This window comes from Engystomops pustulosus, chromosome 4 (genome assembly GCF_040894005.1).
Source record: "Engystomops pustulosus chromosome 4, aEngPut4.maternal, whole genome shotgun sequence".
NCBI classification, from domain to species: domain Eukaryota; kingdom Metazoa; phylum Chordata; class Amphibia; order Anura; family Leptodactylidae; genus Engystomops; species Engystomops pustulosus.
This window is the reverse complement of record NC_092414.1, coordinates 47804460-47939707: the sequence shown is the minus strand read 5'-3', so window position 1 is coordinate 47939707 and position 135248 is coordinate 47804460. Positions and strand designations below refer to the sequence as shown.

The following is a 135248-nucleotide window of genomic DNA, read 5'->3' as shown; positions in this document are numbered from 1 at the left end:
AGACACGAAGATAGGCAGAGGTGATTGTGGATGTCCTCCATAAACAACAAAGAAAGGAGTGGCACCGGCAGACCAGAGAGTGGTAGGAGAATTCAGCCTATGGCAGCAGAGTGGACCAGTCCTCCTGTGAGGCGGAGACAAAATGGTGGATATAGCAGCCCAGGGTCTGATTAACCCTCTCAACTTGTCCATTGGACTGCAGATGGTACGCGAATGAGAAGTCCAGCTTCACTTGAAGTTGACCGCACACGGACCACCAGAAACAGGAAACGAAATGGACCTCACAGACAATGTGCAGGGGAAGTCCGTGAAGTCGGAAGATGTGTAGAAAAACAGACTGGCAAGGCATGGAGCTGACAGCAGACCTGGCAGAGGAACAAAATGGGTCATCTTGGAAAACCGATCCGTTACCACTCAGATGACTGCAATACCGGAAGAAGATGGAAGATCAGTTATAAAGTCCATGGCTATGTGAGTTCACGGGCAAGTGGGTATCAGCAACGGCAGGAGCAGAGCTGCAGGCTTGAGACGTGATGACTTGTTACGAGCACAGATCTCTGCACCACAGGGTGCCCAGCCACATGGAAGCAAAGTCCCCAGCTCAGTATCCTCTTCCAAAGAGCTGGTCCATAGGAGCAGAAACAACTAGTTGTTCCAAAGGAACAATATGACGAGGAGCCCCCTCTTCCCCAACAACATCAGAAACACGAGAGAAGGCATCCGCCTTGAGGTTCTTATCGGCTGGACAGAAGTGGATCAAGAAGTTGAACCAAGAAAAGAAGAGGGACCAGCGAGCCTGTCGAGGATTGAGACGCTGAGCAGCCTGGAGATATAGGAGATTCTTGTGGTCGGTGTAGAGCGGATGACAAGCTCTTTCCAGAAGATAGCAGCACTCCACTAAAGAAAGTTTTATGGCCACTAGCTCTCGGCCCCCTATGGAGTAATTCTTATCTGCGGAGGAGGAGGTCTTAGAGAAGAACCCACAAGTGAGCACTGCTCCAGCTCCTACTGAGGAGGCGTCAACTTTCAGCAGGAAAGGCTTCTCCGTATCAGGCCATGTAAGAACTGGGGCCGCGGCAAAGGCTGACTTCAGACTAGAGAAGGCTTCTTCAGCCGCTGGGGGAAAGATTGGCGTTCTTCTTTGTTAGCGCCACAATGGGATACAAAAGAGAAGTGAGGTGCGGAATAAACTTCGGGTAGTAATTCCAAAACCCAGGAGTCTCTGTATTGCATGCAGTCCTACAGGGCGAGGCCATTGAAGAACCACAGAAAACTTAGCAGGATCCATCTGTAGATCCTTGTCAGAGATGATATAGCCGAGGAAGGGAAGACTCTTCTGGTGGAACTGGCACTTCGAGTTTGGCGTAAAGGCAAATGGTTCTTAAACGACAGAGGACTTGTAGGCATAGGGGTTCACTGCGGTACCAGATCGGGTCTTGGAGAATCTGCCCACTGACTGATGACCAGCGGCTTCTCGAGATGGACCACAGGAGAGACCAGGGCAGCATCCACGATGTTTCCCTCTGAACCAGAATCCAGGAAGTCAGGGGTTTGAAACTGATTACCCATCGTGGAGCTGAGTGAGACAAAGAGAAGACATAGAGAAACTTTGTTCTCACCTAGGACGCTTCTCTTCGCACCCTAGGTGCGTGCGTTTCCTGGATGCTGAGGACAGAGTGCATAGGACTGGAGGAAGTGTTCTGGCACAATAGAGGCAGAAGTTCTCTTGACGTCGCCTGGAACATTCCTGGGAAGACAGCTGAGCTCTGTCCACTTGCATTGGTTCCTCCGAGGTGGTCACGGCAGTGGCTTAAGAGCCAGGCGCCAGGCAAGGCAAACGTCAGACCTGGACTTGCGCTTGCTTGAGACGTTGCTCCTCAGAACTCTTCATAAACCGGATATCAATCCGAGTGGCCAGAGAGATGAGATCACTCAGAGTAGGTCACTGCAGACAGAGCGTCTTTAACTTGTCCCAAAAAGCCGCTATCAGGGCTGAATCGTTCCAGGCTAGCTCAGAGTACGGAACTGAACTGCATAGTGACCAACAGATGAGTCCTCTTGATGCAGGTTCAGCAGTGCAGTCTCAGCTGACGATGCTCGTGCAGGTTCCTCAAAGACAGACCGGAACTCAACAAAGAAGGAGGTGATGTCAGCTGTAACCGGGTCTTCTATGTCCCAGAGGGGAATAGCCCATGCCAGGGCCTTCCTGGAGAGTAGGCTGATGATGAATGCCACCTTAGACTGTTCTGTGACAAACTGTGCCAGCATAAGCTCAATGTGCAGGGAGCACTGGGTGATCTAGCCCCTGCACAACTTGGGATTCCCATCATATTTAGACGGCAAGGATAGTCTCAGCCTAGGTCCAGAGGTAGGTAGGCTAACCGGAGTAGCAGGAGGAGCCACAGGTGCATGACGCTGTTGCTAAGTTGCCATCAATTTCTGCAACATGGCAGTGACTTGACCAAGCTGTTCACCTTGCACAGCTATCTGCCGGGACTGCTGGACCACCATGGTGGCAAGATTGGCCAGTTCTGGTCACAGGACCTTGGCGGGATCCATGGGCGGATCTTACTGTCAGGCTCCAGGGGTAGCGGACCCACTGGACCACCAGGGATGATGACGTAAGCTGACACCTGGGACCGGAATCTAAGTGGTAACCGGTTTTCACCACAGCATGCCACAAAGCTGGTTGGACTTGCTGTGGCATGGTACCACCAGGTCGTTCCATAGGTGCGACTTTGCCTGTGGTGGCAGCCAAGGCAAGCTACAGAGATATTAAACAGAATCGTAGTCGGGAATAGGCAGGAGGCCAGGACGGGCAGCATGGGATCAGAGTCGGGGACGTAGCAATAGGTGAAGGCAGGCAGCAGAGGAGCGTAGTCAGGAACGGAACCGGTGTCGCAACAGGAAATCACAATAACAGCGCAGGGCATAGGCACAAGGCATGAAGATCCGGCAGGGTGTGCAGGGAGAGGCAGGTTTATATAGAATTCTGGAAAATGGCCCAAATACTGGCCCTTTAAATTTTCTGAAGCCAGCGTGCCCTAGGAAACAGGGACGCACACGTATGGCCCGAGGACCGGGATCAGGAGCATGGGTTAGCCCGAGACTCGAGATTTGGGTTGCAGGAGCACATGTGACACCTCTGTTAATAGATCCCTATTTTTCTTCAAAAATTGTCTGCACTGGTGTTTTTGGGAGGAGGACTGGGTCCCAGCAATCTTCACATTCTCTGTATAGACCTCTGGTTGGGTCATCATGCAAGAGGTCTCTGGGGATTCTCTATGTTTCCAGGGCTTAAGAAAGTTAACATTATAGACCTGATTGGGTTTTCTCCTACCTGGCTGATGGACTCAATTGTTAACTTTTCCCACCCTCTAAACTATCTCATAGGACCCATGCCATCTCGCCAAGAATTTGCTCTCCATCGTTGGTACTGAACCAGAACCTGGTTCCCTGGACTAAACTGTTTCAGACGGGTTGATCTGTCATAGATTCTAGCATGTGCCTCCTGGGTGTGGATAGCTCAGGTCATTCTTATTGTCAAAGAGCATTTTGACAATAGCAATGGCCTGAGCTATGCGTTCCTGTAATTAGGCAACATGTTCAATGACATTTTTTATAGGTTGTAGCTTTTAACTTTCTTTAACATAGCCTTCCAGGTCTTGTCAAAGCGTTCCCCCAGTTCATCTGGTTAACAGAAGTGCGTAGTTGAGTAATCTTCAGTACCTTATAGAGATCCTGCATTGCCCTGGAAATAAACGGGGTCCTTTGGTCAGTCAGAATCTCCTTTGGCAGCCCTGTTCTACAAAATATCTGAAACAATTCTCTGACGTCCTTGAAGAAAGCTTTTGTCTAGATACCTGGTGGCATAATACATTAGCCCTAGTACAGTATATATTGGTGACCCTTAGCCAAATTTACCAGAGGCCCTAAAAATCCTATGGTTACCCTCTCGAAAGGTACTTCAATAATTGGCACATGGTAATTGGGGACTGTGGAAGTTTGCAACTGAAAAGGTCCTTGACAGGTAGAACACAACTGCAAATAATCTCTGACCTTCCGGTTACATCATGGCCAGTAAAGTCTGAGCAGCATCCACTCTATTGTCTTATTAGTCCCTGTGTGACCACCTAACATATGGTTATGTGCCAGGTCCATGACCATGTGCTTATATTGTCCGGGCACAAGGAGCTGTTTCACTATGTCCTCACAGATTTTGGTTATTCAATACAACAAATTCTCATTCATGGTAAAGTGATGAGATCTCTTGTCTGCCCATAGCTCTTGGGGAACCCCATTAATTACAACAACATTAGTAAAATAACTATTTGGGGTTTCATCTTGAAGTTTGGCTGTCGCTAATTTTCCCCTAGACGCCTCCAGGACTGAGACAGTGGGACACATTTACTTAGAAATTCGTAAAAAACTGCACTAAAAGTGCTATTTCCTTGTATAATGCTGTGTGCGGGGATTCACTTAGATTGTTGGGCCAGTGCAGGGAAGTGACAGATTCATTATTTCTGGCGCACAGAGTTCACCATCTTTTCTGTGGTGCACCTTTAATATAGGGCATGCGACACAATTTGCAAGTTAAATACAGCGCTCGGTCCGAGTCAGTGAGACCAACGCAGGCCCCCTAATTTGTGTTGCATGGAAGCCCACCTCCGCTGTGCAACCGTTTCAGCCTAGAAGAACGTGCACAGTCTGCCAAAAGTGCGGTGCAAAGCCCTTAGTAAATGTGCCCCAGTATCCTCCTTCTACATGTCCCCTAATAATATAGAGAATTCGGGGACTACCTCAGGGTCAGTGCTCAAGTGGCTCTACCAGTCTATCCCAAAGACCCCAGAATAAAGGACAGTCTCTAACAAACAACTATTTCATGCACCAGTCCTTGCATGATTCCCACCTGGTAGGATATTGTACCAACATCTGTCTTTAACACCTTGGTATCCCCATGTAGACAGAATAATTTTTGCTCAGTCCTAGTAGCACCTCACCTGGATTAGATCACATCTTCAACTTTTTACGATTCAGCCTATTCAGGTCCAGGCACTTTTTCAATAAAAAATCTTTTTTTATTTCATCAGTTTTAAAGGAATACAGCATTCATCTCCTCTCCTCCAACGCTTTTTGGATTTGAATATGCATTAGGAAGTATCACATGGTGATGACATCATCACAAAGGGGTATGGCTAGCGATGTATCAAGTGTTGAACGGGATCCTTGATCGAACAATGTGCACATTACCTGTTGTTTGGTCTTAGACCCCATACATATGAAAGACAATTGTGTTTCCATTAAATATTAGATTTTCCCACATTGCGCTCAGTGTGTGTACATAACCCTAGTTGAAAAGCTTGATACATGTTGCTCATATAAAATTAACAAATAATAACATATAATGAAACATAAAATGCAGCAAATATGATATAAAGGCTGTAAGGGAGGCAACCTGTCCATTGTGCATATTCTGAAAGTGTGAAGTAGCCCCACATACATTTCTAACCTCCTGGTTTCCAAATTAATTTATATGTTCTAATAAGCTTATCTTAAATTTTCTTATTGTACAGCCTATGTATAGAATATTGCACACTCATGGAGACGCACCATTGGGATGAGCTAATAATTTAAAACTAAGCAATCGCTTTTTCTACCCGTTAGAGTCACGTACACCATCAAAGGACTTATTTCAGAACAAGATCTTTAGGGACCTATATGCTTTACAAAATAATAATGCTACTAAATATAAGAAAAATGTATCTGTCACACAGTCTTTGGCAGTGTCCAAACTAAAGAAATGTGAGGACATTGTCATTAGAATGTCCGACAAGGGCGGCATTGTGGTTTTGATGAACAAATTTGAATATTTGGGTTTTGGATATGTTAAATGACCCAGAGGTGTATAGGGAGCTACCACAGAACCCTATTACTGTGTTTCAGGACAAAACTTAGAAAATTATCACAATTTTCAAAATATTCGCCCTCATTAACAAACCTTTTTATGTCATGGTGGGAGTTACAAACAATATTCAACAACACAAATAGCCCTTTTAGGACTAGACATCAGGCTGCAGCCATATTTGGGACTTCGTGGGGCTTGTTTGTCTTGTAACTCCAATGGTGCACCCTTTGAGCTCGGACTGTAGCAGTTACACCAAGGCATTCCAGGATCTCACTTTTCAATGTTGCATAATACCTGGCATCCTGCTGAGGCAGATCATGGTAGGTCTTCTATGGCTCGCTTGTGAGAAATTTCCGATTGCTACGCTGACAATCTATTACATGCGGCGAACCTCTCATAGAAAGCAAGGAAGGCTTCCATTTCTTTTTCTAGAGTCATTTTCTGCATGGTCTCTTGTACTGCTTTTCTCACATGCTGCCCATCTACCTGGCCAGGTGGAGCTGGAGTCTCCTTGACCCGGATCGCTTCTGCCATTATGGCCATCTGTTTGATGAGAAATTGGTTTGTCTCTTGCTGTGCACAAACGGACTCCACATGAGCTTGCAGCTGCTGGGTGCTGGTCTGCAACAGGTGCTTTACAAGGTCCTACATTCTTTTTGAGTGGACTTTTAAGTCAGTTGCAGCCTTAACCCAGGACATACAGGGGCTCATTTACTAAGGGTCGAGCGCTGGACTTTCATCGGACTGCGCACCGTTTTCAGGGTTTGCACAGCTTGGACAGGTATTTAACAGGCGTCTGCGCTAGGATTGTGTCGCACGCGATCGTTATTTGGCGCTGCGCTGGTTTACATGCAACACAAATTGGGGGCGTGCCGTCGGACGATCTGACTGATTCGGACTGAGTGAGGGTATTAACTTAGAAAAGTGTGTCAAAGGACATGCCCTCCAGCAGCCTGCTCCTGTCCTCCAGCAGCCGCTAGCATCATCCTCCTGTCCTCCAGCAGCCTCCTCCTCTATTCTTCTCCTGTAGCCTCCTGTCCCCAGTCTCCTCCTGTCCTCCAGCAGCAGCCTCCTGCCTCCTCCTGTCCCCCAGCAGCCTCCAGTCCTTCTGCAGTCTCTTCCTGTCCTCCAGCAGCCTCCAGTCTCCTCTTGTACCACCAGAAGCCTCCATCATCCTCCTCCTGTCCTCCAGCAGCCTCCTCCTCTATTCTCCTCCCGCAGCCTCCTGTCGTCCAGCCTCCTGTCCCCCAGCAGCCTCCTGCTGTCCTCCAGCAGCCTCCTCCTCTATTCTTCTTCTGTAGCCTCCTGTCCTCCAGCCTCCTCCTGTCCTCCAGAAGCCTCCTCCTTTATTCTCCTCCAGCAGCCTCCAGCCTCCTCCTGTCACTTCCTCCTGTGCTCCCGCAGCCTCCTCCCATCCTCCAGCAGCCTCCTCCTGTCCTTCACCAGCCTCCTGCTCTATTCTCCTCCTGTAGCCTCCTGTCCTCCAGCCTCCTCCTGTCTTCCAGCAGCCTCCTCCTCTATCCTCCTATCACCCAGCAGCCTCCTCCTGTCCTCCGGGAGCCCCCAGCAGTCTCCTTCTGTCCTCCATCAGCCTCCTCCTCTATTCTCCTCCTGTACTCCAGCAGCCTCCTGTTGTCCTCCAGCAGCCTCCTCCTGTCCTCCAGCAGCCTCCTCCTGTTCTCCAACAGCCTCCTCCTCTATTCTCCTCCTGTAGCCTCCTGTCCTCCAGCATCCTCCTCCTGTAGCCTCCTCCTCTTGTCTTCCAGCAGCCTCCTTCTGTCCCCAAGCTTCCTTCTGTCCTCCATCAGCCTCCAGCATCCTCCTCCTGTAGCCTCCTGTCCCCCAGCAGCCTTCTTCTGTCCTCCAGCAGTCCTCCATCATCCTCCTCCTGTCCCCCAGCCTCCTCCTGTCCTCCAGCAGCCTCCTCCTCTATTTTCCTCCTATAGCCTCCTGCTCTCCAGCAGCCTCTAGCCTCCTGTCCTCCAGCAGCCTCATCCTGTCCTCCAGTAGCCTCCTCCCCTATTCTTCTACTGTAGCCTCCTGTCCTCCAGCCTCCTCCTGTCCTTCAGCCTCCTCCTCTATTCTCCTTCTGTCCTCCAGCCTCCTGCTGTCCTCCAGTAACCTTCAGCCTCCTCCTGTCCTCCTGCAGCCCCTCCTGTCCTCCAGCAGCTCCCAGCAGCCTCCTCCTGTCCTCCAGCATCCTCCTGCTGTCCTCCAGCAGCCTCCTCCTCTATTCTCCTCCTATAGCCTCCTGTTCTCCAGCAGCCTCTAGCCTCCTCCTGCAGCCTCCTCCTCTATTCTTCTCCTGCAGCCTCCTCCCATCCTCCAGCAGCCTCCTTCTGTCCTTCACCAGCCTCCTCCTCTATTCTCCTCCTGTCCTCCAGCACTCCTGTCCCCCAGTCTCCTCCAGTCCTCCGGCAGCCTCCTCCTGTCCTCCAACAGCCTCATCTTGTTCTCCAGCATCCCCCAACAGCCTCCTCCTGTACTCCAGCATCCTCCTACTGTCTTCCTGTAGCCTCCTGCAGCCTCCTCCTCTATTCTCCTCCTGTCCTCCAGCATCCTCCTCCTGTCCTCCAGCAGCCTCCTCCTGTCCTCCAGCAGCCGCCAGCATCCTCCTCCTGTCCTCCAGAAGCCTCCTCCTCTATTCTCCTCCTGTAGCTTCCTGTCCTCCAGCCTCCTTCTGTCCCTCAGCAGCCTCCTTCTGTCCTCCTGCAGCCTCCTTCTGTCCTCCTGCAGCCTCCTCCTCTATTCTCCTCCTATAGCCTACTGTTCTCCAGCAGCCTCTAGCCTCCTCCTGTCCTCCAGCAGTCTCCAGCCTCCTCCTGTCCTCCAGCAGCCTCTTCCTGTTCTTCACCAGCCCCCAGAAGCCTCCTCCTGTCCTCCAGCAGCCTTCAGCCCCCAGCCTCCTCCTCTATTCTCCTCCAGCCTTCTCCTGTCCTCCAGCATCTTCCTCCTATCCTCCTGTAGCCCCCAGCCTCCTCCTGCAGCCTCATTTCCTCCTGTAGCCTTATTCTGTCCTCCAGCAGATCCCAGCATCCTCCTCCTGTCATCCAGCATCCCCAACAGCCTCCTCCTGTACTCCAGCATCCTCTTCCTGTCCTCCTGTAGCCTCTTGCCCTCCTGCAGCCTCCTCCTGTCCTCCAGCATCCTCCTCCTGTCCTCCAGCATCCTCCTTCTGTCCTCCAGCATCCTCCTTCTGTCCTCCAGCATCCTCCTTCTGTCCTTCAGCATCCTCCTTCTGTCCTTCAGCAGCTTCCTCCTCTATTCTCCTGCTTTTCTCCAGCCTCCTGTCCCCCAGCCTCCCCCTGCAGCCTCCTTCTGTCCTCATGCATCCTCCTCCTGTCCCCCAGCAGCCACCTCCTGCCCTCCAGCATCCTCCTCCTGTAGCCTTCTGTCCTCCAGCCTCCTCCTGTCCGCGAGCAGCCTCCTCCTCTATTCTCCTCCTGTCCTCCAGAAGCCTCCAGAATACTCCTGTCCCCCAGCCTCCCCCTGCAGCCTCCTTCTGTCCTCATGCATCCTCCTCCTGTCCCCCAGCAGCCACCTCTTGCCCTCCAGCATCCTCTTCCTGTAGTCTCCTGTCCTCCAGCAGCCTCCTCCTCTATTCTCCTCCTGTCCTCCAGAATACTCTTGTCCCCCAGTCTTCTCCTGTAGCATCCAGCATATTCCTGTCTCTCAGCCTCCTTCTGTCCTCCAGCAGCCCCCAGCAGCCTCCTTCTGTCCCCCAGCTTCCTCCTGTCCTCCATCAGCCTCCAGCATCCTCCTCCTGTCCTCCAGAACCTGCTCCTTACCTCCAGGAGCCCCCCTCCAGCAGCCTGCTCCTGTCTTCCAGCAGCCTCCCCCTCTAGCCAGTCCAGTCCTCCATCCTCCAGCATATTCCTGTCCCCCAGCCTCCTCCTGTAGCTTCCAGCATATTCCTGTCCCCCAGCCTCCTCCTGTAGCCTCCAGTCCCCCCTGTCCTCTATCCTCCTCCTGGCTCCTCTTCCTGTGTGCCCCCTGTCCCCTGGTAGTAAATAAAAAACCTCAGTTTCTTACCTCACCTTATTCCCCCGCAGTTATTCAGTCTTCTCCCACCTTGTGTCCTACTGACTCACAGAGGGGGCGTGGCCAGCCGGGGCGGAGCTACCTCCTCACATGACACGTGCAGACATCATGTGAGAAGGAAGCAGGGGCTGGTCCCACCTCCTTCTGGCCGCCATGCCTTGGCTGCTCTGCAGCTCTAAACTACGGGGTCTGAAGAAGGCCGGACAAACCGAGAAAAGTGGGCGGAGCCCGGGACATTTTCCCAGCTGCCCGTGGCCCAAAAACTGTACTGTCACGCTAAAACCGGGATGGTTGGGAGGTATAGTTACTGTGCAAACCCCACATGACTTGCACAGTGTCCTCACCCAAGTACAGCCCAAGCATCTGAGCAAAAGCCAGGCAGTTCAGACTGTAGTATACTATTACTAAGGAGTAATGGGGGAAATCCCTCCTCTTAACACACAAGCTCTCCGTGTCCAGTAAAATTCAAGATCCTAGTTTTAAGATCACCGTCACCGTCTTTTTTGTGGTACATCTTTGACATAGGGCGTGCGACACAATTTAAAAGTATAAAGAGGCCAGCAGGGAATGACACTCCGGAAAAAAGGAGTTTATTTATTCTATTTTTGACACTCCCCGGCCTCCAGGCACATATAAAAAATTTTGCATAGCTTCACAACCCCTTCAATCCCTAAATTCAATCAATAAATTATAGGCAAGCCAAAATGACACCACCATATATTTTTGCAAAAAAAAAACCCTACATGCAACATGCATCCTGAATGAAAAGTAGTTATGGTTGTTAAATTTTGTCCTGAAGGCCAAAAATGCTCCTGTAAGGGTTGAAACATGCGGTTATTGTAAAGCCGTTATAAAAGCCAAAATGACAGTAGCTTTGTGGCTTTATATTAAGGTGTAATGCTCTGAGGTGTACCTTACAACTCTCTTCAAGTTTAACTCGTCTTGGACAGCTCGCTGACTTTAGATATTAGCAGGTGCAAGTCTGGAGTTTGCAGTGAGCTCTTTCAATGCCACTACAGTTTTTTCTTCTCCCATAAAAACTGCAGAAAAAGGCAGGAGTGGTTTATTACCACTTCTGCCTTCTCTTTTCTTCACTGCATAGCGCTGAAGCAACCTATACAGCGATTGCAGGAGTCGACAGTGCCTGACGGGTCTGCAGGGGTTAATCAGAGCTGCTGGGTCTGAACAGACCCATTGCAGTCCTGATCAAACATTAGCCGCCAACAGTGGGAGAATTACAATTTTGAGAATTACAAAATATACATTAAAAATACTATACATTATAATTACAACTATATTATACAATATATTGTATTACACTATATATATATATTATATTATATTAGAAGAAGCGAGCAACGCTCCAGCGGTAGAATTCAAGAGTTGGTGATCTTTATTAAGTGGCAACATTTCGGTGTTGGAGACCTATTTCAACACCAAAACGTTCCCCCTTGCCTCAATAAAGATCACAAAGTTTTGAATTCTACCTCTGGAGTGCTGCTCACTCCTTCTAATTTGTACCTACGTAAGGACCAAGCCAGGAACTTTGCGGGCTTTGCAACCCCCCCCCCCCCTCCTTAGGGGCTCCATAAAAATGTGCGGACTTGAACTTGTATATATATGTATACACACTATACTACACTATATATACTCTAATATAAAAACTATACAATACAATACTATAATCACAATAAAAGGCTTTTTTTCCATTTATCAAGAATTTAAGTAACATTACATATACAACTCAACACTCAACATGGCACCTTGTAGTTGCACACAGGCAAGGATATACATTCAAAGAATAATCCCGCTTTTATGACCTTTTTTAATCCCTAAAAGAACTAAAAATGAAAAGAAAAGTCCTTACAGTTATGCTTTTTTTTTTTTTTTTTTTAAAACACATTTTATTTGGTTTTCAAAAAAAAACAAAAAGAACATATACATAAACATAAAACCGTATAGCATAGGTGCCATATATGTCAGTGTACATTTCTTGGAATTGAAAATGCTTTCCAAATACTCCTGTTTTTATTGATCACTGTGCTGTCTGTTTCCGGTTGGCAATAAGCCCTTAGGGCAGTGATGGCAAACCTTTTAGAGACCGAGTGCCCAAACTACAACCAAAATCCAGTTATTTAGCGTGAAGTGCCATCGTGCCATTTTAAGCAGTGACTTATTGCTACCTTTTCTTCCACTTCTTTAATTGTATCGGCCCCCAGGCGCGACCAATACAGTTGAAAGAAGGTGGGCAAATTCAGACTATCATTGTAGCTTCCCTCCCGGGTCTCTCTGTACAGTTAGAATGGTGGGTCCAGCAGGATGAGCTCCAAAGATAATGCAGTTCTGTCAACACCTTCTCACTTTTCAAGCAGTTCCAAACAGTCAATGACATGTTGCTGTAAAATAGTGCTGAGAGCAACCTCTTATAAGTTGCCTGTGACTGTGGGAAAATTTTATGGATTTGGTCCTGTTTGGTGAACTCTGTCCTGGGCTGATGGCCTGAGTGCCCACAGAAAGGGCTCTGAGTGCCACCTCTGGCACCAGTGCCATAGGTTCGCCATCACTGCCTTAGGGTGTGTTGCCCCTGGGGGAGACGTCCCTATGAAACTCCCATGGACCCCCTACTTGATCTCCCAAGAGGAGGGCGCATCATTATGCGATTTTCATCTCGAAACTCATTACACCTGTAAGGCTCCTAAGGTGCCTTTGAGTTGTTCTGTGTTATACCATTGTGTCAGGCGGAATGGTGAGACCAACTCTGTTATTTCTTCTCTATTCATATGTTTGGTAATAAAAGTCTTCCATTTTTTGAAAAATCCTTTTGTTTGTTTATCTTTATGTCTTAGGGTCTCTAACCTGTCCATTCGTATCAGGTACCTCATTTGGGCTATAAGTTCTGACATTGTTGGTATGGATTGCTGTATCCAATGCGCCATCATGCATCTTTTTGCTACCAATAAAAAGGCATGTATATCTAAGCGTAGGGTTATAATCTCTTCCCTATCTTCCTCATCATGCAAGATAAGAAGTAGAGGGTCCATGGGTAAGTCAATCCTCCAGTGTGTTTTGATATGTTCCCTAACTGAAATCCAAAAATTCTGTGAGTGTTCGCATTGCCATAGGCCATGCCATACATCAGTGTTTGGTGTGGCACATTTAGGGCATTCGGTGATCCTATCAGGTTTCGCGGGCGTTTTAGGTAAATTAAAGCCATAGTAAGCATGATGCAGGATTTTGAAAAAGGTCTCCCTCCACTGTTCGCTCCGTACACATTTACGTATTTTGGCCCAACCCTTTAAGCTACCTTCCAACACTTCCCTATTTGGGAATTTTCGTGACCAGCATTTTCCCACTGTCAACTGTGCTCCTTTAAGCATGTGATTCTTTAGGCTCCCATACAGTGTAGATATGGAACGCGTATTCTGCGGGGTACCCAGCAGCGCAGAGAAGGACGTTTCGGCCGCTTCCCTAGTGACATCCACTACCCTGTTTTTTAAGAAGTTATGTAATTGGTGATATGTGAATGACACGCAGCCAGTCAGTGAGTATTGTTGTTGTAACTCCTGTTCAGTTAGCCAGCGTTGTTCCGTCCCGTGGAATAGGTCTCCCACTTTCTTAATCCCCTTTTCTTTCCATGGGCGATATAGAACACTCTCCATACCCGGTGTAAATTCCCTGTGGCACCAAAGGGGCATATATTTGGAGAGCAAGAAGGGGAGGGTATACAACTTTCTAACCTCTTTCCACGCTATCATCGTGTCTCTCAGGACTATTGACTTTTTCACAATTGTGGGCCATCTATTGTATTTTGTGTGCAAAAGAGCCCCTAGGTCATTTGGTGCTGCCAATTGTTGCTCCAGCTCTACATTGGAAAACTGTCCTGTTCCATGTACCCAGTCACGTACATGACGAAAGAGGCATGCCAGGTTATACCCCCTTATGTTTGGTAAGTTTACCCCTCCCTCCCATTTTCCTAGCATTAATTTTCTTGCAGCTATGCGCGGTCTTTTCCATCTCCAAATAAAAGTTTGAAAGGCTTTCATTATTTTATTCACGTCCACATGTTTTAATAGCACAGGGATAGTCTGTAGTGGGTATAGTAGTCTGGGAAATGGAATCATTTTAATTAAGTGGCACCTTCCCATCATTGTTAAAGGCAATTGTTGCCACCGTGCCAGTTCCGCTATTATTTTTTGTATAAGGGGGGGGTAGTTAAGCGTATAAATGGAGGTCGGGCTCCGTCCTATGTGGATTCCTAAATAGGTCAGATGGGTGTTGGCTAGCTTAATGCCCAGTTCCGGTTCGGGCCAAGCTGTGTCCCTATGATTTGGACTTAAGTCTAGAACTTCGCTCTTTGAAACATTAATATGGAAGCCCGCAAATTTTCAAAATTCTCCTATATGGTCGAACACCTTCCTCAGTTGGTGTTTAGGGTTGGAGAGAAAGAGAACAACATCGTCCGCAAACAATGCCACCTTCACCTCCTGCGTTCAAACTTTAATGCCGTCAAAGAGGTCAGAGTCCTCTAGTGTTCTAGCCAGTGGCTCTAGAGCCAGGTCAAACAACAGCGGGGACAGCGGGCAACCCTGTCGTGTGCCCTTTTGGAGTTCGAAGGGAGGAGAGAGAAAACCACCCGTGTGTATGCGTGCCATTGGAGTATTATATAGGTTCTTAAGGTATGTGTTAAACTTCCCTGTGATACCAAATTTTTGTAGGACCACCCACAGCCAGGGCCATCTGACGTTGTCGAAAGCTTTTTCGGCATCAAGGGCCACCAATACTGGATGCTCTCCTGGCTGTGGGTAAGTCTGAACCCTATCTAGAACCGTCAGTACTTTTCTAATGTTGGTCACTGCTGCCCTCCCTTTTATGAATCCCACTTGGGCTTTCCCTACCAACCCCGGCATATATTGCGAAAGTCTATCTGCCATAATTTTAGAAAGTAATTTTATATCTTGGTCTATCAGGGATATCGGGCGGTATGAACCTGGGTTTAATAAGTCTTTCCCCTCTTTCGGTAGCAGCTTTATGTATGCTGTTTTCGAGTGAACAGGAAGTGCCTCCCCGCGCAGTAGGCTATTAAAGTAAGGTGCCAGAATAGGGATTATCTTGTTTTTAATGGCCTTAAAAAATTCTGCCGTGTACCCATCTGGACCGGGGGCTTTTCCATTTTTTAGACCTCCTATGACTCTGTCTATTTCTTCTGGGATAATATCGGCATTTAAAGTGTCTAATTGTGTTTGGGTTAGTTTCGGGAGCCTAATCCCCTCTAAGAAGGATTTTGCTGCTCCCTCTCCCCTGTTTTCTTCAGTGTACAATTTTGAGTAGAAATTCTGAAAAATACTATTTATTTCCTTCGGGGAAGTAGTTTGGCTACCATTTGCTGTGCGTAGTGCGTGGATGTGAGCGGTCCTATATTGATCCTTTGCTAGCCTAGCCAGTAAACGCCCTGATTTGTTTCCATAGCGGAAGAGCTCAGATTCATAGGATTGGCGGTAAATTTCTTCCCTCCTATCAAGCCATAAATCATAGTCAGATTTTGCCTCTTCCCACGCTGTTTTGCTTGCCTGTGTTGCCCCATTTAGGTAGGTTGTATAAGCAGCACGCAATGTCGCACTAGCCTTTGCGTATTTTATCTCTACCTTTTTCTTTAAGCTGGCTACATAGGCCATAAGTCTACCCCTAATAACTGTTTTCGCCGACGTCCAGAAAGCCCCAGGGTCATCTGCTGGGTTCCCATTATCTGCTGCATGCTCCTCCCACCATCCTTCCAGTATTTTGTTAAATGTGTCGTCTTTTGTGAGAAATGTGGGAAACCGCCATAAAATATCTGTTCCTTTAGGATATGTATTGTGTAGCTCTACCTGAACTGGGGAATGATCTGAGATGGCTATTTCACCTATCTGTGCCTGTAGGAGCCGCTGGCACGATTTATTTGAGAGCAAGACATAATCAATTCTCGACCAACAGTCATGCGCGTGTGAGTAATGGGTATACTCCCTGGTATCTGGGTGCGTTAATCGCCATGCATCATTTAGTCTTGCCCGTGTCATGAAGACCGGTAAAGCTTGGTCGTTTGATCGCGTGTGCGGCCTGTTTACGTTAAAAGTTGGTCTATTTCGCTTGCGGTCTTCATCGGGAGACAAAGCCGCATTCATGTCCCCTCCCACAATGACCAAGTCTTTTCCGTCCCCTAGTAGCGTATTGGTCAAATTGCTGAAAAACGGACCGTTAGAGTCGTTGGGCCCATAAACACTATATATAGCCCACATCTCTCCATGGTACTCTACCTGAATTCTTGCCCATCTACCCTCTGTGTCACAGGTTTGGTTTATGACCTTACCCGCAAAATTTTTGTGAAGTAAGATAAGTGTTCCTGCTTTTCCATTTTGTGCTGGAGAGCCCATTACCTGTCCCACCCAGAATTTTTTGAGTCGAAAAAAATCCTCGTCTCCTAGATGGGTCTCTTGAAGCAGTGCAATATCTGGACGAGACCGTCCTAGATGCCTCAGGATTTTGGTTCGCTTCTGTGGAGATCTTAGTCCCTTCACATTCCATGTTATAATTCTCATTAGCTGATGACTATGTCAGTAATAGGTGGGATAAAAGTATGTTATGTATTTTCATCAAGGAGTATAGGTAATGGGCCCCCCTATTGCACTGCCTAGTTCTTTGTTGTTGTAGTTGTTGTTTTTTAGGTCTCCCCCAAGGGCTATTTGTGATCAGTGCATGAGTATAATTTCCAGGAATTAACAGTTGGAGTATGTTAGCATCACAGCAATACAAAATAATACATTGAACCCTTAACAGAATAACATAATAACACAAACATTTCCTCCCCTCCTTGCCCAAACCTAGCCATTGTGGCGGCTGTGAATAGGCCCCCATTTGAGCTTCTGGACCTCTCTTTTTTCGGAGTGTAAGGAGCGTCTCGGCCACCCCTCCCTGTATCTCGGGCCGTCCAGACCCACAGTCCTGAGGTTGTCCAACAAGAATTGTCCTGGTATCGGCCGCACCACCAGCTGCCTCCCCCGAATCAATGTGTGTTTGCTCCTCAGGGCCGTAACCACCCCTGAACTGGATCTATATAAATGCTTTAACACTTTTCCTAACTTTAAGCTACATGGCTGTTGCTTATGTTCACAAATCTATATTGTGTGGTGCACCTTACGGTGCTTTGCATATCTTACCCCACCACTACCGATAGTCCACGATCAGGTCCTTCTTGATGCTTGCGAAGCATTACGTCCAATCTCTGGGGAAGATGCTCTTGAATCTCGACTCCTGAAGCGGCGTCTCTGGGATCTGGGTGGCGATGATGAAGTAGCTCTTCTCCCCCCTTCTCCCCTTAATTGGGAGGAGGAGAGAACTCTGTGTTTCAGGAGTGCCTCTTCCGCTGTCTTGGGTGTTGAGTATGTTCCCATGGAGCCATCGTCGTAGAAAACCCTCAAGGTTGCTGGGAAGGCTAGTTGGAATCTTATCCGTTGCCCCACCAAGGCTGTGCAAATATTGCTGAATGCTCTCCTTTTTTTTGTGACTTCCGCCGAGTAGTCCTCGAACAAGAGCAGTTTGGAGTTTCTGAACAGCAACGGTCTTTTGCGCTGGCGGAAGGCCCTGATGATATCGGTCTTGTCATTAAAATCAAGGTATCTCATTATGACTTGACGGGGTCTTATCTTGTCCAGGTCCCTGCTTGAGAGCTGCGAGTTGGTCAGTTTTGGGTCTGGGCCCAGCCTGTGTGCCCGCTCCACTCTGCATCTGCCTGTTATTCCCAACACTTTGGGCAGTTCCGATTCACAAAAGGCCTGAAGCTCTCCCGGTGGGACTTATTCCGGTAGGCCTACCAGTCTCAAATTGTTGCTGGAACGGTTTTCCACATCATCCAGCTTTTCAGTTAAACGTTTCACCTCTAAAGTGACATCTTCCATCCGGCATTTTATTTCATCTTGTGCATCCTCTGTGTTGGCTACTCTCTGTTCCACTTCTAGCAATTGCGTAGCTTGCTGCGATATTTCTTTCTGGAGTGACTGTATTGCCGCTTGCCTGGAAGCTTCCAGTGCTTTTTGTATGTCCGGGGCCAATTTTGCTACTACTTCTGCTGCCAGTAGTTGATAGTTATATTGAAAGGGAGCTCTATTTGCTTCTCTGTGTTGGGGAGCCGGGCTGTTCTGGTTGGCTTAGTGGCTACCTGTTTCTGATACCTTTGCCGGTCAGAAGTGGGTGAGGAGAGGGGGGGGGGTTCTGGAGCCCTCGGTCTAGCTTTGAGGGAGTCCCTTTTGAGGGACTTTGAGGGGTACCCTATGAGACTTTGAGGGGTGCCCTGTGGTAGAATCGTCTTGTCAGCGATCTATCTGACGCTCACTGCTGGGATGCAGCTTACCTCCCCCACCTCTGCTGTTCTGCGCCGTAGTTTCGCGCATCTCCGTACATCTCCGCGCCGGAACCGGAAGTCTACAGTTATGCTTTAACAGAAGTATAAAGTTATAATGATTTTACCAAATTATTATATGTGATTCATCCTTTAAAAACAAACAAAACGATGCCTACTTTGTGCTGCTCGCGCCTTTCTTTTTCTGTTCTTAAAGTGTAAAAGTCTTTCTCACCACAGACTAGGATGGAGGAACTGATAGGGAACTTGTACCTCACTATTCTGTGCAGTAGACATCTTTATCCTCAGTCTTGAACACTCTGAGTTCAGCTACATGCACAGAGAGAGCTCAGTCACATGACCTCCTTCTCTATGAGCAGGGAGTAGCAACCCCTCCTCGCCCATGAAACCGTCAGATAAACTACAGACTCACAGTGCTTATCAGCACAGGCAGAGGAAGCAATGAGTTAATCTGAGGGGTATAGCAAAAGAAACTACTGGATAAAGGTAACAAAGATAATAGGCAAAGCTGTTTTACATCCCAAGAGCTATTGATCTGTGGAAAAATAAACCCTTTACAGTTACTCTTTAAATTTAAAATAATGTGTCATCAAGAATACAATGCAAAAATGTTAAGGTAGCATGCAAAAATATAGAACTTATAGACACTAGATAATCACAACAGCTACTGCATTTACCAAGAAATCTGATCTTTCATCACCAGAAACTAATGAAACAAATATTAATTTACACCTTCATGTTCTAAATTCAAGTTTATATTCCTCAGAATGCTGCTGCTTCAAATGTTTTAGTATTAATTGGGAAATAAGATGCTTTGGAAATTCTTCTGTCTGTGGAGAATCTAAAAGGAAACAAAAAAATATCCATAATTGTGTACACAATGTCATTTCTGTCGTAGAATAGACGACTTTTATAAAAGTAGTCATTACGGGGGAAAGGGGTTGTCCAAGACCGTGAAGTACCCAGACTGCGACTGCAGCACTTTTTTCACATTTTCAATAATTCAGTATCAATTACATTAGGGACAATTTCATTTTTATGTATCTACTCACTGGGTCCGTAACGAATTTTACAGATTCGTCTACCAAAACCTCCAAAGCCAAATAGCCACCGATGTTCATAGGGGAAAATGTTGTAGCCAATCAACCAGATTGCAGCCCCTGTGGTCATCTGTGGGCATGGCTGTGATTGACCAGACACAACATGTATGTCAAGCTGTATGTCAAGACATCATTACCGACAGCAGACAAAGCTAGGGAGAGTTTGCTCTTCATAGGGAGACAGGCAGGGACTTCGCAAAAAACCAATGACTGCACTTAAGGATAGAAGGCTGCTGTGATTCGAGGATATCTGTAAAAATTGGCTTTTTAGGGAACTCTGAAGAATTGCATTAATCTACTGATAGGCTGCTATAGTAGAGGGTCAGTGTTGGTACAATTTGCATTTTCAGCATTATACAGCAAACTCTTAAAGGCGCACTGTTAATATTTGCAGTTCCAGCATCATCAAGGTATATCTAATTCTAATATTTAAATCTAATATCACAATTCCTGCATCAAACAGTGTTAACTTAAAATACCAGTCTTAGTGCTATTTGCATAAGAGTTACCTTATGGTACTAGTCTTAGTATTTGCATCAGACGGTACTTTACACTACCAGTTTTAGAAGTATTTGCATCAGTGTTAACTTATACAACCAGTCTTTGCATCGGTGTTAGCTCAAACTACCAGGCTTCTAAGTATTTGCATTAGTGTTACTTCAAACTACCAGTTTTAAAAGTATTTGCTTTATAGGCTATATTCACACTGCCGTTGCCCGCCCGTACCGTACCGGGCAACGGCAGTGTACGAGGAGAGGAGGAGGAGGTGAGCACAGCTCACCCCAGCCCCTCTCCATAGGAATTAATGGCGCACGGCGCCGTATTACGGGAAATGATAGGACAGGTCCTATCTTTTTCCCGGGTACGAAACGGTACGGTGCTGTGCGCCCATTGCTGCCTCATGCTCTTCACCAGTGGTTGAAGGAAAGACTAGAGGAGGGAGAGAGACTAGACCAAATTCCAAATATGTAATACAACAAAAAAGGTTTATAGTGGCGAGGAATACATTTTAAAACACAACTACTTTTGATTTGATGACAACTTTTTTGTTAAAATTGATGGGACGGCAATGGGGGCGAAGTTTGCTCCATCCTTTGCGAACTTATATATGGAAAGATGGGAGGGAGAATACATATATAGTCATAACAATTCCTATAAAACAGCATAATAATGTTTAAAAGATATATTGATGACTGCATCATTATATGGAAAGGAGACAGTACTGAATTGGATGAGTTTATAAGATTCCTGAATATAAATAATTATAACTTAAAGTTTACCTATGAGAAGGGAGATGAGAAAATTTGCTTTCTGGATTTGGAATTATTCATAGATGGGACAAAAATTTAGAGTAGAAATTACTTGAAGCCAATAGATGTAAACAGTTTTATACAGTTTGACAGTTGCCACTACAGACCGGGGATTAATAATATCCAAAGGAATATTCAAAGGAAGCCATAAGATTAAAATCCATTTTACAAAGACACTGGCATATCGTATGTGGGGATCCAGTATTGGGGGACCTACTCCCAAAAAAACCTAATGTTGTATTTAGAAAGGCTTCCTCACTAAAAGATCTATTAACCAGTAGCTACATCAAAAAATCAAGAAAAGATAAAAAAGAAAATCTAGCAGTTTTTTTCCACTGTGGAAAAATGCAAACCTTGCAGGGACACTAGGGAAAATCAGGAATATTAAAGCAAAAATAAAAGAATTTGGAAATTAACGGTCAGAAAATCAAATGGTTTGACCATATGAATTGTGATTCCTCCAATGTTAAATATATATTAATGTTTCCATGTTGGGTTATAATATATACACTAAATAATATAATATTAAAACTAGTACGACACAATATTATATAATAGCTATGAAGGGTTAAATATTCCAGGGTCTGCAGGATGTTTTTGGATTTAGGTATATATCTCTTGAATAGAAGATGAATCACTGAGACTTGATGGAATCCTAGTGAATTGACATTTTTCTTCCCGAATTTAATTACTATGTGTGAATACCGACGAAAGGCTTGTTAGTGGGGGAGAAGGAGTTAAACTATCTCTGACATGCCAGAATAATTACCTCATGTGGGAAGAACTGGGTGGTGGAGATGTGTCAGGCAATGTTACTCCTGATACGGTGACAAGCTAGAGGTGTGTCATGACAGTGTTTTTGGATATGCCGATTTGAACATATTTCAATTGGTTGAGTGTAGAGCTAGAAGATTATAAGTTGGAACCCACATGGGTATGAAAATGAAGGAATTTCAAATGTTAAGAAAAGATTTGTAAACATGTTCTATATAATTCTTACTGTATGTTTATAATATTAAATGTATTTGTGTTTTTTATGAAATATGAATGTGTAGGAGGATATGTATAGATTGTAAGGGAGGACTGACACCAGTCATGCCCCAGAAGAAGCTGATAGGCGAAACCCTGGGTCGGGCAATGTCTGGTGTCCTCGTGGATTGACTATATGCACATTTTTATCTGATTTTATGTGAGTAGAACCAGGAATAAAGACTTTTTACTTGTTAAAACCGTCTACGCTATGTCCATACTTATTTCCTCTAAGCAGCAGAGCTGAATTACGGAGGATATTTGTGGAAAAAGAACAGCAGTGGTTTCTTGTCCGAACAGTGGCTTATTCCCAATGAAATCTTTAGTCTGAAAATATCTTCATGGACTGAAGGAAGTCGTATATACATATTCATTGGAATAAAAGATTACAACAACTGTGAGCTCAGGTCAGATTAAGAAAACTTTAAAATTTCCATAAAGGCCGCCCACTCTCATCCATCCCACGCCTGATCTTAGTTCTATTTTGCCTATGAGAAAGCTTCCCTCTGCATTCCTTGTTCCTACTCCGATTTCCCATTATGACCCCGGACCTGACCCTGTTTCTACACTGTTGCTGCCTACACTGACTATCTGCCTGTCCTCGACCTCAAGCCTGGACTGTGAATTTGTACCTTGACCTTAGCTGCCACCGCAGGCTAGTCTCACCTGTGGAACGACCTGGTGACACCACGCTGCAGCAAGACAATCCTGCTTTGCAGCATGCTCTAGTGAAGACCGGTTACCACTTGGATTCAGGTCCCAGGTGTCGGCTAGAGTAATCATCCGCGGTGGTCCAGGGCCCTGACACATTGTGGGTTACTGGACTATGGTGCACTGTCTACGCTGTCCTAAGGGACACTTTTGGATGAGAAAGAGGAAGAGGAGTTTTACTCACAGCTATCAAGGGCATCAATGAAGAGTGGCTATTAAGATTCAGAGGATGTGGAAGAGACACCTCCCATTGAGGACAGCTTCTGTGCAATGCCTGAGGAATGACACCTGAGTTGCCCAGATAATCAGGGTGGCCACTCTGCTCAATTTACAAGGATAGTGTAGCATCCTTCATTCAACTAGTAGAACATGAGACAAAAATGAGGGAATACAAGCAGTTCCCGTCCTACATTAAGAGCTTAGTGGCAGGACGGAGAGGAGGAGGAAGAAGTTGTCAAAGAAATATGAACAAGAATCAAATTCTGCATAAACTGAATTTAAACTTGATATTGTCAAATTTCACAGTGCCTGAATTTAAACTTGAAATTGTCAAATTCTAATCCCTACTGATTTGAATGGGGTTTGTGTCTGAGTTTAAATCGTGCCAAAGTTCGGGTCCCGAGCCAAATTTCCCCCCGATGTCTGGACGACCTCGTTGAACCCAAATTTCACCCAGTTGTCATTAATACATATATTAAACCCTTAGTTGTACACAATTATACGAAATAAAAGGAGAAATTGCATATAGATTTTTTTTGCAGTTTCGCCCAAGTATGGCAACAACCCACATGTGGATGTTAACTGTTATTTGGTTGCACACTGGGGCACAAAGAATGGAGGGCCATTGAGTTATTGTAGTGCAGATTTTTTTATCGAATAGTTTTCAGGTGGTGCCGTGAAATGTTTGCAGAGGCACTGAGTTAACAGAACACTGGCAACCCCCAAGAAATGACACAATTTTAAAAGCTATATCACTCAAAAGTATTTATCAGGGAGTACAGTGAACCTTACAGGGGTTATCCGGGTGTAAAAAAAAAATACTGAAGGCCGGGCTGCGGTGGGCTAGTTAAACATAATAAACATGTACTTACCTCGTCCGGTGCTGCCGATGTCACGTGCCACGGTCCGTCTCCTCTGTGCGGCGGTACGTATACAGGGGCGCACAGGGAGCTTCCAGCTGGCCGGAAGCTCCCATCCGACACCAGCTCCCAGCGCTTACAACGCTGAGAGATAGGGACGGATGGGAGGAGCCGGCCACATCGCGGACCGTAAGCTCCCTGTGCCCGGCTGCTGTGCCCTTGTAAACAAACAGGGGCACAGATCAAACGGACCTCGGCGCGGGACATCGGCGGCACTGGAGGAGGTAAGTACATGTTTATTATGTTTAACTAGCCCACCCCAGCCCGGCACAGTAATTTTTAACAGCCGGATAACCCCTTTAACTTTGGCCTGTGTAAACAAAAAATTACATTTGAGGTAAAATAATGTTGTTTTCACCCAAAAATTTAAAAGAAAAAAGGTGAAAATGTACCATAAATTAATTCCACAGTTTCTCTTAATTATTGAAATACCACAAGTGACCAGGCTCTTGTATAGGAGGAGCAACTCTAGAGTTTATACAGGAAGCCTAGAAATCCCCTGGAGAGGAGACTGCCATGTGGTGCTGAGGAGAGAAGGTAAAGAAGAGGCAGTTGTGTGAGGGTTTTGGGGGTGCAGGCTGTGTGCTATTGGGGGATGTGGGGATGCAGGCTGTGTGTGACATGGAGGGATGTGGGGTGCAGGCTGTGTTTAACAGAGAGAATGTTGGGGTGCAGGCTGTGTGTGACATGGAGGGATGTGGGGTGCAGGGTGTGTGTGACATGGAGGGATGTGGGGGTGCAGGCTGTGAGTGACGTGGAGGAATATGGGTGCAGGGTGTGTGACAAGGGGGATGTGGGGGTGCAGGCTATGTGACATGGGGAGTTGAGGGGCTGCAAACAGTGGGTGACATTGGGGGGGATGTGTGGGTGCTGGCTGTGTGTGACATGGGGGGGATGTGGGGTGCAGGCTGTGTGTAACATGGAGGGAATGTGGGTGGTGCAGGCTGTGGGTGAAAGTGGGGAGGGTGCCGGCTGTGTTTGACAAGGGGGGGATGTGGGGGTGCTGTGGGTGACATGGGGGGGTGCCGGCTTTGTAAGTAGGAGGGGGCCATGGGTGTTATGGTTGTTATGTAATTATTTTGTTCCTTTAATTTCATGAACCTTTATTATATTTTTCTCTTTCAGATCAGTGGACTGCATTGAGGATTTTTTGCTTTATTTGAATTTTTTTTTTTTTTAATAATGTTGAAAAATGCTAAATGACATATTGCAGTCATCAGATATAATGAAGCAGCAACATTACCAGGGTAGAAGCCTATGGTGACACCAGCCTGCACCCCCCAGTGCTTTACCCTCAGATAGTGAGACTTGTGATGGTTGAGTTTTTTATCTTTCTTGTTAGTGGCCTCTGATGGTGTAAAAATAAAAGCACCAATACCTCAGTCCTCCTCTCTGCTCCAGCATGGTCTCCGCTGGCCTGTCACAGGAGGCGCCACATGTGACCGGAAGGGAGAGGAGCTCCTGTGCACCATCTGAAATGCTGATCCTAGAAAACCACTTTCATCTTAGCCTTTAAGAATATTATTTATCTAAATTAAAAAAAATATATATATGATATAAAAATCTTATTGTACAGCATTGTTACAAAGTTGTTAAAATTTATTTTGCATTTTATTAGCTTTTTGGCATCTGATGTTTTTTTCTCAGATTTATATATGAAATGATAATAAATATCTTTCCAAATATTTTTTATTTTACACGAGTCGTTTAAAGAGGACCTGTCACCCTAAAAAACGCACTAGGAGCTGCTTTCTAAAGTAAGTCCAGCGTATTCATGAGGGGGCGTTCCGAGGCACTGCTTCTTCCCCGGACCACCCCTCCTACGCCATAGGACGGCGGTGACTGCAGGGCTTCATGAGGGAGTCACCGCCTCCTGGGACCGCCTCCACATGAATACGCCGGACCGATGTAAGCTTGGTCCAGCGTTCTAATGCTATGGCGCTGCAGTATCCACTAGCTTTATCGGAGGATAAAGCTAACAGTTTAACACTGCTTAAAATGCGGTAGCGCTAGGAGCTGCTTACTTTGTATTTCCCCTCCTTCTGTCAGCAGTATGAGTTTCTGCAGGAAAGCAGTGGCCATGCAAGGAGCAATAATTCAGCTCCCTGTTCTACCACAATGCAGAAAGCATACCGGATGTCAGTGTGCTAGCACGAGCAGTGCAAGGACCTCACCTGCATGGAGTCCAACTGCAAGATGGAGTTGATCTGCTTCCCCCCAGATGAACACCACGGGGCCGCCTCTGCAGACAGGTCACGCCTGCAGGCCTGGTGGTACCACGCCGCAGCTTGTCTAACCCGCCTTGCGGCGGGCTCTGGTGAAGACCGGGTACCACTTAGACTCCGGTCCCAGGTAGTGGCTTGTGTCATCATCTGCAGTGGTCCAGAGGATCCACACCTGCAAGCCTGACAGTAAGATCCAGCCATGGATCCCGCCGAGGTTCCGTCTCCCAGCAAGCCAGATCTCGCCACTATTGTGATCCACCAATCTCGGCAGATTGCTGCTCAGCGAGATCAACTGGAGCAAGTCACCGCCATGCTTCAGCAGCTGTTAGCTAACCAGCAACAGCAACAGGTACCTGAGGCTGCTCTTGTGACCCCTACTGCTCTGACTTGTCTGCCTGCAGTTGAACCTAGAATACGGTTGTCTATGCCCAGCAAGTATGATGGCGATCCCAAGATGTGCAGGAGTTTTATTACTCAGTGCTCCCTGCACATAGAACTTATGCCGACCCAATTCATCACGGAGCGATGCAAAGTGGCATTTATAGTCATCCTTCTGTCTGGGAAAGACTTGGCCTGGGCTACTCCCCTTTGGGATAGGAACGACCCAGTTACGGCTTCTCTTGCAGCCTTTTTGTCTGAATTCCGGTCAGTATTTGAAGAACCGGCTCGGGCCTACTCTACTGAGTCAGCCTTATTGAATTTACGTCAGGGGAATTGCTCCGTGGGAGAGTATGCGGTCCAGTTCCGTACCTTAGCGTCGGAACTTTCCTGGAACGACGCGGCCTTGTCTGCAGCTTTTAAGAAGGGTCTAACCTCTCAGGTTAAGGACGCTCAGGCTGCTCGTGATCTACCATCTTCTCTGAGTGGGCTCATCTCCCTTGCCACCCGGATTGATGTGCGTTTCAGGGAGCGTGCCGAAGAGTCACATTTCGAGCAGACTCCAGTCCGTCCACGACGCCTTCCTCGACTAGCTCTTTTCAAAGACCGTTCCAATCTCCAGTCGTACCACCTTCAGAGAAGTCTATGGAGGTGGACAGAGCCAAATTGTCTCCTCAGGAGCGTATCAGAAGATGCCAAGGAAACCTTTGCCTCTATTGCGGTAGTCCTGAGCATTTCCTTGCATCTTGTACTATCTGACCCCAACGTCCGGGAAACACCAGCACCTAGGGTTCTTGGGAGAAGCGTCCCTAGGTGTAAACAGTGCTTCTCCATGCCTGTTGATTCCGGTTCTGCTCAGCGTCGGTTCCGGCAATCAGACCCAGGTCTCTGCCTTCCTGGTTAGCGGACAAGTTCTCTCCGATCCGTACGATACCGCACTGGGTTGATAACTATGCAAGTCGGTGCTCTACACAAGGAGAATCTGTCCTTTCAGGTTCTGCCACGCTCTACCTTGTCCCTCCTGCTGGGCCTTCCATGGTTGCAGTGCCACGCACCCGTTCTTAATTGGAAGACGGGAGAAGTTCTCCATTGGGGTCTGGACTGTCAGTCGCGTTGCCTAGAAGTTCCTCACCCAGTCTTGCCAACTACTCGGGTTGACAAGCCTCTGAAGAATCTTCCAGTGTGCTACCGAGACTATGCCGATGTTTTTTCTGTAAAACAAGCGGAGGTTCTGCCTCCACACTGCCCCTATAACTGTCCCATTGACCTGCCGTACCTGTATGTCTCCTCCACGAGGACGAGTATACCCGTTGTCGGTACCTGAGACCGAGTCTATGTCTACCTACATTAAGGAGAATTTGCAAAAGGGTTTCATCCAGAAGTCTTCTTCTCCCGCTGGTGCTGTCTTCTTCTTTGTATCCAAGAAGGATGGTTTCCTACATCCGTGTATAGATTACCGCGGTGTCAATAAAGTCACGGTGAAAAACCCCTAACCGTTAACTCTCATCACCGAACTCTTTGACCGACTATGGGGTGCCAAGGTTTTCACCAAGCTGGATCTGCGTATTCGGGAAGGCGACGAGTGGAAGACAGCTTTCAATACCCGTGACGGACATTTTGAGTATCTGGTAATGCCCTTTGGACTCTGCAATGCTCCAGCAGTTTTCGAAGAATTTGTTAATGACATCTTCAGAGACTTACTCTATTCTTGTGTCATAGTCTACCTGCACGACATTTTGGTGTATTCCCCAGATCTACAGTGTCACCAGATCCATGTCCGACAGGTCCTCAGGCGCTTAAGGTCCAACCGTTTATATGTCAAACTCGAGAAATGCTTATTTCACCAGAGTAGTCTTCCGTTTCTGGGATATGTCATTTCTGATAAAGGCCTTCAAATGGATCCTTCCAAGTTGGAATTTGTACTTCAGTGGCCTCGCCCAGTGGGGTTACGTGCCATATAGAGATTTTTGGGCTTTGCCAACTATTATAGACAATTTATTCCCCACTTCTCCTCCTTTGTGGCTCCTATTGTGGCATTGACTAAGAAGAATGTAATCCGAGATAATGGCCTCCGGCTGCTGAAGATGCCTTCACTAGGTTGAAGTCTGCTTTTGCCTCTGCGCCTGTACTCATCCGTTGGTGCGAGGGCCGTCCTTACCAACAAGGGGCCCAAGGGTCATACCTACACCTGCGGGTTCTTCTCAAAGACGTTCACACCTTCTGAAAGGAATTATTCCATTGGAGATCAGGAACTCTTGGCCATAAAGCTAGCTTTGGAGGAATGGCGCTATCTTCTGGAAGGAGCTCGTTATCCGGTCCAAGACGTATGTTCGACCTGCCCTACGTAGGAGAATTCTGACTTGGGGACATTGCTCTCGTGTGGATGGACACCCTGGAGTACAGCGTTCTATAGCCCTCATCTCCCGTTACTATTGGTGGCCAGACCTGGCCAAAGATGTGCGGGATTTTGTGGGCTCCTGCATTTCCTGTGCTCGTAACAAGTCATCACGCCTCAAACTTGCTGGTCTCCTGATGCCGTTGCCAATACCCAGCCGTCCGTGGACTCACGTGGCCATGGACTTTATTGCAGACTTTCCACCGTCCTCTGGGAATATTGTCATCTGGGTGGTAACTGACCGATTCTCAAAAATGTCCCATTTTGTTCCATTGCCTGGTGAAACTGGACTTCTCTTCTGCGTACCATCCACAGTCTAATGGACAGGTAGAGAGAGTCAACCAAACTCTAGGCTGCTACCTTCGCCATTTCGTCTCAGCCCACCAGGACGACTGGTCCGCTTTATTGCAATGGGCAGAGTTCTCATACAATTCTCTGAACTCTGAAACTTCTGGTGGTTCTCCCTTCTTCATCGTTTATGGACAATATCCACGTCCTCCTCTTCCTCTGCCTGTGCCCACGGATGTTCCTGCAGTTGATGAGTTGATACGCGATCTGAAGACCATCTGGGAGCAGACTCGCTTTTCATTGCAGCAGGCTTCCGCCTGTACCAAGCTCCACCGCTTCTCCCAGCAATCCCCTCCTCCTGAAGCGGTTCCCCAGATGTCTATGAAGTTTAGGAGGTTCTGGACATGAAGATCATGAGGGGTAAGCGGTTCTTTCTTGTAGACTGGAAGGGGTTCGGGCCTGAGGAGAGATCTTGGGAGCCCGAAGAGAACATTTTGGATCGGACTCTCCTACAGAGATTTCTTGGGACCAAGGAGAGGGGGAGGCCGAAAGGGGGGGGGGGCACTGTGCCTCTCCTGGGTCTGGCTTCACTTACCTTCCCCGGCTCCAGCGGCGTCCTCCGCAGCTCCCGCAGCTCGGCGCGCGACCCCGTCTCCTAGGGCGCACGCGCTGGCTCGCTAAGGTTTATAGGGCCAATTCTATATAAGCCTGCCTCTTCCTGCAAGCCCTTGCCGGATCTTTGTGCCTCACAGCCTGAGAGAAAGCTATTCTGCGATTTGCCTGCGATTCCTGCGTCTTCTGCGTTCCTGTGTCTCCTGCATTCCTGAGTCCCTCCGTGTTCCAGTGTTACCTGACCTCCTCCGTGTTCCTGTGTTACCTGAGCTCCTCCGTGTTCAGGTGTACCAGTGTTCCTCCGTGCTGCTGTCCTGTGTGCTGTGTTCCCATACCCTTCTGCTTGGACCTCCTGTTGCTGACTCTGGACCCGACTCTGACGTTGCACCTCTGCCGCCTGCCCTGACCTTGTGCCTGGACTTCTACCACGAGATTGTCTGCCATCTCTGTATTTCTACCTTGGCCGCCTCTGCAGACAAGTCACGCCTGAGGAACGACCTGGTGGTACCACGCCGCAGCTTGTCTAACCCGCGGTGAAACTCTGGTGAAAACCGGGTACCTCTTAGACTCCGGTCCCAGGTAGTGGCTTGTGTCATCATCTGCAGTGGTCCAGAGGATCCACACCTGCAAGCCTGACAGTGATGAGTGGAAAACCGCCTTCAATACTCGAGATGGTCACTTCGAATACCTTGTTATGCCCTTTGGATTCTGTAACGCACCACCAATGTTCACATATCACATATTCCCATATCATTCAGGCATAAAAAACGCAATGTTCTGGTTGTCGTGGTAATATTAATAAATTTTTGTCTTAATAGAACGAGAAAGTGGTTAGTCCATAGAAAAGAGTATAAAGCAGATTGCGCAGCACACTGGGGTTTGACCCGATCCCAGAAGGACTGTGTATACAGGTACAACCAAGTATATCTAGATGGATACCAAATAAAGGGAAATATACAATAAAGAATTATTACATATTAGGAGGTACAGAAACATACATATACAGCCTCTAATGGTATCAGGGGCGTAACGAAGGTGGGCTAACCATGTCTACTGTCTAAGTGACAGTGCCACGTCAAATCGCAAGTCCCCATATGATACTCTATATGGGCTAATAGGACCAAACATATAGTTAATGCCAATCATATCCAGAATTCCGGAATGGCTCTACAATCAGGTAGTGTGCCTATGTATTTGTAGCATGCAGTCTCCAGGTGCCGCAGGTATGTAAAACCCATAGTAATTAGGACTTGTCATTATTTGGATACATACAACCCGAAGCTACAGAAAAAGGAATTATTATATCCAAAAAGGGCATCCAAGAAGATATAGTATAGTCATACCTGTCAGACACGGGCATCCAGGAATGGTGGAAGAATATTTATCCAAACAAGAAGACAAGGGAATATAAGGTGAAGTAATCAATTTGTTCATACAAAAAAATCTGTGAAATAATGTAAAACGGGATTACTTATGAAATATATAGACAAATATGCGTATCTCCACATAAAAAGCACAGTGAGCCATAGGTCACTGGGTACATAGACTTAAAGAAGTCACAATTCATATTATTAGAGACAAATGATGCATGTATACTGGCGGGAGCCTAAATGACACCACCCATCTTAAATTCCCTAGTTAACCCATTCGGTTCAAGGGTATTCAATTCATATATCCATAAGAGTTCAAGACGTTTTAACGCTTTTTCCCTATCACCTTCTCTCCTATATTTTGGTACTCCATCAATAATACGAAATCGGAGTTGTTAGACATTATGGTGATTTTTAATGAAATGGTCTGGAAGGGGTAAATCTTTTTTTCCCTTTCTGATGGTAGATTTATGCTGGTTTATACGTAGGCAACACTCTTGTGTAGTCTTGCCCACGTACAAATGACCACAAGGGAATTGGATCAAGTAAATAACAAAGCTAGATGTACATGTATATTGTTGCTTGATATAATATCGTTTCCCTGTTCTTGGGTGGCAAAAGATATCACCTTTAACCATATTACCAAATAGCCCTCAAATTCTTAGGCCTTCTATATGCCATAATCGAAGGTTTTTGAAACGAAAATATATCCGGTAATGAATCTCGCAAAATGGACCAACTGTCCCTCAAAATATTTGCTACCTTATTACTGGACAAAAGGTGGAGACAAATGGAATTCTACTGGTTCCCCCCACATTTTTGTATTTTGGTAGTAAGAGAAAAAACAAAAAATATAGTCGGGGAGGCAGGAAACATGAGAGAACCCGCAAATGGATACTCCACCCGCTACAAACTACCTCCGTACGGGAAGAAACCAAAGGAACAAACATAGACAATGATTTGGTTATAAATATCTCCTCCTGTACAATTATCCGTAACAGAATTGAATGTCCTTGACAAAGGATTATTGTTTTCTCCACAGAATAAGGTAGATTGTTTTACGTATGAATGTGATCTATTTTCCTTTTTCAGTTTTATTAGACGTAAAGAGTTTTTTGCTAACAACTCTATTGATACCCCTGTTGCTTCTGATATTGTCTCTACTAATATGGTTTCTGATGTTTCAATTGTATTTTTTAGATCAGAGAGGGTTGGCCTTGCTAATCCCAGTGGGTTTCAGCCTCTGCATACGAATAGGGCTGTTGAAACACATATACAAATTGTTTAGAATAGGTTTGATAAACTAAAACATAATACAAGAGTGTCGTATAAACCAGCAAAAATCTAAGATCAGAACGGGAAAAACAGATTTACCCCTTCCAGACTATTTCATTAAAAATCACCATCATGTCTCACAACTCCGATTTCGGATTATTGATGGTGTACCAAAATGTAGGAGAGGAGGTGACAGAGAAAAAGCATTAAAACGTCTTGAATTCAAATGGATATATGAATTGAATACCCTTGAACCGAATGGGTTAAATAGGGAATTTAAGATGGGTGGTGTCATTTAGGTTCCCTCCAGTTTACATGCATCATTTGTCTCTACCACTAGTAGTCACTTACAGCCCACAACTGGAGATCCTACGTCACATTGCCAAGGAACTCCAACCGATTCTACATAAAGACACAAGACTAAAAGAATATTTCCAGTCCCTCCTCTCCTGTCCTTCCGGGAAACAACAAACCTGAAACAACTGGTTGTCCGGAGTGCCCTGAAACCTCCATCAGAAAATGGTACCTCACCCTGCCTGCAAAGCAGGTGTAAAACGTGCCAGCACATTCGCACAGGTGACCAGGTACCCGTACCTTAAACACAGCAGGTACATCAGATCAAGGGGACCTTTTCCTACAGGTCCTCTAATGTGGTCTACCTTATTATGTGCCAGCAGTGTCCAACCACAGGCCTTTATGTTGGGGAAACAGGTCAGAGACTCCATCAACGTATGAACTCACACCGATCGGACATTAAAAATGAAAGAAAAGATCTCACAGTAGCTGCACATTTCTCCAGAGAGCACCACACTACGGAAGACTTGCAGATTACTATTTTAATGGGACATTTTAAGACACAGAGGGAAAGGAAAGAATGGGAGTATAAATTAATGAGGAGATTCAACACCTTGCAAAGTGGTCTTAACATTCATGCCAGCTTCATGACCTCCTACCTCTGACCTGGAGGCCACAAGCAGATAAGAGCCAGAGCTCATGTGTCTTGCCTCATAGGTTATTAATGTTTTTATTGCCATCCTGTTGTAAATAAGATGTCCCTGTTTTTATCAATCTGTTGTTTTAGAGGTTTTTTTAATATCCTTTGATGATCACTGTTTAGCGTGTATAAAATGCTGTGAATTTTCTGTTTCATGTATAACATCATGTCTGACGAAGAGAACTAGTATTCTCGAAAGCTCACCATCAAATATACTCAGTTAACCTCAAAAAGGTATCGCCTGATTTCTTCACTCTTCATTTGTCTCTAATAATATGAATTGTGAGCTCTTGTTATGTACCCAGTGACCTATGATTTACTGTGATTTTTATGTGGAGATACGTATATTTGTCTAAATATTTTATAAGTAATCCCGTTGTACTTTATTTCACAGATTTTATGTATGAACACATTGATTACTTCACCCAATATTCCTTTGTCTTATTGTTTGGATAAATATTCTTTCACCTGTCCTGGATGTCCGTGTCTGGCAGGTATGACTATACAATATCATCTTGGATGGCCGGTTTTGCATATAATAATTCCTTTTTCTGTAACTTGGGGGTGTATGTATGCAAATAATAACAAACCTCTGTGCCGTAGAATAAAGTTATTCTTGGTCCCAATTACTATGGGTTTTACATACCTGTGGCACCTGGAGACTGCATGGGACAAATACGTAGACACACTACCTGATTGTAGAGCCATTCCGGAATTCTGGATATGATTGGCATTAACTACCGGGTATGGCATATACGTTCGGTCCTATTAGCCCATATAGAGTATCATAAGGGGACTTGCGATTTGACGTGGCACTGCCACTTGGTAGACACAAGTAGCCCCTGATACCATTAGAGCCTGTATATGTATGTTTCAGATGGTTGTTTGTACCTCCTAATATGTAATAATTCTTTATTGTATATTTCCCTTTATTTGGTATCTATCTAGATATACTTGGTTGTACCAAGGACCACGGTCCTTCTGGGATTGGGTCAAACCCCAATGCATTGCACAATCTGCTTTATACTTTTTTCTATGGACTAACCACTTTCTCTTCTATTAAGACAAAAATGATTATGCCTAAGATATAGCTGTCTCTTTTATATATCTTTGGAGATTACAAAGCTTTCACATAATCAGAACAACAGATGAAGTCCGGATTGACCATGTGACTAACTGGGTTATCACGACAATCAGAATAACTACGCATGCGCATATTGGTTGGACGCGTTGTAAAAGAAGACATTGGCTTTTTTGATTGATATTGAACACATGATGGGGATGTTTTCTGATTATCGTAACCACTATTTACAAAATATTGATATGCAAATGGACTCTAAGTATTTATCTATGTACTATAACACTATGTATTTTTTCTTATATGGGTTTTTATAAGAATTAATGAATGTGAGTCTACACATAACATCACGAGAGGAAATGATGTTGACATATACTTTTGTATATATGTTTATATGTGTTTCCATCCGCCATGTTTTTTTATGCTTGATAAAGATTCAATGGAAATTGAAACGTCACGTTTTTTATGCCTGGATGATATGTGAATAAAGGCCTTTTTGGAATTTAAACTTCTGGGTGCTGTGGCTTCCTCCATTGATACTACGAGCTATCCAGAGATGCCTGGGCTTTGCCAATTACTACCGGAAGTTTATCCCACATTTCTCCTCCCTGGTATCTCCCATTGTGGAGCTGACCAAAAAGAACACCAACCCTAAGCTTTGGCCTCTGGCAACTGAAGAGGCTTTCACGAAGCGGAAACCTGCCTTTTAATCTGCTCCCGTTCTCACCCGGCCTGATACTGAGAACCGTTCCTGCTGGAGCCCTTCTCACCCAGAAGAGGCTCAAAGGCCGAACTCTCACCTGTGGGTTCTTCTCAAAGACCTTTTCACCCGCAGAAAGGAACTACTCTATTGGTGATCGGGACCTTCTGGCTATTAAACTTGCTTTGGAAGAATGGCATTATCTTCTGGAGGGTGCTTGTCATCCAGTCAGTATCTATACCGATCCCAAAAACCTCCTGTACCTCCAGACTGCCCAGCCTCTCATATCCAAGACACTCTAGTTGGTCTCTTTCATCTCCTGTTTCAACTTTCTGTTAACATTCTTCTCTGCAAGACAGAAATTTAAGGCCGATGCTCTATCTCGTGCCTCAGATGTTGTTGGGGAAGATCCTGCCCCCAGGCATATGATTCCTCCTGAAGGGATGATTCTTGCTGCTACGGTGGACCTTCTGCAACTTCCTCCTGCCAAGACGTATGTCCGACCTGCCCTTAGGAAAAGGATACTGGCTTGGGGACATTGCTCTTGTGTGGCTGGGCACCCTGGGGTGCAGCGCTCTGTCGCCCTCATTTCCCAATTCTACTGGTGGCCCGATCTGGTCAAGGATGTACAGGATTTTGTGGGCTCCTGCACTTCCTGTGCCCTAAACAAGCTATCTCATCTTAAACCTGCTGGTCTTCTTCTGCCGTTACCAACACCCAGCTGCCCAAGGACTCACGTGGCAATGGACTATTATGGGTGGTAACCTATAGGTTCTCCAAGATGTCCCACTTTGTTCTTCTGCCAGGCCTGCCGTCGGTTCCATGCCTTGCTAGCATGTTCTTCCTGCACAATTTCTGGCTTTGTGGACTTCCCTTGCACATTGTCCCAGACCGTGGGGTCCAGTTTGTTTCCCGTTTCTGGCGGTCCCTGTGCGGTCAACTACAAGTGAAGCTGGACTTCTCATCTGCATACCATCCTCAGTCTAATGGACAAGTTGAGAAGGTTAATCAGACCCTATATCGAGAAAATAGAAAAGCACAGCTGGCACTCACCATTAAAATTCAAATCTTTCTTCCAAAATTTCATAAAACAGCGCTGCAGGAGGGAAGAATGTAGCATTTATCTTCCCTCCTGCAGCCTCCTCTTCCTCTCCCGCTGCACTATAACGCCCGGATGTTAAGGCCAGCACTGGCGCCACTACTGGTTTATCCAGTGTGGTGACTTTCCTAGAGGGATGTACAGCACCCCTGTCAATGCATAGGCAGGCTGAAAGTTGTGAATAGCGCTCCCTCCAGATCAGGAGCCGTTAGGGAGATTGATCACATCTCTAGGAAATTTCAAGAATTAGGGATATTGCAAAATTACAGCTGTAGCCACTGTCTCGCAAGGCAAAAGTTAACATTGTGTTATGTGACTGTCCAATCATATTCTTGTAATGCAAGCTGGAAGGTGATTGGAGAGGTGCTACCACCTGGGGAGTATGTAAATCCCTGCTGAGCCGAAGCACATGGTCAGAGTAAGAGACTCCATCTTTGGGTCTGTCCTAGCTCTCTGTTCAGGCTACAGAGTCAAGTCAGAGTGAGCAGCACATGCCAGTACTGCAACAACCACTAATCCCAGGAACTTCAACTGCCTGAGGCCTACTGCCTAACACACAGGGCAAGTCCGGAGTACTGCAGCTCCACCATGTATATAATAGCCAACACCTACGATCGGTGATGCCTCTGATCACGGGCATTAACTCCTTACAGGCCGTGGTCACACTGACCACGTCTGTATTACACTGTGCTATAGGAATAAAGGAACAAGAACTTGAACAAGCGATTAAAGCATCGCTTGTTCAAGACCACCTGTAAAAGTTTTTTTTAAACTTAATATACACATATTATAATTATACACATAATACACATATTTATAATTATAAATAATTAATTAAATAAAGTGAAAGTCCCCTAAACACCGACATTCCCTATACATAAAGCACAAAAACCTCAAACTCATGAGAAAACCCGAAATATTTGGTATCGCCGCGTTCATAACAATCTGTACAATAAACCAGTAACATTAATGGACCCGCTCGGTAAACGGCAAAAATCAGAAAAACTTGCCAAAAATGTAAATTTTTCAAAAAATCCCTTCACAAAAATGTTCCAAAAAGTGATAAAAAAAAGTTATGTGGTACCACTGAAACGGACAACTCAACACGTAAAAAATAAGCCCTAAACCAGCTCTGTCAACAAAAAAAAAATGTAAATGTTATGTCTCCAAAAAGATGTCGATACGAAAATAAATAGAGATTTTCTCTAGTTAGTTTTTTCTTCAGTAAAATTGTAAAAAATATATGAAAAACTATATAAATGAGGTATCACCGTAACCGTAGTGATCTTAGAATAAAGATAATATGTTATTTTTATGGTATGGTGTATGGCCCCCAAAAAATACAAGAATGGAAGAAAGGAAACCAGAATTTAAGAGTTTAAGAGTTAAAGGACACCTGTCATCAGGTCTGTGTCACTTATCCTGTCACTACTACCTGTTGGAGCAGCTCACAAGGATCCCATCCCAGCCTTTATCTAGTCAGTTCATACATTAATCATTGTAAAATCATCTATTCTTTATTATGTAAATGAGGCTGGTCACATGGTCAGAGGCAGTGATGTCACCCCTGTTACCTCTCCCCTCTCCTCCCCCTGCTCATGTCTGTGTGTAATGTATAGTAAAGCATTGCATCTGCTGACATGCTGCATCCTCCTAAAATACAGAGACACAGACATCAGCTACACATGAATCTGACATGTTCTGCTATAACATGGCTGCATGGAGCTGTTGTATCTCTCCTACACACACACATGCACACACAGGCTGCAGGGGGCGTGGCCACCAGCACCAGGAAGCACATCATTATACAGCCTCACATCATTATACAGGCTGTCAGTCAAGCACTGGGGGTGTGGCTGTGCCTCCCACTCATGAATAGAGTGGACAGCTTGAATATGCTAATGCTTCATTGGACATTTCACAGGTCATTTGCATACAGCTTTAGGACCTCATTGCTTAGGTTTACAGGCATGTAGAGGGACAATGAAGGGATAGAGGCAATGCTCTCTAATGGCAGTTTATGAAAATATATTTAGTTTAGGGGGGTTATTTTGCATGACGGGTTCTCTTTAATAACATCTCATCAAGTATTTGTAAAGTGCATCTAATGTCACTGAAAATAAGCCATTATTTGTCCAAAAAAATAAAGATTGTTTAGCCAATTAAAAGGGACAATGCATAATCTGCTCTGAATGGCGCCGTTTCCCTTCAATGCCCTTGCACACTCAGGAGAAATTGGATGTCAAATTTTGTGGAGGGATTTGGTATTCTATCCACTGAGAATTTTTGGAAAAACACCTTCATTTAGCCCAAAAAAATTAATTTGAAAATTGCACACGATTGTGTTTTATCCCCCTTAAAACAATTAAAGGGTTAACAAAATTCACGAAAGTTGTTTTACATACAGTAAGGGGTGTAGTTTCTATTGTAAGAGTGTGAACCTAGGGGGCGCTGGAGAGCGACCCACAACCAGGGTTAAAAAGGAACTTGAACAGCAAGCCAGTGCTGTGTGTCCTGCAGTCAGCAGGAGTACTTGGGACCAGGTGGAGAACTGGTATCCAGTAAGGACATTGTTTGTTTTGGCTCACTGAGAGCCAGAGTGCTGAGGAGGTACCCCAGCAGTGTTCCTTGAACCTAGAAGGTAGCTAGGGTTCAAGAAGTGAGGTAGTGCCCTAAGTAGAGGCTAAGCTGTTTATTATTTTTGTTCTTGTAATAGCTAAATAAAGCCGTTTCTTTTGGATTGCTACAAGGTCCTACATTATTGTTTTGGCGCTCAGCACCACAAAAGAACTGTAAGGTCCAGAAGCTTCTACCTTTGATGCTAAGTTACCCTCAAACCCCACACTATAATGGGGTAATTTAAGGGGTTTTACTTTTATTTAGGCCTCTTAACCCCTTACGGATGCAGGGTTTTTTCGCTCATTTCTCGCTCTCCACCTTCAAAAATCCATAACTTTTTTCTGTGTACAGAGCTGTGTGAGGGCTTATTTTGTGCGGAATACATTTTACTTTCCCGTGAAATGTGAAAAAATAGAAAAAAATGTTTGTTCGTCACGTTCTTGTGAGCTCAGTTTTTACGACTTTCACTCTGCGCTCCAAATAACACCTCTACTTTATTCTTTGGTTCGGTACGATCGCGGTGATACAAAATTTATATAGGGTTTATTGTGTTTTATACATTTTCAAAAATTAAACGAATGTGTACGAAAAAGAAAAAAAAAATTGCCATCTTCTGACCCTAAAATTTTTTTCATACTTTGGTGTACGGAGCTATATGAAGTGTCATTTTTTCAAAATGAGCGGATGTTTTCATTGCTACCATTTTGAGGACTGTGCGACATTTTGATCACTTTTTGTTACATTTTTTATGTAATCTAAAAAGGTGTAAAAGTAGAATATCGGACATTTGGGCGTCATTTCCTGTTTTGGAGGGCACCGTCGGCAATAACCGTTTTCATATTTTGATAGATCGGGCATTTTGGGAAGCGGCGATACCTAATGTGTTTGTGATTTTTACTGTTTATTATGTTTTATATCAGTTCTAGGGAAAGGGCAGAATTTTTTTTCCACTATTTCTTAGACCCTCTAGGGTACATGGTCAGATTGTTCCTACCATATACTGCAATACCGCAGTATTGCAGTATATGGCGTTTTTGCATATGATTCATTACAATGAGCCACTGGCTCATTGTAACGAATCTACTGAAATCATGCAGCCCCGAGGCTGTCATGGCAAACGATCGCCGCCCCCCCCAATGGCGTTCGTGGGAGTGTCGATCTGAAGAAAAATGGCAACGTTTTAAGTGCCGCCATCGGTTAACACCCGCGATCGGTGCAATATGCAGCAAAGCCCAACTCTGTATGAAGAGTGCTCAGCCCATGAGCCCTTTTCATACACCCTTTATAGCTCTGCGGCAGATATATTGGTCGCACAGTGTGAAGGGGTTAAAGTGACTTGAAACCTGAGCAGGTCCCTCAATAGCATGATTTTGTGTTATTTATGAAAAAGTGTACCTAATGTTCAAAGCCCCATAACATCTTACAAAAATGAGAGGATGCACAAAAAACATGTTAACAAACATTCGGTTAATGATAGTTATCAAGTATTTTGTGATGTTATTACTATGTGTGGAAAAAGTAGAACATTTTGAATTTTGAAAATCGAGAATTTTTCTAAATTTTTACCAAATATCAGGTTTTTTCATAAAAACGCAAAACATACTACCATCATTTTTAAACTAACATCAAGTACAAAGTGTCATGAGAAATCACTTGGATATGTTAAAGCGTTCCAAAGTTATACATATCAGATTTGAAAAAATGGGCCGTGTCAGGAAGGTGAAAAGTGATTTCGGTGTTAAGGGGTTAAAGCCTTTTTTTTTTTAAAAGAAAAGAAGGGCATAAGAAGCTTAAAAAAAACTAATCCTGTCAGAAGGGACACACACCTGCTTGTAAATGTGCATGGTTTACAAGTAATTGATTATATTAAACCCTCTCCTAAGAGAATGTGAGAGAATTATAAAAGTGACGGTCAATAGTGCAGTGCAGAGTTATACTACACAGTTATATTCTACGACATACTAACCATTCTGGATTGTGGAATCTACTTTAGACCAGTTATTAGTTGGTCTAGTTTTGGAATTAATTTTCAGGCTCACCCACTGAATTTTTGTCTTGCACGGATTAAGCCAGGCCCTTTCCCTGAGGCTACGCCCCTTTACGGGCATATTGTAAAACTGCCTGAAAATAGTTGAAAACCTTTAGTTTTGTTGCATTCAATTTCAGGTGCTCACCGATGGAGGTTATAGGAAAACTCTCCACCAGCTCAGACTTGATATTAGGTCAGAACAGGTGGATTTTGTGTTCATATTTACTGTACTAGGAGACCTACACCTCTTAGTAGATACTTCGGGAAATGCGGTCAGTTGCCGCATCCCCACATACATGCATGTCTGGACGATCAACTAGGCTAAATAGCAGAGCCTGTGCAAGCGCTGCGGGAGCTTGGCTGTATGTGACAGTTGGGCTCCCGCACTAACAGCTGGGATCACGATACTCACAATTCCCAGCTGTTTAACCCCACAGATGTCGCAGTCATGGTGACCGCAGCATCTATGGAGAAGTACCAGGTACTCACCTAGGGCTCACCCAGCTGCTTCCATGGCTGTTCTGAGGTCCCATGGAGGACCCCAGGGCTGTGGGCAGCAAATGCAGAATGCATAGGCTGACTATGTAATATGCTGAAATAGACTAGCATTGCAGTATATTACAATGAACAAGTTATCAAATGATCACTTGTTTATGTCCCACCCTAGGAAAAAGTAAATAAGTTTCAAAAAAGTTTTTTAAAAAGTCCAAATAAAAAAAACATTGAAATAATGAATTAAGATCCCCTAATGCCCCATCAGATATAAAATCTAATTTCACAAAAAAAGTGAAAATCACTATAAAACACTTCATATTGGCTATCACCATGTCTGCCTAAAATTGGTACAGAAACTATACAGTGCTATGACTGCCTTTTGAATTTTTCAAAATTTTTGCCAAATTTAACTTTTTCACAATGAAACGCAAATGATATCATCCACATTTTTCCACTAATTTAAAGTACAATGTGTGACAAGAAAACAATCTCAAAACTACCTGGATATGTTAAAGCATTTGAAGGCTATTACCGTATTTTCCGGACTATAAGGCGCACTTAAAAGCATTGGATTTCCGTGGAAATCCAAAGTGCGCCTTATAGTCCGGTGCGCCCTATGTATGGCGCTGGGCAGCGGACCATACTTACATAGGTCCCCGCTAACGGAGACAGCAGATCTCCAGCGGGAACTGCAGACCACGCGGCACGAACAACTTCTGCCGCGTGGTCTGCAGTTCCCGCTGGAGATCTGCTGTCTCCGGTAGCGGGGACCTATGTAAGTATGGTCCGCTGCCCTCCTCCACCTCCCCCCCACCTTCCCCGCTCACCTTCCCCGCGTTCCCCGTCGCGTCTCGGCGTCGCGTCCCGTCGGGTCTCCGCTCCGCCCCCGGACCTCCGCCACGCCCCCGGACCCCGCGCCTTATAGTCCGATGCGCCTTATATATGGAATTATTACATATATAAGGCGCATCGGACTAATGCGCCTTATAGTCCGGTGCGCCCTATAGGGCAAAAAATACGGTACCACTTTTGGTGACACTTGGTCCGAAAGCCCTAAAATGGCTTGGTCCTTAAGGGGTTCAAGTAGTTTATCTTTTTAGTTTTACATAACCTTGGCACTGGCAGGGATACTGAATACCTATTGCTTAGCTCCAGATCAACTAATAACAATATTAAAAATAAAATAATATAAAGCCTCAAGATCTACGGAAACAAGAATGCTTTTCAGATATTAAACAACCATAGAACAGCTCAGAGAACAGCTCTTTGCCCCTGCAAAGAAAATACTAATAAATATAAAAAATAAAGTTAAAAACATAGTTAAACAATATGCAGCTTTTAAAAATTTAGATTAGATTTTCTTACCATTATATATCAATAATCGAAAAGTATTTTGGCATTCAAGTGAACTTTCCAGGATATCCTTTAAGGTACGGTAGAACAATTTTGCTTGCTTAATGCGATCCTGTTTGCTGAAGGCAGCGCTGGTTATATTTGACATTTCATAAAGAGATGCAAGAGGTGTAGCATATTCTGCTATACAATAGTACGGCTATTACATGTAAACAGAAAACAAAAAATTAGAGCCCCATGAAAACACATTAATCAAACTGCCACATTGTTTTTAATTTTTTTTTAACACTTTTACAACTTTTCAAGCAATATTTGGTTAACAGTAAAAAGTATGAATAGAATAGAGGTAAGTATAAAAACACTAATCTGTTGACAATCAAGACTGTTCTGGGTGCGTCCAGTGTTGCCTCCAACATATTGGGAGCTCACTATTCGCAGAGGTCTGCCCAGTGGTTCAGTGAGAGGCAAAAGACCGTAAATCCGTAAAATTAACTGCCCTACAACATATCAAAAGTTTTTTGCCGTGCATGCGCCGTAGGACCTGGAAGGTAGGCCATGTGGCCATGTTGGATAAGGGCATGTTCCCTATTGAGATGAATCCTACAGCTGGTCTCAATAGGGAACATGTCCTTATCCAACATACCTTCCAGGTCCTACGGCGCATGCACGGCAAAAAACTTTTGATATGTTGTAGGGCAGTTAATTTTAAGCCCTTTTGCAATTGGATTAGTTACCGGAATCTTGCTCCTTCTACTTGTATTCTATAGCCTTTCCCCTGTTATTAATGACTCCTCAGATAGCTGTTGCTAAGCACATTTGATCTTCACTGAGGAGCAGACTACAAAGGGAAAGACACACCCACCGGTCCTCTCTCTGCTCACAGCTGATTACTTCATGTATCACTGCTCCAGCAGTCATGTGTGGACAGAAGCCGTAACTAATATAGTAATAAAACACCTACACTTACCTCTCCCTCAGCTTCCCCTACATTTGTATACAAACAAATAATCCACACAGACTCAAACTGCATCCCCTCCCTCCCCCATCACCTCAAACTACAGTCATGGCCAAAAGTTGAAAATGACACAAATATTATGTTTTCACATGATCTGTTGCCCTCTTGTTATTATGTGTGTTTGTCAGATGTTTTTATCACATACAGAAATACAAGTGCAATCAAATTATGAGTAACAAAAGCTTTTATTGACAGTTAGAATGAGTTAATGCAGCAAGTCAATATTTGAAGTGTTGACCCTTCTTCAGGACCTGTGCAATTCTCCCTGGCATGCTCTCAATCAACTTCGGGACCAAATCCTGACTGATAGCAGTCTATTTTTGCACAATCAATGCTTCAATTTTGTCACAATTTGCTGGTTTTTGTTTGTCCACCCGTCTCTTGATGATTGACCACAAGTTCTCAATTCTTCTTCGAACAAGCTGTTTTCCAGATGTTCCAAACAATCGGAAAGGAGATTCATCAAAGACTTGACTTTACCCCAGTCCTTTTTTTCTATAGAAAAGTGGCTTCTTTGCTGCCCTCCTTGACACCAGGCCTTGCTCCAAGAGTCTCCGCCTCACAGTGTGTGCAGCCGGACTCATAGCTGCCTGCTGTCATTCCTTTTAACTGGCGCTTGCTGGTCCTTCTTGGGCGCCCTGGAGACTTTTTGGCAACAATGGAACCGCTCTCCTTGAAATCCTTGATGATGCAATAGATTGTTGACTGAGGTGCAATCTTTCTAGCTGCGATACTCTTCCCTATTAGGCCAGTTTTGTGCAGTGCAATGATGACTGCACATGTTTCTTTAGTGATAACCATGGTTAACAGAAGAAAAACAATGATGCCAAGCACCAGCCTCCTTTTAAAGTGTCCAGTGGTGTGATTCTTACTTAATCATGACAGATTGCTCCATTAACACAGGTGTGGGTGTTGATGAGGACAGGGCTGGAGATCAATCACTGAAACGATGTTAGCTGCTCCTTTTAAGACAGATCTGCAATGAAGTTGAAATGTGTTTTGGGGGAAAACGTTCATTTTCTAGGCAAATATTGACTTTGCAATTAATTGCTGTTAAGCTGATCACTCTTTATAACATTCTGGAGTATATGTAAATTGCCATTATAAAACCTGATGCATTAGACTTTGTAAATATTAACATTTGTATCATTCTCAAAACTTTTGTCCATGACTGTACACAGCAGGAAATGGCAGGAGAAACTCTCCAAGTCTTCAAGCTGTCCCCTCAGTATAGCTGAGAGTATAGATAGATTGATTGATAGATAGACAGATAGTATATACACAGATAGATAGCTATGACTAGATAGATAGATGATAGATAGAATATACATAGATATGTAGATAGATAGATATGATATAGATAGGATATACATAGATAGAAAGATATTAGATATATAATAGATAGATAGACAGGGAGACAGACACATATGGGAAAAATAGATATGATACAGATAGGATACACATAGATAGATAGAAAGATGATAGATAGATAGATAGATAGATAGTCTCTCATTGGTCAGCAGCAGGTGCTTGTGATGAGGTGACAGGAAGCAGGTTTTTTTGAGAGCTGGAAACCATGGTTGCTATGGGACAAAAAAGGTACTAAATGAGGACCAAGAGGCAAAATACTTTGAGGAATGATTCCCAGGGACACCTGGAGCAGAATTATGTTTTTTAGGGGTTTTTTTTGCACAGAATGACAGTTACACTATAAGTAACGGCAAATGTACAGGATTTAAAAAATTACAGACTTTAGTAAAAGCTGGTCTAAATGAAACCCTAGAAAGTGTCTTTTGATACCAATATATTATATTCCTATGTATTTATTTATATATATATTCATGGCTACACATAATTAATCGCTTTGTGCTCATATTCACCTCATTTATTCATAAATTATTATTTATGTATCTATTTATTCATTTATTTTATTCATTTATATGCATATGTTGTTATGATTATATTCTTTGTATTTAATTCTATTCTTTTACCCCGTTTTTGATAATTGTATATATATGTATATATATTACACATACACTTTTTCTTGGGTTTACATACAGATGGTAATGCACCTCATTAATAAGTGGATCTGTTATTATTATAGATAGTGATGCTAATATTGTATCTATTGGTATCATGATAATTGTTTTATTTTTACTGCCACACCGGGATAATAATTTTCTGCACATTTGCACTGTTCTTTGTGGCTTCTTGACGGCTGCGCTTGAAGCACTCGGACTCCTACCTGCTGTCTCGCCGAGGTCCCTGCTATGCGCATGCAGAGCCCCTGCCATCTGCACACGTTCCACTGTCTGTGTGCGCCAGTTTTCTTCCTTCACTTGTGCGCAGCCGGCAGCATCCTCGCCGATGAGCTCACACTGCCGGAAATGGATGTAAGTCCTTTTATTGTTGTTTTATGGTCGCTGTGTAGTTTAATTACCATTGTGTATGCATCATATGATTTCTCTGAATATGTGTTCTTCCTATTGATTGGTCTATGTTTTTAGCCCCTCCTGTGTATAACTGTAGGTTGGGCCTTTTATATCTATGGTCCATCTCTATACAACATTTGTCCACATTTTAGTCTGAAGAAGGGTATATCCCGAAACGTGTCACTTTTGGACACACCATTGTATGTATCTGCCATCATTTGTACATGGTCACTATTTTACTGGTGTGAGGAGAATTAGTTATTTTACTGCCTATCTGGCGCCCCAATATAGCTTTTTTTTTTTTGCATAATCATTTGCGCTTGAATGTAATATATTACAGGGGGCTGGATGGCTATATACTACCTGGGTCAGGATTACTATATACTACATGGGGCTGGCTATATACTAAGGGGGGGGGGCAGGCTGGCTATATACTACCGGTACCGGGAAGCATACTGGCTATATACTGGGGGGAGGCAGGGGAAAACAGGGGGCTGACTGGCTTTATACTACAGGGACAGGATGGCTATATACTACAGGAGTCAGGATGGTAATATACTAAAGGGGGCAAGATGGGGGCAGGATGGCTATATACTACATGGGGGCAGGATGGCTATATACTACCTGGGGGCAGGATGGCTATATACTACCTGGGGGCAGGATGGCTATATACTACCTGGGGGCAGGATGGTTATATTGATTGATGGGTCGCAGTGTATTGTCTGTATTTGCAGGAGGCACTTAGCTGTTTTCTAGGGGACATTATATTGGCTATGATTTCTTTAGGGGCGGAGTGTGGAGATGTTTTCCAGAGGCCACAGTCACCAAGCTGGCAAATTGAGGCCCTATTGAGCTGTGCACCTGTGAGACCGTGGTCAGATTTCTGTCCACTGGAAATAAACAACAAAGCTTTTTATAAAAGCAGAGCAAGCAGAGATCTAGAAAAATTTGAGGAATTCATATAGAAAGGACACGTATCTTTTTATATTTTTTCAATCGTTTCATTTAAACCATATGGACTCATAGTATTCAGCTCCTAAATCCAGAAGTTTTCCCTCTTTATAAGGTGATTGAGTTTGTTTGGATGATATCTAGGGATTTGTTCAAGTATGCTTACTCTAGCTAGAGTAAAGTCCTTGTTATGGTGAAGTTTGAAGTGTCTGGAGACACTGTGTAGCAAGTTACCTGCTTTTGTTTTGCTGAGGTGTGTGTTGATTCTCTCCCTAAATGTTTGGGAGGTGCGGCCCACGTATTGGAGGGGGCAAGGGCACCCTAAAAGATAAACTACATGGTCTGAGGAACAGTTAACGAAAGATTGAAACTGGAATGATTCCGATGTGGTGTATGACGTGAAGGTCTGTACCTTGTGTTGCACAATTCCACATATGAGGCGTCTGGAGCTGTTGCATCTGAAGGTGCCTTTCAAAGATGGAAACATAGTTGTTTGCTGTGAGCAAGGGATTAAATCCTTTTTGGTTGGACGCATCCTAGTGGGCGCTAGGAGTGTTTTTAAAGTTGGAGCTCGCTTATACTTAAGTTTAGGATTCTATGAATGGATTTTTGCCAGATACTGGTCCTTCTGAATTATAGGCCAGTGCTTCTCTAGAACCGATTTGATAATTGAGATTCCAGTTGTTATCTGAAAGGGAGGGCTTGGGGAATGTAAGTGGGCACTCATCCTGGGTGAGGATGTTTGTTTTCCGGTAGGCATCTTTGATAATGGAATGAATGAATTTGGCTTGTTGATTTGCCATTTTTTGGTCCCTCCGTAGGATTTGGACGATCGCTTGTAGGCCCCAAAGTGTGGGAAATGGTTCCCATTTGAAGTCTTTCAATTGTAAAATGAGTTGCGTGGAGTCTCTTAAGTATGTCAGGAGTATTTTCACATAATCCGCTATCCAATTACAGCCCAACTCAGAGCCGAGGCCCCTTCATAGATACCTTCTATGCATTGGTGGCCTCAGACCTAAGGACCATAAAGAGACCACACAAACAGGTTTCTAATCTCAATAAAAAAAGAAAAAGAAGCCCTAAGGAAACTCATGAACAATCCGGAAATCATTATAAAACCTGCAGACTTAACCAGGAGGACTACATACAGGAATCCCTTAAGATCCTATTGGATACTAATTATTTCCCCCTTTTGAATGACTATCCAAAACAGGAGAATATGGCAAACTGACATACTCAATGTAGCTATCTGATAATGATGGATGTGACTTCGTTATATACTAATATTTCCCACACTTTGGGCCTACAAGTGATCTTCCAAATCCTACAGAGGGACCAAAAAACGTCAAATCAACAAGCCAAATTCATCCTGCAAAGCATTCACTTCATTCTAAATCACAACTTTTCCTTTTCCAAACCTCCATCTACTCCCAGAAAAGAGGTACAGCTATGGGGATATTCACCCCCAGTTATGCTAACCACTTTATGGGGGAATTTGAAAGGAACTTCATTATGGGCAATTCCTAATTTGGGCTGGTACAGAACAAGAAGCCCACGAATTTCTTCAAATCATCAATGCCAATCCATGGGTAATTACTCTTACCCTGAACATCTTTCCCATCAGCATTGAGGTTTTGGACCCATTTATTTCCCTGGACCTCACCGGAACGGAACTAATAACGGAAACCTATTTCAAATCAGTCGATGTAAACAGCTTCTTAGAGTTCTCCAGTCCCCACTACAGGAAATGGCTCACCAATATTCCATACAGTCAGTACAAAGGGATCGAGAAAAATTGCACAAACAATATGACATATAAAAAACAATCAGGAATTCTGAAGGAGATTCAAACAAAAAGACTATCCCTCCCACATTATAAAAGCCTACCAGAAAACAAACATCCTCACCCAGTACGAGTGCTTAATTCCATCCACCAAGCCCTCCCCTTCAAATAATGACTGGAACCTCATAATTCTGTCACCACATACTCTTCGGATCACATAATTATCAAATCGGTTCTAGAGAAGCACTGACCTATACTTCAGAAGGACCTGTATCTGGCAAAAATACTCTCAAAGAATCCTAAACTTATGTATAAGCTAGCTCCAACTTTAAAAACACTTCTAGCGCCCACTAGGATGCGTCCAGCCAAAAAGGATTTAATCCCTTGCTCACAAACAACTATGTTTCCATCTTTGAAAGCCTCAGATGCCTCACATTTGGAATTATACAACACAAGGTACAGACCTTCACGTCATACTCCACATCGGAATAATTTCAGATTCAATCTTTCATCAACTATTCCTCAGACCATGTAGTTTATCTTTTAGGGTGCCCTTGCCCCCTCCAATATGTGGGATGCACCTCCCAATCCTTCAGGGAGAGAATCAATACACACCATAGCAAAACAAAAACAGGTTACTTGCTACACAGTGTCTCCAGACACTTCAAACTTCACCATAACAAGGACTTTACTCTAGCTAGACCCCTAGACGAAGGCTCATTCCGAGCCGAAGTCACCTCTACTCGGTAAGGAAGGGCTCTAATACTGTTGAATGGTTCCTTAACTTTTTTCACTAACATTTGACCATAAACACTAAGTACTGATATGTACACTGATGGACCAATACTGCTATTCGCCCTATGTTATTTGAGACCAGTCCTTTTTTGGTTACACTACATTGTCCCCATGTCCGGGCATGTCTGCCTTTTTCCGCTGTACACCACCTGACAACCCTATCATGTACAATACAACAATTTTTTAATTGTATATTTTTTGCTTTTTGAATGCAAAAATAAAGTTTATCTAACTATCACCCTTTTATTGGATTTGTTTTGCCTCACTTCCTCCTCTCAATTTGAGAGGTACATTAGGTAGTTCTAGCTAGAGTAAGCATAATTGAACAAATCCCTAGATATCATCCGAACAGACTCAATCAACTTATAACGAGGGAAAACTTCTGGATTTATGAGCTAAATACTATGAGCTCATATGGTATAAATTAAACGATTAAAAAATATAAAAAGATACGTGTCCTGTCTCTATTTATAATACTTGTATTCACACATCCATGTATGTTTATATACGTTTTTATACATACATATGCATGCATTTCCAAAAAGCGACTCCGCAGTACTATTAAGCTTATAATCCCTGAAATTTTCACAAGACATATCGCGCCTCCTTCCTGTATTCTTCCCTAACATAATCAGTCCCAGACACCTTCACTTCCCAGTGAATACAAGGTACTTCTTTTTCCCTCTTCCTTACTTGTTATTTCTCCAACCCACTCATACACACTCGGTGTACTCACCAGCCGATCGCCCAAGCCAAGTGATCATCATACTGCTCCGCAATCCCTTTCACAAGTGACCCGTTTCCCTTCAGCGCAGCAGGGATTTCTAAGAAAGTCTCCTGCAGATCAGTCTTCGCCCCAGCCTCCAGCACAAGAGGTCAGCTAGCTACTATTAGCAGTTTTTCTCTACTAATATAACACAACACTTTGTCCCCTCTTTTTAACCTCTTTTACTATATATATTTATTATTATTTTTATTTTATGTTTATTTTATTTTATATTGTTTTTAGAGCTGTTCTATGAATTCTCTATGTACATTTTATGGTTTCACTCCAATGAATGTATATTTATGCAACTAAAAAGAACCTTACATAGTACTTCTGCATATTACAGAATCTTTTGGACCTGAAGAAGGGGTAAATGTCGCCCTACTTCTATACCCAATCTCCTATGTCAACGATTTTAAAAATGCAATAAATGTTCATTATTTTTATGAATCTATGTGTATAGTAACTTACACGACCCTGCATCATATCGATCTATGGTACAAGCAGCGAAACCAATCTATTGGTTCTTTATTCCAAAACTCCTTGCTATAATCAGGATCCACTTCCTGCAGACCAGAGGACGCAGCAGCTTTAGATATATGTTCCTGTGGGAGTAACATCCATTACTTCCCAGAGAAACTTACATCTTACTACAATTCACATATCCTTCTCATTCCCATGGAGCGCGGTGTTACCCTCTAATAAACCAACCAGGTCGAAACAGTGCTGTGTACAGTTGGGAGTCTGTTCCTTCTGGAATAGATATACTGGTTTATCATGTTTTTAGATTTCTTGTAGGTCATGCTTGGTGTTATGGGGGCTGCCTTTCAAGGTAGAAAAAGGAGGCATTGTTTTCCATTTAACACTTTGGAAAACATATTTGCATACTTTTCAGTATGGATGCTGGGTAATACTGTAAATTTATGCCAAGCAGGGTCAAAGAATTGTTCACTGCACAACCCAACCCCCAGAAACATCAGGAGGCTGGAGCTATCTCACGATACATAAACAAATTAAGCGCCTGCATGTTTCCCATAGTTTGTAAATAGTGATTGAATTGGAAAACCCATGGTGTAAAACTGAACTCTAACAATAATTATATTACATATGCTCTTATGTAGTACTTTTCTCAGACATTCGTAGGACAATGCTCGTAATGTGTTATTGTTATCAATATATTCAGAATATGCCAGGACAAAACGCAACATACCCGATGTTCTTCATCCAGAATGCGATACACATTGTTTTTAAATACTCGTGCTTTGATACCAGCTCGATCAATGTGGAGTGGAGGAATCGCTTTTTCAAATGTTATGTTTTCATCCTCTTCATTTAAGTCATTATATATTTTGCAGCTTAAAGGTATTAAAATATTCAGCTTAAACATTTCCGGAGACCTTAATAAATTGTTGTTGTCTTCGTTAAATTTTTTTACCATATGTTTCATACCTATAAAACAAATGTTCAGAAATCAGTTGCAAAGATTTTGAAGCAGAGAAATACAGTACAGGCAGTCCTCGATTTAAAGATACCTTACTTTACAGACGACCCCTTGTTACAAACTGACATCTCTGTCCACTAATTTACTGTAATTTAGTCCCAGGCTGCAATAATCAACTGTAAGATGTCTGTAAGGAAGCTTCATTGTTAACCCTTGTTCCCGCTTTACTGGCCTTTACTTCCAGAACACCTCTCTAGCATTAAAATTCATGTCTCATCCTCTCTCTTTATGAAGTTATTTTGCTTCTCTTTATGTTCAATACCATACAGATAATGGGGTGCCATTCCAGAGAGGTGCTACAGAAGCATAGACAAGGGTGCATGAACATTCTAATTTTAAAAAGTTTGAAAGTGTATTTTCTGGAAAATGGAAAACCCACAACACCAATGTTTGACTTTAAGTTCATTGTGCAAGTGGTTTAAAAGCTATTGAGACAGCAAAAAATGATAACAAACAAAAGTATAATAAAAAAGAATGGTTTGTTCTGTTTACTTCTTTAAAAAAACCTATTGTAGTTTTCAGGCAATCTACACTCCCTATCATCCCAATTCAGTTGCCTCCAGAGAAGGAATTAACACAGAGAACATGTAAATTTGTTTCCAGTGTTCTTTTGGCTATAATCTCTGATTGTGGTGCCAGAGCTATACACTGTAACAGCTCATCCATTACAACATGTTTTCCTACCTGGTAAGACAAACTTTAAATATCCCACATAATAGGACCATGCAAGGCCATGAGCCACATTTAACTGTTTATTTTCAATTATTTCAGATATTGTTGCCTGTGTTGGGTCCTACAGGAAAAAAAACAATACTGCTGTCAAAAGAAAATAATGCATATTTAAAGGGATTGGTCACTTTACCTAATGTTTTGTGTAATGAAGAATATTAGGTAATTTACCAGCATAATTATATTAACCCCTTAAGGACGCAGGTTTTTTCGGCTCATTTCTCATTTTTGCAGCACATTCATTACAATGAGCCACTGGCTCATTGTAACGAATCTGCAGAAGCCATGTAGCCGCGTGTCAAAAGAAGACCCGAGGCATTAAAGATGGCGGCGCCCGCAAGCACCGACCACGGTTATTAGCGGTGGGGGTTTTCTGCAAAATGCAAAAACCCCCACCTTTGTATGAAGAGGACTCAGCCCGTGAGCCCTCTTCATACATCCCTTATACCTCTGCGCCGTAGAGCTACGGCGCAGAGCATTAAGGGGTTTATAGTCTGCCATGTAAAATGTAAAGTAAAACCCTCTTGTTCAGAAATGCCTTTTAGTTCATCAGCCAGACATTCCTGTCCATAAAATGGCAGGAGATAGAGGGTCATGTGATCTGTAACTGTCAATCACACATCTACCTTCCAGGATCCTATGATGCTATTCATGAATACTAATAATAAGGAGCTATACACAGTCCCCACACAGTTTATATATACCCCCTCAGATTATATACAGTCCATCTACAGTTTATGCAACCCCCGGTACAAAGTTTAAATGCAGCCCTCTTATAGTTTATCTATACTCTGTAGAGCAACCCCCATCATTGCATACAGTCCCACTAGTTTATAACTTTATCACTTTAGAGAACTAACCACAATATACAGTAATAATACATAAAGGTAATAGTAATTTTTCAATAAATGTGTTCCATTAGACCAGAGGTCGCACTAACATTTTTCCAGAAGGGTAAAAATACTCCTCTCACCATTTTGGAGGAGTATTTTTACCCGAGGAGGAGTATGAAAATTTCGGTAAAACACTGCACACATAGCACACCACTGCACGCACTACACTCACACAGCACGCACTACACTCACACAGCACGCACTACACTCACACAGCACGCACTACACTCACAAAGCACACACCACACAACACTACCCTCACACAGCACACACACAAAACTACACTACCCTCACACAGCACACACACAACACTACACTACCCTCACACAGCACACACACAACACTACACTACCCTCACACAGCACACACACAACACTACACTACCCTCACACAGCACACACACAACACTACACTCACCCGGCCTTGCTCTTAAGTCCCGTCGCCGGGACAGCCCCGCTGTCCACATGTCTCCTCTGTGGCCGGTGCTCTCACTCCGGGTCTCTCCGGCACGCCCCTTAGTCACGTGCCCCGTTGAGCGGCCCGACGCGCGCTGCGTTCGCGCTAGCGACATCCCGCTCTTTTGCAGCGCGCACCGGGCCGCTCAGCCTGCGCGTTACACGGAATAATTGCCAAGCATAACTTTACGCATGGCAATTATTTTGGGGGGTAATGGCGCCTCATCACGCGTCTATGACGCGTGGTGAGGCGTTAATGCGACCTCTGCATTAGACACATCTACCTGTACATGAACCTGTACTTTTGCCTCCTTAGAGAGCTTCAGCATTTCCCTGTTCTCATCATACTACCGTCTGCATATATACATAGCTTCCTCTCTCTCACTGCTCCAAAGGAAGCTTTATGTGTTTCCTAATGTGTCTCTTTCTCGCTCTCTCTCACAGTCCAACCTCACTGACAGACACAGGAAGAGGTGAGGAGGGAGCAGGATGACTCATAACTGTATTGCTGCAGCCCCTCCTGTTCATCAGTGCTCACACATGTAAACAAAGAATCAAGGAAAGTCTGAAGACAGCACAAATGTGAGTAGCAGGAATGTTCAATCACTTGATGAACATTCAGGGATAATTATTAAAGCAGTGAAGGCACATGGGCAACTTAAAGTTTTTTGAGAGACTATGTCAAATAAAATATAATTTGTGGCAATTCAAATTGCAATGTGATGGACTATAAAAAATGCAAATAGATTTCTGTCATTTTTTTCACATATTGTAAATATATTTTTATTTATCCTTACTCAAAATTGTTACATACCTGAATCCCTACACACCTACAAAAAAAATGGCAGAGAATCAGCAACACCACATTAAGCGTGTTTGGCAAAGAGATTTCTTCATAGAATATGTACCAGAGAGTGGCCGAAAAAATCATAAAAAATGTATTCCTGGTATTGAGACTTGCTTGTAATGCCTTCAGGTATTCTCCATCATATCTTAAAATATGGGGGAAAAAAAATCACATGTTTAAAAATGATTTCTTAAAGGAAATCTACCATCAAAATCAAGTATGGATAAACTAGGGACAATATACACAAGCACCTTGTGTCTACCACACAGCGCAACTACAACCAGACTTGGTGTAAGCTGTCAGACAGGGCAAGTGGTGACATCCCTGTGGGCTAAGGGCCTGCCTGCAGTAGATACGACTGCCCCGATAAGAACAGACCTGCTATCTGGAACCTAACTGACCCTCTGGGTAATAGTGATGATTCATTCACACATCCAGGTTTTTGTACGCAGTATTTGAAGGGAACCTGCTATTCAAATCAACCCATCCAAATTAAATACGTTATGAAAAACAATAATAAAAAAGCATTGCCCATATCCCTAAATGGTTCATTTCCATGTATGCAACTCACCTGCTTACTCGTTGTTCCATGAACTGCCTTGCCTCACAGTTACTGATTGACAGGTCTGACCGCTACCACCATGCTGCCGTTATGGAACTAGTACTTTGTGAGCAACTACAGACATATACAATTCCCTTTACTTTCCCAGGGGCTGTTACTCATTTACTAAGGGTCCACGGAGCGCATTTTTGTTGGGTTTCCCGATGATTTCCGTTTTGCGCCGAATTGCCCCAGGTTTTTGGTGCACGCAATCGAAATCGGGGGGCGTGGCCATCGGACAACCCGACGGATTCGGACAACGCGCAAGATTTAACAGTTAGAATTATGTCGCATTTACAAGCACCGGGAAGAATATGGTATACTCCGGTGGACCTCGGCGGCGAAGCGACGGATGCAGGAACTCGAGCGCATGATCTTGATGAATCGCGCCGGACTTCAACATCGTCGGACCGTCCGAATCGGGGATCGCGACTGGACCAGGTAAGTAAATTTGCCCCAATGTCTTGATGGAGCAGGTAAGAGAGAAAAGGTGGCTTTGTATGACTTGGCTCTGCTACAAAATTAACCACTACCTCAGTAACGAGAGGGTGAGAATGTCGCTTGCTGTTTGAGTAGAAATCTACCTTCCGCCTCACTCCTCCCTTAGGAATTCTTTTTAGCTGGGGAAGTGTGTTAGTGCGGAGGGCGGGGTAGATACCGCAGCTTCCTGGCTCCACGACTGAAACAAAGAACATCAATAAAAGTCTTTTTTTAGAAGAACATTGGCTCTAATCCCATGGATAGAGGCATCAAAGGAACATGTATAACGACAGGTAGTGTGTGGGGATAGGGTGTTACTGGTGACAGGATTTTAAGGCAAAGTAACATTCTGCATCTGCCACAATGCTTATAGTTACTAAACACTTTTGTGTTACATGATGCCTAATGCAGCTGCGGTAACAAAAGGCAAACAAAACGGTTGCGTGTGACACAAATGTGGCGCAGGCACTTATTAAATACCCATGCAAGCAGTTTAGACTAAAAAGAACGTACAAAGTCTGACAGAAAACTGGAGCACGGCCCTTTGTAAATGTGCCCCAATAAGTAATGTTTCTTGAGTTTAGGTTCTTCTGTCTGATGCTCTTCTCTGTCTCTAGCCCCCACCTTCTACCTTTACATGTCATTGTGTGTTATGTCCATCTTATGGATCTGATCATCTATTCTCTGATCTGTCTCATCTCTCTTTCTACGTGCCAGGTAAAAGTACAATGTTCAGAAGCTAAATGAGAGTGTATATAAACCTGTGCCCATATAATCTAACCACATTGTCAGCACACAGAACTAGAGGAATCATGGAGTGTCTGGTTAGAGAGTCCCCGCCCACATGACTATCACTGAGTGATCTGTAATAATATTTATTAATGTATACACCATGCTATAAAGTTTATGGTTGATGTTCATTTTACTGTAAACTATTTGTCTTCTCAGTAAAAATATATATAAAATTCAAATAAAAATTAACTTGGGGGAAAAAATACTAGCATACCAAAGGAATTATAACTTCTAACCAGAAAAATATATTTGAATGCTTTCAGGGCACACAGACCCACTCCTCAGGTTTTCATAGTAAAAGGTGCAGGTGACATCACAATAATTGCTTAGCCTAGATAGGCACAGATTTCTACACAGACTCATTAACATCCTATTAAGGAACAACAGCTGTTATTATTGCATGTTGCCATTAGTATCTGATACTACATACTGTAGGTTTTAAGTGGTTTGTTCAAAAATCATGAAACTTTATGAGCAGCATAACCAAGAGGGTGTTTATGATAAATTACAGTATATACTCGTGTATAAGCCAAGTTTTTCAGCACAAAAAATGTGCTAAAAAACGTCACATCGGTCTATACACGAGTAAAAAAAAAAAAAAAACTTACATACTCACCCTCCGGTGCCCCATGCTGCACGTGGCTGCTGATCCTCTGCTCACAGCGGCTCATCTTCTATCTTCTCTATGCTGTAGTAGCTGGCAGAGACACGTCAATGCGATCTGCCGGCCAGCCCACATAATGATGCGGCGGTGTCGCCTCTCATCAGCGGCAACACCGCCGCGTCATAGTGTGCGCTGGCCAGCAGATCGCACGGACGCTTCTCGGTCGGCTACTGCATAGCATAGAGAAGATAGAAGAGGAGCCGTTTGGAGCCACAGCGAGGATCGGGAGCCACATGAAGCATAGGGCGCCGGAGGGTGAGTATCTAAATTTGTTTTTTTTTTGTGCTGGGTGGGCTGGCTGGTTGTATTTCACTGGGGTCCGGCAGTATACTACATGGGGGCTGGCTGGCTATATACTACATGGGGGCTGGCTGGCTATATACTACATGGGGGCTGGCTGGCTGTATACTATTGGGGGGCTGGCTGTATACAACATGGGACTGGCTGTATACTACTGGGGGCTGGTTCTATACTACATGGGGGCTGGATGGTTGTATACTACTGGGTGCTGGATGGTTGTATACTACTGGGTGCTGGCTGTATACTACATGGGGGCTGGCTAGCTGTATACAACTGGGGGCTGGCTATATACTACTGGGGGCTGGCTGGCTATATACTACAGGGGGCTTGCTGGCTATATACTGGAGGCTGTGACCAATGCATTTCCTACCCTCAGCTTATACTCGAGTCATTCGGTGTTCCCAGTTTTTGGTGGTAAAATTAGGGGGCTCGGCTTATACGGTAATATGTGGCTTCCATTTTAAAAGGATCCATAATAGCGACAGATAGAACAATAGAACAACAATTTGCTATTACTTGTTTATATAATTACCTGCTATGAATATGAGCAAGTTCTTCCGAAAACACACATAGACCATTTATGAGATGCCAAATTTGTGTAAGTACACAATTAAACGCCACTGCATATGCAATTTGACTTCTTGTATAATTTAATATTCCAAGTAGGTAGAGAAGAAGAGTACATATAAGAACAAAAAAACAGGATGTTCTAGCAGCTCGATTTCCTCTTGGTTGCGGAATAATTCTTTCAAAGTTGTTCCTTATTCTAGGAGTCATCTGAGACATAAACATTTTAGATGTAATTTTTAAACAAAACGGGATTAGGAAAAAGAAATAAAAGATAAGAATCATGCTAGTATCATAATACAACATAATTAGGACTGCTTTACATTTTTGATACATTGGGGAAGATTCATTAAAGTGTCTCAGGCCCGACAGTACAGAGCAGGGCGCCATTGGTATCGTGCTGCACCAAATTCATTCTTGTGATAATGATGCGGACTGTCGAGTTCTACTTTTAGACCTGCTTTTAGCTGGTCTAAAGTGTGTACAAAACTCCATGATTTTTTTAGCGAACGGGATAATTTACATACAACTACGTTGTAACCCCTTGACAACTTTACCATTTTGCACCTTCATTACAAAGCACTTTTTAAAAAATCTGACATGTATCAATTAATGTGGTAATGACTTTGGAACGCTTCAACATACCAAGGTGATTTGGGGATTTTATTTTAGTGACACATTTGCACAGATATATCATTGTGTTTTTTGCAGCAGTTTTTTGTCTATGTTTGTGTGAACACTATTCTGTTGTGGTTGCATTTTGTCCAACACTTTAGAAAATTGAGCACCTAAAGGTAGTGCTTATTCATAGTTTGAGACACATCTATGCCCAGAAATCAACACACTTGCGTTGCACAGTGTAGATTATAAGTGCACCAAAAAAAAAGGTTCTTCTGAGCGCACTCTTTCACAAAACAGCGTCTTTTGCGCTATAAAATTGAACTGCATGTTCAACAATTTAATAATGCGGCACATTTGCTAAGAACAGTGCAAACTGCACTATATGTATGCCTGTGTATAGTCCAGATTCAGGATTTCTTGCACACATTCAACATGGACCTAGAGCCCTCTGCACTGCCCTGCCTTTTTTTCTGGTGCACCTTTAACATAGGGCGTGCAACACATTTCTGTCAGACTTTGCATGTTAAATCTGGACCGACTGAGCACCGGAACGCCAATGTCAGTGCAGACATTTGTGTTGCATGAAGCATAGTCTCATCATTCATTGTTATGCTTTTCACCATTTTCCAACTGATAACATTGGTGCTGTGACATCACTGTGTGTGTGTATTAACCCCCTGTGCTGTGACATCACTGTGTGTGTGTATTAACCCCCTGTGCTGTGACATCACTGAGTGTGTGTATTAACCCCCTGTGCTGTGACATCACTGAGTGTGTGTATTAACCCCCTGTGCTGTGACATCACTGAGTGTGTGTATTAACCCCCTGTGCTGTGACATCACTGAGTGTGTGTATTAACCCCCTGTGCTGTGACATCACTGAGTGTGTGTATTAACCCCCTGTGCTGTGACATCACTGAGTGTGTGTGTGTATTAACCCCCTGTGCTGTGACATCACTGAGTGTGTGTGTGTGTATTAACCCCCTGTGCTGTGACATCACTGTGTGTGTGTGTGTGTATTAACCCCCTGTGCTGTGACATCACTGTGTGTGTGTGTGTGTATTAACCCCCTGTGCTGTGACATCACTGTGTGTGTGTGTGTGTATTAACCCCCTGTGCTGTGACATCACTGTGTGTGTGTGTGTGTATTAACCCCCTGTGCTGTGACATCACTGTGTGTGTGTGTGTGTATTAACCCCCTGTGCTGTGACATCACTGTGTGTGTGTGTGTGTATTAACCCCCTGTGCTGTGACATCACTGTGTGTGTGTGTGTGTATTAACCCCCTGTGCTGTGACATCACTGTGTGTGTGTGTGTGTATTAACCCCCTGTGCTGTGACATCACTGTGTGTGTGTGTGTGTATTAACCCCCTGTGCTGTGACATCACTGTGTGTGTGTGTGTGTATTAACCCCCTGTGCTGTGACATCACTGTGTGTGTGTGTGTGTATTAACCCCCTGTGCTGTGACATCACTGTGTGTGTGTGTGTGTATTAACCCCCTGTGCTGTGACATCACTGTGTGTGTGTGTGTGTATTAACCCCCTGTGCTGTGACATCACTGTGTGTGTGTGTGTGTATTAACCCCCTGTGCTGTGACATCACTGTGTGTGTGTGTGTGTATTAACCCCCTGTGCTGTGACATCACTGTGTGTGTGTGTGTGTATTAACCCCCTGTGCTGTGACATCACTGTGTGTGTGTGTGTGTATTAACCCCCTGTGCTGTGACATCACTGTGTGTGTGTGTGTGTATTAACCCCCTGTGCTGTGACATCACTGTGTGTGTGTGTGTGTATTAACCCCCTGTGCTGTGACATCACTGTGTGTGTGTGTGTGTATTAACCCCCTGTGCTGTGACATCACTGTGTGTGTGTGTGTGTATTAACCCCCTGTGCTGTGACATCACTGTGTGTGTGTGTGTGTATTAACCCCCTGTGCTGTGACATCACTGTGTGTGTGTGTGTGTATTAACCCCCTGTGCTGTGACATCACTGTGTGTGTGTGTGTGTATTAACCCCCTGTGCTGTGACATCACTGTGTGTGTGTGTGTGTATTAACCCCCTGTGCTGTGACATCACTGTGTGTGTGTGTGTGTATTAACCCCCTGTGCTGTGACATCACTGTGTGTGTGTGTGTGTATTAACCCCCTGTGCTGTGACATCACTGTGTGTGTGTGTGTGTATTAACCCCCTGTGCTGTGACATCACTGTGTGTGTGTGTGTGTATTAACCCCCTGTGCTGTGACATCACTGTGTGTGTGTGTGTGTATTAACCCCCTGTGCTGTGACATCACTGTGTGTGTGTGTGTGTATTAACCCCCTGTGCTGTGACATCACTGTGTGTGTGTGTGTGTATTAACCCCCTGTGCTGTGACATCACTGTGTGTGTGTGTGTGTATTAACCCCCTGTGCTGTGACATCACTGTGTGTGTGTGTGTGTATTAACCCCCTGTGCTGTGACATCACTGTGTGTGTGTGTGTGTATTAACCCCCTGTGCTGTGACATCACTGTGTGTGTGTGTGTGTATTAACCCCCTGTGCTGTGACATCACTGTGTGTGTGTGTGTGTATTAACCCCCTGTGCTGTGACATCACTGTGTGTGTGTGTGTGTATTAACCCCCTGTGCTGTGACATCACTGTGTGTGTGTGTGTGTATTAACCCCCTGTGCTGTGACATCACTGTGTGTGTGTGTGTGTATTAACCCCCTGTGCTGTGACATCACTGTGTGTGTGTGTGTGTATTAACCCCCTGTGCTGTGACATCACTGTGTGTGTGTGTGTGTATTAACCCCCTGTGCTGTGACATCACTGTGTGTGTGTGTGTGTATTAACCCCCTGTGCTGTGACATCACTGTGTGTGTGTGTGTGTATTAACCCCCTGTGCTGTGACATCACTGTGTGTGTGTGTGTGTATTAACCCCCTGTGCTGTGACATCACTGTGTGTGTGTGTGTGTATTAACCCCCTGTGCTGTGACATCACTGTGTGTGTGTGTGTGTATTAACCCCCTGTGCTGTGACATCACTGTGTGTGTGTGTGTGTATTAACCCCCTGTGCTGTGACATCACTGTGTGTGTGTGTGTGTATTAACCCCCTGTGCTGTGACATCACTGTGTGTGTGTGTGTGTATTAACCCCCTGTGCTGTGACATCACTGTGTGTGTGTGTGTGTATTAACCCCCTGTGCTGTGACATCACTGTGTGTGTGTGTGTGTATTAACCCCCTGTGCTGTGACATCACTGTGTGTGTGTGTGTGTATTAACCCCCTGTGCTGTGACATCACTGTGTGTGTGTGTGTGTATTAACCCCCTGTGCTGTGACATCACTGTGTGTGTGTGTGTGTGTATTAACCCCCTGTGCTGTGACATCACTGTGTGTGTGTGTGTGTGTATTAACCCCCTGTGCTGTGACATCACTGTGTGTGTGTGTGTGTGTGTATTAACCCCCTGTGCTGTGACATCACTGTGTGTGTGTGTGTGTGTGTATTAACCCCCTGTGCTGTGACATCACTGTGTGTGTGTGTGTGTGTATTAACCCCCTGTGCTGTGACATCACTGTGTGTGTGTGTGTGTGTGTATTAACCCCCTGTGCTGTGACATCACTGTGTGTGTGTGTGTGTGTGTATTAACCCCCTGTGCTGTGACATCACTGTGTGTGTGTGTGTGTGTGTATTAACCCCCTGTGCTGTGACATCACTGTGTGTGTGTGTGTGTGTGTATTAACCCCCTGTGCTGTGACATCACTGTGTGTGTGTGTGTGTGTGTATTAACCCCCTGTGCTGTGACATCACTGTGTGTGTGTGTGTGTGTGTATTAACCCCCTGTGCTGTGACATCACTGTGTGTGTGTGTGTGTGTGTATTAACCCCCTGTGCTGTGACATCACTGTGTGTGTGTGTGTGTGTGTATTAACCCCCTGTGCTGTGACATCACTGTGTGTGTGTGTGTGTGTGTATTAACCCCCTGTGCTGTGACATCACTGTGTGTGTGTGTGTGTGTGTATTAACCCCCTGTGCTGTGACATCACTGTGTGTGTGTGTGTGTGTGTATTAACCCCCTGTGCTGTGACATCACTGTGTGTGTGTGTGTGTGTGTATTAACCCCCTGTGCTGTGACATCACTGTGTGTGTGTGTGTGTGTGTATTAACCCCCTGTGCTGTGACATCACTGTGTGTGTGTGTGTGTGTGTATTAACCCCCTGTGCTGTGACATCACTGTGTGTGTGTGTGTGTGTGTATTAACCCCCTGTGCTGTGACATCACTGTGTGTGTGTGTGTGTGTGTATTAACCCCCTGTGCTGTGACATCACTGTGTGTGTGTGTGTGTGTGTATTAACCCCCTGTGCTGTGACATCACTGTGTGTGTGTGTGTGTGTGTATTAACCCCCTGTGCTGTGACATCACTGTGTGTGTGTGTGTGTGTGTATTAACCCCCTGTGCTGTGACATCACTGTGTGTGTGTGTGTGTGTGTATTAACCCCCTGTGCTGTGACATCACTGTGTGTGTGTGTGTGTGTGTATTAACCCCCTGTGCTGTGACATCACTGTGTGTGTGTGTGTGTGTGTATTAACCCCCTGTGCTGTGACATCACTGTGTGTGTGTGTGTGTGTATTAACCCCCTGTGCTGTGACATCACTGTGTGTGTGTGTGTGTGTATTAACCCCCTGTGCTGTGACATCACTGTGTGTGTGTGTGTGTGTATTAACCCCCTGTGCTGTGACATCACTGTGTGTGTGTGTGTGTATTAACCCCCTGTGCTGTGACATCACTGTGTGTGTGTGTGTGTATTAACCCCCTGTGCTGTGACATCACTGTGTGTGTGTGTGTGTATTAACCCCCTGTGCTGTGACATCACTGTGTGTGTGTGTGTGTATTAACCCCCTGTGCTGTGACATCACTGTGTGTGTGTGTGTGTATTAACCCCCTGTGCTGTGACATCACTGTGTGTGTGTGTGTGTATTAACCCCCTGTGCTGTGACATCACTGTGTGTGTGTGTGTGTATTAACCCCCTGTGCTGTGACATCACTGTGTGTGTGTGTGTGTATTAACCCCCTGTGCTGTGACATCACTGTGTGTGTGTGTGTGTATTAACCCCCTGTGCTGTGACATCACTGTGTGTGTGTGTGTGTATTAACCCCCTGTGCTGTGACATCACTGTGTGTGTGTGTGTGTATTAACCCCCTGTGCTGTGACATCACTGTGTGTGTGTGTGTGTATTAACCCCCTGTGCTGTGACATCACTGTGTGTGTGTGTGTATTAACCCCCTGTGCTGTGACATCACTGTGTGTGTGTGTGTATTAACCCCCTGTGCTGTGACATCACTGTGTGTGTGTGTGTATTAACCCCCTGTGCTGTGACATCACTGTGTGTGTGTGTGTATTAACCCCCTGTGCTGTGACATCACTGTGTGTGTGTGTGTATTAACCCCCTGTGCTGTGACATCACTGTGTGTGTGTGTGTATTAACCCCCTGTGCTGTGACATCACTGTGTGTGTGTGTGTATTAACCCCCTGTGCTGTGACATCACTGTGTGTGTGTGTGTATTAACCCCCTGTGCTGTGACATCACTGTGTGTGTGTGTGTGTATTAACCCCCTGTGCTGTGACATCACTGTGTGTGTGTGTGTGTATTAACCCCCTGTGCTGTGACATCACTGTGTGTGTGTGTGTATTAACCCCCTGTGCTGTGACATCACTGTGTGTGTGTGTGTATTAACCCCCTGTGCTGTGACATCACTGTGTGTGTGTGTGTATTAACCCCCTGTGCTGTGACATCACTGTGTGTGTGTGTGTATTAACCCCCTGTGCTGTGACATCACTGTGTGTGTGTGTGTATTAACCCCCTGTGCTGTGACATCACTGTGTGTGTGTGTGTATTAACCCCCTGTGCTGTGACATCACTGTGTGTGTGTGTGTATTAACCCCCTGTGCTGTGACATCACTGTGTGTGTGTGTGTATTAACCCCCTGTGCTGTGACATCACTGTGTGTGTGTGTGTATTAACCCCCTGTGCTGTGACATCACTGTGTGTGTGTGTGTATTAACCCCCTGTGCTGTGACATCACTGTGTGTGTGTGTGTATTAACCCCCTGTGCTGTGACATCACTGTGTGTGTGTGTGTATTAACCCCCTGTGCTGTGACATCACTGTGTGTGTGTGTGTATTAACCCCCTGTGCTGTGACATCACTGTGTGTGTGTGTGTATTAACCCCCTGTGCTGTGACATCACTGTGTGTGTGTGTGTATTAACCCCCTGTGCTGTGACATCACTGTGTGTGTGTGTGTATTAACCCCCTGTGCTGTGACATCACTGTGTGTGTGTGTGTATTAACCCCCTGTGCTGTGACATCACTGTGTGTGTGTGTGTATTAACCCCCTGTGCTGTGACATCACTGTGTGTGTGTGTGTATTAACCCCCTGTGCTGTGACATCACTGTGTGTGTGTGTGTATTAACCCCCTGTGCTGTGACATCACTGTGTGTGTGTGTGTATTAACCCCCTGTGCTGTGACATCACTGTGTGTGTGTGTGTATTAACCCCCTGTGCTGTGACATCACTGTGTGTGTGTGTGTATTAACCCCCTGTGCTGTGACATCACTGTGTGTGTGTGTGTATTAACCCCCTGTGCTGTGACATCACTGTGTGTGTGTGTGTATTAACCCCCTGTGCTGTGACATCACTGTGTGTGTGTGTGTGTATTAACCCCCTGTGCTGTGACATCACTGTGTGTGTGTGTGTATTAACCCCCTGTGCTGTGACATCACTGTGTGTGTGTGTGTATTAACCCCCTGTGCTGTGACATCACTGTGTGTGTGTGTGTATTAACCCCCTGTGCTGTGACATCACTGTGTGTGTGTGTGTATTAACCCCCTGTGCTGTGACATCACTGTGTGTGTGTGTGTATTAACCCCCTGTGCTGTGACATCACTGTGTGTGTGTGTGTATTAACCCCCTGTGCTGTGACATCACTGTGTGTGTGTGTGTATTAACCCCCTGTGCTGTGACATCACTGTGTGTGTGTGTGTATTAACCCCCTGTGCTGTGACATCACTGTGTGTGTGTGTGTATTAACCCCCTGTGCTGTGACATCACTGTGTGTGTGTGTATTAACCCCCTTGTGAACCCCCTGTGCTGTGACATCACTGTGTGTGTGTGTGTATTAACCCCCTGTGCTGTGACATCACTGTGTGTGTGTGTGTATTAACCCCCTGTGCTGTGACATCACTGTGTGTGTGTGTGTATTAACCCCCTGTGCTGTGACATCACTGTGTGTGTGTGTGTTATTAACCCCCTGTGCTGTGACATCACTGTGTGTGTGTGTGGTATTAACCCCCTGTGCTGTGACATCACTGTGTGTGTGTGTGTATTAACCCCCTGTGCTGTGACATCACTGTGTGTGTGTGTGTGTATTAACCCCCTGTGCTGTGACATCACTGTGTGTGTGTGTGTGGTGTTAACCCCCTGTGCTGTGACATCACTGTGTGTGTGTGTGGTATAACCCCCTGTGCTGTGACATCACTGTGTGTGTGTGTATTAACCCCCTGTGCTGTGACATCACTGTGTGTGGGTGTGTATTAACCCCCTGTGCTGTGACATCACTGTGTGTGTGTGTATTAACCCCCTGTGCTGTGACATCACTGTGTGTGTGTGTATTAACCCCCTGTGCTGTGACATCACTGTGTGTGTGTGTATTAACCCCCTGTGCTGTGACATCACTGTGTGTGTGTGTATTAACCCCCTGTGCTGTGACATCACTGTGTGTGTGTGTATTAACCCCCTGTGCTGTGACATCACTGTGTGTGTGTGTATTAACCCCCTGTGCTGTGACATCACTGTGTGTGTGTGTATTAACCCCCTGTGCTGTGACATCACTGTGTGTGTGTGTATTAACCCCCTGTGCTGTGACATCACTGTGTGTTGTGTATTAACCCCCTGTGCTGTGACATCACTGTGTGTGTGTGTATTAACCCCCTGTGCTGTGACATCACTGTGTGTGTGTGTATTAACCCCCTGTGCTGTGACATCACTGTGTGTGTGTGTATTAACCCCCTGTGCTGTGACATCACTGTGTGTGTGTGTATTAACCCCCTGTGCTGTGACATCACTGTGTGTGTGTGTATTAACCCCCTGTGCTGTGACATCACTGTGTGTGTGTGTATTAACCCCCTGTGCTGTGACATCACTGTGTGTGTGTGTATTAACCCCCTGTGCTGTGACATCACTGTGTGTGTGTGTATTAACCCCCTGTGCTGTGACATCACTGTGTGTGTGTGTATTAACCCCCTGTGCTGTGACATCACTGTGTGTGTGTGTATTAACCCCCTGTGCTGTGACATCACTGTGTGTGTGTGTATTAACCCCCTGTGCTGTGACATCACTGTGTGTGTGTGTATTAACCCCCTGTGCTGTGACATCACTGTGTGTGTGTGTATTTACCCCCTGTGCTGTGACATCACTGTGTGTGTGTGTATTAACCCCCTGTGCTGTGACATCACTGTGTGTGTGTGTATAAACCCCCTGTGCTGTGACATCACTGTGTGTGTGTGTATTAACCCCCTGTGCTGTGACATCACTGTGTGTGTGTGTATTAACCCCCTGTGCTGTGACATCACTGTGTGTGTGTGTATTAACCCCCTGTGCTGTGACATCACTGTGTGTGTGTGTATTAACCCCCTGTGCTGTGACATCACTGTGTGTGTGTGTATTAACCCCCTGTGCTGTGACATCACTGTGTGTGTGTGTATTAACCCCCTGTGCTGTGACATCACTGTGTGTGTGTGTATTAACCCCCTGTGCTGTGACATCACTGTGTGTGTGTGTATTAACCCCCTGTGCTGTGACATCACTGTGTGTGTGTGTATTAACCCCCTGTGCTGTGACATCACTGTGTGTGTGTGTATTAACCCCCTGTGCTGTGACATCACTGTGTGTGTGTGTATTAACCCCCTGTGCTGTGACATCACTGTGTGTGTGTGTATTAACCCCCTGTGCTGTGACATCACTGTGTGTGTGTGTATTAACCCCCTGTGCTGTGACATCACTGTGTGTGTGTGTATTAACCCCCTGTGCTGTGACATCACTGTGTGTGTGTGTATTAACCCCCTGTGCTGTGACATCACTGTGTGTGTGTGTATTAACCCCTGTGCTGTGACATCACTGTGTGTGTGTGTATTAACCCCCTGTGCTGTGACATCACTGTGTGTGTGTGTATTAACCCCCTGTGCTGTGACATCACTGTGTGTGTGTGTATTAACCCCCTGTGCTGTGACATCACTGTGTGTGTGTGTATTAACCCCCTGTGCTGTGACATCACTGTGTGTGTGTGTATTAACCCCTGTGCTGTGACATCACTGTGTGTGTGTGTATTAACCCCCTGTGCTGTGACATCACTGTGTGTGTGTGTATTAACCCCCTGTGCTGTGACATCACTGTGTGTGTGTGTATTAACCCCCTGTGCTGTGACATCACTGTGTGTGTGTATTAACCCCCTGTGCTGTGACATCACTGTGTGTGTGTGTATTAACCCCCTGTGCTGTGACATCACTGTGTGTGTGTGTATTAACCCCCTGTGCTGTGACATCACTGTGTGTGTGTGTATTAACCCCCTGTGCTGTGACATCACTGTGTGTGTGTGTATTAACCCCCTGTGCTGTGACATCACTGTGTGTTGTGTATTAACCCCCTGTGCTGTGACATCACTGTGTGTTGTGTATTAACCCCCTGTGCTGTGACATCACTGTGTGTGTGTATTAACCCCCTGTGCTGTGACATCACTGTGTGTGTGTATTAACCCCCTGTGCTGTGACATCACTGTGTGTGTGTGTATTAACCCCTGTGCTGTGACATCACTGTGTGTGTGTGTATTAACCCCCTGTGCTGTGACATCACTGTGTGTGTGTGTATTAACCCCCTGTGCTGTGACATCACTGTGTGTGTGTTATTAACCCCCTGTGCTGTGACATCACTGTGTGTGTGTATTAACCCCCTGTGCTGTGACATCACTGTGTGTGTGTGTATTAACCCCCTGTGCTGTGACATCACTGTGTGTGTGTGTATTAACCCCCTGTGCTGTGACATCACTGTGTGTGTGTGTATTAACCCCTGTGCTGTGACATCACTGTGTGTGTGTGTATTAACCCCCTGTGCTGTGACATCACTGTGTGTGTGTGTATTAACCCCCTGTGCTGTGACATCACTGTGTGTGTGGTATTAACCCCTGTGCTGTGACATCACTGTGTGTGTGTATTAACCCCCTGTGCTGTGACATCACTGTGTGTGTGTGTATTAACCCCCTGTGCTTATTAACCCCCTGTGCTGTGACATCACTGTGTGTGTGTGTATTAACCCCCTGTGCTGTGACATCACTGTGTGTGTGTGTATTAACCCCCTGTGCTGTGACATCACTGTGTGTGTGTGTATTAACCCCCTGTGCTGTGACATCACTGTGTGTGTGTGTATTAACCCCCTGTGCTGTGACATCACTGTGTGTGTGTGTATTAACCCCCTGTGCTGTGACATCACTGTGTGTGTGTGTATTAACCCCCTGTGCTGTGACATCACTGTGTGTGTGTGTATTAACCCCCTGTGCTGTGACATCACTGTGTGTGTGTGTATTAACCCCCTGTGCTGTGACATCACTGTGTGTGTGTGTATTAACCCCCTGTGCTGTGACATCACTGTGTGTGTGTGTATTAACCCCCTGTGCTGTGACATCACTGTGTGTGTGTGTATTAACCCCCTGTGCTGTGACATCACTGTGTGTGTGTGTATTAACCCCCTGTGCTGTGACATCACTGTGTGTATTAACCCCCTGTGCTGTGACATCACTGTGTGTGTATTAACCCCCTGTGCTGTGACATCACTGTGTGTGTGTATTAACCCCCTGTGCTGTGACATCACTGTGTGTGTGTATTAACCCCCTGTGCTGTGACATCACTGTGTGTGTGTATTAACCCCCTGTGCTGTGACATCACTGTGTGTGTGTATTAACCCCCTGTGCTGTGACATCACTGTGTGTGTGTATTAACCCCCTGTGCTGTGACATCACTGTGTGTGTGTATTAACCCCCTGTGCTGTGACATCACTGTGTGTGTGTATTAACCCCCTGTGCTGTGACATCACTGTGTGTGTGTATTAACCCCCTGTGCTGTGACATCACTGTGTGTGTGTATTAACCCCCTGTGCTGTGACATCACTGTGTGTGTGTATTAACCCCCTGTGCTGTGACATCACTGTGTGTGTGTATTAACCCCCTGTGCTGTGACATCACTGTGTGTGTGTATTAACCCCCTGTGCTGTGACATCACTGTGTGTGTGTATTAACCCCCTGTGCTGTGACATCACTGTGTGTGTGTATTAACCCCCTGTGCTGTGACATCACTGTGTGTGTGTATTAACCCCATGTGCTGTGACATCACTGTGTGTGTGTATTAACCCCATGTGCTGTGACATCACTGTGTGTGTGTATTAACCCCATGTGCTGTGACATCACTGTGTGTGTGTATTAACCCCATGTGCTGTGACATCACTGTGTGTGTGTATTAACCCCCTGTGCTGTGACATCACTGTGTGTGTGTATTAACCCCCTGTGCTGTGACATCACTGTGTGTGTGTATTAACCCCCTGTGCTGTGACATCACTGTGTGTGTGTGTGTAATAACCCCCTGTGCTGTGACATCACTGTGTGTGTGTGTGTAATAACCCCCTGTGCTGTGACATCACTGTGTGTGTGTGTGTGTAATAACCCCCTGTACTGTGACATCACTGTGTGTGTGTGTATTAACCCCCTGTACTGTGACATCACTGTGTGTGTGTATTAACCCCCTGTGCTGTGACATCACTGTGTGTGTGTGTATTAACCCCCTGTGCTGTGACATCACTGTGTGTGTGTATTAACCCCCTGTACTGTGACATCACTGTGTGTATTAACCCCCTGTACTGTGACATCACTGTGTGTGTGTGTATTAACCCCCTGTACTGTGACATCACTGTGTTTGTGTATTAACCCCCTGTACTGTGACATCACTGTGTGTGTGTATTAACCCCCTGTACTGTGACATCACTGTGTGTGTGTACCCTGTACTGTGACATCACTGTGTGTGTGTACCCTGTACTGTGACATCACTGTGTGTGTGTATTAACCCCCTGTACTGTGACATCACTGCGTGTGTGTATTAACCCTCTGTACTGTGACATCACTGCGTGTGTGTATTAACCCCCTGTACTGTGACATCACTGTGTGTGTGTATTAACCCCCTGTACTGTGACATCACTGTGTGTGTTGTGGGGATTTGGCCCAGTAGAGACCGTGGTAGCGGGGTGCTGGGATGCAGTTCAAGACAGTGACACCAGGGTACAGTCCAAACAGGTCTCGCCTGCGTTTATTGCAGCAAAATAAACCAGCCTTTACATTCAGGTATTTGAATAAACAAACAAAAAAAACCTACCCGTCAGGGTGCTAACTATACCAATAGTCCACTAACTCACACTAAACAAAGATCACGTGGCTGCTCCAGACACACAGGTCAGGGCTGTGTCCTCTCAGCCTCCTTCCACAGAGAGACAACACACTCCACTCTGCTGAGTCATTTTATGCAGCCTCATTAGTCTGCACCCATCACCTGTGTCCAAGGTGCTGGACAAACCCACCTCAGCACTAAGGCCTTGCATAGAAGCAAAACCTAGGGGAAACATACCGCCCATCCACAGTTAACCCCTTCAGTGTCTCACATACCCTCCCCCTCTGTTTGACCCTGTGGGGACGAACACTTTTGGCCATCAGACAGTGGGTACGGGATAGGGCATCGGCATTCCCATGCAGCTTTCCTGCTCGATGTTCCACCGTGAATTTAAAATTCTGGAGCATGAGGAACCACCTTGTGACCCTGGCGTTCCTCTCCTTGTCCTGACTCATCCAGGTTAGGGGAGAGTGATCAGTCACTAGTGTGAACTGCCGCCCTACCAAATAATACCTCAGGGATTCCAGAGCCCATTTTATCGCCAAGCACTCCCTCTCAACTATACTGTAGTTCTTTTCAGGAGGTGTGAGCTTGCGGCTCAGGAATGTTACAGGATGTTCCTCACCCCCCACTACTTGGGACAGGACAGCCCCCAAGCCCACGTCAGAAGCGTCAGTCTGTACAATAAAGGTCTTGGTGAAGTTAGGGGTGATCAGTACCGGTCCCTCACACAAAACCGTCTTAAGTCGCTGAAACGCCCCCTCAGCCTCTTCACTCCACTTTACCATCACCGCCCTGCTACCCTTAGTCAGGTCAGTCAGGGGTGCCGCTATTGTCGCAAAATCGGGGATAAATCGGCGATAATAGCCCACTATGCCCAGAAAAGCCCTCACTTGCTTCTTGCTCAATGGTCGTGGCCACTGCTGGATCGCCTCTACTTTATTTACTTGGGGTTTGATGACCCCTCGCCCAATACGGTACCCCAGGTAACGGGCCTCTTCCAGACCCAGTGCACACTTTTGGGGGTTCGCTGTCAGCCCTGCTGCCCTCAGGGAGTCTACCACTGCTTGTACTTTGGCTAGATGACTCTCCCAGTCGTTACTATAGACTATGATGTCATCCAAGTAGGCCGAGGCATAACTCCGGTGAGGTTTTAGCACGAGATCCATTAACCTCTGGAATGTGGCGGGAGCCCCATGTAGCCCAAAGGGGAGTACCACGTACTGAAAAAGCCCGTCAGGGGTAACAAAAGCGGTCTTCTCTTTAGCCCTGTCAGTCAGGGGTACCTGCCAATACCCTTTCGTCAGGTCAAGGGTGGAGAAGAACCTAGCCTGTCCAAGTCGTTCTATCAACTCGTCAACCCTGGGCATGGGATAGGAGTCAAATTTGGACACCTCGTTCAACTTCCTAAAATCATTACAGAACCGTAGGGAACCATCAGGTTTGGGAATCAACACAATAGGACTCGACCAGTCACTTTTAGATTCCTCGACAACCCCCAGGTCTAACATCTGCCTGACTTCTTCGGATATGGCAAGCCGGCGCGCTTCAGGGACCCGGTAGGGTTTTTGGTGTACCCGGATGTGGGGTTCGGTTATGATGTCATGCTTGATGACTGAAGTACGTCCCGGTAACTTAGAGAACACATCCATATTTCGGAGCACAAACTCCTTCGCTTCCTGAATCTGGGCCCTGGAGAGGGACTCCGAGATCCGTACTTCAGGCACCTTGGCATCGGGTACACCTACCTCCGGTGTCCCCTTCTTGGAGACAGAGGCCTTCTCTACTCCCATGGCCATCAGGGACTCTCTTTCCCTCCATGGCTTTAGGAGGTTCACGTGGTATATCTGTTCGGGTTTCCTCCTCCCCGGCTGAGATACCCTGTAGGTTACCTTCCCCACTCTCTCCATGACCTCATATGGTCCTTGCCATTTGGCCAAGAACTTGCTCTCCACGGTGGGCACCAGAACTAGCACTCTGTCGCCTGGGTTAAAGGTCCTGAGTCTGGCTGACCTATTGTAGACCCTAGACTGGGCCTCTTGTGCCCTTGTCATGTGCTCCTTTACAAGGGGCATTACCGCCGCTATGCGGTCCTGCATAAGGGAGACGTGTTCTATCACACTACGGTGGGGGGTCCTCTCCTGTTCCCAGGTCTCCTTGGCTACATCCAAAAGCCCACGTGGGGAACGGCCATATAACAGCTCAAAGGGTGAGAAACCCGTGGAGGACTGGGGAACTTCCCGTATGGCAAACATCAAATAGGGCAACAAACAATCCCAGTCCTTCCCATCTTTGCTGACCACCCTCTTAAGCATCCCCTTCAAGGTCTTATTAAACCTCTCGACCAGGCCATCTGTCTGAGGATGATACACAGAGGTGCGGAGCTGTTTTACCTGTAGTAACTTGCACATCTCCTTCATTACCCTAGACATGAATGGGGTACCCTGGTCAGTCAAGATTTCCTTGGGGAGGCCTGTGCGGGAGAACACCTGGAACAGCTCCCTAGCAATATTTTTGGAGGAGGTGTTCCTCAACGGAATTGCCTCGGGATACCGCGTAGCGTAGTCCAGGATAACTAGGATGTATTGGTGCCCCCTGGAGGATTTGACTATGGGGCCAACCAGATCCATTGCAATCCGTTCAAAGGGCACTTCTATGATTGGTAGGGGGACCAAAGGACTCCTGAAGTGGGAGACCGGGACAGTAAGTTGACACTCAGGGCAGGAGCTACAATACCGGTTTACCTCCTCCCACACCCCGGGCCAGAAAAATCGCTGCAGGATCCTCTCTCGGGTCTTCTCAGCACCTAAGTGCCCTCCCAGCACATGTTTGTGTGCCAACTCTAGCACCAGCCTACGGTGAGATTGGGGTACTACCAGTTGCTCAACCTCCTCACCCCGCATCTGGTCGACCCTGTACAACAGTTCCCCAATAATCACCATTCGGGGGTATATTTTATCAGCCCCTGGTATTTGGAGTACCCCATTTATCACCTTAACATTCTCCCGTGCCTTAACCAAGGTAGGGTCCTGTAGCTGTGCAGCCCCAAAATTTTCACGGGAAATCTCAAGGTCCAGCATGTCGGCCACCTCTTCGTGGCCCTCGACCTCACCAGCTAGGACCTCTAGGGGAGAGAATTCATCACATGGGGTCACCCCTACTGCTGGTGTGGGTACATCGGCCTCAAAGGGTTCAGGGGCCAAGGCCGGACATACCTGATGTCCATTATCTGCAACAGCACCTGAGGTGGGCCTTCGTCTCCAGAGGTCCCAAAACACCGGTAAGTCTCTGCCGATAATAGCCTCATGAAAAAGGGTCCCCACCACCCCCACTTCATGGGTAACAGTACCACAAGGGGTATGTAGGTTGATGACAGCAGTGGGATATTCGCGAGTGTCCCCATGTATACACAACACTCCCACTCTCCGCCCACTGTATAGTCCAGGATCAACCAAAGTTCCCCGCACCAGGGTGACCAGACTCCCTGAGTCTAGCAAGGCTTCCACTGTGTGACCACCGATTGTGACCATGCATACTTGGGGTTCTGCATCCGTGACTGACTCAGCCGCCAGAACTGGCCGGGCAAACAGTGACACTCGCCGGGTCTGGTTGCAGTCCATTGGCTCCACTGACAGTGGACAGTTGGCAGCAATATGGCCCATTTCATGGCACCGCCAGCACTGGATGCGGCCATGACCTCTGTCACGAGCCTCACTGGGTTTCTGGGTATCCACGCCCCCCAATGAACCCCCTCCCAACCTGACCTGTCTCCCCTTTTCCGCAGTAGCAGTCTTACCAGCTGGTTTGGTGACCCTGTCACTGGCACTGCTTCGTGTCGGAGAGGTAAGTAGCAGGTCCTCCGTAGCCCGATACCTCTCTACTAGGGACACAAGCTCCTCAGCTTTTGTGGGTCCGGCCTGTCCAACCCACCGCTGGAGCCGAGAGGGCAGAGAACGGGTGAATTTGTCGAGGACCACTCTCTCTACCATCTGTGCGGGGGTGCAGTCCTCTGGTTGTAGCCACTTCCGGACAAGATGGATCAGGTCACACATTTGGGAGCGTGGGGGTAATTTTTCTGAGTAAGCCCACTGGTGGACCCGGCTGGAGCGAACTTGAACGGTGACCCCAAGACGAGCCGGAATCTCCGCCTTTAGCTGGGGGTACTCACGGGCCTCCGTTTCACTCAGGTCGTAGTAAGCCTTCTCGCCGGTCAGGAACGGTGCCAGGACATCTGCCCACTGCTCAGCCGGTAACTCCTCTCGCTCAGCTACTCGCTCGAACACTGTGAGATACGCCTCCACGTCGTCGGTCGCCGCCATTTTTTGTAAAGCCTTTTGTACTGCAGCCCGTGCGGAACGCTGGACAACCGGGTACCCTTGTAGACCAGTATGGGACCCCTCAGTAGTCGACGCTTGCGGTGCTGCCATAATGCCAGAAAACTTCTCCATCATCAGCTGGAACATGGCTCGGGACTCCTCCTGCTGTTGCTGGAGCATGGCTTGCTGCTGTCGGGACCTCTCCTCCTGCTGCTGGAACATGGCTTGCTGCTGTCGGGACCTCTCCTCCTGCTGCTGGAGCATGGCTTGCTGCAGCTGCCGATTAGCCAGGGACTCTTCCTGCTGCTGCTGCCGATTAGCTCTGGCCTCCTCTTGCAGGTATTTAATAAAGTCCTCCATCTTGGCTTTATCCTGCACTTTGCCTGCTGCTTTCACCCAGGCCATGCAATGTTGCAGGATATAGCAAGCCTTTCAGGTGTGTGTCTTTTTGAACTGCCCGCAATCCGAAGCACCATATGTGGGGATTTGGCCCAGTAGAGACCGTGGTAGCGGGGTGCTGGGATGCAGTTCAAGACAGTGACACCAGGGTACAGTCCAAACAGGTCTCGCCTGCGTTTATTGCAGCAAAATAAACCAGCCTTTACATTCAGGTATTTGAATAAACAAACAAAAAAAACCTACCCGTCAGGGTGCTAACTATACCAATAGTCCACTAACTCACACTAAACAAAGATCACGTGGCTGCTCCAGACACACAGGTCAGGGCTGTGTCCTCTCAGCCTCCTTCCACAGAGAGACAACACACTCCACTCTGCTGAGTCATTTTATGCAGCCTCATTAGTCTGCACCCATCACCTGTGTCCAAGGTGCTGGACAAACCCACCTCAGCACTAAGGCCTTGCATAGAAGCAAAACCTAGGGGAAACATACCGCCCATCCACAGTTAACCCCTTCAGTGTCTCACAGTGTGTATTAACCCCCTGTGCTGTGACATCACTGTGTGTGTGTATTAACCCCCTGTGCTGTGACATCACTGTGTGTGTGTATTAACCCCCTGTGCTGTGACATCACTGTGTGTGTGTATTAACCCCCTGTGCTGTGACATCACTGTGTGTGTGTATTAACCCCCTGTGCTGTGACATCACTGTGTGTGTGTATTAACCCCCTGTGCTGTGACATCACTGTGTGTGTGTATTAACCCCCTGTGCTGTGACATCACTGTGTGTGTGTATTAACCCCCTGTGCTGTGACATCACTGTGTGTGTGTATTAACCCCCTGTGCTGTGACATCACTGTGTGTGTGTATTAACCCCCTGTGCTGTGACATCACTGTGTGTGTGTGTGTGTATTAACCCCCTGTACTGTGACATCACTGTGTGTGTGTGTGTATTAACCCCCTGTACTGTGACATCACTGTGTGTGTGTGTGTATTAACCCCCTGTACTGTGACATCACTGTGTGTGTGTGTATTAACCCCCTGTACTGTGACATCACTGTGTGTGTGTGTATTAACCCCCTGTACTGTGACATCACTGTGTGTGTGTGTATTAACCCCCTGTACTGTGACATCACTGTGTGTGTGTGTATTAACCCCCTGTACTGTGACATCACTGTGTGTGTGTGTATTAACCCCCTGTACTGTGACATCACTGTGTGTGTGTGTATTAACCCCCTGTACTGTGACATCACTGTGTGTGTGTGTATTAACCCCCTGTACTGTGACATCACTGTGTGTGTGTGTATTAACCCCCTGTACTGTGACATCACTGTGTGTGTGTGTATTAACCCCCTGTACTGTGACATCACTGTGTGTGTGTGTATTAACCCCCTGTACTGTGACATCACTGTGTGTGTGTATTAACCCCCTGTACTGTGACATCACTGTGTGTGTGTGTATTAACCCCCTGTACTGTGACATCACTGTGTGTGTGTGTGTATTAACCCCCTGTACTGTGACATCACTGTGTGTGTGTGTATTAACCCCCTGTACTGTGACATCACTGTGTGTGTGTGTATTAACCCCCTGTACTGTGACATCACTGTGTGTGTGTGTATTAACCCCCTGTACTGTGACATCACTGTGTGTGTGTGTATTAACCCCCTGTACTGTGACATCACTGTGTGTGTATTAACCCCCTGTACTGTGACATCACTGTGTGTGTATTAACCCCCTGTACTGTGACATCACTGTGTGTGTGTATTAACCCCCTGTACTGTGACATCACTGTGTGTGTGTGTATTAACCCCCTGTACTGTGACATCACTGTGTGTGTGTATTAACCCCCTGTACTGTGACATCACTGTGTGTGTGTGTATTAACCCCCTGTACTGTGACATCACTGTGTGTGTGTATTAACCCCCTGTACTGTGACATCACTGTGTGTGTACCCTGTACTGTGACATCACTGTGTGTGTGTACCCTGTACTGTGACATCACTGTGTGTGTGTACCCTGTACTGTGACATCACTGTGTGTGTGTATTAACCCCCTGTGCTGTGACATCACTGTGTGTGTGTATTAACCCCCTGTGCTGTGACATCACTGTGTGTGTGTATTAACCCCCTGTGCTGTGACATCACTGTGTGTGTGTATTAACCCCCTGTGCTGTGACATCACTGTGTGTGTGTATTAACCCCCTGTGCTGTGTGACATCACTGTGTGTGTGTATTAACCCCCTGTACTGTGACATCACTGTGTGTATTAACCCCCTGTACTGTGACATCACTGTGTGTGTGTGTATTAACCCCCTGTACTGTGACATCACTGTGTGTGTGTGTGTATTAACCCCCTGTACTGTGACATCACTGTGTGTGTGTGTGTATTAACCCCCTGTACTGTGACATCACTGTGTGTGTGTGTGTATTAACCCCCTGTACTGTGACATCACTGTGTGTGTGTGTGTATTAACCCCCTGTACTGTGACATCACTGTGTGTGTGTGTGTATTAACCCCCTGTACTGTGACATCACTGTGTGTGTGTGTATTAACCCCCTGTACTGTGACATCACTGTGTGTGTGTGTATTAACCCCCTGTACTGTGACATCACTGTGTGTGTGTGTATTAACCCCCTGTACTGTGACATCACTGTGTGTGTGTATTAACCCCCTGTACTGTGACATCACTGTGTGTGTGTGTATTAACCCCCTGTACTGTGACATCACTGTGTGTGTGTGTATTAACCCCCTGTACTGTGACATCACTGTGTGTGTGTGTATTAACCCCCTGTACTGTGACATCACTGTGTGTGTATTAACCCCCTGTGCTGTGACATCACTGTGTGTGTATTAACCCCCTGTGCTGTGACATCACTGTGTGTGTATTAACCCCCTGTGCTGTGACATCACTGTATGTGTATTAACCCCCTGTACTGTGACATCACTGTGTGTGTGTATTAACCCCCTGTACTGTGACATCACTGTGTGTGTACCCTGTACTGTGACATCACTGCGTGTGTGTATTAACCCCCTGTACTGTGACATCACTGCGTGTGTGTATTAACCCCCTGTACTGTGACATCACTGTGTGTGTGTATTAACCCCCTGTACTGTGACATCACTGTGTGTGTGTATTAACCCCCTGTACTGTGACATCACTGTGTGTGTAAAGTAAACCATCAAATGGAAAAAAACAAAGTGCATGTGCCAAGAAAAGTGAACAATAGCTATGACCAGGTGACCATGACCATATCACCAGAGAAGGTTCCAACTTATAGGCAAAACATATGGGCTGGCATACAGGCGGGAGGAAGAAGGTGGGCATGGGCGGAAGGCTCCCCACGTGTATCGTCGTGCAGGACGACTTCCTTAGGGGTATGTAGCCACAAGCATGTCCCACTCACCTTAAATACAATCCCCCAAATATATGCTGCAAGTAATCAACGTCTGATAAAGTGAACAGCACAGGAAGCGACGTAAGTTTGTCCCAAGTACAGAAAGATTACTGCGCATAGATATTCTCATAGATATACAGCACATACACACAGATATAAGGCTTATATACACACATTGAGTATATACTCACCTTCAACAATGGAGTTTGTAAAACAGCTCGTCGTCACGCAGGCCTAGACAGTGGGCTTCAGGACGTGTTGACAGGGTCACATAATGTTACCTGACCAGATGGATTGGGATGGACAGCTGAATTATAATAAGGTGATGGTGTGCCCTGAGCTTGTCCCATTACCTTTTCTGACTGCAGATGACAAGTCACCAACCCGACCACCTAATAAGTGGCCTTCAGTTAGAAGAGATAGTGGGATAGGCCCGAGGGCACATTATTAACAAGTTATAAACTGGCTGTCCGCCCAGGGGCCCAGGGGTTTCCTTTAATTGAGCTTTTATTATGCTCATGCCTGCGGGGACATAGGGGGCAGACCCAGGAACACACTAAAGAAATATGCTATACCCATCCATCTTTTGCACCCTGCTGCTATGGCTTTAACTCTCTGTGCTCTGACATCAGAGTATGTGTATATACCCCCTGTGCTGTGCCTAATAAATTACTATGGGGAGGGCCTACCGAATTATTCTGAATGGCACGCCTTCCCTTCATTGCCATTGTGTGTGCCCATACAGCAGTTTACCATCACATATGGGCACGGTAGGATGGGGTCACCCGTAGGCCGGTGAAAGCATTATCCCCCTTGTTAACAAATGCCATTGATTCAGTGCTTCATGCATTTATCAATTTCACCGAGTGAGCCTGCTCTCAGTCACTAGGTCTGGACGGCTCCTGCCTCTACGCTGACTGCCTCGGGAGTGCGAGGATCAGAAAGTAGACGGCACATTCAGCTAGAGGGTCACTCATCTTCCTACACTGACTGCTCAGGAGGACAAGCCCCACCTAACCCTGCTGTGTGCAGCGTCGGGAGTTCTGTGCTGAAGAGAAAGCTACAAACCTGTGTGGTGTCCTCCTGCACAGAGCAATAGGTATGTACAGAAATACAAGTGCACTACAATTCACGTTAGTAATTTTACATTTGAGAACTACAACTGCCAGAAGCTGAAAGAACTGAAAGTTGTACCCCTCGGTTCCAGACATGTGTTGGAGATCTGAGCGGGGTGACATGCTCCACATTTGGTGGTCATGTGACAAGACTAACCCGTTCTGGGAAAGCGTTCAGGTCATTCCAATTAATAACAGCTCCAGAAATGTCTCAGCCACTCCAGAAATGACACTCCTCTCGATTCTACCAGGGTCTATAGGAGCTCAGAAACACAGCCTGCTTAGGTTCTACCTGACCGCAGCCAGATCAGTGATACCACGTAAGTGGCGCAACACAGCTCCCCCCCAGTGTCAGAGTGGCTGCAAGAGCTAATCCAGATCTTCCACCTGGAAGAAACGCTGGCAGATATCCATGATTCCTCAGAAAAATTCCATAAGATATGGCAGCCTTGGTATTTTTTTTCAGGACATCCAGGCCTTCCGAGATCTGCTGGAGGAAAGGTAGGAGCCGGGTCCCAGTCCCCCCCTCCTTCTTTCCTTGTAACGTCATGTCACTAACACCCCCTCTTTTCCTTGTCTTATCTGTGTCTTACCCTCTCCTTTATCCTATCAGTAGCCCCCCCCCCATTACCCTCTCCCTGCCCAGTTTGTTGTACCACTACAAACATGATCTCTAATAATCTTCTTAACCGGTCTTTATGCGTACCCTCTCATATTCGACCACCGAAGTGGCCACAGAGGTACTCAGAGATTCATCAACTCAAGAAGGGTATAGTCAGTAATATGAGCCAGGAGAACTCCACTAACTTTTACCTACCCTTCAAGCCACGCTGACAAAATATTCCACATATATGAGGACATTGAATAAGCTTTTTCCCACAGCTCACATATATACCTCTGGACCCATGTCTCACTCAGCAACTACATGCACACAAACACCAGTGTACAAAAACGCATATACACCAGTTCCCTTGGAATCGATTACATCCTTCTGGGTTTCATTCTTACCGACTGGCCTTAATATCTTGTTTTCAGATATACTCATTATTGTACCATATACTTGTCAGCACCTGTCCAGTAACCGGGCAACCACAACCAGGCTTGATACTAGCTGCCTAGGTAAGTGGTGACGAACTCACCCTACAACGTCCCTGCAGGCTAAGGCTGGTGCCACACGTAAGGCTTTGTCTGTGTTTGCAAACGCAGACAAAGCCGCACCCACCGGGGCGGGCCGCGGCCCGTTCGCATTGGCATTTCTATGGAAACGCCTGCGATTGGGAACGAGCCGCCGGTGTTTTGCGTTAACTTAATGCGAAACACCGGTGGCTCATCCCCGATCAGGAACCTAACTGACGGTCCTGAGTGACCCTACAAATGATAGGGAAGACTTACTTTGTCTGACAGCTGCTGGATTGTGGAGCGGACAGGTAACCAGAAAACAGATATAGGTCAGTGTTCACACTGGTACACAGAAACCGACACAAGACTGACACAGGAAAGTGGGGTCGCAAAAAAGTTTGTTCAACGGCGCACCTGCATCCGTGTTCGTGCTCTGAAGTACATGCGGATCCCGACGTTTGTACACATGCAGAGGAAAATGTAATTCACTCCGGCACCCAAAAAATCTTCAATTATAATTTTCTTTATGATTTCCAAATTTAGGTGTTACATATTGGGACTCAGCCTATTGTGGCCTTTAGGACGCTGCCCCATTTTTAAAATCTGCTAAGTGCTATAAGTGCTTATAGCTTTGGAACTCTATAAAGGTATCCAGGGGATTTTGTACTTCAAATTAGTTTAATATTAAATTCGAAAAAATTCTTTATTTTCAAAGTCCTAAATTCTCTACTTTGGGGCATCTATAAGCTAATTGGTGAGATTTTATTAACTCTTTGTTGGTGGAGGAAATGAAAATCATCAATTTTTAGGAAGATTTTTTTTCTGTTTTTTTTTTTGGCCGTATACCATACCATAAAAATAGTATATTATTTGTATTCTATTGGTTGCCCCCATTACAAAAATACCTCATTTATATAGATTCCCCCCCCACACACACACACACTTTTACTGAATAAAAAGTAATTAGGCAAAAATGTTGTCAACTTTAGCATCACCAAGTTTCATATGCATACATTTTTAATTTTTCGGCTGACAAATCTGGTTAGCGCTATATAGTTTATTAAGTGGTTTTATTGGAAAGTGACATTTTAGGGGCTTTTACTTTTATGTATTTATTTTTTATTTATTCTAATTTTTAAACTTTAGTGTTTTTAACTTTTTGTACTTATACGTACTTGAACTTGAACCAGCAATGCTCTGATCGCTGGTTCAAGTCCAATACACTGCTCTACAATAGTATACGCATAGTACTAACAATGCAGCTGCACGCATATACATACAGTGGAGGGAGTGTAGTAACATATAACATATAATTTCAATATATATTTCCCTAGGTTTCCTTCTCATATTCCACTGTTATAGTAGACTCCTACATGTACATCGTGGTTGGCTTTAATAAACACAAAACCTATCTACAAAAAAGCCATTCCGACCAAAAAATATAAAGTACGATTATATCTTTATTACAAATCAAATGACAAACAATTTAAAAACAGAAAGAATAGGCTGGTCACATAGAAGGGGAGGCGGAGACACTACACAAAATCAGACAAATCTTGCAGGGTGATATATGGGGATAGGTGCTACCCTCCTAAGGGGGGTGTGCCTGAAGAGATATACTATAAGTCCAAAAGGAGAAATGGTCCTGAAATCAATGTACAATGTTTAAAGTGCGTAGTGCCTGTACATCCAAGTGGGGGCATATCTTAATCTAAGAGCACACAGATTCATTGTAGCTTATCATGAAACAAATGAGACAACTATGTTACATATCTTACTCTAAGAGCAAACAAATATATTTATCATGAAAGCAGTAAAGCAACCATATTGCACGTACCCATTGTAGTTAGTTCACCTGCCGTCTGACACAGAAGCCCCGACGCGCGTTTCAGCGCTAGCCTTCGTCTGGGGGTGAGTTTCATATGCATACATTTTTAATTTTTCGGCTGACAAATCTGGTTAGAGCTATATAGTTTATTAAGTGGTTTTATTGGAAAGTGACATTTTAGGGGCTTTTACTTTTATGTATTTATTTTTTATTTATTCTAATTTTTAAACTTTTTGTACTTATACGTACTTGAACTTGAACCAGCAATGCTCTGATCGCTGGTTCAAGTCCAATACACTGCTCTACAATAGTATACGCATGCACAGACAGTTTACAGTCAGACCTGGAAGGGTTCTGACTGTGAAGAACATCGGGTATCCCCAGGGCACTTGACGGACCTCGTGGCTGCCCAGAAGTGGATCGGATCCCCCGGTAAGTGGCACGGGGGATCCGATCCATAACAGTCGGCTCCGATCGCAAGTGTTAGCTCGCGGTGTCAGCTGTAATATACAGCTGACAGCTGCTGCTTCTGGTGCCGCCTCCTTTCATGAGTCGGTGCCAGAAGCGGGACGTTATAGAACGCCCCTGTGTGGGAAGTAGCTTCCCGCAAGGACGTACTATAACATCCAGGTGCACATAGGGCTTAAAAGCAATATCCAATATAGCATCTAAGTGTGTTTTTTGTAGGATGCTGGCCTACGCGTTTGAGGTGTAGCGTACACCCTTAATCATGGTTCCATGGTGCCATTATTAAGAGTGTTAATACAGATGCTACATTGGATATTGCTTTTTATATGTAACACTTTGGAAATAATAAAGAAAATTATAATTGAAGAGTTTTTCGGTGCCAGAGTGAATTACGTTTTCCTAAGGGTTTATTCACATGCTTGAGGCCTGTTAATGTACAAGCTTGTGGCTACATACAGCTGTGTTCCCCACAGACAGCAATAGGCACAAGGAGGTATATGGTGCTGCACATGTGTGGCACCGTACCACTCCGTACACGGGGAAAAGATAGGGCATGTCCTATCTTTTCCCATTTGCACAGCTGTGCTCCGTGAATCTCCTCTCCAGCTATGGCCGGGCAGGCACACAGTCGTGTGAATGTAGCCTAACTTACACTAGCTGCACCTTTTTTTCCGTCTGTGTCAGTGCATAATTAGTTTCTGAGCCATAAGAAGTTTGTATGTGATCTGTGTAAAATCCATTATTTCACATCCACAAAAACATAAGGTTGGCAAATGCTGTCACAACCTCTTGAAGGTTTGCATGATTATGTTAAAACAACACCTGTGTAGCAGCCATAGTACTCACGTAGACTTTTATGGGAATTCACATGTCAATTTAACGGAAATCTCCTGTCAAAACCAAGCACACCCCTGCTCACCCCTCCCCTCTCCATACGAAATAGAGCTGCATGGCCATTCTTACGGCTAAAGATAGAGCATGTTCTATTTTTTTATGCAGCCATGGCTTGGAATGTGTGCTCACTGTACCAAGCTCGGACGCCACAGATGACTACGGGGGACGTATATATGGCTGAAAATTTGCGGCCATATATACGTCACCCATATGTGCGTGTGAATGTAGCTTTATATTTGTTATTCATGGCCTTCTTCCTTCTAAAATGTTAAAAATGATGCTAATGATCAAGAAGTGCTCATGAGGATGTTACCCAAGCCCTTATGTGCTGCAGCTTCACAGGCTGTTACACTGCCTCCCCCTCTGCTCAAGCACTTCCTTCTCCCTCTGACTGATGTAATCCCACTGCATCTCACTTTCAGCACACAGTAGGAGGGAAAGTGCTCCTTCACAATAGACACTGGTGACACCCTCAGGAGTCCTTCTGGCTCATTAGCTATTTTAAAAGTGGATTTTAGAAAGAAGGAGGCCATGGATAAGAAATACCACAGTCACAGTGCCTGCATCTATGAGTAAGTGTCCCTGGTATATCACAATGGATTTTATAATCTTTATTTATATAATGCCATCCTATTCTGTAGCGTTTTACAAATGTTATGGGACACATACAAATAAAATACTAGATTAGAGTACAAAAAGTCATATGGAACAATAGGAGTGAGGGTCCTGATCACAAGAGCTTACAGTCTAATAGGATGAGGGGTTGACACAAGAGCTTACAGTCTATGAGGATGAAGGGGTGACATAAAAGCTTACAGTCTATGAGGATGAGGGGGTGACACAAGAGCTTACAGTCTATGAGAATGAGGGGTGACACAAGAGCTTACAGTCTATGAGGATGAAGGGGTGACATAAAAGCTTACAGTCTATGAGGATGAGGGGGTGACACAAGAGCTTACAGTCCATGAGGATAAGAGTGACACATGAGCTTACGATTTAAGAAGGTTGAGAGGGATGACACAAGAGCTTACAATCTATAAGGATGAGGGGGTGAAACAAGTGCTTACAGTCTAGAAGGATGAGGAGTGACACAAGAGCTTACAGTCTATGAGGATGAGGGGGTGACACAGTCTATGAGTTTTCATGGTAGATTTATTTGCAGGGGACTTTCATCTATCTGTTCAACTACTTGTACCCCTAGTAATATGAAATATTAACCTATACAGTAAATATTGGTCAAGCTCTTGTTTATGAATATTCTTAAACAGGGTGCCTGGTAATTGAGACACATAGCTTCCTTCTTACAAAAACAGCACCATATTTGATCATGGGTTTTATAGGTATTGCAGCTCAGCCATATAGAAATGAATGGAGCTTGGTTGCAATACCAGGTAAAACCCATGGTCATATTTGGCACTATTTTCAGGAGGATGGAGACATGTTTTTCAGCCCCCGGAAAACATTTATCCACCAAATGCATTTATTTGCATTGCTAAATAATACAAAAGCTCACTTTGCAATACTGCGGTGGCCAAGACAGTTGTATTTGTAAGATGCCCTATAATTCACATGTCCATGTAGCAGTAGGTGGACCCCAAGAATCAATTTCACTGGTGGGCCAGTATTGGCATACTCGGGAGAAATTCACTGCAATTCACTAAGATCGTGCGCAAGATTTTATGCATGTGTCGCTTCCCCGCTCAGGTCTGACAGAGTTCACCATCTTTATACTGGTGCATGTAAGTGCTAGGGCTTGCAACACAATTTGAAAGTTAAATCCCGTGCTCAGTCCGAATCAGTCCGATCGTCCCCAATTTGTGTCACATGGAAGCAGCGTAGCTGCGACAGAAAACTATTGCGTGCGACACAATCCCAACGCAGAGACCTGTTAAATACGTGTTCAAGCCGTTCAATCCCCGAAAAAAGTGCAAAGTCCAACGAAAGTGCAGTGCTCGACCCTTCGGCTCGACATTCGGTTAATGTTAGCTATCAAGTTCTTTTGCTGTTATGACCATTTATGAACATTTGTTATGAACATTTTGAATCCTGAAAATCGAGAATCTTTCTATATTTTCATAAATGAACGCAAAACATACCATAAAAATGTTTCAAATAACATAAAGTACAGAGTGTCATGAGAAAACAATTTTAAAATCACTTGGATATGTGAAAGTGTTCCAAAGGTCAAACCACTTATAGGGGCACATTTACTACACTTTACACACTTTAGTCGGACTGTAAGAAGTGCTTGCACTGCGATTGTGGCGCAGCCTATTTAAGAGAGGGCTCATGGGCTGAGCTCTTTCCATATAGGGTGGGTGAATGCTGTATTATACTCTTATTATTAAAACCCATGATTAAATATTTGTGGGATACGCCCTTAATAATTGTATAGACTCAATGGTGTTGCTAAGGATTAACTATAAAATTTTATGCCTAATAAGCAAATTTATTGACAAAGAATAATGTAAATAACCTTACCTTTAATCCCACATAGATACAGTTGTAGCTGAGACTAAGAAGTTCAGATAGCACTGGAAGGGGTTTTCACAATCTAAGTTTCAGCCTGGGAAATGAAAGTAAAAGTGCAGTAAGGGTTTCGTAGAAGGAACTTGCAAATGTGCCATTATTACCTGTTAATTAATGGGAATTAGCAAATTTACCACAATATCTATGTATTGTATACTATTCTGTACACTCATTTTTGTACAGTATATTGAATGAGATTAAAGATGAAGAAATACAGTTAGGGCCAGAAATATTCGGACAGTGACACAAGTTTTGTTATTTTAGCTGTTTACAAAAACGTGTTCAGAAATACAATTATATATATAATATGGGCTGAAAGTGCACACTCCCAGCTGCAATATGAAAGTTTCCACATCCAAATCGGAGAAAGGGTTTAGGAATCAAAGGTCTGTAATGCATAGCCTCCTCTTTTTCTAAAGTAATTGGACAATGGACTCTAAGGGCTGCAATTAACTCTGAAGGTGTCTCCCTCGTTAACCTGTGAAGTAGTTAAAAGGTCTGGGGTTGATTCCAGGTGTGTGGTTTTGCACTTAGAAGCTGTTGCTGTGACCAAACAACATGCGGTCAAAGGAACTCTCAATTGAGGTGAAGCAGAACATCCTGAGGCTGAAAAAAAAGAAAAAATCCATCAGAGAGATAGCAGACATGCTTGGAGTAGCAAAATCAACAGTCGGGTACATTCTGAGAAAAAAGGAATTGACTGGTGAGCTTGGGAACTCAAAAAGCCCTGGGCATCCACGGATGACAACAGTGGTGGATGATCGCTGCATACTTTCTTTGGTGAAGAAGAACCTGTTCACAACATCAACTGAAGTCTAGAACACTCTCAGTGAAGTAGGTGTATCTGTCTCTAAGTCAAAAGTAAAGAGAAGACTCCATGAAAGTAAATACAAAAAGGTTCACATCTAGATGCAAACCATTCATCAATTCCAAAAATAGACAGGCCAGAGTTAAATTTGCCAAAAAACACCTCAAGAAGTGAGCTCAGTTCTGGAAAAGTATTCTATGGACAGATGAGACAAAGATCAACCTGTACCAGAATGATCCATGATCCAAGGCACACCACATCCTCTGATGGGCATGCATGGCTTTCAATGGCACTGGGTCACTTGTGTTTATTGATGACATAAAAGCAGACAAGAGTAGCCGGATGAATTCTGAAGTGTACCGGGATATACTTTCAGCCCAGATTCAGCCAAGATGGACAATGACCCCAAGCATACAGCCAAAGCTACCCAGGAGTTCATGAGTGCAAAAAAGTGGAACATTCTGCAATGGCCAAGTCAATCACCAGATCTGAACCCAATTGAGCATGCATTTCACTTGCTCAAATCCAGACTTAAGATGGAAAGACCCACAAACTAGCAAGACCTGAAGGCTGTGGCTGTAAAGGCCTGGCAAAGCATTAAGAAGGAGGAAACCCAGCGTTTGGTGATGTCCATGGGTTCCAGACTTAAGGCAGTGATTGCCTCCTGTTAAAGATATTACACTGGACTCAGACGCCATCTTACGTATTGTCGGACATTTTAAAGATTCAGCATTATTTCACATAACTTTGTGTAGTGATAACTGAAGTTTGGGTGGGGGCTCATTTCTTAGAAAAGCACACAAAGACTTAGTGCTCGCTAGCACCACCTAGTGGAAGGTATCCAGGTGGACATCTGGACATTTGGTTTATGTGAAGTTTCAGTATTTGCATGTAGCCAATAGTATTAGACTCCTTTGTGTGCTTACATCCAATAGTGTTACATTTCCTGGGTGAGAACACCCAATTATAGTTGCTGCTTTCCTAATTACACGCCTTATGTAAAGTGCCTTATGGTTTTCTATAAATGTCGGTCCCTCAATAAAACTTATCAGTCTTGTTGCTAACTTCCTGCAAGGACAGGTCTTGTCTTTCCTTCAAGTTAGTCAAATTCCAGCGCTGGACACAGACTCATTTAATTTGAAAGTCACCTTACAATGATTAGGGGTTTCAGCCCCAGATATAAATCTACAAGACTCCAAAGGATTCTCAACAAAATATTGAAAATAAAAATATTTTGTTTGGGTTATGTTTATTTGTCCAATTACGTTTGAGCTCCTAAAATGTGGAGTGTTTGTAAAAAAATGTGTACAATTCCTACATTTTCTATTCTATTTTTGTTCAACCCTTCAAATTAAATGTTACAATCTACACTTGAATTCTGTTGTAGAGGTTTCATTTTAAATCCAATGTGGTGGCATGCAGAGCCCAACTCGCAAAAATTGTGTCACTGTCCAAATATTTCTGGCCCTAACTGTATCTAAAAAATATGAATCAACCACTCTGTTTCAAAGAATTTTATTTGATTAGAATTTATTTGTGACGAATTGTGTATGTGTGTGTATGTGTGTTTTCATAACTGTCTGTTGCTGCAACATGCAGAGATATTTCTTTCTCACGATGCCTCAAATCGAGACATAATAAGACAAATGCTAAACTTTTCTGCTATCAGGTTCCCTTCAACAACTCCAAGTATTTTGAGATCTACTGATGTTACAATGTTATGTAAGTTAACACAGAGGAGAACAATATAATAGAGGGAAACTGGAGGGAAAAAGAAATTGTGGTTATTGTGGTCATGGACTTATCAAACTTACCTGCATATAAGAAGGACATGATGGAATGTAGTGTATACAAGCGGCGTCTCCCGTGGCTCCTCGGGTGCGTGTGCGCTGGCTCTGTTAAGTTTAAAGGGCCAGCGCACTGATGTTTGGCGCTGGCCATCTGCCTTTCCGGTACATTCCAAGCCCCTTCCTGGGTTCCATGACGAATCTTTGTGCCTCACAGCCTTAGCTTGTTCCCTGTCCTTTGCGTTTATAGTGATTTTCCGTTGGGACCTTGATTCCATTCCTGACTACGATCCTCTGCTGCCTGCCTTGACCTGTTGCTACGTCACAGACTCTCATCCAGTGCTGCCTATTCTGACCACCTGCCTGTCCCCGGCTAGGATTCTGCCTAACGTCTCTAAGATTCTCCCTTCCTTCTTTTCTATGGGCCGAACAAGGTAAACAGAGCAAGCAAAGCCGCGCTCTCTAGATGGTTGAAAGATACAATCAAGGAATGCCATTCCTTCTCAGGCCAAGATCCTCCTACTCATATCAAAGCTCATATAACTCACTTTACATCAGCATCCTGGGCTAAATTTGGGCAAGTTTCTTTATAACAAATATGTGAAGCCGCTACGTGGGCATCCTCCTCCACATTCATAAAGCATTATAAGTTGGACATCCAAACTTCAGAGGGTTCAGCTTTGTAAGTCCCATGTGTATGTGCTGCCTCAAGGACTCAAAGAAAGAGAAATTTCAGTAAGCAAATATCAACCATGATACTGCTCCCTATGTACAACAATATAACTACTAGAATGTAAAAAAACAAGAGGGTCCAACGGCATCGGGCAGGGAAAAGGGTAGGTTAAAAAAATAAACATTTTATTTAAGACATCGTTAAAATCAGAAGGTCCATGGAGCAAAAAGAAAAGGTGACGCGTTTCAGACCAAATGGGTCCTTATTCATACCTATAGATGAAGAGAGTGAACCTAAGTTTAAATAAAGACGAGGAAGTGCATCAAATGCAGCCCCACTCCCATAAATCAGGCGCAAACTAGATGATTAGTAAGCAAGTGGCTGGAGTTGCCCTGGTACAAGATGTAAACATGCCAAATCAAAATATAACATATCAAAATACATGTAAAGGAAGAAAAGAAATAACCTATAACACAGAATAATCAATAAATATACAGTAGATCACTTTTTTATTTAGACAAAGAGGGTGCCGTGTGTCCAATACAAGGATCAACTGAGCCTCTCTGATGTGAAGGGTTTTAACCCTGTCACCGCCACACCTCGAGGGAGAAACGTGATCAATCGATGTTACTTTCAAGATAGTCATAGTACCAGAATGGTGTCCCGAAAACGTTTGGAGAGACCTGTCAAGTTGCAAGTACTGGAAATAGTTTTAGGGTTTGCATCCTTGATGTGTTCTGAAAGTCTGTCTTTCAGTTTGCGATATGTACATCCAACGTATTGGAGCCTGCATGTTAAGCTTTCAGCGAGTTAGACCACATGTGTAGTCTCGCAGTTCATGTGTCTAGTGAGATTAAACGTTTTTTTGTTGACAAGGGACGAAAAAGTAGTTGTTTTCTGCATGAACTTACATATGTTACAGCGGCCACGGCCACAGCGATATCTACCATAATAGGTCATAATAGTCAACAATGGACCCTGCACAACCACCAGGTACATAACAAATTATGTCAAGAACGGTATCTGTCAACACATCAAATAGAATCAATATATACAAGAGAACAGGAGATGTGTCATCTGACAATGTGCAAAATCACTTTATGGAAATAGCAAAAAACATACATATATTCCGACACAGAAAAGAAAGACAAATTAAATTGTACCAAGTACACAAGTGAACTCATAGGCCAGAATTCCATGCAAGGATAGCTGGCAAAACACCTCCTGCACTAAAACAGTACTCCAAGAGCGCCCATAGTACCCAGTAGACAAAATAAATGCCAAGTAAAGACCCGAACAATACACAGAACCTATTATGAGGATGAAAAAAAGGTCAACAAAGGTAAGTCCTAAATGTTAACTAGTCTCAATACATTACAGGTCCAAGTGCAAGTCAGGAAGGTCTAAAGTTGGCATCCCATATCAGATAGCCTTTGGGTGCTACAATTGGTGTGGAGGAGGTGGAGGGCTCCCCACACGTTCCGTCTCCTAAATGGCGGACTTCCACTATTGCTATTTCAATAAAGTGATTTTGCACATTGTCAGATGACACATCTCCTGTTCTCTTGTATATATACCCTTATGGGTCAGCCATGCAGGAACAGACTCCTATTCAGAAAAACGAAGTGGCAAGGGTCGGGGCACGTTTAGAAGTGCACAAAATTCCTATGGAAAGAATCTTTTTTAAAACATTAACACACTCCAAAATGGCCAGATGTTTTTTGATAAGGCTAACAACTTGTGGGTAAATCGGTGCATACTGAGTACTAAAGACAGCTTTTAAAGAAGTAGATTTTTTAATGGGATTTTTCTTTGAGATAATGAGCACAGGGCTGGGAATCAACTATTCTACTGGCCCGTTGAAATACAGAAGAGGAATAGCCTCTTTGATGCAAACGATTGGTAATGACATTAGTTTCTGACTGGTGAGTGGAATCGGTAGAAGAAGCCCGTTTAGTCCTATTGAATTCCCCAATGGGCAAGTTACGAGTCGTGTGCTTGGGGTGGTATTACAGCTAGTTGGTTTACAGTACAGAGATGTGTGAATAGCACTCTCCACTGAGTTGCCTGTAAGGCGGACATCCAAAAATGCAATAGTAACAAGATAGGTGCAAATAGGTTCAAATCATTAGAATTAATGTAGGAGATGAAATCAACTACTGTCTCCCGGTGCCCACACCACCCCAGGAGGCAGTCGTCGATATATCTACCGTACCAGGAAATCATATTAGCAAAAGGGTTATGACAATTGAAAAGAAAACGTTCCTCCCATAGGGCCATATACCGATTAGCAAGAGATGGGGAAAAGCATGCTCCCATGGGGCAACCAGAAACCTGTAAATAAAAAGAATCACAAAACAGAAAAAAACAAAATAATATAGTCTTGTAGTCCCAGAGAATAGGTGCTGCCCTTGTACATGTGCCATGTGCCACCTCTCCGCACGCCAGGTGATGGGGAATGGACGTGTAGAGAGCAGAGTGTAGAGAGGCAGGTATTGTCCTCAGTCCAGACACAAAGCTTTTAAATAGACATACATATAAAATATATATATATATATATATATATATATATATATATATATATATATATATATATATATATATTATGCGGCTGCACCGAGTGTGGCAAGTACAAGATCGATATGCCAAAATTGAATGAAAAACACATAATCACACATATATTCATAAAAGTCAAAACTGTATTCGAGACCTGTGTAGTTGCTAAATCCATAACAATGCTATACACAGAGTAGAGCTAAATAGCTCAAGGACGAGGGCTTCGATTTAAGGTGAGTCTAACACTACCAACAAATAAATAATTGCACCAATAATTACGAAAAAATTATCGTCTGTCTGAATACTGTTCCTATATGTATAATATCACAGACAGCTACATTAAGTCAGTATATAGATCAAGGAACATGTCAAGGTTGTTAAGAAGTTCATATACAGGCGGTCCCCTACTTAAGGACACCCGACTTACAGACAACCCATAGTTACAGACGGACCCCTCTGCCCACTGTGACCTCTGGTGAAGCTCTCTGGATGCTTTACTATAGTCCCAGACTGTAATGATCAGCTGTAAGATGCCTGTAATGAAGCTTTATTGATAATTCTTGGTCCAATTACACCAAAAATTTTGAAACTCCAATTGTCACTGGGGCAAAAGAAAAAAAATTGTCTAGAACTTCCATTATAAAATATACAGTTTCGACTTACATACAAATTCAACTTAAGAACAAACCTCCAGACCCTATCTTGTATGTAACCCGGGGACTGCCTGTATAGTAGTATCAATATGGGCAAACCTGAGTTGGCACTCAGAAATAACACAAAAACAATATATGATATGGAAAACTCAGATAGCAAGCAGGTGGGTCCATTTACAAATCAGGTCAGGTTGCGGAAATAAAGAACTCTCATTCAGTAAGTTCAATCTTTGTTTTGAAAGTGTCATCTTAGGTCCTATGAGAGTCACAATCCAAAGTAGAGTATGGTGAAAATTTGTTAAACAGAGGATAATGATAGCTTGTTGTCAACAAAGCAGGACGGAGTACCCGTTTGTAATTTCGTACAGGTGCAGAAAACTTGTTCGTAGTGGTCCCTACGAAGAAGTAGTGTCCGTAATGGTATCGGAAACATCAGTGATGGCATCATTCTGTAAACTGATGAGTAATCTTGGTAAGATTAAAGGCGAACACATTGGAACCTGTCACGACCGTGCCCTCCTTTGTGGCGTGGTCACCCACCTGCCCGATCCTCCTGTCTGTCTGGCGCACACGCCAGCTCTTTAGGATTTAAAGGGCCAGCTCCCTCCTAATTGGCACTGGCTAATCTGACGCGCCCTTATATCCGGCACCTCCCTTCACTCTTTGCCAGATCTTCAAGTAATTTCCCTGAAGTGAAAGCCCTCCTGTGTTCCAGTGTTCCCAGGTTTTCTCCGTGTGTCTATTCTCCAGTGTTCCTGTGGCGTTCCCGTATTCCTGTGGTGGTCCCGTGTTCCTGTGGTGGTCCTGCCATCCTGGGTCCTGCCATCCCGAGGTCCTGCCATCCCTGTGTCTGGTTTCCTGCTTCCCTACCATGGCTGCCACCGCAGCCTAGTCGCACCCGTGGAACGAGCTGGTGGCACCCCGTCGCAGAAAGACCGTCCCACTTTGCGGCGGGCTCTGGCGAAGACCAGGGGCCACTTAGACTCCAGTCCCGGGATGTGGCTAGTACCCACGGTGGTCCAGGGAGTCGAAAGACTCTAGCGCCAAGAGACTCTCCCACACCCCCGTGTGTGACATTAAGATCCGGCCATGGACTCCGCCAAAGTCATGTATCCTGCTTAAGTTCTGGACTGTGCCAAGAACCCACTCCAGCTACTGGCTGATCCCAGCACTATCGCCCAGCAGTTTCAAGAGATTGCTGTCCAAAAAGAACTTCTAGACAAACTCACTGCCACCCTTCGGTGGATGATTGCCTCCCAGCAGCAGGCTCCCGCGACTCCTCCTCCTATTGCTCTAGTCACCCCGCCATTTTTTCCGGCAGTAGAGTCTGGACCCGAATTTTTTATGCAACCAAACAAATTTGATGGCAACCCCAATTTGTGCAGCAGCTTTGTTTCCCAGTGCTCACTGCACATTGAACTGATGTCCTCCCAGTTCACCACCAAACGCTCTAAGCTGGCGTTTGTCTTCTCTTTGGTCTCTGAAGAAGCCCTGGGCTACTCCTCTATGGGATAGTGGTGATCCGTATATGGCTACCTATAACATGTTTCTGGCAAAAATCGGTTCCAGCTTTGAACAACCTCAAGCCCGGCTTCCATGCCTGCCCTGCTTGTCCCCGGTGTTACCAGAGCCTCCCCGTTCCCAGTGGCCGCTCCAGAGTCTCCGGCCTTCCCAGTGGCCGCTCCAGAATCTCCGGCCTTCCCAGTGGCCGCTCCAGAATCTCCGGCCTTCCCAGTGGCCGCTCCAGAGTCTTCAGTCCTTCTAGAGGCTGCTCTGGTGTGCCAAGAGCTGCTCCGGTGTGCCAAGAGCCGCTCCTAGAGTCGCTCTGGCCTGCGGCTTCCCAAGAGTCACCCAAGGCGGCAGGACCGTAATGAAGTCCATGGCCACATGAGTCCATGTAAAGCTGGATATTGGCAATGGCAGAAGAAGACCAGCAGGCTTGAGACGTGTTGGCTTACTCCAGGCACAGGAACCCACATAGTCCCGAACATCCTTGGCCAGATCTGGCCACCAGTAGAATCGGGAAATGAGGGCGACAGCCTTGATGTTCTTCTCAGCCGGACGGAAATGAATGAGGAAATCGAACCGGGAAAGGAAGAGTGACCAGTGAGCTTAACGTGGATTGAGGCGCTGAGCAGTCTGGAGATAGAGGAGATTTTTTTTGTTTTTTAAATTCTTTATTTATGTAAACATTTTCAAGTGTAAATAAGACATAGCAAACAGATACACAAGATATAAAAATAAATGAGCAACAATAGAACAAACAGAAGGGGCACCTGTTTGAAGCCACAAGAGCGGAATACATGAACGTGCCACCATAACGAGGAAATGAAGAAGTGAGCGCTTGTACACCTGGGAGGAGATCTCACTGTGCTGAAGAAGGAACAAGAGGCAGGGAGTAATCATCAATCTGCCTAATAGTGGATCGTACAGAATCCCAAAAGGGTGTCAATGTTGGGCATGACCAAAAAATGTGATGAAACATGCCCTACTCCGTTCCACACCTCCAGGTCAGGTCAGCCTCCGGAAACATGGAATGGAGTCGGGTTGGGACCCAATACCATCTAGACAGCAGTTTATAATTACATTCTTGGAAGCGTGAGCAGATGGATGACTCATGGGAGAGGGAGAAGATTTGCTCACTTGAAGGTCTAGTTCCCTTTGTAAGAAGAAATCTAGGAGGGGGTTGGTTCTCTGGACAGTGTATGATATTGTAGGTAATGGAGAAGCCATGTTGCAGCTGTCCAGCACCCGAGCACAACATTTCAAAGGGGGTAGGTGTATCGTCATAAGAGTCTGGAGGTGGCGGGGTTTGCAGGAAAGTCTGTAGTGCAAAGGAGCACCAGGGGCTCAGGACCGAGACCCCTGAGGACTCTGCCACACTGAGGAGAGATCGCCAAAAGTTGCCGGCCCGGAAATGGGAAACATTACATATGCCAGCTATCCTCCAGTTGCGAAAGATAGTGTCTTCCAGGCCGGGTCAAAAATTAGGATGCCCCAGGATGCGGAACATGGGCTAGTGAGAAGACATGAAAAAACCTCTAACGACGTTAGAGTGGCACACCTTCAGGGTGGGCCATATAGTTGGGTGATTGCGCAGTCCAAGTGTCAGGGATTTGTCAACCATGGGGAGGCTGATAAAGGGACTGTAAAGAATCATTGCTCAAGTGGCACCCAGGACTTACTTTTAGCATGGCAGGACCATTCAATCACTCTTACAAGGTGTGCCACCCTGTGGTAGGATCTGATATCTGGAAGGGAAAGGCACATCCGGTCTTTGGGTCTATACAAGACCTCCCTTTTCAATTTCACGGTTTTTCAGCCCATATGACCGAGTGTTGTATAGCTTGAAATGCACAGAAAAATGCAGATGGAAGACAGGTTGGGAGATTTTGAAAAAGGAAAAGGATACGGAGGAGGACATTCATTTTGAAAATTGTGCAATGTCCTAACCAGGTATAGGTGTTTTTACCCCAGGAATCACAATCCACTTTTATTGCCCTAAGGAGAGGAGGGAAATTCAGTGGGTATAAGTCTTTGGGGTCCAGGGATAGCAAGGTCCCAAAGTAAGATAGAGCCTCTGAAGACCACCTGAAGGAGAATGCGCCTGCCAAGTGATTTGGAGAAGTTTGTTTTAAAGTTCGACCAGCGTGAATATTCGTTGAGGCATCTCATCAGGTTGGGGAGGGAGACTCTGGAATTGGTCACAAGGAGCAGAAGATCGTCTGCATACGCCACAATCTTCGATTCCTGTCCTCCAATCATCAGCCCAGCCCAGAGATATCGGGAGGCGTAGAAGTGGCTTGAGAGTAAGGATGAACATGAGAGGTGACAAAGGGCACCCTTGGCGGGTGCCGTTGCAGCCTGGGAAACTGTTAGAGAGATTACCGTTAACCTGTACCATGGCCGAGGTACCGAATAAAGGGACAAGATCCAGTGCATCATGTTAGACTTCAGGATGATGGTGCAAAGTGTCTCAGCCATAAAAACCCAGTTAACCCTATAACAAGTCTTTTCAGCATCTGTGGACATTAGTTATCTCTGGCCTCGTGACCAAGGAGAAATCCTGCCTGGTCGGGATGGATAATTTTAACTACCAGTGGCATGAAACGGGTGGCAAGAATCTTAGCAAATATCTTGGTGTCCACGATGAGGAGAGAAATACGCCTATGGCTGGCACACTGCGCGGGGTCCTTACCACGTTTTGGTAGGACTGTGATGTTGGCTCGCAAGGTATCTGTAGGAGGGGGACAACCAAAGGTAAGGGAGTTAAATGCGGCAAGCATATGGAGAGATAGGTCTGCTGTTAAGCGTTTGTAGTAAATAAGTGAAAACCCATCGGGTCTGGGGGCCTTCCCGTTTGGGGAATTTTTGATGGCGGCTGTCAGTTCTTCGGGTGTTAATGGGGTCTCTAGGGAAATAAGGTCTTCTTCCGATAAGGAAGGTTGCAGAAGCTTATTACACCTGCAGTGCAAATATGCCTTTCTGCCTTTTCTAAGCATTTGCATTACAATAGAATTGTGTGTTATAACTTACTCTTGCACCCTGACAAAATCCTAGGGTAGTCACAGGGGTATGGATGCATTTAAAAAAACATATGCCTTGTCTGTGTTACTAACTCCTCAGAGCTTGGCCCCCACCTTTGCGCTCCTGTACAGCTCCACCTCCTGCTCATTCTCAGAGGTCACAGCCTGATCTGCCTAACATCAGTGGGGGAGGGACAAGCTGTACAGGAGCACAGAGATGGAGGCAGCCTGCATGTTGTTTTTTGAAATGCATCTAAACCAAAGCCCAGCCTGTGACTACACCAGGATTTTGACAGGATGCAAGAGTAAGTTATAACACACAATTATATTGTAACGCAAATGATTAGAAAAGGCAGAGAGGTATTTTTGCACTGCAGGTGTCATGGGCTTTGTCTTTAGTGAAAATTAGGTCCCTGGTGACAGGTTCCCTTTAAGTTAGTCACGAGTTTGTGTCAACTGGGCACGCAATTCCGAATCCAGCGTTTCTAGATCTCTAAGTCACCCCAGAAGAGATTATACCTTTGCCGTCTTTTCCTTTTTAAGCCTAGTCCCGTGACTCATGAGAGTCCCTCTTGACAGTATCTTGTGGGCTTCCCACACCATGTAGGAATCGGAGATCTCACCCCTGCATTTATCGAAATGGACAGCAAGTCCCCGCTTGACATCCGCCAGGGCAAGAGCATCGTCAAGGAGGTGGGGGTTAAGTCTCCACTGCCACTGTGGGGGCATGGGGGAGGACAGGGATAGTGTGACCGTTGTGAGGACATGATCCGAAAAGGAGATCGTGTCAATCTGAGAGTCCCTAAGAGCAGGTAGGTGTTGGTGTTTTACAAAGAACATGTCCAGGCGAGAGTACACGTCATGGGGAGGTGAGTAGAATGAGAAATCCCGGTCAGTCGGGTGGAGCAGTCGCCACACGTTAACTAGTCATGTAGTGTGCGCCGGATGTAGCGTAAAGCTGAGCCAGAGAGTTTGGACACCCCCGAGGATATATCCAAAACAGGGTCAAGGGCAACGTTAAAGCCCCCCCCCCAAGGATTACCAACCCCTCCTCCAATTCACCCAAGTGGTCTAGAAATAGGGAAAGTGCTCTACATCGTACAGAGTTAGGGAGGTAAAGAGATGCAAAGGTGTAGACTTGTGACGAGACACGTCCCTTCACCAGTAGCATGCGTCCTCCTTCATCAGAGCAAGAATCCAAAAATTCCCAAAGTAGCACTCTGGAGATCAAGATGCTTGTTGTATGGCTGAGGTAGGCATGTGGAAAGTGTGAATCTGACAGGCAAATGGCTTGTGAAGGCATAGGTGGGTTTCCTGTAAGAAAGCAACCTTTAGTTTTTTGCTACACAGCAAGTCAAATAGAATTGAGTGCTTACCCGGGCTGTGAAGACCTTTAACGTTCAAGGAGCCCACCCTCAAGGCTGACTGGGCTGCGTGAGGTCGGACCATGGTAATGGTCAAGGGTTGGTCGAGACTCCAAGCTGATGGGGAGAGAAAGGGGTAGAGGGAAAAAAAAAGGGGGGAGGGAAATCGAGAGGGAAGTGGGAATAGGAGGGCTGAGGGTAGAAGAGAAGAAGGAGAGAGGAGCACAAAAGGACAAAGACAAGTGAGAATGGGGTTGTGGGCCCTACCACAGAGGTTAAGGGCGAAAGGCAGGAATCCCGTTAAGGGTAGGCGAACCCAGCCAGAAAGTGGGAGGCACAAAACTTGAGGGGCTTGCCAGCCAGCCCCCCGCACCGGTATTAAACAGGAGGTTACTGTAAAGCAATGTGAGTCAACATGACTGAATAACAGTTACTGTAGAGGGGCAGCTGGACACGTGGTCATTGCCTAGGCTTCAAACGGTAGAGGTGCTGATAGGTTTGGAAAATCTCCAGGGAGGTTTGGAGAGCCAGCAAGGGGTCGTTCTGCAGAAGGCGAGTGCGAGCTTCAGATTGGAGTGGGGGAATGGTCTCTGCGACGTTGTCTTTGCTGTCTGGATCCAGCAGGTACTGCCGGAACTTGAAACCAATCTGGTATTGAAATCGGGGAGGTGCTGAGAAATGAGGGGAAGCCGGGCAGGTCTGCAGGGCATCTCGATGTGTAGACCTCAAAACCTTTTCTCACAATGAGATGGAAAGGGTGGCCCCATCTAGAAGACCCTCCACTGTCTTTGATCTTAGCTAGGAGAGGTTGAAGAAAGCGTTGCATGTATAGGGTGCAAGCTGAAACATCCGGGAGTAGTTTAACTTGTAACTCTTCGAAGAGTATGGGTATGTGGGACCAGGCAGCTTGGATAATTCGTTCCTGACCTGTGAAGTCATGCAATCTGCACACAATGTCCCAAGGGGAGGGGGGGGGGGGGTTGTCTCCAAATCTGGACGGCCTGGCCGTTGTACGCGGTGCACCTGGTCAACTACGAACAAAGAGTCAGGAGAGCTGTTAGTGACTAGGTTGAAAATGTCCTTTACTTTCGTCTGCAGGTCGTCTGTGGGGTTGCGCTCAGGCAGGCCTTTGATCTTTACATTATTGCGGCACCCCCTGTTCTCCTGGTCATCTAACTGTAGGTAGAGGGTTTGGAATTGTAGTTGGGCAGTGGAAAAAGCACGTTCTAGTGTTTCCACCCTATCAGACAATGAGGTAAGGCCAAGTTCCATGTCTAAATCCTCTTTAGTAGGAAGGGACTGGATAAGTTCCTTTAGAACCTGCATAACTGTAGGGGGGATGGTTGGTTCTGTATACTGGGAGGCCCCTGAGGAAGTAGAGGGGCCATGTGAGGCCTCGCCACTCTGTCTGCTGGTAGTTGTGGAACTATTGAGGGGTGACAACAACATGTGGGGGAATGGTCTCTGCGACGTTGTCTTTGCTGTCTGGATCCAGCAGGTACTGCCGGAACTTGAAACCAATCTGGTATTGAAATCGGGGAGGTGCTGAGAAATGAGGGGAAGCCGGGCAGGTCTGCAGGGCATCTCGATGTGTAGACCTCAAAACCTTTTCTCACAATGAGATGGAAAGGGTGGCCCCATCTAGAAGACCCTCCACTGTCTTTGATCTTAGCTAGGAGAGGTTGAAGAAAGCGTTGCATGTATAGGGTGCAAGCTGAAACATCCGGGAGTAGTTTAACTTGTAACTCTTCGAAGAGTATGGGTATGTGGGACCAGGCAGCTTGGATAATTCGTTCCTGACCTGTGAAGTCATGCAATCTGCACACAATGTCCCGAGGGGAGGGGGGGGGGGGTTGTCTCCAAATCTGGACGGCCTGGCCGTTGTACGCGGTGCACCTGGTCAACTACGAACAAAGAGTCAGGAGAGCTGTTAGTGACTAGGTTGAAAATGTCCTTTACTTTCGTCTGCAGGTCGTCTGTGGGGTTGCGCTCAGGCAGGCCTTTGATCTTTACATTATTGCGGCACCCCCTGTTCTCCTGGTCATCTAACTGTAGGTAGAGGGTTTGGAATTGTAGTTGGGCAGTGGAAAAAGCACGTTCTAGTGTTTCCACCCTATCAGACAATGAGGTAAGGCCAAGTTCCATGTCTAAATCCTCTTTAGTAGGAAGGGACTGGATAAGTTCCTTTAGAACCTGCATAACTGTAGGGGGGATGGTTGGTTCTGTATACTGGGAGGCCCCTGAGGAAGTAGAGGGGCCATGTGAGGCCTCGCCACTCTGTCTGCTGGTAGTTGTGGAACTATTGAGGGGTGACAACAACATGTGTTGCTGACCTCCGGCTGAGGTGGTATGACGGCGGCGGCGGCGGCTCCGTGTAGCTCCCGCGCCGGAGCTGGTCCCAGGGCTGGGGTTGGCGTGTGATGCCTTTGACGGAGACTGTTGCCGGGTGGAGAGACGTTGTGGCGCCATGTTGGCAGATTGCAATACAGGAGTTAGGAATCTCGGGAGCAGAGGTGTTGCTGGGACGGCTGCCTCTTTTCGGCAGCATGAAGGCGCGGGTTATGGTAAGGCCCTAAGAGAGCGGAGCACAAGTGATGAGCTTGCCCCCGCCTTAATAGAGGAGATTCTTGTGGTTTGTGTAGATGCTGACCGGAAACCGAACTCCCTCCACTCCAAGCTTAATTGCCAGCAGTTCTCGATCTCCTATAGAATAATTCCTCTCTGCGGATCAGAAAGTCTTGGAGAAAAATACACAAGTGAGGGTTCCGCTTTTGTATTAAAAGTCTTCCACTCATCTCCCTGGCAGATCCGAATGAGGTTGTAGGCACCTCGAAGATCCAATTTGGAGAAGATCTTGGCTCCACTAAGACAGTCATACAGCTCCATGATCAACGGCAATGGATAGCATTTCTTAACTGTGACCTTGTTAAGACCGCGATATTCAATGCATGGTCTGAGTGACCCCACCTTTTTGGTCACATAGAAAAAGCCTGCACCGGCCAGAGAAGAGGACTTACGTATGAATCCCCTATGCGGGTTCTCTTTGATGTAGTCCAACATTGCTGCGGTTTCTGGTACACACGGCCCCGAGGAGGGGACATACTCGGCAGTAGATCAATGGGACAGTCATAGGGACAGTGAGGTGGCAAAGTCTTGGCCCATCTTCTTCGAGAAGACATCAAAAAAGTCCTGATAGCAAGCGGGAAGACCCTCCAGGGGCTTGGGAACCCAAAGGAAAAACCTTCTGGCACTGGATGAGGCATCTCCACACAGCGAGACAGGCAATCAGGACCCCACCAAAGGATCTCCCCCTTTTTCCAGTTAAGAACGGGTGCATGGAGCTGCAGCCATGGTAGACCCAACAGGATGGAGGACGTGGACCGTGGTAGTACATAAAAATACAGTCTCTCCTTGTGCAGCACACCGACCTGCAAGGCTTGGTGCAGTACTGGACCGGGTCAGAGAGGATTTGGCCACTGACAGAGGAGATGACCAAAGGCTTCTCGAGGCAAACCACGGGGATATGATGCCAGGAGACCAGAGCAGTATCCACGAAGTTCCCTGCGGAACCGGAGTCCAAGGAAGCAGAGACTTGAATCTCGGTGCCGGTGCAAATGCTGAGAATCACCGGAATCATCAGGCATGAAGAAGCTTTGCTTACACCTAGGGATGCTTCTCCCAAGAACCCTAGGTGCTGGTGTTTCCCAGGAAAGTTCCCAAGATAGGACAAGTTCCCAAGGAAGCTGCGGACAGGGCCGCATCATTCCAGGAGAGTTCCAAGGCCAGGGTAAGGAACTGGACAGCACATTCTCCGACGGAGGAGTTCCCCTGGCGCAGATTCAACAGAGTAGTCTCAGCAGAGGAGGCCTGTCAGTTTCTTCAAACACGGACTGGAATTCTCCCAGAAATGCAGTGAGAGTAGCCATGACCGGGTTGTCTCTGTCCCAAAGCGGGGTAGCCCAGGCCAGGGCTTTCCCGGAGAGGAGACTGACAATGAATCGCTCCATAACAAATTGAGAAGGCATGAGTTCTATGTGCAGGGAGTACTGGGTTATAAAGCCCCTGCACAGGTTGTGATTTCCATCATGCTTGCCGGGCATAGACAGCCGTAGCCTAGGTTCAGCGGCAGGAAGACAGGCCGGGGTAGTAGAAGGCGCGGGAGCAGTCTCAGGAGCCTGTTGCTGATTGGCTAATAGCTGTTGTAGCATGGCGGTGACTTGTCCCAGCTGCTCGTGTTGAGCGGCAATCTGCCGGGATTGCTGGACCACGATGGTGTCAAGATCAGGCCGACTGGGGAGTGGAACCTCGGCGGGATCCATTGCCGGATCTTACTGTAAGGATTCGGGATCAGTGTATCCTCTGGACTACTGCGGGAGGTGGTACTAGCCAACATCTGGGATAGGAATCGAAGTGGCACCTGGTCTTCACAGATTACCGGTGTACATTCATCAGAGATGGAGCCTTATCGGAGCCCTGAGGAGGTAGCTGATCTGGAGCAGCCCATCTCCATTGAGGAGCTTGAGTCGGTTATTAAATCCCTTGCGAATCCCTTGGGAAAATGACCATGAAAAAAAATAGATATGTGAAATAAAAATAGTATATTACAGAGGGGAGAAGGAAACACTGCATACATACAGCTGTACAAAAAACACAGGAAACAAAAACAAGAAACATATAAATCGCATTAGTATGAAAACCATAGAAAAGACACATTTATCTACAGATGCATTAGTAGAAATATACATAATATCAGTTTTCTGATTTAGTCCCAATGGAATTCGGGTGCCCAATCGGATATCCACAGTGCTTCTCGTTTTAGCAATATTTTTCAACGGTCTCCCTCTCTAGGGGGGTTGGCCACACGTTCAATCCCGTAATAAGAAACACTGAGGGCTGACCAGATTTTGTCAGATTTAAATTGCTATTTGTAGTGGGACTATTAGTGTCAAAGAATATAGCTAAGTCCCTTTCCATTACATGCAGGAACTGATCTAAAGCTGGTACGCGTGAGTTGATTGGCGGATTGGGAATGGATAATGATGGCATGTGAACATGCCTAGACGGTTGTGTGGGATTAGATTAATTTTCTAAATCCAGCAATGTACATTGGTCCTGAAATTTCAAATCAGCATATACATTGTTGTACTGATGTAAGGACTGGGTAGACTCGCTTTCATCTAAAGATACATTTCAATCAAAAAAATGCAGTTTGACAGTTAAAGTCCCAACAAATTTGTTCACATTGATAAGGGTTTGGTATGGCGCAGAGGTGCGGGGGATGCATGGGGTGCGCAGAGGGCTCATGGGGTTGAAAACACCTGTACTTTTTCATGTGGATTCATATAAATGAAGATTATTGCAACGCATCTGCATTTAAGCAGCACTATTTGTTTATGAAGATTGTATCAGGGATTGGAGACCCAAAGTGCTTGCGCTTTGGGGCTAGTCAAGTGATTTATTTTGTTTATTGTAACTGAATGCTCATTGTGCTTCCATGTCCTGTGTTCTATTGCTCTGGTCTCCATCTTGATGTTGCATAGGTTTTGGATCATAGTATAGAAGGCCGGAAAAAGACGCAAGTCCATCAAGTCCAACCTTTACGAATTAAATAAAATGTTTTATCCCCATAACCCGTGATATTCTGTCTCTCCAGAAAGGCATCCAGGCCCCTCTTGAACATGTACATAGAGTCCGCCATAACAACCACCTGTGGCAGAGAGTTCCATAGTCTCACTGCTCGTACAGTAAAGAATGCCTTTCTATGTTGATGATAGAATCGCCTCTCCTCTAGGCCTAGAGGATGCCCCCTTGTCCTGGTCACAGGCCTAGGTATAAAAAGATCTTTGGAGAGATCCTTGTACTGTCCGTTCAGGTATTTGTACATTGTAATGAGGTGTCCTCTTAGTCTTTTTTCTACACTGAATAATCCCAAATTTAGTAATCTGTCAGTGTATTCTAGTCCCCCCATTCTTCTAATAATCTTAGTTGCTCTCCTCTGCACCCGTTCCAGTTCTACTAGGTCCTTTTTATACAACGGTGCCCAAAACTTTACACAATATTCCATCTGGGAGAATTGATCATGTTGAAAGGACCCTGCGAGGTGGTTCTCTGATGAAGAAACTACAACAGATCGAAACTAAATGGATCTGGCGTCTAAAAACCATGCAACCGCTTGGTCTCAATGAGTGTCTGTCGTTTGAGGCATTCCTGTGATCCCCGTTAGTACCCCTGATGTTGGGTTTTTGGGGAAGAGCCGTCCTCTCGACCGGTTTTAAGTGCATTGTTTATGTTTTTATTTGATGATATTAATTTGTGTTTCTTTCTGCAGAGTTCCTTTACGCGCGGGGATTTGATGTTATAGGAGTTGTCCTTCTCCTGTTGGATGCCCCTTTTTTTTGCCTTCAGTCCCTTCATTTTAGGTTTTTATATGCATGTAAAAAACTTTTTTAGTGGCACTTATCAGACTTATCTGGCCGTCCTTATGTGCTTCTACCTTAACCCTCAAACACCAAAAGGGAAAAGAGCGAAGTAAGTCATAAAAGTATATAGGTAGTGTGAGAAAGTGAGAGGTGTTGTGTGGGAAAACCGCTATCTGTCTTACAGGCAGATGAAATGCATGTGGTAAAAGCACTGGGTTTGTCTGCAGTAACCCAAGGGTTAATGCAGACATGATAAGCAGGAATAGTCTGATTTGTCTATGTTGGCCTCGCTAACACAGACACATTGGTAATGTCCGTACTGGCCCTGCTTATTATGGAGTAGGGGTAGGCTGGTAGTGGGACTCCTACTCCACCCGGGCTTCGGTCCTGGGCTTTTGTATAGTCCACAGGTGCAGGTCACAGGTCTCGTTAGGGCCTGATTTAGTCTGCAGCCCAGAAGCAGTAGGAGAGGCCCTACCTGGAGAGCTGAAAGCGAGATTGCATTATCACAGCAAAGGTAACTGAGGGTCTCCTGTCTTGCTGCTGGCCAAGAGCGTGTGCCAGGCAGCCTGGTACCCGGATAGCTAGGGTCCGCCAAATGTGTTAGACAGCGCCTACCCGGGCAGGAATTACTTTTGTAAAGTTTTTTTGCATGTGCCTAAGCCCAGGCTGAATTTGTGTTCTGTTTTGCAAGTGTGAATAAAACACTTAAGTTGGACTTTTAACCTGCTTGTGTCCCTGCTTTCTGCACTGCTACCAGTCAACTACCAGAGCAATTCCCCACATATGGTGGGCAAAGTGCAGTGAAGTATACACTAGTGCATGTCCTGGAAGTTGACAGCACTGAAGCTGCAAGCCACAGCCATGGAGGAGTTAATCAAGCAGCTTGTCCAGTCCAACGTGCAGCAGCAAGAGACAAACAGATTGCTGCTCCAGCAGATAACAGCCCTGACCGCTGCTCAGCAAAGGACTGTCCCAGCAATGACGGTGAAGGACGCCAGGAAAGAGGTCCACAAAGCTATGACCAAGATGACCGCCGAGGATGATGTGGAGGCCTATCTGACAGGCTTTGAGAGGGTGGCCGCCCGAGAGAGGTTGCCACAGCAACACTGGGCAGAAGTGTTGGCCCCCTTCCTCGTCGCTGATCCCCAGCAGGCATACAACGACCTGAGAGAGGAGGATGCCCGGGACTACACCAAGGTAAAGGCAGAGATCTTGGCCCGACTAGGAGTGGATCAGCATCTATGTGCTCAAAGAGTGAATAGCTGGAGATACCAGGAGGCGCTACCACCGAGGGGGCAGATGCACCAACTTGTTCACTTGGTCCGCAAGTGGCTTCAGCCGGAGACATCAACCCCAGCCTAGATGGTCGATAAGGTTGTTTTGGACCGTTTCCTGAGGGCCTTGCCGGGTGAGATCCAACAATGGGTGGGACACGGGGACCCGTCTGATGCCGAGGCACTGGTGGGGTTGGTGGAGAGGTTTTGTGCCACCCAGGCCCTAACAAAGAAAGCCCCTTATACCCAGGCAGGCCCTAAGGCACGGAAGGCCGTGTCACCCACAAATACCCGGCACAGGACAACGCCCAATGTCCGGGAAGTACCCCGGGGGAGGAGGAGGGGGGAGGCTCCCACCTGTTGGACCTGCCATGAGCCAGGTCATATTGCAGCCCATTGCCCCAATTCCTCAGAGCCCATGGACTGCAGTTCCACCAGAAGGGTTTCTCTCTATGCTGCCCCTGTCTACACAGCTACTAGCCCCGACTCTGCTGATAAGCGCCACCTGTGCGGGTGACTGTGGCAGGGCATCCAGCGTTGGCCCTGCTGGACTCAGGCAGTCGGGTAACCTTGATTAATGGGACCCTCATAGACCCCAAGACAGTCACAATTGGTGTCCTGTGCGTCCATGGGGACGTAAAGGACTACCCCACCACAGTTATTAACTTCCAGACCTCTTGTGGAGAGACACTACATGAGGCCGCGGTTGTCAAGAACTTGCCACATGATCTTATTTTGGGACGGGACTTCCCTATGTTCTGGACTCTATGGCGGGGAAACCAAGACTTGGGGGGTTGTTCTCCTGTGTTGTCTGGTCAGATCTCTAAACCCGAGCCTGATGACCCAGACTCTGGAGTTCCTGCCGTAGGGGTGACCGCCACAGAAGATGGAAGTGTAATGTTTCCCCTAGATGTTATGGCAGGCGAAACTGAGGAGGTAGTGACAGGACCACAGTTGTCGGATTTGGAGGTATCCCGTGACAACTTTGGTACTGCACAACTCCAGGACCCCACTCTGGTCCGCGCCAGAGAAAATGTGGTAGGGATTAATGGTGTACCTCAGCACTCAGGTGCGGATAAGTTGTTCCCTCGTGTGGTGGTAAATCAGGAGTTATTGTACCGCATTGATAAGGTCCACGGTGAAACCTGGGAGCAGTTAATGGTACCTCAGCCATATCGTCAGATGGTGTTAGACCTTGCCCATAAGCATGTGATGGGAGGGCACCTAGGTACCACAAAAACTCTGGAACGCATCTTGCAGCGTTTTTACTGGCCAGGAGTGTATGATAGGGTAAAAAGGTATTGTGAAACTTGCCCTGATTGTCAATTGCATGCTCCCATGGTACACTTTCGAAGTCCGTTGGTACCTCTGCCCATTATTGAGGTACCCTTTGAAATGGTCGCCATGGATTTGGTCGGTCCTTTGGTTAAATCTGCTCGGGGGCATCAGCATATCCTGGTAGTCATGTACTATGCTACCCGATATCCTGAGGCCATCCCACTACGGCACACCTCTGCGAAACTAATTGCTAAAGAGTTGTTTGCCATGTTCTGCCGGGTGGGACTTCCCAAGGAGATCCTCAGAGATCAGGGGACTCCTTTTATGTCAAAAGTCACCAAGGAGCTATGTCGGCTCTTTAATATTAAACAGTTACGCACCTCTGTGTACCATCCTCAGACGGATGGATTGGTAGAACGGTTTAACAAAACTTTAAAGAGTATGCTAAAAAAGGTGGTGAACAAGGATGGGAAGGACTGGGATGTACTGTTGCCATATTTAAAGTTCGCCATCCGAGAGGTCCCACAAGCTTCTACTGGGTTCTCACCGTTTGAGTTAGTGTATGGCAGACATCCCAGGGGTCTCCTGGACATAGCCAAGGAGACATGGGAACAAGAACCCACCCCCCACAAAAGTGTAATAGACCATATCGCAGATATGCAGGACAGGGTGGCGGCCGTCATGCCCATTGTCAAAGAGCATATGGAGGAGGCACAAAGGACTCAAAGCCGGGTTTATAACAGGTCAGCAAAAGTAAGGAGCTTTAGTCCCGGTGATCGTGTGTTGGTGCTAGTCCCCACTGTAGAAAGTAAGTTTCTCGCTAAATGGCAAGGACCGTATGAGGTTATAGAGAAAATTGGAGAGGTGAACTACAGGATACGTCAGGATAACTAAAGGATAACTAAAGGATATTGGCAGGTACCCCTGACAGATAGGGCTAAGGAAAAGACAGCCTTTATTACCCCTGAGGGCCTTTTTCACTATGTTGTGTTACCGTTTGGGCTTCATGGGGCCCCTGCTACCTTTCAACGGTTAATGGACATAGTGTTGAAGCCACATAGGAGATACGCCTCCGCCTATCTAGATGATATTATCATCTACAGTCAAGACTGGGAGAGTCACTTGGCCAAGGTACAGGCCGTAGTGAACCCGCTAAGGGCAGCGGGCCTGACCGCAAACCCCAAGAAGTGTGTGCTAGGAATGGAGGAGACACACTATTTGGGGTATGTGATCGGTCGAGGTATAATTAAACCTCATGTCAACAAGATTGACGCTATAGAGGGTTGGCCTCAACCAGTGAGCACAAAGCAAGTCAGGGCATTCCTGGGCATTGTCGGGTACTACAGACGGTTTATACCAAACTTTGCCACCGTGTCCGCTCCCCTGACAGACCTGCTGAAGGGTAAAAGGCCGGTCATGGTGCGATGGAATGAACAAGCAGAAGGGGCTTTTCAGGCATTGAAGTCTGCGCTGTGTGGATCTTCCGTTCTCATTACGCCAAACTTCAAGAGAGAGTTTATTGTGCAGACAGATGCGTCAGATGTAGGACTGGGAGCTGTCCTGTCTCAGGAGGTGAATGGCGAGGAACACCCCATTACCTACCTGAGCAGGAAGCTCACGCCAGCAGAGAAAAATTACAGTATCGTAGAGAAGGAATGTCTGGCGATAAAGTGGGCATTAGAGTCCCTACGGTACTACTTGCTGGGACGACAGTTCTGTCTCATAACTGACCACTCTCCTCTCACGTGGATGAGTAGAACTAAGGAGAAGAATGCCAGGGTCACTAGGTGGTTCTTGTCCCTCCAAAATTTCAGTTTCATGGTGGAGCACAGAGCTGGGAAGCTACAGGGCAATGCGGATGCCAGAGGTCGCATTAACGCCTCACCACGCGTCATAGACGCGTGATGAGGCACCATTACCCCCCAAAATAATTGCCATGCGTAAAGTTACGCATGGCAATTATTCCCTGTAGCACGCAGGCTGAGCGGCCCGGCGCGCGCTGCAAAGGAGGTACATGTCAGTAGCGCGGTCGCAGCGGAGAGACCCGAAGTGAGTGCACCGGCCCCGGGGGAGACTTGTGGGCTGCGAAGATGATGCTCCCCGTCCTGCTCTATCTGCCCGCAGCTGCCTGCGTTTATGTGATTGAGGGGACCTAGAGCAGTCCCGGGTGAGTGTGTACAGTGTTGTGAGTGTGTACAGTGTTGTGAGTGTGTACAGTGTTGTGAGTGTGTACAGTGTTGTGAGTGTGTGCTGTGTTGTGAGTGTGTGCTGTGTTGTGAGTGTGTGCTGTGTTGTGAGCGGTGAGTGTGCTGTGCAGTGTGTGTGCGTGCTGTGCAGTGTGTGCTGTGTTGTGAGCGGTGAGTGTGCTGTGTTGTGAGCGGTGAGTGTGCTGTGTTGTGAGCGGTGAGTGTGCTGTGTTGTGAGCGGTGAGTGTGCTGTGTTGTGAGCGGTGAGTGTGCTGTGTTGTGAGCGGTGAGTGTGCTCTGTTGTGTGTGTGTGTGTGCGTGCTGTGCAGTGTGTGCGGTGTTGTGCAGTGTGTGCGGTGTATAACCAAAATTTTCATACTCCTCCTCGGGTAAAAATACTCCTCAAAAATGGTGAGTGGAGTATTTTTACCCTTTTGGAAAAATGTTAGTGCGACCTCTGGCGGACGCCTTGTCCCGAAAGCATTGCTTAATGTCAGGAGTTCGCCCCGGTGGGTCTGAACTGAGGGGGAGGGTATGTGATAAGCAGGAATAGTCTGTTTTGTCTGTGTTGGCCTAGCTAACACAGACACATTGCTAATGTCCGTACTGGGCCTGCTTATTATGGAGTAGGGGTAGACTGGTAGTGGGACTCCTACTCCACCCGGGCTTCGGTCCTGGGCTTTTGTATAGTCCACAGGTGCAGGTCACAGGTCTCGTTAGGGCCTGATTTAGTCTGCAGGCCAGAAGCAGTAGGAGAGGCCCTACCTGGAGAGCTGAAAGCGACATTGCATTATCACAGCAAAGGTAACTGAGGGTCTCCTGTCTTGCTGCTGGCCAAGAGCGTGTGCCAGGCAGCCTGGTACCCGGATAGCTAGGGTCCGCCAAATGTGTTAGACAGCGCCTACCCGGGCAGGAATTACTTTTGTAAAGTTTTTTTGCATGTGCCTAAGCCCAGGCTGAATTTGTGTTCTGTTTTGCAAGTGTGAATAAAACACTTAAGTTGGACTTTTAACCTGCTTGTGTCCCTGCTTTCTGCACTGCTACCAGTCAACTACCAGAGCAATTCCCCACAGTAGGCACTAATAGAGATCGGCTCCAGATATCTTATTAAATTGATTTTAATCTGAGCAATACAAACATACAGATAAATACATATATAGAAACATATATAAAAATCAGACGTCTTCACCCCCACGTGTGTTGTACGATGGCGTTCCTAGACAGCTAGTGTGGTGCGGTTCCTGAGTCAAACGGCAAGGTTTCCGAGACAGCTATTGTGGCGCGGTTTCTGCGATAGAACGGCAAGGTTTCTGGTTGTCTCGTCTCCTCCCCTCGCAGTTCCAATGATTCCTTTTGCACTAAGTAAGTGGTATTGTTATGTCCAACGGGATGCGTCCATCCCAGGTGATAGAGTTTGTGACAAGGAATATTCCGTTGGGTCTCTTATTGTAAGAGCTGGATTTCGAATGGTTAATGATTTCTCCGTGAGTGATTATCAAATGGGTCTCGATCCTCTGGTTTTAAAGCTGTTACGGCTATTAGGCTAGACGCGTTTCAGAGCAGACAGCTCTTTCCTCAGTAGCCTTTTATATGCATGTATATGTCCATGCATCAATAGCATCCTTTTTTAAAAAAATCATGTTCTTTATATTACATTTTTCACCGCCACACACTTTCTTTGTGTGTGCACTTTGTATGTTCTGTGTTTTGCACACTGGCACTTTATTCTCTACAGAGTGTTTATTCTCTACAGATGAAGACTTGACGGCACATGTGCTAATTAATAATATTTAATATATCTTATACATATGTGGGCATTGACTACAGTACCCATAGAAGCACAATTGGATGTATATTTGTCTGGACTGCCCCCCCCCCCCCCCATGTTTATACAGCATTTAAATGAATGTCTCTTCACTTGAAAGATATGTTAGCATATTTTGACTTGTACCCACACCGTTTCTAGCCAGGGATATTGTCTCCTGACCATATGTCTAATTGTAAAATGGTTTGTTTTCAGATGGATTTACAATAAAATTGACTTTCAACTCTTATATGACTGAAACGAGGTGGAATTTTTGTTTAATAAATATTCCATGTGTGGTCTGACCAGGGATTTGTATAAGGGCAAAACTATGTCTTTATCATGAGAATCAATTCCTCTCTTGATACATCCCATGATTTTATCTGCTTTAGCAGCAGCAGCCTAGTTCTGGTTACTAAAATTAAAGGGGTATTCCGGGAATGTGAACGTCTGACTCAAAAACCTAGGATGATATAAAATAAATGAACACAACAATACTCAATTTCATTAGTCACAAAACGGAGTTTAAATAGTTTGATTTTAGGATTTACAAAATTTATGGCCTCTTTAAAGTAGGTGGAGTTATCGGGAAGATGGCCGCCACTGGAAACTACAAGTTCCATGATCCTTTAGTTCTCAGTAACTCCTCCTCCCTCTAATGCTCTGCTCCCAGTGATCATCTAACAGGTTTTCTTGCTCTGTTACCATAGTAATGATGTGTAACTTCCATCACCTCAACACTGGCCATACTGGATGCACTGTAACCAACCGACTACAGCCAAACTTAGTGGTGATCACATGACCTGCCCAGGCAGGGGCAGGACATGTGATGTGGACATGTGACCAGCAGCCATCTTCTGTCCTGTGTCTGCTCCACAACGGACCACGCGGAGGAAATTAACTGACTTATTAAAGGGCCAGTAGCATTTTAATTCTCCATCATACTGTATGTCACCAGCATTTTCTGCTAAGGGGAGCAAAATTTTAAGTAACAACTAATTACACATTAGCTTATATTTTAATGACCGATTTCTATATGAATTATGCTTATTCCTGGAATACCCCTTTAAGTTTACCATACACCAATACCAAAACAGCTCCAGTTTTACCAAGTACAGTAATTAACTGTTTAGAACATAATTATACTTTTTGTTTACATGGCCCAAGTGCATAACTTTACATTTATCTACATTAAGCCTCATTATCCATTTCTCTGCCCACTCCTCAAGCTTCCACAAATCCCTCTGTAATGCTAAACTATCGACCTTACTTTACACAGCTCAGTATCATCTGCAAATATTGAAACTTGACTGTGTAAACCCACTACAAGGTCATTAATAAAAATATTAAAAAGAAGTGGCCCCAATACTGACACTGGCACTCCACTGGTAATGTCAACCCAATCTGAGAATGTGCCATTAATGACGACGACCCTCTGTTTTCTATCACTAAGCCAATTACCAAATACACAGATTTTCCCCTAGTCCCAGCAGTCTCATTTTATGTACCAACCTTTTATGCGGAACTGTGTCAAATGCCTTTGAAAAGTCAAGATATACAACATCCACAGCGTCCCCCAGATCCAGTCTGGAACTTACTTCCTCGTAGAAGCCAATCAGATTAGTCTGACAGGACCGATCTCTCATAACCCTGTATCGGCATGAGTTTATAAAGTTATGTACAGTGAGATACTCCAGGATAGCATCTCTAACAAATCCCTCAAATATTTTCCCCACCACAGACCATGTGGACCATGACCGCTGGTTCCTCACCAGCCCCTCCCAGTAATCTGTCGATCCGATCCGCCGAACCCGAGCACCCGGCAAACAACACACTGTTTGGTATGCATGCTCTTTGTGACAGATTGTCCTGTCTGTTCCCATAATAATCGAATTTCACACTATCTGTCTGACCTTGCCTGTGCTCTCATTACCCTTCTCACTGGAGCAGACAGTCCCCTGGTTGCTAGAGGCCATATGTTGCTGCAGCATTGCTACCCCAGAGCGGATTTCCCCCTAATCCGCCAGCCTGGCAAATTTATTGGGGTGCTCCAGATCAGGACTAGACTCCCTGCAACTCTTCCCTCTACATGTTACACAACCAGCAGCCCCCTCACTCTGCACCTCCATAATTCCATCCCCACACCCATCTTCCCCAGAGAGTTAGTGCTCTAGGAGCAGCAAACTTCACTCCATATTGTCAATTGCCCGCAGCCTTGAAACTTGATCATTTAGATGATGAATCTGGGATTCAAGATGAACAATTTTAACACATCCCACACAGTCAGAACGCGCAAATTGTTCTGATGGGATCAGGTTCCAGGCTTCTTGCTGGAAAACCACACCCAGTGCTGGTTGTTATTGACAGCTCCATTTCTGATCCTGGGAAAGCTGGGTGTGTCTTTGTACTCGTTTTGTCTGCAGCTGCGGTTTGAGTGATGGACGGCTGAGCCAGTCAGTGCTGGAGGTAGTGACCACCTTACTGCCTTATATTCTGCCCAGCCCTTCATTGGCTGCTGGTTATTCAGTCCTTCTGTGTATCTAGTGCTCTTGTGGTTCTTGCTATTCGGTGTATTGACTTCTGCTTTGCCTACTGCCCATTCTATTTGCTATACAATTCTGTACCTTTGCCGCCATCTTGGTTTTGACCAGGTTTGTTTGACTCTGCTTGTCTGTCTGTATCTGTTGTTTGTCCCTCAGTATCGTTTATCTCCTAGTGTGACCCCACCCCTCCTAGTCCGCTCCACCATCCAGCGGCTGCAAGACGAATTAAGTTTTCCCTGTGATCTTGTAGGGTTGCTCAGGGACCGTCAGTTAGGTTCCTGATAGTGGGTTTGTCCTTACCAGGGCGGTTTATCTCCTTTAGGCAGGGCTTTATCCCGCAGGGACGTCGCAGGGCGAATGCGCCACCACTTACCTAGTCTGACAGCTAGCCTGGTTGTGGTTGTGCGGTTGCTGGACAGGTACTGGCATAACTCCCACTTCAATCTGCATGAGCTCTTCCACTTCTATTTGCAAGGGTTCTACAGTATTTCCTAGGGTCTCTTTAGATGCAGGTAAGACACTGGAAAAAGGTAGAGAAGAAGGATCAGGAAAAAAATACTCACGTTCATGCTTACGTTCTCTATGATGTCTGTCTACTCTGACTGCTAGAGTCATGGCCTGTTCTAAGGTCTTCGGCTCAGGATGTCCCACTAACAGATTTTTAATAGCATCAGTCAGGCCCAATCTAAATTGGTATCTTAAGGTTCTATCTTTCCATCCGCTTGGAAGTGACCACCTTCTGAACTCACAGCAATAATCCTACGCAGCACGTTTACCCTGATGTAAGGCAGTCAACTGAGCTTCAGCAAAACTGGTTTTATCTGGCTCCTCATATAAAGACCCCAAGGCTGAAAAGAAAAAGTCTACTGAGGACTCCTCTGGGGCATCAGGGGCTAAAGAAAATGTACATTCCTGAGGGCTACCACGCAGAAGTGACATGATGATGCCTACCCTCTGGGCATCATTACCAGAAGACTGGGCCTAAGGCGGAAATACAGCTTGCAACTCTCCCTGAAGGGAAAAAAATCTTCTGTCTCCAGCGAAGAGATCATGAAGCTTAACCTTAGGCTCATACACAGACTGACCTGAAATCAAAGGGAGGCGCTGTTCCTGCTGCTGAGCATGTTCAGACATATTCTGAACCATGTGAGCCAGACTCTGTACCTGACTAACAACAGCTTCCATGGCCTCCACAGTGTAAGTAAGGCTGGTTATTATGTCAGTACCTGTCCAGCAACCGTGCAACCACAACCAGGCTTGGCGCTAGCTGTCAGACTAGGCAAGTGGAGACAACAGAAAAACAGATACAGACAGACAAGCGGAGTCAAACAAACCGGGTAAAAACCAAGATGGCGGCAAAGGTACAGAATCGTATAGCAAATAGAATGGTCAGTAGGCAAGGCAGAAGTCAATACACCGAATAGCAAGAACAATAAGAGCACTAGATACACAGAAGGACTGAATAACCAGCAGCCAATGAAGGGCTGGGCAGAATATAAGGCAGTAAGGTGGTCACTACCTCCAGCACTGAGTGGCTTAGCCGTTCATCACTCAAACCGCAGCTGCAGACAAAACGAGTACAAAGACACACCCAGCTTTCCCAGGATCAGAAATGGAGCTGTCAATCACAAGCAGCACTGGGTGTGGTTTTCCAGCAAGAAGCCTGGAACCTGATCCTATGAGAACAATTTGCGAGTTCTGACAGCAGTATTGCCCCTCGAATGGCCGCTCAAGGAAAGCATACATGGCACAGGATGTACACTGTGTAGCATTGCCACTTATGGAGTCCATTGTGCTAATGGGGAATGCAAGAGAAATATGGAAGAAAAGAAGATTCACAGTAAAGTAACACAAAAATACAGCAGTTACCTGCTAAAGTACCTTAATCCTAACTCCCACTTTGGACACTGTGCACACTTAAGATCAATGTACATTCGCCACAAAGCTCGCACGCTCGCTTTTCTGAATGCTGTAAAAAGGTTTTTTGGCACAAAAATCTGCTGTGTTCACTGCAACAAGATCTGGCTGCAAACCAGGCTGCGTGTTATAATATGTATACTCAGTTTTCAGTCCTTAATAAATCTTTGAATGATTAAAAGATAAAAGGTGGTCAAGACTTTTGGTAATAATAAAGCCAGCTCCTTACCTGGAGGGGTCAACCAACCATACAGGAAACTAAATCCACAGAACTCCTGAAGTCAATCCAAGGCAACTAGATACTGGTGTAGAGACGGCTGATTTCTTAGTCCCGTGAGGTAACGGGTAATTGCCTGGATGGGATCAAGGGAAGGCATAAAAGTCTGTAGTTGACCTGTCATGGACCATTTGCTCCCCTTCATGGCAACATAATTCCTAGGTAACTAACGGCCGGCATCCCACAGGCTGTCAGATCTAAATGCTATAGTTGGTAGGAGGAGTTATGTGTGAGAGGGGAGAAAGTACCAGAAGTCATAGTCAACTCTAATTAAGCCAAGTCACATCCCAATTTGTAAACAACGAACAGTATAAGGGGGAAAACAAAGAAGGACTGGACCCCAGGACTCAAAAACAGAGAAGCCATTAATGGGTATGGATTTAGCGAGTTCTCTACAGAGTCCCAGAGCCTTAGTAGAGGAGTGGGTCTGGATTTCTTTGAACTGGTAAAAAGATTGTGGGGCACATTTACTTACATGTCCTGTTGTGTTCCACAAAAGTACATTGTCCGACTGGAATGCACTGTGCCGCGATTCACTAAGATCGTGCGCCCGATATCCTGTATGTATAGCTTCCCCGCTCAGGTCCGACAGAGTTCACCTTCTTCTTCCTGGTGCATGTAAGTGCTTGATCTCACAACACAATTTGAAAGTTAAATTCCGCACTCAGTCCGAATCATTCGGATCACCCGATGGCCCGCCCCCGATTTCTGTCGCATGAAAGCCATTGCAGCTGCACCAAAATCCGATTGCGGTCGACACAATCCCCTAAAAACCTGCCACAGCCATGCAATCCCTGAAAATGGCGGAAAATCCGACTAAAGTGCAACTGCAGACCCTTAGTAAATAAGCCCCTGTGTGTCACGGTCTATAATTACCCCTAACAAAGCAATATATAAGGTGGTGCAGTCTATTCAAAAGGTGGATAGAAGATTCAGTGGGAATGTTTGGAAAATGTACAAGATGGTAGAATGTTCATCTTTATCACGTTTAGATCCTTCTCTATGTTGTCTACAAGGGTCTTATTTCCTGTCTGTTATCTGTCATCCGGCAAACACTATGGACTTTATGTATAAGATGCTGGCTCTTATACCTCTTGTGTCACCCCCCAATCCTCATAAACTGTAAGCTCTTGCGAGTATGGCCCTCACTCCTATTGTTCCATAAGACTGTTTGTACTCTGCAGTATTTTATTTGTATATGTCCCCTATGATTTGTAAAGTGCTAAGGAAAATGATGGTGCTATATAAGATTATGATTAGGAGCAAAATGTGTTGAAGGGTCTAAGGATAGCAGTACCCCCAAATGTTTAATGGCCCCCAAGGCCCATTTAATGGGAAAGTTGAGTCTAAATCCTACCACCAGGGAATCCAAGAGATTAACATTGGGCATTTCAAATTTATGTTGAGTTAGATAAACCAGAGAAGGACCGAAACTCCTCTAGTATGTCTAGCAACGAAATACAAGGCTAATACCATAAGCCAGGGATTCCATAATTAAAATATAAAGGAGTGGGGACAAGCAATATCCCTGTCAGGTTCCATTTCATATTGAAAGGGGGTAGATAGTTCCCTATTCTGCGGTAGATGGGAATTAGTATGATGTCATGTTTCCCATAAAGCACATTGGGATTCCCTGAAGGCAAGCCCCATGCATCAGGGACAAGAATTTAATGGTGTTGCACACACCTCCCATCCTAGCACAAACCCTACTTGTTCACGACGATGAGTATTTTTCAAAAATAGTTTTTAAGATCTACATTAACCGGTTAAGGACCGGGCCCTTTCCTGTTTTTTCATGCCCATTTTTCACTCCCCACCTTCAAAAATCTATAACTTTTTTATTTTTACACGTAAAGAGCTGTGTGACGGCTTGTTTTCTGCGTAACAAATTGCACTTCATAGTGATGGTATTAAATATTCCATGCCATGTACTCGGAAGCGGGAAAAAAATTCCAAATGCAATGAAAATGGTGAAAAAACGCATTTGCGCCATTTTCTTGTGGGCTTGGATATTACGTCTTTCACTGAGCACCCCAAATGACATGTCTACTTTATTCTTTGGGTCGGTACGATTAAGGGGATACCAAATTTGTATAGGTTTTATAATGTTTTCATACATTTACAAAAATTAAAACCTCCTGTACAAAATTTTTTTTTTTTAACTTTTTTTTATTTTTATTTATACTCTTTTTCAGACTCCCTAGAGTACTTTTACCCTAGGTTGTCTGATCGATCCTATCATATACTGCCATACTACAGTATGGCAGTATATGAGGATTTTCTTCCTCATTCATTACAATGTGCTATCAGCACATTGTAATGAAGGGGTTAAAACGAAATAGCCTCGGGTCTTCGGAAGACCCGAGGCTACCATGGAGACGGATCGCCGCCCCCCGATGACTTCATGGGGAGCGGCGATCCCAGGTAAGATGGCGGCGCCCATGCGCCGCTATCTGTTTGAGGCTGCCGGCAGCTTTGCCGGCAGCCCACGCTGTAAAAACACCCGCGATCGGTGGTAGCACCGATCGCGGATGTTACCGGTAAGCCTTTGCTGCAATATGCAGCAAAGACTTACCGGCTATGGAGAGGGCTCAGCCCGTGAGCCCTCTCCATGCAGCGCGACGCGACCGCCGTGAATACACGGCGGGCGGTCGCGAACCGGTTAAATTACTTATCACCCAACTTTTCCTGCAAACATCACACAGAATACCTTTTAGATGCCTTTTCACATGTTCCACTGCTGCTTCTATTCATGGGATCAAAGACAGGATTTTTCCAAAAAAGACTTTTATTAATGTACTCTTTTCCAGTCAAGGAGACAGGGAGCTGCAGTCATACAGTCAAGCTATTCCGTCTCCTCGCTGACACTGCTAACCCAGCTGGAGAGAATTTCTGAGGGCGGGTGAATTGGAGATGAGAGAAAGAGTGGCTTTGGCCCTGCTACGGATCAGCCATTCCTTCAGGAACGAGAGGGCTGAGAGTGACGCTGGCACTCTGCTTGATTGACTCTGCTTGATTTGAACTGCAGCTGCCTGTCTCAATGATGGGAACAGACCAGAGATGAGCGGACCCAATGATCAGATTTGGTGTTTAGCCACCTGACCAGGATATTGCAGTCGAAAAAAAGCCAATCATGGCCATTGCTATTTGCCATGGGTGTCAGGATGATGCCACACATGGCGCTTTGAACCCGTTTTTGGTCCATTTTTTAAGCAGTCCATTAAAAAATGCAGGCTTTTTGGAAAACGCATCCGTTTTTTGACAGGTTTTGCCAATTATCTTAATTAGAACTGGTCAAAAACGGATGTGTTTTCAAAAAACGCATGCGTTTTTAGACGGACCGCTTAAAAACGGACCAAAAACGGGTTCAAAACGCCATCACCCTCAGTTTGCCAGGAGTGTCGTTTGCCAAACTGACAATATGTTCACTGGCTGAACCTGAATGCCGAACCCGATCAGGGGATCAACTCATGTGGGGAAAGGGGGCCATTGGTGACAAATTCCAGGTGGTGACAAGTGGCCAGGTAATTAAAAATGTATTTTTTTATTATTTTATGTAAACCGCTCTCGGGAACAGAGACTATCTTAGGTTGCATTCACACTGCCTTATGGGGGACGTATATACGTTCCTCATAGCCGGCAATGGACGCACAGCGCCCTACGGGAGCAGTACAGTGCTGCACAAGTGCGGCAACATACCGTTCTATACCCCATGAAAAGATAGTACATGTCCTATCTGTTATCAGAATCCGACGCGTGCGCCATGTTCCTCTGGAGAACATGTTCCTCTGGAGTGTGAATGTAGCCTTAGGGTGGTGGCACACGTGGTGTTTTGAACCCATTTTTAGGCTGTTTTTAACTGCTTTCTGCTCGCCTGCTGACTTTAGACGTCAGCGGGTGCAGGTCCGGAGTCTACAGCGACGTCTTTAGATGTTGCTGTAGTTTTCTGCTGCTCCCGCGCCAATCGCGGGAGCAGGACCCGGTCTCTAGGGAGAAGGGAGATGCGGGTCGTTACTGCTTCTCCGATCCTCCCTGCATCGCGCTGGATGAGCGCGATGCATAGAGGAGCTGAACAGCGTGGCCGCCGGCTCCGTAGACTCAGCGGTCACGTGACCGCCGGGTTTAAAGGGGTTAATCAGAGCTACTGGGTCTAAATAGACCCAGTACATCTCTGATCACCTGTCCCTAGTGACAGGTGGGCATTTCCCCTGTAATTGAGGCTCTCATAGATGCCTCAGTTACAGGGTAAAACTTGTAATAGAAAAAAAAAAAAAAGTGAAAATGTCCCAAAGGGGTCTTTTATGACCTCATGGGGGACATAAAGTAAAAACATATCGGATGCGAGCGCTACATGCATGGCATGGCAGCAGGCGCAGCGTGGGGGAGCAGGCGCAGCGTGGGGGAGCAGGCGCAGCGTGGGGGAGCAGGCGCAGCGTGGGGGAGCAGGCGCAGCGTGGGGGAGCAGGCGCAGCGTGGGGGAGCAGGCGCAGCGTGGGGGAGCAGGCGCAGCGTGGGGGAGCAGGCGCAGCGTGGGGGAGCAGGCGCAGCGTGGGGGAGCAGGCGCAGCGTGGGGGAGCAGGCGCAGCGTGGGGGAGTAAGTGTTCTGTGGTGGAGCAGGCATAGCGTGGAGGAGTAGGCGCTTTCGTAGTAGTGCTGAAGTGCCTAGGTACAAGGACAAGAGAGAGGTTGCATCATGATTCTTGGGGTGTTTGTCTCCCGTGGCAGGAGCTGGGCACAAGATGACATAATAGATATTTTGTACTATCCATTATGCATCATCCTTGGGGTCCACCTGTGGGGTTAAAATGCTCACTACACCCCTAAATTAATTCATTAAGGGATGTAGTTTTCAAATAGGGTCAGTTCTCAGGGGTTCCTACTGTACTGATCCCTGAGGGCATCTACAAATGTTTTATGGTGCCAAAAAAATGTAAATGTTGGTACTCCAAATGCAATTCTCTTCCGAGCCCTGCCGTGTCTTGTAGATTATTGGTATGTACCCGGGAGAACCTGCATGATGATTTTTGGGGTGTTTGCCTCCAGTTGCATGAATTGGGTAAAATACTTTTGACACTACAATTACAAATTTAGGGAAATTGCTAAGTAAATTTTACTCGACACCATTCAATTTGTGTTACATTTGAGCCAGGATCTTATGGGTTAAAATGCTCATACAACCCTAAATAAATTCTTAGAGGGTTGCTCTTTCCTAAAATGGGGTCACTACACAGGGGTTTCTATTGTATTGGTACCTCAGGGGCACCCCAACACCAGTCTAGTGAAATAGGTGCTCCAAAAGCTAGATTTTGCTTGTCCCTTCTGCTGTGTCCCCAGACTCTAGACTATTGCTACACATGATGCATTGCCATACCCCTAGTTACCCACTGAATGATTTTTGGGGTGTTTATCCACAGTGGGATGAGTTGGGCTGAATACATTTCTTCCTACTTTGGCACATTTGAGAAAACAATGCAATTTTTACACTGCCCCCATCATTTTGTATTACATTTGACCCAGCATCTCAGGGGTTGAAATGTTCATATGACCCTAGATAAATTCTTTGAAGGGTGCCCTTTAATAAAATGGGGTCACTACTTGGGGGGTTTCTATTGTACTGGTACTGGCGCACCCCAACACCAGTATAGTGACAAGGGTGATCCAAAAGCAAAATTCCCTTCCCTTCTCAGCTTGGCAATTTTTGGCACATGTGTGGTATTGCCGTACTCGGAACAACCCAAAAAATTATTTTTGTGGTGTTTGTCTGAAGTGACATTAGTTGGAAACAGTATATTAGGTGCTCCAACCCCAGATAAGTCTTTTCCAAAATGATATAATTTCTCAGGGGTTTCTATTGCACTGGTACCTCACGGGCCCTGCGAACATGACATGGCACTCCAAATCCAAACGCGTAAAAACAGAGCTGCAAAAGCAAAATTTCTCCCCTTCCCTTCTCAGCCCTGCTGTGTGCCCAGCCTGTCAATTATTGGCACATATGTGGTATTGCCGTACTTGGGACAACCTGCAAAATTATTTTTGGGGTGTTTGTCTAAAGTGACATGGGTTTGGCACAATATATTAGGCACTAAAATGACAGTTTTGAGATAAAAATGCATCTTTTAGGTTTTGGCCAGCATGTTGGGGGTTAAAATGCTCCACACCCCCCCCCCCCCAAATAATTTCTTTGAGGGGTCAAGTTTCCTAAACGATGACATCTTTGGGAGTTTTCTATTATACTGTTACTTCAGGGGCTCTTCAAGTACACTGTGGCACCACAAAACATTTGCAGTCAAATTGACCTTCCTAAAACCCAATGGTACAAACTCTGTTCTGGACATCGCTGTGCGACTAAAGAGCAGTTGACATCCACATGTTTGGTATTACAGTACTCAGAAGAAGCAGGGCAAAAATTTTGGGATGTATATTTACCTCAAATTCCTTCTGAATGTGTCCATTTTAGGGCTAAATGAAAATAATCTTATTCAAAAATTGAAATTTCAAAATTTTCAAACCATTTTTGTTTGCTTCCAGAGAAAGATTTTAAATGCTGATTTGAATAGTTTGAGATGTTAGGTTCATAAAATGGTGTTACTTGTGGGGGTACATAGTACATAAGCCTTTATAGAGCACTTCCAAACTGAATTGGTCACTAAAAACTAAGCATTTTTCAAATCTCTTGAAAATCTGAGAAGTTGCTGAAACCTTCTCACATACGTAAAAAAAATGGAAATGTAAAACAAATTATGGAAATAAAAATAAGACCAATGGCAAAAGGTTTCTACAATAAAAAAAATTTGTGGCATGACTTTTTGTCTAAAAAGTATAACATTTTAAATTTGAAAATTGTCATTTTTTTCAAATGTTTCCTAAATTATTGAATTTTTACCCCCCAAAAAAGAAACTGATCACCGAAATTATAATACTAACATAAACTACAATATCTCAAGAGAAAACAATCTCAAAATCACAAGGATATCTTAAAGTGTTGAAAAGTTATCACCACAGGAAGAGAAACTGGTCAAATTTTAAGAAAAGGGTCTGAGCATTAACTTAAAAACAGGCTGCGTCATTAAGGAGTTAAGCAGTCCGTTAAAAAACAGCATCCGTATTTGTCCGTTTTCCAATTATCTTAATATAATTGGGGAAAAAGGTCAAAAACGCATGCTTTTTTGAACGGACTACTTAAAAACAGGTTCAAAACGCCACGTGTGCCTCCACCCTTACCCTGGAGGTATTAAGTCTTTATTTGTTAAGGTATATATAGCCATATCATTTAGCTATACACCTATATAATTTTCTTAGAAAGACCAATTTACTCCTCCCTGAGTCAATGTATCAGCTAGGCGCATATTAGAATATTATACTTATTAGATCAGAACCGTCTTTGTCATGGTTAATGCTTATGAGTTGTGTAAACTATGATGGCGTGTGTACACTTACCTCACAAATCTCGAATTCCGCGCCATCTCATTTTCATGTCATTACAGGTAATAACACTTCACAACACTAGATGGCCCTCGCACATCCGCGGGAAGAGAATTGTTACGTCATCAAACTATAGAGAATTAACATTACCTGAGCAGAGCGCCTGTACCATAGAGAAGACGGAAGTGCTTTTGTTTTCGTGCTCACACTAGAGAAGATGGCAGCTGAGTTTGTACAGCAATTTCAGAATTTCTGCGAGAGTGGCAAGCAATGGTAATCCAGGCAGCAATTTTTGTTAAATAACCTCGAGCATTATCGGGGAGAAAATGACATGGACAAGCTGCTAGCGCTGTCTATGGTCTGGGCCAATCACGTGTTCATGGGCTGCAGGTAGATATCCGCTTGGGTTTTCGGTGCACGAATTATATTGTGTTCCTTGTTATACATCATATGCAGTTGATGGCTGATAACAGGGAACACTGTTGGACTATTTCAGCCTGGGAATAGGCTAAATACTGGGTTTATAGTTACACGAGTATCAATTGCATTCGAGTTCTATATCCAGCGAGTAATGCAAATAAACTGAGATGTGAACTACACATAACAATGTTATGACTTCGTCTGTCCTGGGCTTTTGTATAATGTGGCTAGGAATGAATGAAAATGACAAATGTATTCTATATAAACAGGTGATTTGTATATAAATACATGCAGTATTAATGTTTCCTGATGACTTATTTTACTAAAAATAACCTCTCATACAGCTTCAACTGAAAAATAAATAGATATGTCTCAGTTCTTGATATGCAACAACAGCTCTTGTCAAGGTGCTCATTAATTGGTTATGTTATGGAGTCCATAAGGTGCTATTAAGACTCGTATTAAAGGAAATCAACCATTATCATAGTACAGTTTTAAGCGGAGTACGCTTACAGGCAAACAGGAGCCTAATTTGAATATTTTTTTGAAAATTGATTTTCTCAGCAATTGCAATGTTTCTTGGGGGGGGGGGGGGAGGTGGAGGGGGAGGAGAATAACAGCTGGTATCACAATGAAAACGCCAGCCTGTAAGTGTATTCTGTTTAAAACTGAACTTTGATTTACTTGAAAAATATTGGTCTTGATAAAGACCTACCTTAGAGTTTAAGACCTAGAAGAAAATATATCATAAAAATCAAGCATGATAAAACAGGTACACTGCGCACAGATCCAGATACTGTGACAGTGTTACTCTTAATGCATTTGCTATGTATGGCCTCCTTACTTCTACAATCTACTTTGAAAAAAATTATGCTATTTGGCCTGAAGGGTTGTTTTTATTTGCTGGAAAACCTCAGGTTTATATTTCTACTACAAAAAAATGCTTTTTTTTTTTTTTTATAGATACAGTGAAGAGCTTTTGAAAAAGGTGCAGGATATGGCTGAAGGGATTGAAGTAGAAGATGCACCACATTTTACAACAAGAGATGAAATTGTGAAACGGGTATGTTGCTTATGGTGCATTGTTTGCATACCATGTGTAACTGATGATGGTAATAACCACATAGGCTGGGGAAGCCACAGCTTTATGCATGAACCCATAGAATTGAATGATAATGTGTGCTAGTTGTAGAAAATACAGCCAGCACGCATCCCCACTTCCATGTGTGCATGAGGCCGTTATAGATTCTGGATGGTGGTTACGCAGACACATGGAGCAACATTAAAAGGGAACCTGCCATCACCAATACTGAAGATTTGAAAAACTCTGATCTGGAGGTTTAACCCATTAGACACTGCGGTCAAACATGCACTGAAGAACCCCTGGACTGCCTGCACAGTGTACGAGAGATCAAAGTAATAGAAAAAAGTAGAACAAAAATGTTTTATGTTAAAAAAAAATTCTACATAAAGTTAGAAAAAAAAACCCAAACACCTAAAATCACTCACCCCTTTAAAGGAAATGTACTGCAGAGGCTGCTTGGGGAGTGGAGTAGCCTTTGTAAAATCCTGGGATTAAAGGTCATCTACCACCAGGATGAAAGACTGTATGCAAATGAGCTTAAGGGGCCCTTGGGCTCATTTGCATACAGTCCTTCATCCTGGTGGAAGATGCCCTTTAACAATACTCTATTCCCTGGGTATCTTCTGCAGAGCTGCCCCCCTGCGTGTTGGTCAATGCCACTGGTGAATGCAGCAGCATGGCCTGCGCAGGAGCCACCAGTGCGTAACACAGAAAACAAACCTTAGCACAGCTCTGTACACGGAAAAACAAAAGTTAAAGATTTTTGAAGGTGGGGAGTGAAAAATGAAAACTCAAAAACAAAGAAGTGCCAAGTTGTGAGGACCATCACACAATGTAAATTAATTTATAAAGGATACCATATAAGCTTTAGTTTTTTTTCAAGAACTCGGACAACCCCTTTAATTTTAACACAAAAACTGGAAAAAGCCTATGACTCGAGTATAAGCCAAGGGTGGGAAATGCAGTGGTCACAGCTCCCCCCCCACCCCCAGTATAAAGCCTGCCAGCCCGCCTGCCCCCCAGTATATAGCCTTCCAGGGGGGATGCAATATCCTGGGAGCTGCTGGAAAAGGGGGGATGCAATATCATGGGAGCTGCTTGTGGTGTAATGTTGGTCTGTGACAGCTGTCAAAATAACTTTAGGGGAGTGGCACAAATTTTGAGGGTGAAGATGGAAAACTTATGTGCCTGAAAAAACTGTAGATTGGCACCTAAATTTGCCAGTCAGAGCCCCTTAAATTCTTAGTGGCGGCTCTGGATGTAATACTATTGTATCTGTTCCCCATAGCCTATTATGGCCAGCGTTGAGCAGGATGAAAACAGAATTTGTTGCTGCTTTCTATCGTCTTTCGTGCAGGACTCGATATATACTAGTCAGACATAGGCAAGAATGATGCTGCATTCCTTGCATATACGCTGAACGTATCCACGTAACAAGATGTGACTGTAACCTGTGTTACATTCAACATTCATATACAGTGGATGCTGCGTAAGGGCTAAACCCCTTTCCCCGTAACTGGCCATGTTTGCAATGTTCATTTATTTCAAAAACTAAAATCTTGCTTGATTCAACTTTGTGATTAATGATTTCTTAATGTTTCTTTTACTCTACAGAATTTATGATGTTTGGACTTCTCTGGCTTTTATCAAGGATATGAATTTACAAGAAAAAGACCAGCACTCTTTATAAGATTGTGATATTGGTGACCAATTTTTAAATTAACAGATTTTAATGTTTTATTTGGTATCTTTTTAAAATTAGGAGGAAACATTTCCAAGACACTGTGAATTGTATGTGACTGGTTAAAATGTGTAGATTGTCCAAATATAATACATTTTTAATTATTTTACATATGTTATGGTCCTATGTTATGTTCTATATAATAGATAAACACAATATAAAACATGTGTTTTCATGAATTTAATAAAATGTTTATTGAAAATTAATACATTTTTGGTAGATTAAATGGAAAAGCAAAGACTGCTATGCTTGATTATAGATTATATACATGGATGCATATGATCTTGAGGGACAAGGGATGTAAGAGATTGCACTGTATAATAACTTTATCTGTGCATGTTTTACATGCTGCAGATTTAGTATAACAAAACAATGGATAAAATTGGCCTCATACACACAAAAATATTTTATGGACACTTTCTAACCATTGTTTCAACAGCTTAGCGCACAATTCCATTTCTGTGGATTCTTTTACCCCGAGCATTGCCGGCATCCTCAAGGTCATCTGTTGCCCTGTGTTTCCTTTGTGCTGGCCCCTTGTGTGGATGGGATGAAGTTCAATGAACATTGCTGACCTGAAGAGAGGTGCAGTAATGTGGGAAACGGCTGTCAAATGTCTGTAGTGTGCTGGTGAAGTGAGGGAGGCCCCCTGTGTCCACATGAAGTGCCTATCTGACCAGATTGTTGAGGGTCATGCAGTGATAACCCTGGGCCTGATGACATTTTTATACACATTCCTGGAAAGATCTCCTGCTGGTTTATTGCCTTGCCTTAAAAGTGAAATTGACAGCTTGATAGCATAGATAATTGCTTACATATACCCTTGTATAAAACTGTCAGAGGTGCAATTGTGGCGATCTATAAATTATTGGAAATAACAAAGTACACCCAAACCCTAAATAGAGACTTCATTATATATGAAATAACTCTTGAAAGCAAGACATTATGCCACCATGTGATCGTATCTGTCCTGGTTTACTGTTTAACTTGCCTGTGAACTTTTAGCAGCTATTTGGACAAAATTCTAATCAAAATTTAGCTTATGGTTTTGTTGAGGAGAAAACATATTTGACCAAGCTATACAGGAACAATTACAGGATGTTGGGGATTCTATATAATTAGGTGACTATCAGTCCTGGCTTATGGACTAGCTTGTTTGAGGAACTGTTTGCGTTGTCCCATATATCCTTATTGTTCCTGTCGATAAGTTATTGTATAGAATCATTCCACTGGATTCATTTAAGGTAATACGTACATTTTAGGACTGGTATAACTACTGATAAAGACAATAATTGTTTTATTTAATACTGGCATATCTATTGTAGTTATTCCAATGTGATTTGAGTAGGAAATATCTCATTTATGCCCAACAGATGACTAAATCTGCCACAAAGAAAACAAGTGGCTTCAGTAACCCCTAACCCATCACTGTTTAAGTCACCGAAAGTTACGAATAGATATAAGTTGAGGAAAGTTACAGCAGCCAAATTAGATAAATATGATTTGTCCCACAAGATGGGTAAAGAAAAAACACATATCTAAATATGTGAGGATAACCGTTCATGTTGGAGGTGACGTAGGAGTCCACAAAGCCTATAAATTGCATGAACCCTAAACAATACTGAGAGTAAAATAGATCTTGCTGAGGAAAAGAGGGATGAAGGTACCACAACAGGGAGTGATTTTGAAAACCTGAGCAAGAGCGATCAGTGTGTTGGTGGCAAAAAAAAAAAGAAAGAGGGACTTGGACCCCTTCCCTAAAAGAAATTTATGGTTGCTGTTCAGCAAGGTAAAAATACATTTATTAGACTAAAACAAATAGACTACTTTAATCGGGTGACAACGCTGGATGAAACTGATCGTCCTAATTAGCGGGATGATGCCGCATTTGGACGATCTAATTCGTCCTCAGGATCATGCTGTGCACTGTCCAGTGTGATCTGCAGCAGGAGGTCTGTTGTTAAATACAGCTTGGTCCCTGCTGCATCTGCCTGGCAGGGAGATATCTTTTTGCTGGGCAGTCTAACCCCTTAACTGCTAAGAGGAAAGATGGAGGAGACAATGTTCCCATTCAAAAAAAAAAAAATCAGATGTACCCTATAATAGTACCAATCTGTTGCCTTTCGGAAGCCCTAATAATTCTCTTTTGAATGAGGAATAAAAACGTAACAACTCTCACAAAGGTCCCAATAACGCCTCTACACGCTTGGTGATTTTCCTGTCTGAATGTGAGCTGCCGTCTCCAAGCGCTGACGGCGTCGGCTGCGATCCTGCAGAAAAGGAAAATATCATTTGCAGGATCACAGCGCTGAGTGGCTGGAAGCAGTAAAGGGAGGGACTTCCTGCTCACTGTCTGAGCGAGGGGTGGGGAGGAGAGTGGGGTCGGGATATCTGTTGCTGGGGCTGTGCGCTCCTGATCTGTGTGTGATTGTGCACACAGCCATTAAAAGGATCGAGCTGTATATGTGACAGCCCGATCGTGTACTGTGACAGGGGGGCGATTATTATCAGTCCCCTGTATATACAGTGAGAGGCATGCAGGGAAGGTGCTATGTGCATACTCTCTGCATGTCTCTGTATACAGATCACTGATGAGTGATCCAATGGGCTTTTGCTATTAGATCATTGTTCTCTGTGATCTATATTTAAGCAATGCAAAGAACACCTAAATGTGCCTTTGTAAAAAAAAAAAAAAAATCCTTCAAAAAGGAAAATTTTAAGATGTGTTCCCAAACCCCAGAAAATTAAATATTTAGCAGCATCAGCCCCAGGCTAGTCTGGGGCCGCTGTCAGCCAGGTTGAAATTTCTGATGTTACAATAAGGCTCCATTCACACAAACGTATGCCCGCCAGGCCATAGCCGGGCAGGCATGCGTTTGGCGCCATGGAGAGGAGGGGGTGTGGCCATTGCCTTCTATTGGGGACATACGTCCCCCGATGGTAGTGTGAATGTAGCCTAAGGGTGAGGTCACACATAGCGTTATTACATGCGTTTTCAAAAGCATCACAAAAGCTGAGATTTGCCTAATTACATTGCTGTGAACATTTCATTTACAAAACGCATGCAATAAAATTGAGTTAACGAATGCGTTTTGTTAACACAATGTTGACAGCAATGTAATTTGGCAAATCTCCTCTTTTCAGCTGTTCTGATGAATTTGAAAACACCATCTGTGAACACACCATAAGTTGTGCACCACTTGTTTAATACGTGCTGTAATGTTACTATAATTATCTCAACTTGCTATTTAAAAGGGGTTTTCCCGAAAATACAAGTTAACTTGAATTTGTGGGGAAACCCTTTTAAGCACAGAAAACAGGAGCTGTGAGGGTGCATTCACATGATTCATCGCGTTGTGCGTTGCGTTTTTGACGCATTCCACTGGCTTCAGCCTTGATTACATGCTAAGGTTACATTGCGTTTGCACTGCACCTGCTAAAATGCAATGTAACCTAAGCAGGTAATCAAGGCTGAAGCCAGTGGAATGCGTCAAAAACACAACGCGATGCATCGTGTGAATGCGCCCTAACCTTTTCCTTGTATTAATAGACGTTAAAACTATATATACGCCTAGGAGTTATATTTATTAATAAAAATTTCGTACTCCTCCCCGGTTAATAATACTCCTCAAAAATGGTGAGTAATATTACTCTTCTGGAAATATGTTAGTGCGACCTCTGAGCTCTCAGAATATGGTGACACGTAGGCAAATGCAGTTACCCAAGTGTTTTATTTGCTAAACCATAAGAAAACCTGTACATGTTTGGTGTCTCCTTGATCATATTAACCTACAAAATAATTTTATATTATATATATATATATATATATATATATATATATATATTTTTTTTTTTTACTGCATAAAAATTTTAACGGCAAACAAGTGGCAAAACAGCTTTTTTTATTCTATTCCACTGCAGGAAAGGGTTAATAATTTCTTTTTGCATAAAAATTAACCCACTTGAGTCTGCCTTCCTGGAGCCCGGGGAACATTTTAACCGCTCATCTCCCTAGTGGCCTACTAAAGAACCAGAAGCTGGGGCCTTCGATTTGGGAATGTTCCTGGCAGCGCCTCCATTCACGACCGCAGGAGCTCCCTAGAAAGTCCCAGTAAAGTCTCTAGAAAAAACTGTAGTGTGAAAAAGCCAATTGAAAAGAATGGTTCACGAAAGCATCATTGAAAAAAAAAAATCACTGAAGCCAGGAAGAGAAAACCAATCTGTATGTGTCTACAAGCCAAAATGGATTGAAAAAAAAAAACTGCTCTAAGGTACATTTGAAACAACTATAAGGCAGACAGAGTCAGACTGGGGTACCTGGGGCCCACCATCTACTATCAAGGGACATATTAAGGGATACGGAAATTTCTAGGCACGGGCTCTGCTAGTGCACAGCTCTTAGTTTGTGTACAGGGGCTACTGGGGTGACTGTCTCAGGGCATAAATGCCACGGCCTGATCGCATCTGTGTTTCTACGGTAATGCCTGCAATCTGGAACGAGCCGCCGGTGTTTTGCATTATTTTAATGCCTCAGGGATGGTATAAGAGTTACCCTGGTTTTCTGGGCTTTCTGCTGGTGATTGGGCTGTGGTTAAAGGGCACCTACCACCACGAATCTACCTATAAAAGGTAGATCGGGTGGTAGGTGGATGTATGGGACGTGAGGATAGCCCTTTTTAGAGCTAATCCTCACGTCCCCGCTAGCGTAGTATAAACTTTATTGCCCTAATATGTTAATTTAATTAAGCGGCTACCGGGGCGTGGAGTAGCCGGACACGAGGCTACACGGCGCGGCTACTCCACGCCCCAGTAGCTGCTTTCTCCCGCCTACCCTGTGATCTTCGGCGCGCAGCTCCTGGCAGCTGCGCGCCCTCGTCCGAGAAGCCGGAGTTCTGCGCGTGCGCAGTAACTCCGGTCAAGATGCGCGATCTCGGACGAGGGCGCGCAGCTGCCAGGAGCTGCGCGCCGAAGATCACAGGGTAGGCGGGGGAAAGCAGCTACTGGGGCGTGGAGTAGCCGCGCCGTGTAGCCTCGTGTCCGGCTACTCCACGCCCCGGTAGCCGCTTAATTAAATTAACATATTAGGGCAATAAAGTTTATACTACGCTAGCGGGGACGTGAGGATTAGCTCTAAAAAGGGCTATCCTCACGTCCCATACATCCACCTACCACCCGATCTACCTTTATAGGTAGATTCGTGGTGGTAGGTTCCCTTTAAAGATGGAAGTGTTAGCACTCCACACCTACACTACCTCTCATAAGTTTGGGGTCACTTAGTTTAATTGAAAGAAAATGTGCTTTCTAACATTAAATGAATCATAACTACGTTGTTAATGTGGTAAATGACGATTTTAGCTGCAAACATCTGTTTGTATATAGTCCCATTTCCAACAACCACCGGTCAGTGGTTTGATGGTACATTGTGTTTGTTTACTGTGTAAGAAGGCTAATGGATGTTTACAAAACCCTTGTTCAAGTATGGAAGCACAGCTGAAAACAGTTTGGATGATTAGAGAAGCTCTAAGGGTGCGTCCACACGTTCAGTTTTTCGGATGCAGTTTTTGATGCCCAAACCAGGAGTGGAGTGAAAATAGAGGAGTTGCACTTCTTAATTATAAGTCCTCACCCATTATGATCCACATCTTCTTTTGGCTTCAAAAACTGCATCAGAAAAACTGAACCCTAAAACTGACCTTCGTTTAAGCTGGTTGAGAATCTAGAGCATCATATTTGTTTGTTCTTTGAAATGGCCAGAAAAAATGAACTTCCATGTGAAACTCAAGTCTATTCTTGATCTTAGAAATGAAGGCCATTCCATGCAACAAATTCCCAAGAAACTGAAGATTTCCTGCAATGGTGTATACTACTCTCTTCAGAGGAGAGCACAAACGGGCTGTAGAAAGAGAAGTGGGAGGCTCCGCTCCACAACTAAACAACAAGACAAGTACATTAGTCTCTAGTTGGAAAAATTGAAGTCTCAACTGGCAGCTTCATTAAGTATCTGCCAAATACCAGAGTCACCCACTACAGTGAAGAGACAACTCAGGGCAGAGGGTCAGAACAAAGCCATATCAGAATATCGGAGACTGGCTGATAAAAGGAAAAGATTGATATGGGCAAAAGCACACAGACATTGGACAGAAGAAGATCGGAAAAAAGGGTTATGGACAGAAGTCTGAGGTGTTCGTATCACACAGAATAACATTTGTTAGATGCAGAACAACTGGAAAGATGCTGGAAGACGCCTGACGCCATCTGTTACATGATGGAGGTCATTAATGGTTTGGGGGGGAAGTGGGAGATTTGTACCAGTTCAAAGGGATTTAAAATAAGGAAGGCTATCACTCGTTTTGCAGTGCCAGGCCATACCCTGCTGAGAGCGTGAGATTGGAGCCAATCCAACAATGACCCAAAGCCTTTAGGGAAGTTGGTAGCTGGTATCCATCTGTCACGGCGCAGCCTCCCAGTCACCAAATCTCAACCCACTGAGCTGCAAGCATGACCGCGGCGTGCAAATGTGTCCCCCGTGCTTACTGGGGGATCCGTTCCCTCCTCCCGCAGCCCCAGAGTCTGGCTCTCCTTCATTAAAGATTATGGGACTTTTATTTAATTATTATAAAATGATTTAATCTCCCCAGGTACACATAAAATGCAAATAAAGTATATAAAACAGAAAAACGTCCAAAAAAAAAATTACATATTTGGCATCACCACGTCCATATTAATCTGTACCCACTCGGTCAGCGATGTAATATACAATTTTTCATCAAACACCATCATAAAATATGTTATAAAAATTTATGATTTTGTTAGTGTCCTCCTTGAAATAGTTAAAATCTCATGAATTAGCTGTAGACCCTCAAAATGAATCTATACATTGTATCTCATCCCGTAAATAAGCCCTCATGTTTGCATTACCAAAAAAAAAAAAAAAAACCTTTAAATTTATAGCTTGTACAATGTGACAATACAAATCTGCTGTGAATAGCGCAGCTTTCATCCTATGCCCGGTTGTGCGCCCATACAGCAGGTTACCACCACATATGGGGTATAAGTACAGTCATGGCCAGAAGCTTTGTCAAAATTAACATTTGTATCATTCTCAAAGTCTACTGCATCAGGTTTTAGAATGGCAATTTCCCATTATTCCAGAATGTTATAAAGAGTGATCAGCTTAACAGCAATTAATTGCCAAATCAATATTTGCCTAGAAAATCTAACATCGTTTCAGTGATTGCTCCAGTAACACAGGTGTGGGTGTTTATGAGGACAGG

General features: G+C 45.1%; 2 protein-coding genes across 8 annotated transcripts; one reads left to right on the top strand and one right to left on the bottom strand.

Annotated features, from left to right (window-relative positions):
• Positions 1–18401: 18401 nt before the first annotated feature.
• On the bottom strand, positions 18402–124904 carry STING1 (stimulator of interferon response cGAMP interactor 1). Of its 7 annotated transcripts, XM_072145840.1 has the most exons (11): positions 124745–124904; positions 117783–117916; positions 117260–117383; positions 115487–115633; positions 87192–87276; positions 58071–58315; positions 54669–54846; positions 52462–52570; positions 51487–51725; positions 42547–42733; positions 18402–19176 (listed from the first exon to the last, which is right to left on the bottom strand). In XM_072145840.1, the coding sequence occupies exons 6-11, from the start codon at positions 58313–58315 to the stop codon at positions 19070–19072; spliced, it is 1065 nt and encodes a 354-aa protein (XP_072001941.1). In that variant the 5' UTR covers positions 87192–87276; positions 115487–115633; positions 117260–117383; positions 117783–117916; positions 124745–124904; the 3' UTR covers positions 18402–19069. The 7 variants fall into 7 exon arrangements, with proteins under 7 accessions (XP_072001941.1, XP_072001940.1, XP_072001942.1 ...); XM_072145839.1 differs by lacking the exon at positions 117783–117916; XM_072145846.1 differs by lacking the exons at positions 18402–19176; positions 117783–117916 and adding an exon at positions 45795–45927 and having other exon boundaries at positions 42553–42733.
• Positions 124905–124946: 42 nt separating this feature from the next.
• On the top strand, positions 124947–128180 carry CDKN2AIPNL (CDKN2A interacting protein N-terminal like). Its single transcript, XM_072145847.1, is given in 3 exon segments — positions 124947–125119; positions 126113–126212; positions 127848–128180. Coding segments are annotated over 3 exon segments (282 nt in total). The 3' UTR covers positions 127857–128180.
• Positions 128181–135248: the final 7068 nt, after the last annotated feature.

What these genes read in the sequence shown, in the direction of transcription:
- STING1 (XM_072145840.1), bottom strand. Translation starts at nt 58,315, where the DNA reads ATGACTCCTAGAATAAGGAACAACTTTGAAAGAATTATTCCGCAACCA. An exon ending in CTTGCTCATATTCATAGCAG is followed by an intron (nt 54,847 to 58,070) that starts GTAATTATATAA and finishes CCATATTTTAAG; the next exon opens with ATATGATGGAGAATACCTGA. An exon ending in TTCTGGATGAAGAACATCGG is followed by an intron (nt 42,734 to 51,486) that starts GTATGTTGCGTT and finishes TACATGTAATAG; the next exon opens with CCGTACTATTGTATAGCAGA.